Here is a 144179-nt window from a genome sequence, read left to right on the forward strand (position 1 = left end):
CCAACCTCCCGAACGCTCAGGCATACATTTTAATTTTGGTTCCCTTAAACCAGGTAGGTGCTTATCTCTTGAAATAAGAAATAAACAATGAAGGCAAAAAGGCTTAACACATATATACAAGCAGCATTTTCATCTTTGAAGTTCATAGCAATTTCACTGAATGTTGGAATTCAGAGTGCTTGAAATGGTTTTATATTTTTTTTATCAAAGGAGGGGACACCAATTTGGCTGCCACGCCATGTAACATTTTGATACCAAACTAATGAACTACCTTCACAAGTCCATGGCTCTCTATACCCTATAAGTTTTCGGCATGCAATTCAAACATGCCCCTGGTAACAGTGATATCTATTTAATAGAAAACTGCTGAAAAACATCACTTGTCAATTTACTGCCAATGAAATCATAATTTTGTTGCAACAATAACTATTTGGTCTGTTTAAAACTTTTAAAACTTTTATCAAAGCCACAAGCCTACAGTATTGAGACTTGTATAATTATAAATTCTGGGCTGGTATTCTGTCTAGTGTTAATTGGATATAAGAACGATGTAGCTAATCGGAAGGGCTTCCATTAAGAATTTGAAATTGGAATTATGAACTTCCTGTCAATCAATATTGGAAGTTTTTCACTGAAATGTGGAAATTTAAGACTCTTGAATACAATATTTTTGCCACCATTTTTTTAATAGTATGTTAAAAATCAAATAGTTTGCAAGTATAACTCGCCAAATTCACAAATTTAGACAATAATAATTCATTTTACTTCAAGACCTGTTGAAATTGTGACCATATAAGTTATATGGACACTAGGTTTTGATATTTTGAACTTCCAAGTTTTCAACTTAGGAAGTTTTCTTCAAAATTCTAGAAGCTTTTGTGCTTCCAAGGAATCAATTTTGGAAGTTTTAACCCATTTGGAGTAACTTACTTCAAAATTTCTTTTAACAGAAGCCCTGTCTCCGGATTATTTGTTATTTATAAATGACCGATACAGTAAATGAAGTCAATGATGTATGACAATATTGAATACTAACCCGGCTAGGTGTATATAAGGCTTGTCCCCTATTGTTTACATTGTTTGATTAAAATACAGGTTCTCTCCTGTTGCTTTCCATAAAAAATGTACATGTACTTTATTCTACAACCAAGAAAATATCAAAGCATCTTTAACATCTTGAAAAGTTACAAATTGAAAGCACAAATCTATAACAAGATTGCAAAAAATACTGTCGGTGTAATAGTCCTTCTTTTTTTACAATAAATAACATTTACAGGTATATACACTAGAGGAAAAAAGAAACAGTGCATGGTACAAGTTCTTATATAACTCAAGAAAAGGGATATACCAAATATAGTAACAGGAAATATGGAAGTAACCCTCTGTGTCAGAGTGGCGTAAATGTTTAATTATTCAGCTAAAGAACATGTATTTACCTAACATCTGGAAATAATTTCTCAAAGTATTTTTAAAGCCACACAGTTTTTTTTCCTCCAGTAAAAAATGAATACAATAGTGGTATATGAACAGCTTTAATTGTATAATGTCACAATTCACATTTGAACACATAAGGTATCAGACTTGACATGAACTACATTGTATATTGTCCGACATTTCTGCAGATCATGTGTGAACTTATACAAACGATCACCAAAGTAAAGATAAACAATAATCCTTTTAATGTGAATTTTGTTTTGAACTGTCAACACATTGGTTTTAAGATGATGTACGAACTGTACAGTACTGGACTGTATGACAGATTACAAAATCCAATGTTGTCTTATTGCAACACAAGTAATACAATCTCTTTACATATCATACACATATTGTCGGAGCAATCTGGTTGTACAGAGGACAGAGGTTGTTGTAATAATGGAGGTGTTTGGTCACAAACTAGTCCACAAACTTGTGCATAACGGGTGAAGATTTCCTGAGTCAGAATGACTCCATACACATGAATCAAATGTATCAAACATTAAGATGTTGCCTGAACTATCTGGTTATATCGAGGACAAAGAGTGTTGTATTTTCGGAGGAGTTTGGTCACAAAGTAGTCTTCAAACTTTTGTCGAAGAGGGGCCAGATCGGGTATGTGATCACAGCTTGGTACGTTGAGTAGCGTGTAGAACAGCTCCTTCCATAGGGTAGAGTTCCACGCCCTGAAAACAATAAATAATGTCATCTATGTTACCAATGACAAAAACCTATTTGTCAATACACCCATTGATTTTTTTTTATATTTAAATTACTGCCGTAGCTGAATGACTCGGCAACTTTAACTTCAGGTAAGTTTTGTCAAATGTGATATTGCAATCGGGTTAAATGTTTACATGATCAGAGGATCTTTTCTGTCAATATACTGCCTAAATGTAAAGTGGTATGAATATAAGGAGGAATTTCACCAAAAGAATGTTATTGCCTTTTTTAGTTATACAAATTAAACATCTAGGTGTACAGCAGAATAACTTTAAAAGCAACCACTGCTATTCATCATATATTTCATGAAAATATAGCACTGCCGCGCAAAGGCCAACGCTAAAACGGTTCACAATCAATAGTTATGGACCTTTCTGTATAAGTGCATGGTGTCTCCAGCAACATGTGAACTAACCTAAAATAAATGCCACCATACGTCTTCTAAAAATAGAAAAACTAATACTGTACAGCATACACATGTACCTGTTGTAACTAGCTGTAGTCTTCCAGTGGCCGGCCTCCTGGTAAACCTTCATATACTGGCCATGTAACAGCACATGGATTGTCCCAGCCAGCCCAAACAGGTCAGTCTGAAACATGGCAGCCAAATATACAAGATCTACTGATACAGGTGTATATCAGGACTGAATTTTAACTAAAGGGGTTTATATATAATACAAAACACTCAGTTTAAGGGGAACCAGTTAACAAGAGCCGTCGTAAGACAGCGCGCTCAACTACGCCACTTTGACTTAGAAGTGCATACAATAATGATGTAATATTACCAAGTTTGGTCTCTTTATGTCAAACCCAACTAAAATTATTCGATACATAAGGTGACTTTGATGCTGCCTTCCCACCAGCCCGCCCGAACAATGACGCAAGTCATTCAAATAACTTGATTTCCCATTATGAAAATGTGCTTAAGAATATACAAATATGCCTTTCAAAAGAAAAAAAAAGAAAAAAATCAAGGGCCATAGTTTGTATTAAGGGTAAAATGGAGTTATGTTTCTTGTTGTAAGATGGTCGTAAATAATTTTGAATAATATTCAGTGCATTGAATGAATGGTATAGAAGTTTTTTTATTAAAATCCCAACTTGCCCTTAACTTTTACTTGCCTAAAACTTTAACCTAAGTCAATCAGGGGCCATAACTTGCATTAAGGATATGGAGTTATATAACCTCATTGGGTAACGGTCCTGAACAATTGTGTGAAGTATTAAGTCAATTGAATGAAGGGTATAGAAGTAATTAATAAATATCCCAACCTGCCCTAAAACTTTAACCTAAGTTCCATAGTCAATCAGGGGCCATAATTTGTATAAAAGATAATATGGAGTTATCTAACCTCATTATGTGATGGCTCTGAACAACTGTGTGAAGTATGAAGTCAATTGAATGAATGGTATTGGAGTTTTAAGTGAAAATCCCAACCTGCCCTAAAACTTTAACCTGCCCTAAAACTTTAACCTAAGTCAATCAGGGGCCATAACTTGTATTAAAATTAATATGGGGTTATGTAACCTCATTGTGTGATGGTTCTGAACAACTGTGTGAAGTATCAAGTCAATTGAACAAAGGGTATAGAAGTTATTAATAAATATCCCAACCTGCCCTAAAACTTGAACCCAAGTTCCATAGTCAAATTATGGGCCATAATCTGTGTAAAGAATAATATGGAGTTTTTTAACCTCATCATGTGATGGCCCTGAACAACTGTGTGAAGTATTAAGTCAATTAAATGAAGGGTATTGGACTTATTAGTGAAAATCCCAACTTGCCCTTAAACTTTAACCGGACGCCGACGCCGGGGCGAGTAGTATAGCCCACCTCTTCTTCGAATAGTCAAGCTAAAAATGGCGTAGTGTGCTTTATACCTTCTCTTGATCTTTAACAATTAACAAAAACAGCTTTTGGTAATATCACTTTCAAACTGTAGACCTTTAATTCACACTTACAGAGGTACTCGTCAATTTTTCAGAAGTTAATCAAAGTAAATATCCACTAAAATTCATATTTTGATAAAACAAGGTTTTAATAGGGTGGTAATTTCTGCCAGTGGATTTCACATAATCAGTGATCATTAACAAGTACCTGGTAAGTCCATGGTCTGTTGGTCTTCATTTCTATACACTGGAAGCACTCTGTGGTGACCTTGGTAAGAAAGGTGGTGCCGGCCGGGTACTTGCTCATGTCGATTGCCTGACCAAAGTCAATCAGCTGGACAAACCGGGTACTTCCACCAAACACTACTTGAGGATCGTCACTCTCAGGCAGGTATGGACTGCAGAAAAGAAAAGAGAAGAAGACATCATTGCTTGTGGCCATTTACTTGATTAACAACCCTTATGTTTGCCATAGGTCTAGCAATACCGAGAGCTGCCACAGAAACATGCCAAAAGCTCCTGCATCAGCATTGTCAGAGTGAAAGCCAATTGACCACTGAATGTAATAACTACAAACTTTGAGCGGAGAGTATGAAACTTATGCGCGACCGCATTTCAATGCAACTATGAATTGCATAAAGTTTGATTAGAATTTGAATAAAATTGGTCGAGTTACAGCTGAGACACAGAAGTTATGGAGGAATGGACAGACAGACGGTGCAACAACCTTTGAGGGCAGAAAACAGCAACAAAATTTCATGTATTGATGAATTTTTATATCATAAAAAATAGGGTAAATATCATAAGCTGAATACAAAGTTTTATCAATCATTTACTATAAACTTGAATAAACCAAGAATATAAGAGTCACCATATGAACTGTGACAACCAGAAATAAGTATTGTGGTAAAACTAAAATAATCCTGAAATGATGTTAGCAAGTGCCAATAAAATGGTGGCACCCATGGTGTGAAGTTTAGGAGGTCATTGATACTATCGAGGTTATTCATATGTATTTTTAAGCAAAACATTATTGACATGATGCCAAAAACTGACAATTTAAAATTTAACTACCAGTCAGGACATATTTATGTTTGTTGCAGTTCATGTCTGTCTATCAATGAAAATAGGAACAAAAAAAAATCAGGGAAATGAAGCATGTCTTACAAAGTGAGAATGAGGAAGTTGTCAGGTTTGATGTCTCCATGTATGACATTACAGGCGTGAATATTCTCCACGAGGTGAAGCAGCTCTATCGCCATGTACACCATCACCGGCTCCAGGTGGGGTAACATCGTCTCTAGATTGCTACGACTACTGCGGTTCACCAGATCCTGCATATGATCCATGACAAATATATATAACACTCAGTTGTTCAAGTTCTTCAATGAAAGTATCATTCATTTATCATAATTTAATCATTTACTAGGAAAATTCTTATCTTATTTTGATGCATGGATAATACGGTATGAAAGTTATTATAAGGAGATTCAATACAGATAGTTATTCTAACTAGGAATCATACTTCAATGTGAGACCCAAATTCAATAACTTTACAAAGCATTGTTTTACCAGAAGAGTTCCATTCGGCTGGTAATGCGATAGTAGGATACTGCCGTTCTTGAAGAAATACCCGCTGTCAAACTTCATAACAGATGGCCTCTAAAATGTTTAGTGTTTTGAATTTGAACACTCATTTGTGTGGACAAATGTAAAAGCTCACAGTTCTTCACTACATATATAGTAACGGTATGAGTATGAACAAGAACATATCCAAAATTTCATTTTAATATCTTACTTCTATAACAGCACTACTGTCTTACTCTAAAATATATATTGATATATATTTATTGAGACATTTTTCTGTTTTTGTCCTGATTTGAATTAACCAGTTAATGTCCATGCCCTGCAGCCAAAAACAGGGGTCTACACTAACTTCAAATTCCAAGGTTGAAATCAAGTGTCCCTTCCTAATGTCAGGAGTCCCCCGAAAATTTGTCTTTGTAAACTTCTATATTCTACATGTTAGTTTGGGCTTTATAGCAGCCTTAGCCCGTTTTACAAAGTATTTGAGGTATGGTGGGATGTGCTCTGAAATTCCTCAGATTAGAATTGCTTGTGTCGAATATGAAGCACTAAAAAAATCATGAAACATTTTGAGTCATAATTATTTGATGTATGATGTCAGAGTAGGAATCATGTGTATGATTAACAGTGAGTACGCAACATGGTTTCATTGTTTGCATGTTTTAGTAATTTCATTATTATTCTGGATGCTTGGTGCAAGAATCTTGTATATGGACCTGCTTTTAAAAAAAGTACAAAATTAAACAGTAATAAGAATGCCATCCAATTTAAACTACATATTTGAAATTGTAAGTTGACAGGCAAAAGCAACAGTGTGCACTATATTACTCAGTGCCTATGCAAAATAATCCCCATAATGATTTTGTTTATATTGTGATTTAATTTCTGCTTTAACACAATAGGTTCTTTTGTTTCCTATCTAAATTTCTGCTAGAAAAAATATGAATGCGATCAGGACATCTCACTTGGTGTTTCCTATGTCCCCCCTCTGTCTCTGGTGACCGTATGATTAATATACTCACCACATCCACATGATCGTTGCGCTTGGCAAGACGTTTGTGAAGCTCGGACACTATGTAAAACTCCCACTTCTGTGCTGGCTCCTCCACCTGACAAAATAAGCACAATAACAGAATTATAAGACCAACAAAGATCATTTATTAAATGGCAATCATTAATAAGTTGATAAATAGATAATTGTTTTAAGTATTAATAAAAAAAATATTATCTCTGAATGAAACGCTATCATTTGGTAAAATGCAGAAAAACATATTTGTCATCATCTGTCAGGAAATCATGTCTCCACATGTATGTGTAAAACTGCCACCCTTCTGAAGCTCATTTCAAAATAAGAAAATTGTAAATGGAAATTATCTTAGTGTTATATTTTTGTTATTTGCTACATACTTTTGTGTGAATATAATTGGAGCCAATAATTAAAAAAACAAAGACAAAGTAGAGGAAACAAAACCTTGTGCGAAGATTATTTAAGTGACAACTATGATCCCTGAATAAGACAGTCCATAGATGATATATACAACCAACTTTAATTGCCATGGTGCAGCTTAAACAACTGTTCTGCCATTACATTAGCCCATACCTTGATAGCAAACTTGTTTGAGGCCCCCAGATCAGTGAGAGCGCACGTGCTGAAGCCGTCATCTTGTTCCTGTACACAGTAGATCCTGGCAAACCCGCCCTCACCTATCTTCTTCTCTACCTCATACAGGCTAAATCCTGCAGGCACAACAAACCAATGATTTTAATGTTCACACAGAAAATCTTCACGTGTATTCACACGACCCTCTGTCAGCGCTTTTTCAACAGCACACAATGTAAGAGGTTTCTTGATTATGTTTTAACCAACCAGAAATAATATTTGCTTTAAGTGATATACAGTCCAAACTCACTACGTCGACGTCGGATATCTCGACTTTCCAGTTGTGTCGACTTTTTCTTTGGTCCCGAATTTATTCCTTTTTATTCTATATAAAATAAATCTGCTTGTGTCGACCTCCTATTTCAGTCCCTGTGGTCGATTTTCACACATTTTCATTGTCTCTTATGTCGAACTGTAGATCGAGATGTAGGTGCGAAAATATTTACGACGGTTGGCGGCATGTCGCTAAATTACCGTGTGTGTCAAAATAACAAACTGTCATAATTGATGGTATATTGGAAAGTGTGAATAATTAAAGTTGCATGTTTATGTTTTTGATTAAAGGGACATTTATTGCTTAAGCTATTCTTTGAAATGCACATGGACGCCGATGGCATCATCGGAAATTTCGACAACATTGAAAGTTAGGTGACAAATAAGTTGCTCTATACTGCATGTAGAAAACAAACAGTCATAACGAATATGCTATTTTAAGAGGGTGTCATATGTGCTATTCTGTTTTCTTACAATGTACAAGTGTATGTAATTGTGGTTTTATATCTGTTTTGTGTAATCCATAAAGATGAATTAAATAAATTTGACGCAATTAATTCATTTGTTTCACATTACTTTTCAAATTAATACGTTTGCTGTTTTCACGACAGTAACAAGACCGTTCAATCGCAGAAGTCGGATGTCGGACATAAATCAAACTCAAGCTGTTGGAATTTGTGATATTTTTTGTACTTCGTTTGTGTCGAATGTTTGTAATTTTCCCTAGGTCCCGACGAAGTCGACATAACCAGTTTCGACTGTACATGTACATATAATTTTAATTAATCATTGTGAAGCTTGATATTCATGTTATAAACATATTAGTTCACAAAAATGTTACTGCATACTGCAACTTCACTGCATACCAATTTCCACTCAAAGTCTTAACTCTAAGCCCTGATTTAAATACTTGCCGGCGATTTCAAATACGTACCAAGACTGATCATATTTCCTTTGTTTATAGTTGGCAGGACATCATCCATAGAATTGTAATTCTCATAGTGGTGGAGAGGAGTGGTCAAGCGATTTAGCATCATCTCCAGGGCCTTCCTGTCAAATGGGTCCTTACTGTCCACTATACACACCGACATAGACAACAGATGCTCTGTGCGCTCATCCATATCTGGAGGAACGTACGTTGAAACATCAATTTGGTGAACAGACTCATTGTTTCCGTCAGAAGCGGCAAGCAGCATGCTGGTGTTTTCAGTCTGGTCAGGGACGGGAGTGAGTGTGACCTTGTGATGTAAACTGTGACTGGAGTAGTGTAGTGTGCCCTGTCTACTGCTGGCTCCAGAATCCTCTGAGGAACCTTCCATTATGGGGCTGTGGAAAGATGGTCATTTGAAGTTGTCAGTACTTTTCTATTATTTCCTTACTAAGAGCCATAAGTCAAATTGCACCAAAGTCAAATTTAAAACAAAGAATTTTAACTTACCCAGGGTTTGACAAGTTTCATGATTTTTAAAACTGGTTCAAGTTGCCTAATTTAATGTGATTAAAAGGAAAATTATTCTTTCGAAAGCAAGTGATAAATTAATGTCAGTCTTATGAAGTATCAGAATTACCTGAGGTTGTTTTGCTTGAATGAGTTGGATGTGGTGTTTTCAGCAGTTGTGTTTTGTACATCTGAACCAGGGGCAGGAGGGGGTACCTGGCCCAGGGGTGGGGCAGTCTGGGGATCAGGGTGGAACTCTATACCACTCATATTTGACAGGGCATCATCCTCGTGCACCTGAAGGTACAATATTTTTACTAAGATTGACAAATGTATGTATTAAAGTGCAAATGCATTGACTTAAAGTGCAAACATATGTGAAGCTTTTTTCATCTATATTCCCTTAAGAATATTGGTAACACAATGAGTTAACTGACAATACAGAGATTCCCCGATGTAACCTAGACATTCAGAAATATATTTCTACCGAGAGATATTTTAAGCCATATTGCTGAACATTCTGCAGATGGTATACTCAAAGAGATTTAAATTTCTTAAAAAGATCATCAGCATAGCCAATCAATATGTTTTGCTTTACTTTAACCAAACCAAAGAATTAACCATGTTTATACAACTGGCTGCACATCATGTAACACATATTTGTTTAAAAACAACAATGACAACAGCCAGCATACAGACCTCCATTTCACTCTCATCCAGGTTTGGTGTTTTCCGGGCCCCACTAGCAGAGGAGTTGGGGTTGAAGGGTGTGGACACAAACCTTGCAGCCTCGGCAAAGCTCTGGTGAGAGCCGAGTGGGGCCAGGGTAATATCATCTCGCTGATGGAACTCAATGTCATCATCAAACAGACCTCCTGTCTGAAATAAAGTGTTCAGTATTCTTACAAGTCTCCAATAACTTTATATTCATATCACATCTATCCAACTTCAGTTAAAACTTGCTTAATTACATCTATTTGATAGTAGCAAACTTTGCGATACAAAAGGTAAAATAGATTTCCTGTTTATTTTAGTGGTAAAACAGTTCCTATACATTGCAATTCATTACACTTAATCAGTGTTGCCGACCATATTGGCATCGAAATTTTGATTGTTGATCATTATTCAGTATAATATATGTCTATCAAAATTCATACATGTCATTACTCAAATACTGGTAATTTCTGTACATGAACATATCTGACTGCAAAATCAGGGTCAGGAAAGGAAACAGAAATGTCTTCACAGGATGTAGGGATCTATTTGAACTGTGGGATTTTTTCTCTATAAAGACTATAAAAGAGGAAACCTTATAGGAAATCTCTTCTAAATTTCCTCCTGCTTTTCAGTCTAGCTTGATCTATGATGCACATGTTTACAAATGCATGTAATCCAGTGTTAGGGAGTATTCGGTAGGCAATGTGAAGGTTAGTACATACCACACTCAGTCCCCTGTGTGAGGACTCCTGACCAGATGAAGATGACTCTGATGTCCGTAGTTTCCGCAGTGATACACTGCCATGGCTGCTTAAAGACCTAAAAAGTAGCATATTCCTTTTTTACAACAATTTCATTTATTTAAGGTTTTAAGGATCTTAGAAAATCTGTAAGTACATCACAGATGGCAGCAAGTTGATTGACTATGTTTTTAACTTTAATAAAAATGGTAAAAGTTTAATACACAAGTTCATAGCAAAATGACAAAAACCAGGACAATAAGATAAACTTACTTTACAATAGGCATGTTTAATATGATACCTAAATAGTTGTAAATAATCATGTTGCTGTGAAACATAGCAGAAGTACACAACTTGATTTTAAACAATTCAAAGGAATGTGACTACCATAAAAACAAAATGGTACAAGGAAATAAGGCAAAGTGCAGCTCTCATCTATAACTGCATTGCTAAAACACCTAAGGCAAGGGTGTTGGATTAAATGATGATGTAAGAAAGTTGATTTTTTTTCACACCAAAAATGTTCAACAAGGCTTGGTGCTTTATATGAATCAAACAAGGCTTCAAACTTGCTATCATTACCTTGTTTCCTTATCCTGGTATATGGCATAAGGCAGTGGAATTTGGGGTGGGGGTTGTGGGTGTGTCTGACTGGGAGGGGGAGGGGCCTGTGGCTGGTTCTCCTCATATATCTGGAATGGCAGGCCACTGCTTACAGGGGGTACTGCTGAAGGACAAATAAAACATACAACTGGGAAAATACAAATTTTAACATGACCATTAACATGGCAAATAAATGCACATAACAACCCTATTCATCATGTATTTAAATTCATCATGAAAGTATGCATCCAGCTTAAAGCACATGCACATAATCACAAGAATAGCACTGAAATTGGTCTGAACTGAACAAGAATGCAAGAGCAAATAATCCAGAGTTTAGTTTTTATGTATTTGCTCACAGAAAATTTACATAACTGATCAACCCTGTATGATTAAGGAACACTTTCACCATTTATCATTCCTGCAAAATCAATAAAACTAAAAACTTGTGAATAATGGCAGGGCTCTCACTAGGCTGAAAATTTTGGGAGAAGTGACTTCTCCCTTCAGTCAATTTAGAGAGAAGTGGGGAGACTTTAGGGAGAAGTGATACTTTTCATAACACCTGATACAAAAACTATGCCATACCACACACGTCAATTTATATTCACATTCAAATTGATTGCTATAACTATATAAAATGTTCATAAAATAATGTATCATTTTTGGCTCAGCAAAAGTGTATTTGTCAATGTCACATAGTTTATCTCCAAATAGCATCTAAAATGAACCAAAAAAATACATCTAAGGATTTGAAATAATCATAATGACCTCATAAATGAACTGTCAATAAAGTAGGGGGACGAATCTTGTTTTGGTACGTTCGGGATAGGGTACGAATGTCACATTCAGCTGTGCTGTTATTTACTTGTCTCTGGCTAAATAATTTTAAATATGCTGACATTTAAGAACCAAATGACATTTAAATCAGTGTCCTTGATGAAAAATTTACCAATACATAATGGGAAGTTGAAAAATTAACTCGGAAAATTGTTTTGACAAAATGGCGATCTCGCCGATTTTTTTTGACATCGTAACTGTGACAGGAGAAAATTACTGTAAGTAAACTCTACATAAAGCAAAAAAATAAATATTATTTTGTGTTTACAAATAATTTTTTACATGAACATTTCACTAAAACCAATCAAATATTTGGTGATACGTCATGTTATTGATTTTCTTAGCGCCTACTTGCCAATGGCCCGAGATGGCTATGACCGTCTGCTTCAAAAGCAACAACGTTTATTTGTCTTGCATTGTTTGTTCAATACATATATTAATTACTTTTAACTTAAATTAACAGGATCTTCTGAATATACATTCTGATTGGTTAACTTTCAATAGCTCCGCCTACTGGCGATGCTTTGGTAATTGGATGACACGGCCCAATTATCGGATTAGGAGATTAACAATTTGTATGAATGGCTTATTGTGATGTTTTGACTAATGGGACATTGGCCAAATACTCGCTGATTGACAGATTTACAATGTGCTAAAATTTTCGGCGAAGTCAATGTCGCTTTGATGATACACATGGGCGAAGTCTGGGAATTTTAGGCGACCACTTCGCCCAAGTCGCCCCCTCACGACAGCCCTGAATGTAAGCTTAGATTAGCTCTGCATGCATTCAGATAAGCTTAAAAGAGGATTGCATTACGATCATTTCGCTTATGAATTATTCAATTATTTTAGAAAAATGAGTACCAATACTGGAATTAAGCTTGTGACCAGAACTCAGCAAATATCACTTTTTTTAAATAAAAATTAGTTTTACTCATACTTTTTTCATAAAAATATTCTTTTTAAATCGGTTTAACTCAATTTCTTTTGAAAGTAAGTTTTAATTAATTATAATCTGTATATGATGGTCATAACTTTGGTTACCTTGCTGTGCAGGTGGAGGCTGGAGACTGGCCGCCATGTTGGTGTCATTCAGTTCTAGGGAGCCATTGAACATTCCCATCACAACCTGCATGGCCTCCTTCATGTTAACAGTGGGCGAGGGAGGACCACTCAGGGTCTGAAGAGAGTATAGAAATATTGTGTAATCATGACTATACACAGGAAATAAATATCAACATGCAAGACAAGTTTAATTACTTATTAATTACATTATTTACATAAATTAATCAGCATGTTACTTGTATATATTTCAAGATAATGAACTTAAATCAGCATTGATATATTTTAAGATAACAAACATGATGATCTTTGTTATTGCCCCTTGAAGAGTTGACCACTGTAACTCAGAAAATCATGTATAATTTAAATCAGAATTAAATATTAATAATTGTCACCCAACAATTGCTTCTCAATCTCACAATTAGCTACCTTGTTAAAGCTTTCTCCAGACAGTGGATGGCTGGTGTTACTGAAGGAGTTTGATGTTCGACTTGTCCCCATAAACTCTGTCTCTCCAGGGGGTTGGAGAGTGTCCCTCACACCAAGCTGGCTGCCAGACCCCTGAAAGGGCCTCTTACTGGCAGACAACTGTTGGGGGAGAATGGACGGTTGGATATTTTCTGTGTTACCGTGGGAACCGTCCTCAAACACTAGGTGTCTAGAACTGAAATATAAATATCATTAGAATAAAAGTAAATTCTATGATCAATATTAATGACAATTTATTCATCAAGAACAGCTAAAAAAATAAAGTAATTTAAGTATATTTGCTAACAAAACAACACTTTAAATAACCAGAAATTTGCTGAGAGACAACCATTCATGCTGCCTCCTAACATCATCATACAATGGACACTTAAGAGACAAACCACGCTATGTATAATGGGAATCATGAGCTTATTCCAGCAGTGTCACTGTGAGCTTGTCTCAGAAGTGTAATGAGAACTAGAGCTATCACTGAAGGTGATTAATACCCCCGAACGCCGCCTCTCATTATGATTTATCATTGTATGAAGTTTTATGAAATTCCATCAAGTAGTTTTCAAGTTATTGTCAAAGTTTGACAGAAAAAGGCAATAACTCTGTAATTTGCTAAAATAGTGAAATGGTTCATGTACACTGAACTCCTTCTTATTGTGCTGTACCATTGTATAAAGTTTTATTACATTCACTGGTAGTTTTCAAGTTATGCTCCGGACAAGAAAAAAGTAACAAAGGAAATATAATTGCAATTCCTGTACACTGCACTTCCTCTCATTATGATCTATCACTGTATGAAGTTTTATTAAATTCCATCCAATAGTTTTCAAGTTATGCTCCGGACAAGAAAAAGTAACAAAGGGCAGTAACTCTGTAATTAGCTGAAATAGAATTGCTGTTCCTGTTCACTGCACTTCCTCTCATTATGATCTATCACTGTATGAAGCTTTATTAAATTCCATCCAATAGTTTTCAAGTTATGCTCCGGACAAGAAAAAAATATTAAAGGCCATAACTCTGTAATTAGCTAAAGAAAAGTTATGGTTCTTGTGCACTGCACTTGCTCTCATTGTGCTTTACCATTGTATGAAGTTTCAATAAATTCCATCTAGTAATTTGCAAGTTAATGTCTGGAAAAAAAATTAACAGCAAAAAAACCAACAAATAAAGGGCAATAACTCAGTAATTAGCTAAAGTAGAGTTATGGTTCTTGAACACAGCACTTCCTCTCATTGTGCTTTACCATTGTATGAAGTTCCAATGAAATCCATCCAGTACTTTTCAAGTTATACTCAGGACAAAAAAAAGTAACAAAGGGCAATAACTCAGTAATAAGCAAGAATAGAGTTATGGTTATTGTACACTGCACTTCCTCTCATTATGCTCTACCATTGTATGCAGTTTAATCCAATTCCATCCAGTAGTTTTTAAGTTATGCTCTGGACAAGGTAAATTGCAACGGACCGACCGACAAACCGACCACAGGGTGACTCCAATATACCCCCTTCAAACTTTGTTTGTCGGGGGTATAACTATGAGCTGTTTAAGAAGTGTAATGGGAATTATGAGCTTGTTCCAGCAGTGTAACTGGAACTATGAGCTGTTCCAAAAGTGTAATGAGAACTATGAGCTTGTTTCAGAACTGTTATGGGAACTATGAGCTTGTTTCAGAAGTGTTATGGGAACTATGAGTTTGTTCCAGCAGTGTAACTGGAACTATGAGCTGTTCCAAAAGTGTAATGAGAACTATGAGCTTGTTTCAGAAGTGTTATGGGAACTATGAGCTTGTTTCAGAAGTGTTATGGGAACTATGAGCTTGTTTCAGCAGTGTAACTGGAACTATGAGCTTGTTTCAGAAGTGTTATGGGAACTATGAGCTTGTTTCAGAAGTGTTATGGGAACTATGAGCTTGTTTCAGAAGTGTTATGGGAACTATGAGCTTGTTTCAGAAGTGTTATGGGAACTATGAGCTTGTTTCAGAAGTGTTATGGGAACTATGAGCTTGTTTCAGAAGTGTTATGGGAACTATGAGCTTGTTTCAGAAGTGTTATGGGAACTATGAGCTTGTTTCAGAAGTGTTATGGGAACTATGAGCTTGTTTCAGAAGTGTTATGGGAACTATGAGTTTGTTCCAGCAGTGTAACTGGAACTATTAGCTTGTTTCAGAAGTGTAATGGGAACTATGAGCTTGTTTCAGAAGTGTAATGGGAACTATGAGTTTGTTTAAGCAGTGTTACTGGAACTATTAGCTTGTTTCAGAAGTGTAATGGGAACTATGAGCTTGTTAAAAGATCAAAACCCAAGACTGGCCAGCTTTGTACATTACCCAGGTGTATCCTACCTTGAGGTCCTGCCTGTAGTATGTGGCACCTGTTGCTGGCGTATCTGCTGTTCCTGCATTCTCTGTTCAATACTGTCTGATAGGGCCTGCTGGTGCCGCTGCAGCTCTAGCTCCCTGAGTGGGAAATGGGTGATATAACAAACCACCTACTTGTCTGCATTTCTCAGCTGTTCAATGGGCATTATTGAACAAATATACAGACAGAGTTGTGGTATACATGTTGTGCCTACTGTCAACATGAATCTGGGTGTCCAGTTTTATATAAGGTATCTTTATAAGTATTTTTTAATTATGGCCAACATTGAATTTTTTGGCATGCACAGCCACTTCAGAAAAACTAGGCTATGCCAAAATCTTTAGCTTATATAAACTTATTTCAACACTAACCATTCAATAAATTAAAGTACAATAAGAAGAAAGAGGTTCCTATTTCATAAGCAACAATAAATAAGAATATTTATCAGTTTCCAACAACTATTATGACCAACCTGTCTTTCTGTAGCTGTTGCTGCATCTCGAGACGTTTCCGCTTTGTCTCGTTATACAGGGCCTGCTCTTCCTGTTGGAGGGCGAGCCGCTGCTGCCTCACACGCTCAGCCTCATCCTGTAACTGACGACGCTCCGCCTCCAAATTCTCACGCAGCTCTGAAAAGAGAAAGATGAAACACGAGATTAAAACTAGTTTTGAAAAGCATACTTACATAATATTAGAACAGTATAAATTAGAACAGTAAAATAATTAAAACAACATATTTTTAATAAACAGTATTTCCTCTAAGCATCCCTTTGTTCTAAAGAATCGTGGAAGATTAAAAAAAGGTGTTTAAAAATAATGCATTGAATATTAATGGTTGCACAAATTTTCAAACAAATTTTAATGATGACAAAGTTTTCCTCCAACTGTTGACCGGGAGTTTTTACCTACTGACTTCAAAAACGATAGGAATCATACATTACCTCTAACTCGATCATCCTCCTGCTTCTGTAGGAGCCTATCCTGGCGCCGTTTCCAAGCCATGCCCCGCAGTTCCTCAAGAGAGAACTCCTCTACCCCACAGAACAGCTTGTCCTTGCAGTACATAGGTCGCTCCTTGGGGCCCTCCCCGGTACCCAGCCCTGATGACATAGACTGCAGGTACTGGCTGGTGCTTCGACTGTCTTCCTTCCGACAACTGGCATGCAGAAAAATTATGTTCACAAAGACTCATAAAGACTATAAATTTCCCTTTTCTGAATTAAGTATTAATCAACAGTGCTTATGCTTCAACTATTAAAACTCATTGAATAGCGAGCGGTACATGTTAATATTGATATTACCTTAGAACTTGCTTTCCACAGTCTGGCACTTTGGCAGGTGTCCTTTAAATGAAAGCATATTATTTGTTATATTCATTTTGAGTATGTACAAATATATTTTAGTGAAAATAATTATGTAAAATAGTTTGTATCTGAGGCCAAATCTGACATAGTCTTGTTTATAGAAACATCATGTAAATGGCTGAGAATCTGATGTTTTACACTGACAAAAGGCATTCCAGAGTACATGACAAACAACAGAGAGTACCTGACACACAGCAATGAGTACCTGACACACAACAGAGAGTACCTGAGACACGACAAGAGCTGTCAGAGACAGCGCGCTCTACTATTCCGCTGCTTTTCAGTGTAAGGATTGAAAAGTTTTGGCGAAACATGCATGGATCACTGTTAGATAAGCCTTCAATGCAATACATGATGTGCTGAGATATTAACATAAATGTGGTAACAAGGAAAATTTTAACCAGATTTTTTATGTTTAATAATAAAGGGCCATTATTTGCAAAATACAATTATCTAACTTGGTTATTCAATTAGGTTGGATGGTTGAATACCTTTGTATAAAGTCTCAATGCAATACATCAAGTAGTTGCTGAGATATTATCCTATGTGTGCTCAAATGCAAGACCTTAACCAGAATTTCTAAGTCTCATTATAAAGGGGCAAAAATTATATAATATGAAAGATAGAGTTATATTACTTGATCAAAGAAGAAGGTTTAATGGTTGGGAGCCTTTGTGTAAAGATTCAATGCAATACATGATGTATTCGCTGAGGTATTGACTTAAAAGTGGTTACATGCAAAACCTTAAGCAGAATTTCTTTGTCAAATAATAAAGGCCAATTATTTGCATTAAATGCATCTATGAGTTATCTAACTTGGTAAATTAGGTAGGTTGGATGGTTGAGTACCATTGTATCAATGCAATAACTCAAGTAGTTGCTGAGATATCAACCTATGTGTGTGTGCACACAAAACCTTAACCAGAATTTCTATGTCGAATTATAAAGGCCTATTCTTTGCATTAAATGCAAACAAGAGTTATCTAACTTGGTAAACGAAGTAGGTTGGATGGTTGAGTACCATTGTATAAAGTCTCAATGCAATACCTCAAGAAGTTGCTGAGATATTAACCTTTGAGTGCTTGCACGCAAAACCTTAACCAGAATTTCTAAGTCGAATAATAAAGGGCAATTATTTGTATTAAATGCAAACAAGAGTTATCTAACTTGGTTAATTAAGTAGGTTGGATGGTTGAGTACCATTGTATCAAGTCTCAATGCAATACCTCTAGTGGTTGCTGAGATATAAACCTATGTGTGTGTGCACACAAAACCTTAACCAGAATTTCTATGTCGAATTATAAAGGCCTATTCTTTGCATTAAATGCAAACAAGAGTTATCTAACTTGGTAAACTAAGTAGGTTGGATGGTTGAGTACCATTGTATCAAGTCTCAATGCAATACCTCTAGTAGTTGCTGAGATATTAACCTATGTGTGTTTGCACGCAAAACCTTAACCAGAATTTCTAAGTCAAATAATTAAGGCCTATTATTTGCATTAAATGCAACTCAGAGTTATCTAACTTGGTAAATTAAGTAGGTTGGATGGTTGAGTACCATTGTATAAAGTCTCAATGCAATACCTCACGTAGTTGCTAAGATATTTACCTATGTGTGCTTCCATGCAAAACCTTAACCAAGGCCGACGCTTGGGTGAGTAGTATAGCTCTCCATATTTTTTAAATAGTCGAGCTAAAAATGAGTACCTGACACACTAAAGTGAGTACCCAACAGACAGCAATGATTACCTGACACATGACAGTGAGTACCTAAGACACACAACAGTGAGTACCTGACACACAACAGGGAGTTCTTGACACATTACAGTGAGAACCTGACACACAACAGTGAGTACCTGACACACAAATGGGAGTTCTTGACACATTTCAGTGAGTACCTAACACATTACAGTAAGTACCTGACACACGAGGGTTAGTACCTGACACACAACAGTGAGGACCTGACACACAACAGTGAGTACCTGACACAGTACAGAGAGTACCTGACACATCACAGTGAGTACCTGACACACAGCAATGAGTACCTGACACACTACAGTGAGGACCTGACACACAACAGTGAGTACCTAACACACAACAGCGAGTACCTGATATTTTGGTTATCCTCATCTACATGGACAGCAAAAGGCAGCTGCTTGTATGAGGACACCTCAGAGATGGGAACACTCACTGTCTGCTTCCCCATCTGAAGATTGTAACAACAAAACATGTAACATAGGCTCAGAACAACAAACTAGAACCATCACAGGATTTGACAAGTACCAGAATGACAGCATCTTTTATTGGGGGAGCAATTTGAAGTGTTGTAAAAAGTTAACTATATTGACTTTGCAAATATGGGCCATGCAATAAGACTTACCATGTTTGAATGTTAAACAAGGGCAGTTACAATTAACATTAACTTTGTTTAAAAATATGCATAAATTTAGAATAAATATTCTGGCCCCATGTTATCTATTTAAAACAAAGGTAATGCCGTACTGTTTTTAAATTAACGCAAACAAGTAATGTATGCTTAAAATATAATAAAAATGACAGGGAGGTAATCTTGGGATCTTCAGTTTAAAAGTTATGTTTAGTTTGTTTTTCGAATGGACCAAATACATATTGCCATCATTCATTTCATTTAGGCCAAAAAAAAATACCTGTGTTTCCGGTAACATGGCGAAAAAAAATAGGGTCGGTCGTGATTTTTTTTTTATAGTTTCGATTTCATGCAAAATTCTGTTGCATCAAATCAATTAAGTTATATCCAAGCTTTCCATAATTAACAAAAAGCCAGAAAAAAACAGCATTGTTTAATGTCTGAAATCATTTCCTTACCTTTGACAATCATATTTTCCCGCCAATTTTGCCCATGAAATTTGTTTTTTTGTATACAATACTCCCTTATAAGACGCGATCGGTTTTAAGAACAAATCCAGCACTTCAATTCCTACAAATCTATGATGATGTTCTAGGGAAACAGTCATTTATCAACTAAATTTGTTAATTTGCTTAAAGAATTTTTTTTTGTCGATATTCTTGTCAACTGTTTAAGCTCTCTTATGTGGATGTAGGTTAATAATAGAACAAGTTAACACAGATATTTATTTTACTCTTGTTTAATTAATTATCATTATCCTCGTAACAATCCAAGTTTTATTCATATTCATAGTGAATTCAAACATTTCGGTCATTGTTTTAAGATTCCCAGACGACGATTATTGATTATTATATTTTTTCGATCGTATGGTATTTTCTTACCAGCCTAGAAGAAATGGTAATCAAATGATATCATACGGTATCCAACTGACCGATTTAAATACAAACCATAGCTACGCGCCTTTGATCTTATTACCGCTCGTGCTCTGACGTCACAAATTGTACCATTCGATCTGCAGCCGACACATTCCTATACATGTGTTGTTATAACTTTCGCAGGTTTTTGTTTGGATTTCAGTTGATGGGACTTAAATTATGCGAAATAAATAAACATTGATAACTGCGGATAAATTAATGTAACGATTATTGAAATGTGAAGCTCGCAGTTAAGCCTGCATGAATTCGCCAAGCCTAATCGTAAGAAGCCTGCATGATATACGCAAAGCCTAATGTAAAAAAGTAAGTTCTATTTTGGACATGGATAAATATAAATAACAACGCAAACTATATCCTAAATAGTTTCATTATAAAGACAGCAAAATGCGTTTCCTGTGATCAACTACGTGTTTGAACCATAAACATGCGTTTGCCAATTTGAAGATATCGGACAGGGATCACCAAACTCCGCCATTTTGTTTCCCTGTTGACAAAGCGTCTCGGTAATACATAATCAGGAATTAAAGTTTATATTCCGAGAAGAGAGACAGACAAACAACGAAAATAACAAAACGTAATATATGATTTTTTTTTTTACTTTTATGCCTAAAAAAAGATTAGGGTCGGCGAGGAAAAAATAGGGTCGCTCGGGTCACCGGAAACACAGGTATTTATTTTTTGGGCCTTATTATTCATGCCTGGCATAATTTTCCAACAGCTTATTTGCAAAGTCATGGAGTTATCTTAAATTGTTTAAAATCAACATTGCCATTAATTAGTGCTTACAATTTCATTCACTCTGATCATAAAGTTCTGTTTAAAAGAATATTCATTGTTAAAACATGTCATGCCAAAGAAGGCAATTTGGAAATAATTGGCATCAGTACTACGGTTCTTAAAATATGCACCAGTTCAACATTTAATTGCTATCAAGCAATCTTTCAGTGTTCATAAACTTTTTAAATATAGTGCTGATTTTTTTATATCTCATGATTCTTGTTCAAAATATTCCAAGTTGTAATAAAATCAACTCATTTCCTTAATTGAGTGTAATATCAACAAAATATTGTCTGGCAACTGTGATCACATGTATGAAATCTTCCAAGTGAGCAGTGTAATACGTTAGCCCATGAAAATTATTGCCCTAGTAACACAATTACGGTAATAATAATAATAATAATAATAGATAATTCTTTTTTCATGTATTTGGTAAAACATACAATATCTAAATGCAATAAAAGCTGATGAAGTTCAAAGGATTATCCTTAATAACAGGTATATTAACTGTATTTAAGGAATTGATGTAAAGTATGTACAGTCACATCGAAAAGAATGTTTTCTAGAAATGAAGACAGGGTACAGTTTACTCTCTCTTTCATGGTGTAAGAATATACCTTCTGTTTTCCCCAGGTGCCAGCTTTCTTCTCATTTTCCTTGTTGGCCACTTCCCTCGTAGGGGCGGTGCCATACTGAGCAGTCTGAGGGGGCAAGGCTGGGGGCTGGTTCTCATCACAGAAGATCTGGATCCCTGTATTGCTGGTCTTGGATGATCCTTTAGAACGGGCACCACTCAACACACCCGCACTTCCTGTTAAGAGGATTAACATTTTCAAATTTCTGATGACAAGCAAGGGAATTAGAATGACAATAAGAACCCAGCTAAATGTACTCACTCAAACAAACTTATTCATAGATGTGCCTGCCTTGCATTGCAGGCGACACAAAAAATGGTAACAACAGAAACGCATACACAGGTTAACTCAAGTTCACAAGCTCAAGAATAAGATACACAACTTGAATTCTTAGAATCAGATGAGTCGCCTGTTGGGAGCACCCACACATCTACTAATGTCACCATGACCTTTGACCTATTGATTCACTAGTGGTCATCTACTGATCCTATCCAATGTGCATACCAAGTCTGAAGACACTTCACCATGTCATTCAAAATTTATTTATCAGAAAAATAATTGTGACGCAGACAAAATAACTCCTGTGTCTGCCATGCTTAGTAAGAAACAAAAAAAAACAACAATTAATGGCCTAGTCCAATTAAATTTTGTCTTATAACTGTATTTGTACACTCATTAACAATATTTACATCTCGCATGCTCATTCAAAAGGACAGCACATAAGATGTTTATCTATTAAACTATTACCCTGTATGGCAGAGCCCACCCTAGAGACTGGAGCCTGTTTCTTCTTGCCAAGGGTGCGCAGCTGAGATAGCACCTGTCTGTGTGGGGCAGCAGCCTCGGCCTGGGCTTCCTCTGCCCCTATCTCAGCACCACTGGCCACCCGTCGGGCAACACGTGACTGAAACTGCCTGTACAGACAATGTTGGCCATTAACTTACAAGCACAACAGAGTAGTATTAATAGGTAACATTGAATACATGGAAAAAGGTTGAAAAGAGTTTCATAAACATTAAAACATAATTTTAAATTTTGATGACGATAATAAATTTCTTTTCTTAACTTTTAATTTTTGAAAGTAATTGATTCTATAAAACATTTGTGGTAAGTCCTTGCAACTCTGACACATTAAATAAGCTAACTGGTAAATGAAGCTCTTAAATTATTATATAATTAATGGTGTGTTTCATTTCTCTGTGATTAATGATAATAAATACAAACTCATGTTTGGCTTTCAGCTGCTCGTATGGTTGCGCATTTTTCTGCAAGCCGTTTTGGAAGACAGCATCAGCCTTCTTGTAGTTGCCCAGCTGTTCCAGGAGACACGCCCATCCCTCATAAAAACAGCCTAATTCACAACCAAAGCTCTGGTCATACATGAACTTGTAGATTTCCAGTGGGTCGTTGCAAATATCAGCCTAAAATTAAATTGTTCAAAATTGCCTTTTTAAACTTTTCATTAAGTTTTATCTTTGTAAACTTGTATTTTATAAAACAAACAATTACAACATTCATAAACTTGTTAAAGGCTAACATTAAACAAACTAGACAAAAAAACATAGAGCATTTCAACATGCACTTTTAAACATTAAAATGGCTAAATAATGCTTAATTTGACATTTAAGAGTAAAAGTGTATGAATATAAATTGCTACCATTTTCATCCAGACATAGATGTATCTTTCATCATTCTTGTATCTTTCATCAGTATTGAATTGACGAGCACATCTTTCCAACAATTTTGTGAGAACTGACTCGGAGCCACCTTTAGGAAATGTCTGCTCTGCCCAAAGTATATACCTAATAATACAAGAAGTAAACTTCATTTCAAAGTTATTAAAAAATAAGAACACAATTGTTTAAAAAGTTTCAATTACATTATTTTCAATAGTATAATGGCTACAGAAACAATTTTTTATTGTTTTTTCGAAATTTTATTTCACTTATTCATGAACTTGTAGATTTCAAGCGGATCATTGCAAATATCAGCCTAAAATGAAATGGCTTAAAATTGCCTTTGCCTATGCACAAAATTGACAAAAACCATAACTCTTAGTGTTCTTTATGTTTGAGAATTAAATTCCATATCATACACTTCTGTTTAATTCTCTTAAAGGGCTACATTGTTAAATACAACAGTACATCATATACTTACTTATACCAAACTTCAATGGGGTCATCTCCAGCATATGTTCGCAGTTCAGTTTCAAAAACACTGTAATAAAATAGTAAACATTTGTTACACAGTTAATGACTTATTTATTTATAAACATGTAATTACAGGAAAATTGACTCAGTATTTATTCACATTATAAGGTCCAGTAGAGTGAGCACTCAGGGATGATAACAGAGCCCCCCGAAGCTTTCTGTATTTTAGGGATTCTAATACCCTTTTTTGCCTTAGAATAGTGTTTAAGGAGTACACCTTTCGGTTTGGTAGATATAATTATGTTCAACACGAGACATCCACAATCAGAACAATTATCAGGAATCTTAGCAGTGAAGTTTAACACCTTTGTCTTTAAACATAGTTAAATTAACTTTTTTTACCTGAAGTCACAGGCATTAGACATGTACCTGACATTTTGGTTCAGTTGTCCACTTCCCATAAAACTCGACTGGCTATGATCAAATGCCTGTGTATGAACAGTCTACACTGTGGGATGTTTGATTTATAATAATGAACAACATATATATCAATTATCATGCTTGCAAATGTTTATTGTAAAAGTGTTATTTATTCCATTTTTATGTATTGTAAATAATCATTATGTACCATAAGATTATTTATTCCATTTTTTTGCACATTTGATGAGAATATAATGTTATTAATTATTATATATATTATTCCAAGTAATATCCAAACGGGACTTAAATGCTTTGGCAGCATAGCCGTTGTGGACATGGTGGACTTTGATGTATTCTGGTTCCCAAGCCAGATTTTTTACCCTCATGTTGTTACATGAGTCCAGAAGCACACAAACTAGATTGACCCACGGCAGTTCAAGTCTCTCAAACAGGCTTTCAAATTCTATGAAAATTGATTTAGAATCAGCACTTGTGATTTTAAGGAGGCCAAATGTCTCAACACTATTTCTTTCTCTATAGAAGAAAAATAGCTGCAACAGTTTTTTCATTGTTTGTGTTTGTTGACTTGTCAAAGTTGAAACAAAACCGAAATCCATTAACTCCTCCACATGTTCATCATTGAAATGGCTAGCCACTCCTTAAGTCATCTTGTATGATGTACACCTTTGAAGTTTTAATTTGCTGAGAGCTTTTGTATCTTTGGCAAGTGTCTTAAGTAAAACACACTACTGTGGTGCCAGGGAGCATGTTCAGCCAATCCGAATCGGGATGTCCGAAATAATGCTACATGCGCAAAACTCATTCTCAGTTTGATCACTTTCTATGAACTTAAAAAGAAACGTTTCGGGACTTTATCTTAAAAATAAATGGCAAATATACTCTTAAAATCGATGAATCGATGTTTTTAGAAGTTGGTGGTGGACGTTTTTTTCCAATTTTCCAATACCCGTTTATTTGTCGTCGTCTGTCATATCCGACCATCCGGATACTGCCTTCTAGTCCCATCGGTAATTTCCGTAATCACCGGATGCTATCTTAACCAATCATATAGCTCGATTGCCAGACGTAATTAGGTTCGTTAATTTCTGGCTTTCACTTCTGGAAAACTCACCTTTGGTACCCATATTGTACGAACTGAGCTCGAATCGCTCCCTGTACCCCTCCCCCCTAGAAAAAATCTCAACGGATTTACGTTAATCTCAAAATCGATCCGTGAGGCCTTAAATCCGGAATAATCCGGAATTTTATCATCCCTGGCACTCAAATGATATCCATATAAGTAAAATTGATAACCTCAGTCACAATGTAAGCTAATATGCTAATATGTTAATGTCATTTTTCTTATTACTGATGACAAATTGTATTATTTGAATTCACAGGAACTAGTCATTTCATGCCCTGACCACTTCGTACCCTCCAATTTTTTATCATTTCTAATCCTTTTGTACTTGACAAAATGGACAGGGATCAAAACGACTACAAACCAAATTCACAACCCACAATCTGACATTGGCTGTAAAGTTTTACGAGATTTATAGTCAGTAAATTAAATATATATTCCGGTTGTAGATAAAGTACACACTCGCTGGTACCTGGCCCAAGCTGAATAATATGAAAAATGGCTGACCCTATTGGGTGAGGCATGTCAACAATCAAAAAGTGGTGTGAAAGTCATTTCTTTAATATTTTCATGAGAATGGTGAAAACATTTATTCGGACATTGACTAATTAGTTGAAAGAAAGTAAATGACTGATTGTGCCATTATCAAGATAAATCACTTTTGGCATGGATTTCAGCATGTTCCTTGCCTTTGAAATTTTATGTAGAATTAAATGTTCAAACTATTTGCTTTAAGGGTCTTAAAAAGAATTGTTTCCACACTTTGGACATGTATTGGTCATGTGAAGCTCCTAGTATCAGGTATAATTTCTACATTGAATAATTAATAAATTACTTAAGTGTAACAACAACTCATTTTTTGTCAATTAAACATTTTACTTCCAAAATTTAAGCCACTGTGATTTCTTAAAGGAAGCCAGAAAATGCGGCATCTGTATTCTGTATTCTGTATCTTTCCTCCAACGTTGGAGAACCGTGTTTTACCACGTATGGTTTATCACCATCACCAATGTTTAAACCAATTATTTACGTATCACTGGTATATGTACACCCGCACTGTACACGTCACAACACTACCTATGTAATAGTGTACAGTCGGTTAGCAGAGCCATTAACACCGCCTAAGGCCGCGTATTGTCTGTATCTCTCAGTATGAAGACAGTATGGAAGTCTTCTGATTTGGTACTCTAGGTCTGCTAATCTCTGTATGTCATCTTCAGTAGGTCTAGTTAGTAGGTGGGAGCAGTCAATTAAGTATCTTACTCTCTCGATTTGGTTCAAGGTCTGCCACTGACCATCTTTCTTTGCACACTTATTAAATTCTATTATAATGTCATTGATTATGGGCTTTCTAACTGTTTGTAGGTTGATACATTCTAATATAAAGTGTTCCAGCGTCTCACTAGATTCATTACATAGTTGGCATGTGGGATTCACAGAATTTTGGTTGAAGTTTGCTTTCGTACTTTGAAGGATATATGTTCCCACAAGTAGTTTTAGTTTCACTGGTATGCGGGTAATGTCTCTTGTTGATTTGGTTTTTATTCTTAGTATAGGATGTGTATGTCCAGGTTGATAGAATTGAAAGTTCATGTGTTGTAGACTTTTGTAATGTACTGCAGTTGTTAAGATTTGTTCTTTCCACTTGTAGTTAACTACATTTTTTACTTTGTTTTTCCATACGACACGTTTAAATGGGTTGGATATTACTGAAGTAATGTCATCAAGATCATAAAACCACAGTAGTCTCCTGATTTCAATGAACCAACTATTGCTTTTTCCGTCTTTCACAATTGTCTGTCTTTGAGCGAGAGTTTTTTCTATAGAGTTGTCATCTTGTAGGCAGATGTTGTTTAGTAATGTTAATGCTTTTTTATGTATTTGAGCTTCTACAGGTAGGACTCCAGATATAATATATATCGCTGCATCCGCTGTGTTGTTTGGCAAGGATAGTAGTTGTTTTATACTTTTTTTCTGAAACACTTCTAATTTTTCCATAGCACATTTCCCTGGTAGAATAACTTCTAATCCATAAGTCAGTATTGGTAGTACATAAAGGTTGAATAGATGTAAACGGGTTTGAGGGTCAGTTCTTTGATAACCATGCAACTCATCTGAGAATAGTTTATACAGTGTTTTTCTGGCCTTTGTTATGTTATTGTCAGTATTACATTCCGTAGACTGGGCTTTTGTAGATGTACGTTTAATTCCAAGATGGGTTGTAGAGTCAACAGTTTTTATCACATTTTCATTAATTGTATAGGTTCCATTTTCAACATTACTAGCACTCTTTGTAGTTGGTGTAATATGTAAATGTTCTGTTTTTTTGGGTTGAAGATGGTATCTTTCTTGCTTCGCAAAGTTTTCAGCTATGTCAATCAGGATTTGAGTTTCTTTCTTCACTGTAGAGTTCAATGTAATATCGTCCGCACAGGCTGTGGCATTGCATCTTGTTGTTCCAATTTTACAACCAATCTCCTTGTCTTGTAGTCTGTTCAGTAAAGGGTTCACATAAATTTTATATAAATCAGCACTGAGTACTCCACCTTGTCTCACCCCTTGTAGTACAGGAAATTGTTCAGATCTATTGCCTTGCCACTGCACTATACTTGCTGTATTTTCATGAATATTCTTAAGTAAAGTCCAATGCATATCTTGAATTCCCATATGATAGATTCTTCTGAGTAAGTGTTTATGGTCAACTACATCAAATGCTGATTTGGCATCCAACAATATCATGTCTACGTTTTCTTTGTTGTCCTTACATTCTCTAATTATTTCTTCTAATACTAATGAAGCATGAAGTGGAGATGTGTTCTTTGTAAATCCTCTTTGGTATGGGTTTTGCTTGTCTATTATGGTATCATTGATTCTATGTTTTATCACAGATTCAATAATTTTCTCAATGACTGGCAAGACTGTTATTCCACGGTAGTTTGTAACGTCTTGACACTTTCCTTTGTTTTTGAATACAGGAGTGAGAATTCCAACTTTAAGAAGGTCCGGGATTTGGCCAGTTTGAAATATTCTATTCATAATTTCTAATATTTTCTCTCTTAACAGTGGACCGCCATATTTTATATTTTCAATTGTCATTCCAAAAATATCATCAGCTTTCCCTGTGTTAATTGAGTTAATAGCTTCATCTAATTCTGGTTCAGTTACAGGCTCTACCTCTGTATCAAGAACTATGTCATCCATCAGTGAAACTTCATTAATAACTTGTTGATGATAATCACTGTCATATTCATCAGAATTTGTTAAATCTGCTAGTGCACTAAAGTGTTCGTGGAAACCAGAGATGATATTCTCTTGACTTTCAAGCTCTTTTCCATTCACATTTAATTTTTCTAGTACATTATGTTTTCTCTTCTGAGAGTTGACCAGTTTATAGAAGAGTTTCTTATCATTAATCTTTGTATCCATTATTTTTTCACGTTCATAATCTTTGCGTCTGGCATGCTCTATTCTACATTTACTACGAAATTCTTTCTTTTTTACTTTCATTGTTGTGTGTGATAGATTTCCATTTTCAGTTGATTTCCAGCATCTTTCCATTCTTTGTATGAACATCTAAGTGCATTCAGAGAATTTGCTATGTCATGGTTCCATACTCTTAATTTTGGTTTCGCCTTCATACTGCGTGGTTTCCTAGAAAAAGTTTGCATAGAGTCATTAATAATTTGAATTATCTGTTTGGTGTTCTCAGTTATCGAAGAGATGTCGGCTGTTTCTGTGACTCTTAGGTGTTGTATTTTTTCATTGATCAGATTCTGATATGTTTCCTTGTCAATCTTTTCCCAGTTTATTCTCCTTTTATATAGAGTAGTCACTTGTTTGGTACACTGTTTCTTGAATGAACATTTCAGTGACATGCTAATAGGGTAATGATCCGATAGGTTTTCTGGTATATCACTCAGGACTATTTTGATACTATAGTTATTGTTTGCGATAGGTTTTAGAAAGTAATCAATCTCCGAACATTCTACACCGGTTGACAATACATAGGTTTTACCACTAACATCAAAGCACAAAGAATATTGTTCAATAAATGATTTGATCAGTAGAGTTCTTTTGTCCGATTTACATTCATTTTTCGATAGATCAACGTTCATGTCACCACCTATTAATATTTCATGTGTGGATTTATATTTTTCACAGATATCATAGAGATACTCAATTGTTTCTGCATATTCTAAGTCTGATTTCTTTGAACCTCGAGAAGGCATATAAACAGATACTATCAAGATATTATGAGATAACGATTTGAATTCAATACACTGTATTCGTTCGTTTCCGTCTTTAATGGTGTTTAATAGATGGTCAATGGATTTGTCCCATATAACAGCTACGCCTCCATAACCTCTTGGTAATTGATAGGGTAAAATAGGGTCATCATTATCAGCTCCTTTTCCGATGTAATTAAAGTTTTTATCAATTTCTCCTAGCAGGTTAATATTATTTTCGAATAACCAGGTTTCTTGTAGCAGTAGGATTTGATTACTTTTCATTATCTGACATATCGCTTCGGTGTTTGTTTTTACATTTTTGCAATTGAATGAGCAAATATTTAAAGTCTCTATCGATGTAGACGTGTTCCCGGTGACAGGGTCCATTCTTCGTCTAAAAAAGAGGAGTCATCAGGGGTCCTTTGTGTACTGTTTGGGGATCCACTTTGCTCGTCTATAGGCTCTTTACCTTTGTCTTTTGGTGATTGGACAGTTGTTCTTGGACTGCATTGCTCGTCATTGGTAGCGTTTTGGGTTAGGGTGGTTCTCTCAGTCTGGTTTTCTGGTAAATTAGTAATTATCTCTTTTTCCGGCCGGGTTTGGTTACTGGCTCTACTATGCCAGGGTTTGTCTGTTCTTCTGGTAGGTAATTGCTGCCTTTTACTGTGGTTTTTGTAGAAAATACTTGGACCAGCTAGGGCTAGATGAAGCTTGTTTTTTTGTACTGTAACATCTCCTAAAGTAGGGTGTTGAATAACTTGAGTATCGTCACATCCTCGGGCTCCTTGTGTAAGTTCATTTTCAGGGACGTTGTCAATATTTTGTACATTCTTGTATTTTTCCGTGGAGCTGTTACTACCTTGTTTTTCCGTCGCTATGGTCACTTTCGTAATTTCACAGTCAGGACTAGGGATACAGGTTTCCGGTGTTTTTTGGTCTAAGATCTCTAGCTGCTTATCAACTTGCTTCAGTATGAATGATGTAACTCTGTCATGTATGGATTGAAGTAACTTGCTATCATCTGAATGGTGATCAATATTGTCTTTTTTGTTTGTAGGCAAGCTTTGTGTTGAGTTGCTATTTACTTTTGTTTCTAGCATGTCTATTCTTTTCTCATATGTTTTAAGGGTTCTGTTCAGTTCTTCGTTTTGTGATTCTAATTTTTGTATGTATTTTTCTAATTTTGCTGTATGTCCATTCTTTTCGTTAATTTCTTTTTCTCTAATTTTTAACTGGTTTTCAAGTTTCTTAAGATTTACTTCTTTCTGTCTCAGTTGTTGTCCATTTTCTTCAGGATTCTTCATAGTCACCTCAGTTTGTGTATCTTTGGATTTCATCAATGTATGACACTGTGTGTCTAAGACGAGGTCTATAGTTGGGTTTTGACTAGTAATGGCTGCTTGCTCTCCAAGTCCTAGGCATGCAGGGCATATAGCTGAGTGTTCAATGTCGGCAAGGCATCTCTCATGGTAAATCTCGTTGCACACATCACACACATCTTCTTCATCTATTACTTCCTTATCACAAACTAAGCAAATGACTGTATCTTTTGTTGTTTCTTCACTTAGTAGATTTTGTACTATTGATTTTGATTCAACCTTTTTTTGTGGAATATTGATTTTTTTGGACTTAGGGTTCTTGTTTTTGGTTGGACGGATAATTGAAGCTACCTGGGTACAGAGCCCACACTGGAAGTTGCAGTTAGAGTCCGATTCAATTTTTCTAATGTCCGGTTCTGTTAGTCCTGCGCATCTGTAATGGATCCAATGCTCAGATGTCGAACATAACACACTTCTTGTTAGACAGTTTTTTTGACATTTGATACATGAGATGTCTTCATTGTTTTTTGCATTTGGTTTTACACCTTTCGGTCGGCTATTGTCGCTATTTTCTTGAATTTTCACATTCTGCATTTTTTGAATCTCTTCTATGAATATCTGGTTTAGTTTGTCTGTATTAATTCTTTGCCCATCTATTTTTGCACTACAACATACTTCATAGATTTGATCGAGATCTTCATTGATAAATATATTTTGCTGTTTTCCGTTTACTAAAATTCTACTGGTTGTGTTGTAAATGTTCAGGGTATATTTGTTATTTACACGTATGGTGAATTGAACTATATTATTTCCTCCTCTGTCAGTAGATTGTTCGATTGTCACTTCGCTTGAATCTTTCTTTCTGTAATACACAAGCGTAGCAGCTTTCAAAAGTTCGAATGTTGCAGTGTCAGCCGTCATGACAATCCCCCCATTTGTGTGTTCGATTTTTACATTATCGGTTCTCTTTGCAGCGTGAAGTTTTTTCAGTAATGCTTTATCTACATTGAGATCGTAGTTGGTACCTCCAATTGTTGTGTATACTTCAGTATCTACATTCTTATGAGACTGATTTAGCTTGCTTAAAAGTTGCGAACTGCTCTGTCTAGTTAGAGCCATTATAATATTTGGGTTTGTGGAATACACAGGAAAATGTTCATAAAATGTTCATTAAAATGTTATGTAAAAGATATCACTTTAAAACACTCATGTAAGATCTAGTAAGTATCCATATTAAAACATGAATAAATAAAGGTAATTAAAAGCAGGTATAAGAAATACAGAGTAGTAGAAGCTGTATTTGATAAGAGTTCCAATCTGCTATAGATAAATCAAGTGGCTTAGTTGGTGAAATTTATTTTCCAAGATGGCGTCTCCGCCACGATATTTCGTGGGATACTCTCGGTACTGTCTTCACTCTATCTGCACCTCATTAACATGGGAATGTGAAAATAACATACAGCGGTTGCTAGGTAAATTGTCTAAAAAGTTAAGCACAATATAATAGTTCAGTTCTAGGAACAGTCTGAAAATTTCGTTGTTTCTACAGTTTTTGTCTTGACAATATTCATAAATTGTGGGTTTCTATACTCAGATACTCAATACCCGGCGCATACACAATTGCTCTTAAAATCGATGAATCGATGTTTTTAGAAGTTGGTGGTGGACGTTTTTTTCCAATTTTCCAATACCCGTTTATTTGTCGTCGTCTGTCATATCCGACCATCCGGATACTGCCTTCTAGTCCCATCGGTAATTTCCGTAATCACCGGATGCTATCTTAACCAATCATATAGCTCGATTGCCAGACGTAATTAGGTTCGTTAATTTCTGGCTTTCACTTCTGGAAAACTCACCTTTGGTACCCATATTGTACGAACTGAGCTCGAATCGCTCCCTGTACCCCTCCCCCCTAGAAAAAATCTCAACGGATTTACGTTAATCTCAAAATCGATCCGTGAGGCCTTAAATCCGGAATAATCCGGAATTTTATCATCCCTGGCACTCAAATGATATCCATATAAGTAAAATTGATAACCTCAGTCACAATGTAAGCTAATATGCTAATATGTTAATGTCATTTTTCTTATTACTGATGACAAATTGTATTATTTGAATTCACAGGAACTAGTCATTTCATGCCCTGACCACTTCGTACCCTCCAATTTTTTATCATTTCTAATCCTTTTGTACTTGACAAAATGGACAGGGATCAAAACGACTACAAACCAAATTCACAACCCACAATCTGACATTGGCTGTAAAGTTTTACGAGATTTATAGTCAGTAAATTAAATATATATTCCGGTTGTAGATAAAGTACACACTCGCTGGTACCTGGCCCAAGCTGAATAATATGAAAAATGGCTGACCCTATTGGGTGAGGCATGTCAACAATCAAAAAGTGGTGTGAAAGTCATTTCTTTAATATTTTCATGAGAATGGTGAAAACATTTATTCGGACATTGACTAATTAGTTGAAAGAAAGTAAATGACTGATTGTGCCATTATCAAGATAAATCACTTTTGGCATGGATTTCAGCATGTTCCTTGCCTTTGAAATTTTATGTAGAATTAAATGTTCAAACTATTTGCTTTAAGGGTCTTAAAAAGAATTGTTTCCACACTTTGGACATGTATTGGTCATGTGAAGCTCCTAGTATCAGGTATAATTTCTACATTGAATAATTAATAAATTACTTAAGTGTAACAACAACTCATTTTTTGTCAATTAAACATCTAGCCACAATAATGCGCATATAGGGATCATTTTTTATCGTTTGGATATTCATTTTGTTACCTAAACGTCACAAGTCGACTGATTCATACCAATGTAAAATATATTCTGCAATTGTAACTCCACAATAACTAACACAACATTGTTTTATAAAAACACAAAAGTTTCACATAATTTTTTTTAGCCAATACCTTTCTCTAATTACACTTTAGTGTTTTATGAAACACAAATTCAGATCGATCTGACAACAAGGCATCACCATTTTTCAACTATATAGCAGGTGCCCGATATCTTTCCGCTCAATATTCCTAGTGCTGGGATATGTCATTCATTGGCTTGAAAAACAACAAGTGGTACAGTATATGGACATGTAGAGAAGCCAAAACAAAATTCATCAAAGACTATCTCTCTGATTAATATGTATTATGTTGACATACTAGATTGACAAACCATACTTCTCACTGCTGCGGCCTATCAAAAACTTAGCAAGAGCACATGATAATAAATTTGTTCCAATAATCACTAAATTAAATCATCAAATTATAGAAACCCACTGTTTTTCTTCCCGGATTCTGTGTTCGTCGTTTCCGCGGAGTCCTGCGTTAAGACTGGACATACGACGACCCTGTTTTATTGGTTGAACATTTTCCTTACTTAACTCCCATTCATTATCTGCCATATTTGAACGAAAAACTTCACGAACAAACAGAAAACAAAACAAACTCAAAACATTGTTTTTAAAGATGAGCGCGGTTAACTACCGGAAGTTGTATGGATGTCAATAAAGCCCCAAAGAAAATTAAAAATAAAGTCATCCTGATCGAAAAAATAAACACATTTTAATATACCGCTAGAATGCATGTTTATTAGTGTATCTTATAGATATAAATAATACTATATCTTTTCTAACTTTGTTAATTATGGGGTCGCACTAAAATGCGGTCTTTACAGCGGACGATATAGAAGCGTTGAAAACTGCCGACGACATATTTTTCGGGTTGGTATGAAATGCATACAACAAAGAAATAGTGTAACGCATACAACATAGGCAAAGAAGGGTTTTTACATTTGCATACAACATACACAAAGAAGGATGTTGAGAAACGCATACAACATAGAATAAGAACAAAAATATTGACAGTGAAATTTTATTGTTTAAATCAATAAATTATTATGTTTATGAGTTTAGTCAAGTGAAAAATAGTTAAGTCACTTTATTTTTGAATTTTGCTTTTAGAATTAAAACCTAATTGATTGTTTTTTAAACTTCTTGTTTTGTATGAATAGGGAAAAGAACCTTATTTCAAATCATTAAAATTGGTTTAATGGTTTTATATCTAGATTTATAAAGAAACAATTTATTATTTTTTTTATGAAGACTTTGAAATCGGCCAAAGTAAAGACAGAGTCCTTGGATAAATCGTGTTATAGTGTTTTCTTTCCAAAAATAAAAACAAATATACGATTTTCTGGAGCGATTTAACATGAATGATTCAAAATTGTAAAGTTGTGTGTTTCCCATATGTGTAGAATCTGTAGAAACTTTTATTTCGTTTATTGACTTTATCTTCTTCTGACCTGTGTATCTTACTCAGCTTCTGTGTATTGATCTTAATCTTTATTGACCTATATGCTGTCTTGTGACAATCCTTTGATTTCATTTATTGCCTTCCTTATTATAAACTCCCCAAAATTCTGAGACAATACTCCTATTATCCATGATAGCAGGTGCTATGCAATCGTTTGTTTGTTCTTTATTCACACATCGTTAATTGAAGGGATGCCATAAAGATAGGTGTTAGGTGACAAATGAAAAATATATAATGAATCATGATTATGTCATTTGGGCACCTTATGGCAGACAATACACATAAGTAATCTCCAATAACTGGTATTTTACTGGACAAGTGACCCTTAATTTTATTGGATAAGTGACCCCCACCAACCTGTATATAGTACACAGCTTCTGTGTATTGATCTCAATCTTTATTGAATTTGATGATTTTGTAAATCTAGACAACTCATTAAGTTTAACGCCAAACTAAAACACAAAATTCCGGGAAAGCAAAAAAAGCCTTTTTTTACTCTGCATTAACGCCAAAATTACTCATTAAACATCAAGGACTCCAAAGCAGGAAAAAAAAAAGATTTTTTTTAATTAAAGTTTGAGGCAAATTGAATTCATAAAATCCCTAACATAGAACCATTACCAGAAAAAGAAAAATGTGACAGCTTTGTATATCTTGAAAACATAAGAAATTATAATTAATGAACCAGTTTCAGAAATGTTTCTTACTGGCCAACCTTTATTTGACTGTTAATGACAAAAACTTTACAAAAAGCTTTCTTTGAAACATATGGAAGCAGCACATATTTTGTATAGAAAACATTTACTTAGTACGTAATACTATATAATGTCTCCCACTTTTCGGTGAGGATGAAGAACGGTGGAAATATAATTTTAAAATGGACCCAACAATTTCGCCTGCATGTCAAATTCACCACACCCGTCAAGACCAACACATATTGTGTTAACACACCTTCAGATAATTCAACAACCACTGAGGAATTTCTATGTTTTGCATGCAATATTTAAGTAAAAAATTACTCAGTATAGTAAACAAATAAATGTACATTTATCATGTGTAAACTCTTTACATCCCACATGCTTCTCTGTTGCATTCATCATTTTTTATATAATATATTTATGCAACTGTGTTGTTCATTTTGGATACAATTTATAATTGTTACATATAATTTACAATAATTCATGTATGTCTTTTATCAAGTACCAGGTGCTTTACTATACTTATGAGAAATTATTTATATAGATTTATTTTATATCTGATGTATTGTAATCATGCAGTGTGACATGATATGTTTCTGTTTCATAAATGTGCTTATATAGTATACACAATGAATACAATCTTTATTTCATCCAATTGCAAAGTTTTCATAAACTTTTTGTTTCCTTCAAGCTATTAAACCAGTTTTAATGATTTCATATAAGGTTCTTTTCCCTATTCAAACAAAACAAAAAGTTTGAAAAACAAATCAATTATGTTTTAGTTTTAAAAGCAAAATTCAAAAATGAATTGAATAAACTATTTTTCACTTGACTAATCTCATAAACATACTAATTTATTGATTTAAACAATTACATTTCAATGTCAATATTTTTGTTCTTATTCTTTATTGTATGCGTTTCTCAACATCCTTCTTTGTGTATGTTGTATGCAAATGTGAAAACCCTTCTTTGCCTATGTTGTATGCATTAGTCTATTTCTTTGTTGTATGCATTTCATACTGCGCCATATTTTTCCACGGGTCACGGACACTACGGACCATGGACATTACGGACCAGACATTACGGACCAGATTTAGGGACACTACGGACCAGATTTAGGGACATTACGGATCATCTTCAGAAACTTACGGACCATCATTTATAATGTTTTTAAACATTTGTTTTTTTTTTAATTTATTCACTCATTGGTCATAAATTTGTTAATAAATACTTGAATATTAGTGCTCAGTATGAAAATTATCTTTAATGTAACTGAAAAATCCAAGGAAATTCCAATGTTAAACATCAATGTATTTTTAATAAAATATTATAATAATTTGAATAATAATGAACGAAATATGTGTTTATCCTATAATTGTAAATGTGAATATTAATGTTTTCATATGTGATCGATTGCTTTCTGAAATAAACTTAAAATCGTCATATTTGTTTGTTTTCCGTTTCATCTGTTTTAATTGAAAGGTTCAGTCAGTGACCAAATGGTCGGTTTCAGTGCAAGATGGCACCAAAATACTCGACTCGAGCCGAAAATCAACGTAATACCTATAATTAACATAGCCTATCATAAGCCTACCTACCTAGTGTGTATTTACATATCCATATTTTCCTTGAAACTGATACCGTTTTCGAGAACACTTCTGCAATGTTTCCAACATGTACACAATCCGACTGGTAGGTTACAGTTCCATTTATCATTTTGGCTCAGATTTAGTAGAAAATGAGATAAAAGTTCAGGAAAACCGCATAAAACACTCAAGTTTTGTTTAAATATAACAGGTACGGATATTTGTGAAGAAATATATTAATGATTTTAAAAGATATGAGAACGAAAAGAAAATGATAGGTTGCAGCTCCGATTTTTACAAAGATAGGTTGCAGTTGCATATACTGGGCAGTTGCCTAATTCCGGATCAATTTTGAAGTTTTCTTAAAATACTGTCGGAATTACTGAAGTATAGACTTCCGTCTTGACTGTGAATTCTTTGACCTTTTTTTAGTGTCCAAACCAAAAGTATAACCTTTAACTTTTTTACTTACGTTTGAACAAGATCAACGAATTACACTCGACTGGTTTTTAATGTCAACATGCCATAACCTCATTTTCCGCTAAATCTGAGCCAAAATGATAAATGGCACTGTAACCTACCAGTCGGATTGTGTATTGAGCAGTGGGTTCAGTGAAAGTGTGCCGTTACAATGGGTTTTCACACTTTTATGATTGCCAATTAAAGGTTGTCAGTATAATGTTTGTTTCTTTCGTAATATACCGCCGATAATTACGGGTACAATTATAACTAATAAACACTAATTAAGGCAACAGAAATTGCCAGTTTTAAACATCAGTTTGCAAGAATTGCAACAAACACACATCGTTTATTTAATACAATGTATATGCTTGATTTATTTTGGTAAATAAACTGTGTTGGAAAATATTTCTGCTCGATTTATTTTGGGAAATAAACTGTTTTGGAAAATATTTCTTCTGTTGCTTTTAACTGCCGATCTTTCAAATTTCGTTCATTATTGTTCACATAATTGTTATAAATGCATAGGTCTTTAACACCTTTTGGAATTTCACAAGATTTTATATTGAACCATTGATCTATTCGAACTTCACGGGATTTTTCACAGTTTTATGGAAGATATAACGTCATACTGAGCACTCATATTCAAGTAATTATTAACAAATTAAAAACTAATGAGTGATTAATTTAAAAAAAAGAGTTTAAATGATGGTCCGTAAGATTCCGAAGATGGTCCGTAATGTCCCTAAATCTGGTCCGTAGTGTCCCAAAATTTGGTCCGTAATGTCCATGGTCCGTAGTGTCCATAATTCTTTTTCACCCAGATATGTATTTCGGGAAATGTTATTATACACATGCTATTGACACTTATGTTTTATTTTACGATATTTCGTAAAAAACACTTTTATGGCATTAATAAATGCCCTATTTTCATTCAAAGCTTGTGTTACGTTTTCCCTTCATCCATACGAGTTCGACCCGGCCTGTCACTTAGTACCTTGACGTTGAGCAGTACATAAAAACAAAGAAGTCTCATAAAACTTTAATGTTGTTCATTTATTTACAATACATCTGTTTCAATAGTGCGGACGATATAGAATTAAAACAAATCTCAATATATGCATCCGTTTGAATAGTACGGACGACATAGAACTAGAACAAATCTCATAACCTCTGTTTCATAATGCGGACAATATAGAATTAGACCAATTCTCAATATATGAATCTGTTTGAATAGTACGGACGACATAGAACTAGAACAAATCTCAATATATATATGCATCTGTTTAAATAGTGAGGACGACATAGAAATAGAACACATATCATAACCTCTGTTTCAATAGTGCGGACGATATAGAATTAGAACACATCTTATATTACATGTGTTTGAATAGTGCGGACGACATAGAAATAGAACAACTCTCAACATATCATTTATTGCAATACTACGGACGATATAGAAGTAGAATAAATCTTAAATTTTGGTCATTTATCGTAATACATCTGTTTCAATAGTGCGGACGATATATAACTAAGCCATACATTTTATAGGAATGCGATAATTCTTAAACAGCTTCTCTTAACGAATAATACTGCACGGTAGATATGGTGCACCGGATTTTTGTCATACTGTACTGTAAGTGTAGTCTTTAAAATCTGCTGTGTAATGTACATTCGACAATAACTAGTACTAATCATAGCCGAGCCGAATAGGGTTAGGGATGGTGTAATGTAGCCCTTCAAGTTAAGTTATTCGTTGCCACCTATACATAAGTTTCGGAGAGCTCTTAACATTTAGCTTATCACCCATACAAACTCCCAAAATGCCAGATGATATTATATATGCTACTTTACTTCTTGTTTCCGTGGGGTCAGGAGTGCTTGTGCGCAACACAAGAAGCATTTTGGCAAGGAAGTTGATTGCAAGCTCAGTTGGCATCGGACTAGTCTTATTTTCATGTGGGTTGGAAGGTGTACACCCCTTGATTGTAACGGGTGTAAATTGCCTGCTAATCTTGCTTGTTGGAGCAAGGTAAATCAATTATAAAGCTATTACGAATATAAATCATGTGAAATGATCCATAAAAATATGTCTTTTAAGTTTTGTGGCAGAGGGATAGGTTTCATTTGATGTAATTTTATTTCCTCTATCCTGGATACATGCAGTATGACTAAAATATGAAAATGGACTATTTTCGCGTAGAGTACCTATTTTCTCGAAAATAGTATTTTTGACTTAAATGCGAAAATAAGGTTATTTTTTATTGAAATTAAGTTATTTTCACGAAAATAAGATTTTGAAAAAACCTGAAAAAGGGTTAGTTTGGGCGAAAATAACAATTTTGACAAAATTATCCTAATTAGTTTTTGGCGAAAATAAGATTTTGATAAAAATAGGAAAATAAAATTACTTTCGTCTCGTAAATGACAATTTTTAATTCAAAATATTAACCCTATTTTCAGATTTTTATTGAAATCTTATTTTCTCGAAAATAACTTTTATTTTTGTATTTTAGTCATACCCATTACCGGTGTATTAAGAAAGTATTCAATGGAAGTTTGGCCAGGTTATATGCAAGCTTTTTTAAATTTCACTCATATTTAAGAAAAATCATTTTGCCATCAGTAACAGGAAGTTTTGTAAACCAGGCAACACCATTATCAATTTCAATGTGACTTTTGTTGACCAACACTGGCCACCATTTTGTATTTTTCAGTTACCAATTACCGGTGGAATCATTGGAAATGTAGCTACTGCATTAAACTTCTGTTCAGAAAGCTAAAATTATTATTTCAGCAATGTTGGCAAGTCTGGGTATAGAATTGTAGTATACCTTGCAAAAATAAAGTGTATAGTAAATAAAATATTCCCCTAAAAAAAATCTTTTTTTTTAAATTACTGTCTACAGGGTATGTTATGAAGTGACAGAAAACCAGAAGTTACAATTTGCTAGGCTATAAAATGACTTAAAATAACCCATAGTAACCTTAAATACAAATTATGGCCCTTGATCGACTTTTGTATTTGACTCTTTTTATTTTACCCTTTTTTTATTGTTTTTGACAGGCACATCATTACTGCATTCATTCCTAGACAAAGAGGCTTATAGTTGAGCGCGCTGTCCTAAGGCAGCCCTTTTTTAAATATGTCTTCATTGGTAACACGAAAGCACTGATTAGCATCTGCCCATCTTCCCATGCCTAATATTAGATTTTAATTTTACATCCAATATTTTTCCAACCATACCCTTAGTGAATACAGGGCAGAAATTACAAGCACCCGATATTAACATAACAGCTAGTTTTACAAAGCTTAAGATATGGCACACTTTATTGACCTTAAATTAAATGTAGAATTGTATCTTCAGCAAAACCACCGAAAATAAAAAAATAAATATTACTTTCCTGACATTACAACGTTGACAGGGTCTTGTAAATTATCTCCTGTTAACAATGAATAACTGTTTAAAAAGATTGATGTTTTCAAAAACAACTGTATCATGGTCTGCTTTAGTTTACTTAGATGTATTGTCTTATTGAAGATATTGTCGTTTAATACAGTTTTTCAATTTATTTTACAATAAAAGTTAAAATTATACACTACAGGAATTTACAGTTTAGAGTTGTGGCATTACAGAGAAACATGAAAAATGACCAGGTTAAAAAGGTTTCCCTGATATCACATTATTGTGGCTACCTCCTGATAATATGTCAATTTGTTCAAAATGTTAAACAGTGAAAACTTGAAAATGAAGGTAGTCTGGAAAATAACGCTAGTCTGGAATGCCTTCAAGGTATTGAGAACATCAAGTTTGTAAAACTATTTAAATTTTTCTCAAACTTTAAAGGTTGTTTCTGCTTTACAGATGGTGCCACATTGCAAGTTTCATCTGGTGCTTTGGTTACCTGGCATTTTTCCGAGCAGCTCACTGGTTTGGACTTCCACGCCCACAACCCGTCACAAATGCTTTACAACTCTTCAATGCCTTGAGGGTACTTAATAAACTTTCTTATCATGAATCATTTAAAAATGCAGTTTTTCATTAGTTTAAAATTTTGTTGATTTGCTTGTTTAAACATTTAATGATTTACTAAATCAATGCAATATAGATTCTGTATGCTTACATTTTCTCCTTTGCTGTAGAAACAAAGAGATTAATGATTACTTAAAGGTTTTATGAAAGGTAATCCACTAACTTATCTCCATGAGTATTGTAACTTGTAGATGATAGGAGTTGCATTTGAAGTACACGATGCTCAATACATCAAGAAGCGAGACAATGTTTCGGAGGAAGCAGCAAAGTTACAAAAAGAATTCCAGATGACTCCGTCCAGCCTGGACATTCTTCAATACTCTCTCTGCTATATTGGACTCTTTACAGGTAAAACACACCTTTTTTTCTGGGCATTTTGGAAGTAAACATGGTTTTTCTCCAAAAGTTGGCCTCCTTTTATTGTGAAATTTTATCCTTAATGTCTTCAAAATAGGAATGAAAATTTCATGAATAACTTGTCAACTTAAGAAGTCTGCATGATTTTAAAGGATCTCATCGTTCTGAAAGTTTTAGTTATTCTAACCAATCGAATGCCAAGACAAGCATTAAAATCACAATAGAATATAACTATGCAAGATGCTGATGTTTTCAAATATTCTCCTTTGTATGCTAATTGGTTACCAAGAACATTTGAGATGTTGAGGGACTGCTTTTTTTTTAAACGGAAAATCGGGTAAAAATTTGGCCCCATTATACAATAAAAAAAAACCTGATTTTTTTAACAATAGTTAACGCAGACAAAATTCACAATCCTTAACAAACAGAATTTAGTACAGATATGTTTGACTGCTGTCTTATTCCCTTCAGATTTTCAAATCTATGATCGTAATGGGGGCTTTTCTTTGTTTCCTTGTTTGAAATATACTGTGGTAAATTCAAAAAATATGATGCAATTTGTCACTATTCTAAGGGCCCTGACCCCATTCTCAAATAGGTGGAAAAAACATACATGGGACTGCATGCAAACTAGTTTGTACCTGAATCTAAAGTCTAACAGGTACCCCTTGTTTAATGATGGTGACAGTAGTAACATCATATCCATGAAGTTCAAGTTTACGTCCAAACTCGGGGCATAATGTAAATTAAAAAAATGTGTAATTAATTTTTACTTTGCTATTTGCAGGTCCATACTACAAGTACAGAACATACCATGACATGCTCCATTTAAAAGTGGACGCTCATATCCCAATAAGAAAGTATGCGCTGGCTCGTATAAAACAGTTACCAGTTATAGCAGTTGTCTACCTTGGGTGTTCATATTTCTTCAATATACAGGTAAACACTTCACTTGCTGGGTCTTTGAAGATGCAGTGCACTGTATAAATGTATGTTAAGTGTTCTTTTAATAATAAAACTTTTTTTTGTACCTCATACTTCATTAGTATAATTGTTTTAGGCCAGAAGAATGCCATAGAATATTTCTTCAGTGAATTTCTACGGCTACATTTTTATCTCAACTATTGAGTACTATTTTGCAATGATTGATGTTTCCGAGTAAGCAGTTTCGGAAAAGTCAGTTTTATTTAATCATCCCTCTGATTTATTTCATTAAATTTTTTTATCATAAAGTAGTCCCGGTCGATATTTTATAATTTGGCTCGGAAAGGGAAAAACCAATGTGCTTATCTTATTCTTTCTCAGATTTTTTTTTAACCTTCAAGCACAAACAAGCCATCAAGCACAAACAAGCCATCGTTGGCGGGGGATATCTTTTCACTGAAAATGCTTGTTGAATATAACATGAGCAAGGTATTGTAATAACTTGTCTAATCTGTTGTTTGTGACTCATACTCCTTAAGCCAGCTATCATTACAACACAACCATTTTGTTCTTGGTATTGTGTAAAACAATCATTCTGATTTCTTTGCTTTTTCAGTGTGTTAACCATGTTTGCCATTTCAGTATGTAAAGACAGAGGAGTTCTCCCAGGATCCATTATGGTTCCGCCTGGTGTACATGGTGCCCATGTTCCAGATATTCCGTACAAGGCTCTACCTGGCCTGGATAATGTCTGAACTCATGTGCTTCACTGCTGGGCTCGGAGCCTACCCTGTAGAGGCTAAGGCTAAATGTGGGGAGGGGCCCTCTGACTTTGTGGCCCTCAAGGAATGGTCAGTACAGTATGCCTTTTATCATATGAGAATGATATAAAAAATATAATTCAAAAATGTTCTCAACTTTTAATTGTCTGTTGGATAATATTGTAATCTGGAATGCAGTCATTCTTCTAAATCATGTTAAATAAAGAAATTACAATCACAGTTTTGTTTTATTAAGTTATATGACAATAAAGCCAATCCCCTGAAGGACCAACCATGGTTTATTTACATGTTAACCATGAAAAAATGAAATAATATTACTGTTCTTGATATACTTATATATTCTTGTTACATATGCGATTAATTTTGATGCAAAAAAAATACTGAACTCTTCTTCAGCTCTGAGAAGGATGTATGTCACATGGAGTATGAGTTTGAGACGGTGCACAACCTGGACATCTGGGGATGTGAGTTGGCGCCTACCACACGTGAGGGCCTTCGAAGCTGGAACATGAGCGTCCAGTACTGGCTGGCTGCCTACGTACATCGCAGACTGCCTCGACATCTCGGGGCTGGCAGGTTGTTACATTTTTGTTTGTGTTTTAATGATAAAACTATTCTAAAAACATTATGAATGCATAGCCTTTGCTGCCAATTTATATTTGTTGTTTGTTTTGTTATTTTGTAACAGCTGTCAGGAATTACTTTTGTAATATTCAACTTGATTGCGGAAAATGTTTGTCTTTGAAGAATTATACAGACCTTTAATTTAAAGTGGAAGAATATCTATATTATTTATTTGTATCACTTTTTATTAATCAGTTAAAAAATAATAAAAAATATCTATTATAAACCAACAAATTAGATATACATGTGTATACAAGTGTTTATTTTTTTACAGAGTTGCTATAACCATGGGTGTGAGTGCGTTCTGGCACGGGATTCACCCCGGCTACTACCTCAGTTTCCTCACTGTTCCCCCGATACTGGTTGCCGAGGACCTGATGATTGCTGCCTTCCGTCGAGGCTCGGCCACACAAATGCTTCTGTTCGACTGGGCGTGCTGGTTCTTCAAGATGCGAGGCTTTGACTACAACTGCATGGGATTCCTGCTATTGACTTATGGAGATACTGTGGCTTACTGGAAGAATATATATTTCATGGCCCATATTGTGATAGTTATATTTTGCGTAATAGGATATTTGTTGAGGCCAAAGAAATCAAAAAAGAAGAAAGAGTAGGAAGGTTTGGCAACTTTTTACTCAATTCATTCCAGTTTCATTGACAGATTTTTGTTAAATTTTGAACAAGTTTATATGACATTTATATCATGATGTAGTAATTCCAGCCATGTATATTGTTAGTATTATCATAAACATAATACATTAAAAGAACATCATTCTGCTCTATCATCAATCTTATCATGAGTAGATGTTTATGAAGTCAAATGATCGTTTTTTTATCACGATCTTACAGTGTGAAAGGTTTATATGATTCTAGGCTTTACCTACCATAGTTATAGGATGTACAAGTAGGAGATTCATTGTATGCTGATGGCTTGTTATACACTGAGACAGGGTCATCTGAATATATTGCATTTGACTCGTGTTCTTTAACAGTGCTGGGCCGGTATTCATAAAACACCTTAAGTTATCCCTTACATTTCACTTACCATATGATATAACAACTCAATACTGTCTGAACTACTTTATTTTCATTTATTTGATTGAAAAGACATATTTTCATGTTAAAAGAACACTCATACTTTTCCTTAAATTAATAAATGTCTTGAGATGTTTTATGAATGACGGTACTGGTCTATTTTTTTACTTGTTGTGATCATTGTATAGATTTTCAAAAGCAATAGTATGGTGTTCTTGTAGTTTGATACATTTTTATATATAAATGTTTACGTGATATTATGCATTGTAATCGTTGAGAACACACTTTTCTGATATGTTTTATACAGCATGTGGAGTAAAGCCAGTTGATGTTTTAGATGGATTTATGAGCACTGATACCCGTTATATTTCCCCTATATTTTTCAGATATAATAATTACTTATCTGTATTGTTTATAGCAAGCATCTGTTTTGTTTAAAGCAAGCATCTGTATTGTTTATAGCAAGCAATTATGTTTTGAAAGTCCTTTGAATTTTTCTTTAATAATGGCTAGACTGAGTGAGCGATTGAACACTATGGTGTAATGTATTCAGTCTAATTTGAATAAAATTGAAATGCGCAGACCTAGATTGTGTTAGTGTCATAATTTTCATGAGTCGGCATTAATATTTTGAGACAGTAAAATGCTTGGATATGATCCTGCAGGCATGTATGACAAAGTCCTTATGCAGACATGTATGGCAAGGTCCTCGTGCAGGCATGCAGGCATTTATGGCGAGGTCCTCGTGCAGGTATGTATGGCGAGGTCCTCGTGCAGGCATGTATGGCGAGGTCCTCGTGCAGGTATGTATGGCGAGGTCCTCGTGCAGGCATGTTTGGCGAGGTCCTCTTGCAGGCATGTATGGCGAGGTCTTCGTGCAGGCATGTATGGCAAGGTCCTCGTGCAGGCATGTTTGGCGAGGTCCTCGTGCAGGCATGTATGGCAAGGTCCTCGTGCAGGCATGTATGGCACGGTCCTCGTGCAGGCATGTATGGCGAGGTCCTGGTGCAGGCATGTATGGCAAGGGACTCGTTGAGGCATGTGTGGCAAGGTCCTTGTGCAGGCATGTAAGGCGGGGTCATAGTGCAGGCATGTATGGGAAGGTCCTTGTGCAGGCATGTATGGGAAGCTGCTTGTGCAGGCATGTATGGGAAGGTCTTCGTGCAGGCATGTAAGGTAAGGTCCTTGTGCAGGCATGTATGGCAAGGTCCTCGTGCAGGCATGTATGGCAAGGTCCTCATGCAGGCATGTATGGGAAAGTCCTTGTGCAGGCATGTATGGCAAGGTCCTCGTGCAGGCATGTATGGCACGGTCCTCGTGCAGGCATGTATGGCGAGGTCCTGGTGCAGGCATGTATGGCAAGGGACTCGTTGAGGCATGTGTGGCAAGGTCCTTGTGCAGGCATGTAAGGCGGGGTCATAGTGCAGGCATGTATGGGAAGGTCCTTGTGCAGGCATGTATGGGAAGCTGCTTGTGCAGGCATGTATGGGAAGGTCTTCGTGCAGGCATGTAAGGTAAGGTCCTTGTGCAGGCATGTATGGCAAGGTCCTCGTGCAGGCATGTATGGCAAGGTCCTCATGCAGGCATGTATGGGAAAGTCCTTGTGCAGGCATGTATGGCAAGGTCCTCGTGCAGGCATGTATGGGACGGTCCGCGTGCAGGCATGTATGGGAAGGTCCTCGTGCAGGCATGTATGGCAAGGTCCTCATGCAGGCATGTATGGGAAGGTCCTTGTGCAGGCATGTAGTGGAAGGTCCTCGTTGCAAGTTGATCATGCAGGCATGTATGGCAATGTCATTGTGCAGGCATGTAAGGCAATGTTATCGTTCAGGCATGTATGGCAAGGTCCTCGTGCAGGCATGTATGACAAGGTTCTCGTGCAATAATGTATGGCAAGGTCCTCATGCAGGCATGTATGGCAAGGTCCTTGTGGCAAGTTGATCATGCAGCTATGTATGGCAAGTTTCTCATGCAGGCATGTATGGCAAGGTCCTTGTGGCAAGTTGATCATTCAGGCAGATATGGCAAGGTCCTCGTGCAGGCATGTATGACAAGGTCCTCGTGCAGGCATGTATGACAAGGTCCTCGTGCAGGCATGTATGGCAATGTCATCGTGCAGGCATGTATGGCACGGTCATCGTGCAGGCATGTATGGCAATGTCATCGTGCAGGCATGTATGACAAGGTCCTCGTGCAGGCATGTATGGCAAGGTCTTCGTGCAGGCATGTATGACAAGGTTCTCGTGCAATAATGTATGGCAAGGTCCTCATGCAGGCATGTATGGCAAGGTCCTTGTGGCAAGTTGATCATGCAGCTATGTATGGCAAGTTTCTCATGCAGGCATGTATGGCAAGGTCCTTGTGGCAAGTTGATCATTCAGGCAGATATGGCAAGGTCCTCGTGCAGGCATGTATGACAAGGTCCTCGTGCAGGCATGTATGACAAGGTCTTCGTGCAGGCATGTATGGCAAGGTCCTTGTGGCAAGTTGATCATTCAGGCAGATATGGCAAGGTTCCCGTGCAGGCATGTATGACAAGGTCCTCGTGCAGGCATGTATGGCAAGGTCCTCGTGCAGGCATAGTTGGCAAGGTCCTCGTGCAGGCATGTATTGCAAGTTGATCATGCAGGCATGTATGGTAAGTTCATCATGCAGGCATGTATGGCAAGGTCCTCGTGCAGGCATAGTTGGCAAGGTCCTCGTGCAGGCATGTATTGCAAATTGATCATGCAGGCATGTATGGTAAGGTCATCATGCAGGCATGTATGGTAAGGTCATCGTGCAGGCATGTTTGGTAAGGTCATCGTGCAGGCATGTATGGTAAGGTCATCGTGCATGCATGTATGGTAAGGTCATCGTGCAGGCATGTTTGGTAAGGTCATCGTGCAGGCATGTTTGGTAAGGTCCTCATGCAGGCATGTATGGTAAGGTCATCGTGCAGGCATGTATGGTAAGGTCCTCATGCAGGCATGTATGGTAAGGTCCTCATGCAGGCATGTATGGTAAGGTCCTCATGCAGGCATGTTTGGTAAGGTCCTCATGCAGGCATGTATGGTAAGGTCCTCATGCAGGCATGTTTGGTAAGGTCATCGTGCAGGCATGTATGGTAAGGTCCTCATGCAGGCATGTTTGGTAAGGTCATCGTGCATGCATGTTTGGTAAGGTCATCGTGCAGGCATGTATGGTAAGGTCCTCATGCAGGCATGTTTGGTAAGGTCATCGTGCAGGCATGTATGGTAAGGTCCTCATGCAGGCATGTATGGTAAGGTCATCGTGCATGCATGTTTGGTAAGGTCCTCATGCAGGCATGTATGGTAAGGTCCTCATGCAGGCATGTTTGGTAAGGTCCTCATGCAGGCATGTATGGTAAGGTCCTCATGCAGGCATGTTTGGTAAGGTCATCGTGCAGGCATGTATGGTAAGGTCATCGTGCAGGCATGTATGGTAAGGTCCTCATGCAGGCATGTATGGTAAGGTCCTCATGCAGGCATGTTTGGTAAGGTCATCGTGCAGGCATGTATGGTAAGGTCCTCATGCAGGCATGTTTGGTAAGGTCATCGTGCAGGCATGTTTGGTAAGGTCATCGTGCAGGCATGTTTGGTAAGGTCCTCGTGCAGGCATGTATGGTAAGGTCCTCATGCAGGCATGTTTGGTAAGGTCATCGTGCAGGCATGTATGGTAAGGTCATCGTGCAGGCATCTATGGTAAGGTCCTCATGCAGGCATGTTTGGTAAGGTCATCGTGCAGGCATGTATGGTAAGGTCATCGTGCAGGCATCTATGGTAAGGTCCTCATGCATGCATGTTTGGTAAGGTCATCTTGCAGGCATGTATGGTAAGGTCCTCATGCAGGCATGTATGGTAAGGTCATCGTGCAGGCATGCTTGGTAAGGTCATCGTGCAGGCATGTATGGCAAGGTCATCGTGCAGGCATGTATGGTAAGGTCCTCATTCAGGCATGTATGGTAAGGTCATCGTGCAGGCATGCTTGGTAAGGTCCTCGTGCAGGCATGTATGGCAAGGTCATCGTGCAGGCATGTATGGTAAGGTCATCGTGCAGGCATGTATGGCAAGGTCCTCATGCAGGCATGTTTGGTAAGGTCATCGTGCAGGCATGTATAGCAAGGTCATTGTGCAGGCATGTATGTTAAGGTCCTCATTCAGGCATGTATGGTAAGGTCATCGTGCAGGCATGCTTGGTAAGGTCCTCGTGCAGGCATGTATGGCAAGGTCATCGTGCAGGCATGTATGGTAAGGTCATCGTGCATGCATGTATGGCAAGGTCCTCGTGCAGGCATGTATGGTAAGGTCATCGTGCAGGCATGTATGGCAACGTCATCGTGCAGGCATGTATGGTAAGGTCATCGTGCAGGCATGTTTGGTAAGGTCCTCGTGCAGGCATGTATGGCAAGGTCATCGTGCAGGCATGTATGGCACGGTCATCGTGCAGGCATGTAGGGCAAGGTCCTTGTGCAGGCATGTATGGCACGGTCATCGTGCAGGCATGTAGGGCAAGGTCCTTGTGCAGGCATGTATGGCACGGTCATCGTGCAGGCATGTATGGCACGGTCATCGTGCAGGCATGTATGGTAAGGTTATCATGCAGGCATGTATGGCACGGCCCTCGTGCAGGCATGTATGGCAAGGTCCTCATGCAGGCATGTATGTCAAGGTCATCGTGCAGGCATATATTGCACGGTCATCGTGCAAGCATGTATGGCACGGTCATCGTGCAGGCATGTATGTCACGGTCATCGTGCAGGCATGTATGGCACGGTCATCGTGCAGGCATGTATGACAAGGTCATCTTGCAGGCATGTATGGTAAGGTCCTCGTGCAGGCATGTATGGCACGCTCATCGTGCAGGCATGTATGGCACGGTCATCGTGCAGGCATGTATGGCACGCTCATCGTGCAGGCATATATGGCACGGTCATCGTGCAGGCATGTATGGCACGGTCATCGTGCAGGCATGTATGGCACGCTCATCGTGCAGGCATGTATGGTAAGGTCCTCGTGCAGGCATGTATGTCAAGGTCATCGTGCAGGCATGTATGGCACGTGCAGGCATGTAAGGCAATGTCCTCGTGCAGGTATGTATGGCAAGGTCCTCATGCAGGCATGTAAGGCAGGGTCCTCGTGCAGGCATGTATTGCAAGGTCCTCGTGCAGGCATGTAGGGCAAGGTCCTCGTGCAGGCATATATGGCACGGTCCTCGTGCAGGCATGTATGGCAGGGTCATCGTGCAGGCATATATGACAAAGTCTTTGTGCAGGCATATAGGGCAATGTGATCATACAGGATAATGAGCTGCTTAAATTCATAAAGATATATAAGTATTTACCAAGACAGCCATACCATTATAATGATTCATCATCCATTGTATGCATAAACATACAACTTTATTGCACATTCTTTATAATTGATGCCTTCTCATTTATTATAACAATGGGCGTGTTCCCATTTTCTTAATTATAACTTAGCATGAAACATTAGATACAGTTGTCCTTGTGAATATCTTTTGCTCGATCTACGCTTGTAAACATTTGGTTTTGCTCTCATATGCATTTTTTTCTAAAACCACGCACTGTTTCTTACTTATTACAATATACATGTATATGTTTTGTTATATCTTGTATTTACATAATGTACACTTCATGTGGTTAGATTATGTATGATTTATTAATTCCATGAACACATACACTGCATTTGCGTAGGACAGAAAGAAAAAGGTGCAGCTAGCACGAACGAGAGTTTCCGATAATAACTCTTCTTGCTGTAAATGTTTTATCTGTTTTTATATAAAACAAAATATCTCGTACTCCTTTTGTTGATTTTCTGCTCCTCGATGATTTTATTTGTGAGCACTGGGTGTACAATCAGATGGTTCTCGGTGCATGATTGGTTTGTGTGTTTTGCTTGTCTTCCTTTGTTTATTACTCCGGTGCATGTTTGGTTTGTGTGTTTTGCTTGTCTTCCTTTGTTTATTACTCCGGTGCATGTTTGGTTTGTGTGTTTTGCTTGTCTTCCTTTGTTTATTACTCCGGTGCATGTTTGGTTTGTGTGTTTTGCTTGTCTTCCTTTGTTTATTACTCCGAACAAACGACGTACTATTCCATTTTTCTGCTGCAACGAAGTGTGATACTTGTGTCTTCTGTCTGCTTGTCTTATAAATAAGTGAACGTTAGACAGTAAGTATTGTATTAGCTTAAAAGGCAATCAGAGACCGTTGTTTAACATTTATAACCAGGATCGCGATCAATAGCTTCGTTTGATTTTTATCAATACGGTATTAATATAGATTGCATGAACAGACCCGCCCGCCTGTAACGGGGCTTTACATTCGACTGTCGTGATCTATCGATCTCTTCTTGGGTACCGTCAATCTATCGGCTATATAGTCATTCAATACAGTAAAACATGGCGGAGTTTATTTACATGGAGTTGAAATATTTTGAAATATCGAAGAATTCCGAAGTTCCTTATTGTAAAAGAAATTAAAATTGTTTTGAGTATAACGGAGAACGGCTATGTAAAACGTCTTTATGGTAGGTAATGTATTTCCATTACATCATCTTTGCTTATTTACAATAGTTTAAAAGTTTTCGTTACGAAATTTGGCATACTATGTACTATATGGTGGTGTTATAAGATTCAAAAAGTCCCTTATCAAGTACAGTACTGTATAATAAACCTTTCAAATTGGCTTTTGTTGATACTCTAAAACTCGTACTGTATCTTTTTTTATTTAGCCACCGTGCATGTCCATGTTTTAGACATCGGAATGAAAAATCAGTGGGACTGTTAGATGCCAGTACCCCTATCATTAGCCCCCTACCACCATGCCGGATACGAAGCCCGGGGGTCGTGATGGCCGCCCGCCAAGCGAGAAGGTCAAGGTCGTTGAGAAGAAGAATACCCGGGTGTATGCACAGACCCATAGTCCACAGCACTTTGTTGAGCGGAAATGGAATATATGCTGTTTACCGCTTCTCGCTTTGATCTTGATAGCGCTAGGAATTATCTTGATTATACTCGCAAGTGTTAACGACGTGCCGGACTTATACCTGCTAGGGGCCATTTTTCTCTTTGGAAGTGTTGTGTTTTTCGGAATGATGTACATGTCCATTTGTAGACCAAGATGCGAACGTAATGTTGTAAATAATTACGCAATGACTAGTTCCACAAAACCGTTCAAAGACATGAAGTCGCCATTGGAGCCCGCGTTTAAGGGCTACTATAACACAAACTTTGAGAAGGATGATATTGACGATATGCAGTCCGCTCCAACGGAGAATACCCTCTACGATCACAGAATGCGTTCCTTCCTAGCGACCCCGGCCACCGTTAAGGACGTCCGGTTCGAGAATGGAACCCCACCGCCGCCCCGCCTCGCGCTTCCTGCAGAACCCGGTAGCACCGGAAACCCCGTGTTCACGAAGGAGATTCAGAGACAAACGTCTGCGGATGATAGAGAAATGAGTGACCTTGAACTTCTATAACATCTACATCGATGACTCTACTGCTGTTTTTCATTACTGTTATGAAAAGATATTTGAAGTAGATTATCAATGATGCTTAAGTCACGCATGTTTCAAATCGTTTAAAGTCAGTAAGTTGTAGAATGTCATATGTTTCAAACAGCGAAACTATCGATTTGAGTTATGCCTCTCATGAAATACTAGTAAAGCCTTTGATTCTCACTCATTGAAGTTTATTACGGCCTTACGCTTATGAGAAAAACAATTATCCTCTATATAATTAAAGAAGAGTAATGACTTGTAAAATGTACAAATGAGGTAATGTAAACGTTGACGTTTGATAAAGTTATAGCCCCTAGTGCACTGATCCCATCGATGTAATGGGTCGAATGCGTACAAGACAAAATGAATTTCGGTTCTGAGGGAGGGGCGCAAGTCAAATGATTACGCACCTAAGTCACGCCCTCGCTAACATCAAATCCTGGATCCAACCCTGTTAAGTGTAAATAACTTTATGTCATACTAAGTATGCAATCCAAACAGGTTTGGTTGAATGTTTTTTTACCTCTTCCATCCAGGACACTGTTTAAATAATTCTTTTTACGCAGTGAGTTATTCGTCGGATGCTGCTGTGAAGTAATGTTGAAACCTTCGTCCCATACTGATCATTTACAGACAGGTATTGAAAGTAAATATCGATTTTGCAGGTTTATTTGAGAAACGTTGTGAATTGCGAATATGCATCATACTTCAATTAATTATCATTTCATTCTTTATTTTGCTCAAATCTCACTTCTATGTTGTACGTTGTCGTTCATTCCTGTTGAACCTCTTACACAGTTGTATCTGTGAAATGTAGCAATAACTGTATGTAGTGTATAGTTCTGAGTAACTTGATTTTATAGAATGTGCCAAATTTTTGTCTTAGATTGATATTGTATTGTACCTCTTTTAGTTAATACTCCATGCATGTTTGTCATTTTTGTTACTTTCTTAAAAGATGTCAAAGAAAATAATATTTCAGATACCATGTTGTTGTTGTTGTTGTTGTTGTGATTGTTGTTGTTGTTGTTGTTTTCTTACATTGTCCTCAATGTGACTTATAATACGGGATCATTTTGTCTTACAACACCTTTGTACAGAACGACTGATGTTGACATTCTTTAAAACGTTGTAAAACCCTACCTTACCTGTCAGCATGGATCTCGTAATTTGAGGCGTCCTATGCTACACAAAGTGAGAGCATATGCTAGCAGGGGCTGCGTTGACCGTGGAGTTCATGTCCCAGCGATGTACTTTCAAGGTCAATGTCAAACTTAGGGGTCAATGTATGTTTTAAGTAAAATTTGGGCATGTCAACATTTTCGCCTTGCATTGCGCCCCATCCAACGCCAACAACTGGGACCATCCCTCACAAATAAAGGAAGTCAGAAATGTTAGAAAGACCAGTGGTGACTTCATATTTCATAAATAACACGTCACCATTTCTTGAACTTGTCTTTCTTAGAAATAAACTGAGGTTTTAATTTTATATTAGACTACAAGGCTTATATAAAGATTTTTAGATTTATAAAACAAATACCGAAGCTTAAATCGAGTTTGTTTGAGAATACATGCATACCTGATCGCATATAGGTTTCAAAACCTTTCAATGTATTTTTAATCAGTTTTATGCAGCGAAACCGGGCATTCTTTAATCCCGATTGTCGAATTAAAAGTATATTCACAACTAGTCTAGCGCTAAGAATAATTCATGTGTATAACGACATTGGAGTAAGAAAGAGTTTTATTATTCGGGCATACAAAATAATAATTGAAGACATGTTCCCAATGTAAATGTTGGTTCGGATATAGCTTAAAATGTTTAAATACGTCTAAAAGTCCTCACCGGAAGTAAACTCGAGACGCTGGCTTCACGTCAAATAAAGAACAAAAATATGGGACGCAAGGCGACGGAAGCTCAGATTACAAAGCGAAATCAGGAGTTGCTGAAAATGCACTCAGCGGAAAGGCAGAGGAGCGCCTGGTCTGCCACGTGCGTGGGCATCCTGGTGATCGTGTTCGCTTATGCATTGGCAGCCGCCTGCCTTGTGGCGGCCTTAGTGTTCAGCCTCAGGGACCTGTTAATTGTCGGCGGTATCTTCGCTGGCGGAGCGCTCGCGATTACGTTCTTAATCTGCCTGAGCGTTTGTAAGGGGAAGCTGACGACCGTGCAGTAGTTTGACCATTGAAGAGGGGCTACACTTGAACTCAACACGTCATACAGCAAGAACTGTGTAGTGTTCTTTTGACATTGATACGATTGTCTAGCCTAATTTTATATTTAATTATAAGCTCTTCAGTCGAACAATAGCTCATTAAAAGTCGCATGATTCAAGGAGACAATCCGTATTGAATTTTTAGAAATATGCGGTTATTTATACCATTTCAGATGTTTAACTAGAGACAAGAACTCGTTGCCTAGCAGGCAATACCCAATGTAGAGAAATGTTAAATTTGCGATTTCTGGTTTTGACAGACCGTCATAGAGAGAAATTCGTATAGAGTAGTTTGCTGAAAAAAACATGATATCATAGAACGCGACATATAATTACTTCTCATTTGTGTGTTTTCTCCAGTTTGTTGTTATAAAAAAGAAATACAAATTATACAACTAAATAATTACATCGAACAGTTATGAATTTTGTAACGAGTGCATACTAACTAACTTAGTGCATACATCTTATTGATGCCGTTTTGAAGGATGTATCTGGTCAGGTGACGTTGAAAAGAGAGTGGTTATACTCGTTAAAATTGCACTTGCAACATAAACCGGAAACCTGTGTCTGATACCATGGCACGGCGGCACCAGGAAGACTGGCACACAAGACTCGCACACCTGCTGCCATACAGACGTCCCATGGCGACGACCCTCTCCAACCTGTGTACGGGAATCCTCTTGCTCGTAACAACTTCCGCCACATCCGTTGCTTGCTGTCTGCTGGCCTTCTTTCTGGGTATCCGCGACTTGTACGTCGTCTGTGCTATATTTGGGGGCGGGACTTTTGTCATGACTGTGTGGTTTTGTTTGTCTAATGGCCGACAGTGCTGCGCGTGTCGGGATAAAGGTCACGCGGGGACAGCTTGACGTTTGGAGTGTTTCTGTGCAGCAGGCCGACAGTATATAAATATAGCATTTCTATGTTTTGCACATCAAGGGGTGAAAGCGAAAAGGTTCTATTTTCTTCTTTATCTAATGTCACTTAGAACCTATTCGCATTCACCCCTCGATGTTCTCCTTGCCGACTTTATCATGTAGATTTCCAGAGTATATTTGGTTACAAGGACTGTTGTGGTCGTGTCATGTTTCTACATCGCCATTCCGGTAAATGGTCAACTTGAGTCATTGTCACAAGAAATAAAGCTATGTAAGTTATTCTCTCTAGTGTCTAGTGTCTCCTTCTCCCGACCTTGAAACCTATTGGTAAATAGTAACAGAAACTACATAACGCAAGTTTTATTTAATCAAGTGTTCCTGACCAATGACAGACTTGTTCCAAGACTTGTTGTTGTATTTATGAACAGTTCTCACAGTATTACTGCGGTGGCCTTGATAAATCCAATAGATGGTTATAAACAGTTAATTTGTAAATATCATAAGACATTCCAATGTAATCGTATTGCAGAACTGTATTCTATGATGCTCGTGTCATTCGATAATGCTAGGAAAACACAATGAGGACAGAAACGAGTATTTTCCTTTATTTGCATTACTGTTTACACGAATACAATCCTATACCATGAAAATTGAAAATATTTACTAATTCACCCATAAAAGGCAAAATACATTTCTTATTAATTATGAGATATATTTGAATTAAATTGCAATCTAATTATGCATATATAAGTACTAGTATGTCAAAGATGCAGTCTGGAATAAAAATTCACATTGATTTTGGCAGATAAATCATTTTGGCATACATGATTAAAAATACAATGTACATGTAACTGTAGTTACAGTAGGTAGCTAGAGAGACAATTGTAGTATATAGGGTATTCATTTGGTTTAAACATATTTTATTGAGCAAAATTAATCAACATTTCAATACAAGTACATAATCAAATTTCAGGATTGGAACGGTAGAAATAAACTAATAGAGTTCCTGTCCCTGTTATGATAAATTACAATTGTTATTTGAGGCTGAAATATGTGTTAAAAATCAGATCATATTCTGTACAGTTCAAACACAATTGAGATCAGGTTCCAAACACAGTTTACAACTAACTGTAGAAACACCGTGCTATGGTGGCCCTACATCGGCCAACAGTGTGTGAGGTCACCCTGATTGTATATTGATGTAGGCAATTGACTCGGGGAGAGTTTGAAATAAGATAAAAAAAAAACCCAATAGGCAGTGATGTACATGAACTATCTTAGATCTGGCCTGGTTTCACATATACAACTTTCGCATAACAAACTTAGACATGTTTTGACTACAAAAAGTGGGATACTATTTTCTTGTCTTAATTTTTCCTAAAACTGGCCCCTAGTCCTCTTGACGCCATGACTGTGTAGGCCGGATTATAGCCAGTCAGGACTATGAGGAAGTATAACTTGTTGCGCTTTAGAAGAGGATCTAGCAAGAAACATTTCTGTGATTTCGGGTTGAAAGTTGCCCAGCGGGTTATGGCAATCTATGGTTGGTCATCAATACTCGCATCAATACTCGCTTTAATTGATCACTTTAGCATCGGCAAGTCGAAATAGCAAGTGTTACAGTCAGCACCAGTTATGTTTCTATGTGAGTCGGAAACACATCTATACAACTTAACAAGTTGTTATAAACCACACTCATGTTGATTTGTATTAAAAAGTAAAGGCATCTGTCATCACACTTTGTCTACATAAAGGGACGAATAGTCCACGTCGTCGTACTTGATACAACAGCGAACGAAGACAAACCCCAGGGCAAACACCACCCCACCGACACTGAACACCACACCCACGATATACAGGTCATTCATTCCTAACAAGTAGGCAAGAAAAAGCATTCCGACTCCGATTGCTAAGATAAAAATAATGCAATAAATTCCACATATTATTTTGCCCTTCTGCGAGTTGTGCTTCTGGAGGAGTTTTTGTGCGCGTTGGCGCCTCTCCAGCGCAACTGCCGACATTGGACGTTTGGCAGTCGTCTGTGGAACATGTAAAGTCGACGCATCGCTTGATACTTCTAAATGTAATTTCACTTTCTTGATATCAGCAAAACTGGCACTAGAAACATTCTTGGTCTCACTTCCTGTCGCTCCTGTCCGCAAGCCTTGCTTTTCAATAGTATCACTAGGTGACTCCTGAGAAATATCCGTCCCTATGTCCTTATTCCTGATCAAATCTTTTCGGTTTTCATCGTCAACTAAAGCTCTCAACATTTGCTGAACACTTTCTTCGTCAGAACATTCCACGTGTATTTCATCTCCCGATGAACGCTTCTCCTTTTCAGACTGTTCTAAAAGTCTTTCACGAGCGCCAGGGATGTCGTCTGCATCTCCATGAACGTCCGTCTCGAGGTCCTTTTCATACAGCAGACGATCAGAGCTGTCAAAGTCATTTTCAATATCGCCTGACATTTTGTTTTAAAACCTCTCCAAGGATCTACATGCAAATAGATGTATGTACGTACATCTGAGTACCTAAAATGAGAAAAATATCCTAAAAATCCCTACACCCACAACGCGTTTCGACTTAGTTTAGTACAACTAAGTACATGTATAATGAAATAATCATCATCTGAAAAAATCTGAATTAATGAATTGATAAATCAAAAACATATATACAAAAAGGATCTAATGTAGGGTTGGTGTTTAATACAATTGTTATATCTCAGTAGCAAGCTAATGCAAAATATTTACAATCATGATGCAAAACATGAAAATTGCTAATACATATTTACATGTACATGTGCTATACGCATTTCGATGTGCTATTTTTTAAACGTACTCGAAATAAATAAGTGGTTTAAAGCGTTGTATACATGTAGTACACTTACCTGGTTTTGTATGATCCGATACATTTATGTTTCTGTGTTATAACACACTACTGCTGTCATGTTATTGTAAGTATATTAAGACAGGTAATATCCGAAATATAACATGAATCACATTTGTAAATAATCACCTACACGGCAGTATATTATGCAATATAAACCACGTAAGTCTCTTTCTAGATCGTAAACCAATGTTTGTTCGCCAAAAATCGATGATTTTGCAATATTTTGACAAATATTGAATGTAGTATATACATGTTCTACAGCTTGTAGTTTGACCTGGCCTTGGATGATCACATACGGATAAGCGGCGTTTAAACGTCGCGTCTTAAGCCGACTTGTTGTTTTATAGTAAAGATGGCCATTCAAACGTATTTGTATAATAGCAAGTTATTCAAAAGAAAAAAAAAATGGTTTCAAATATTGCTGTGCAGTTGTTACATATGAGGAGGAGGTATTAATCATATCCAAATAGGATTTATTGCGAAATTGCTTATGACGGCTATTATATCATTCCGAATGTTTACATTTCACGAATCGATGAGAGCATCCACCTGCTATATGCGACATATTCTTTTTCAATTTCTACACTAACACGACCATAGTAACTCACTGTTTTTCTTGAACAAAATCCTACATGCTTTCGTAAAATCTACCTTATTTTGAACGTATTATGTATATGTGTAACAAACATGTGGGAAATGCGTTACTACGGATACATGAAATACATCTTTTGTTTGTACATGTTCTTGAGGTTTCTACGGATACATGTTCTAGCTGTAACTACAAAAACATGATCTTTATCCTTTGTTTGTACATGTTCAAGCTGTTACAACGGATACATGACCGATGTCCTTTGTTTCTACCTGTTCTAGCGGTTTCTACGGATACATGTTCTAGCTGTAACTACAAAAACATGATCTTTATCCTTTGTTTGTACATGTTCAAGCTGTTACAACGGATACATGACCGATGTCCTTTGTTTCTACATGTTCTAGCGGTTACTACGGATACATGATCTATATCCTTTGTTTCTACATGTTCTAGCGGTTACTACGGATACATGATCTATATCCTTTGTTTCTACATGTTCTAGCAGTTACTACGGACACGTGAACTATATCCTTTGTTTCTACATGTTCTAGCGGTTACTACGGATACATGATCTATATCCTTTGTTTCTACATGTTCTAGCGGTTACTACGGATACATGATCTATATCCTTTGTTTCTACATGTTCTAGCGGTTACTACGGATACATGATCTATATCCTTTGTTTCTACATGTTCTAGCTGTTACTAAGGACACGTGAACTATATCCTTTGTATCTATATGTTCTAGCCGTAAATACGGACACATGAAATTTATCCTTTGTATCTACATATTCTAGCTGTAACTACGGATACATGATCTATATCCTTTGTTTCTATCTGTTCTAGCGGTAACAACGGATACAGGACCTATATCCTTTGTATCTACATGTTCTAGCGGTTACTATGGATACAGGATCTATATCATTTGTTTCTACATGTTCTAGCGGTAACAACGGATACATGATCTATAGCCTTTGTTTCTACCTGTTCTAGCGGTAACAACGGATACATGATCTATATCCTTTGTATCTACATGTTCTAGCAGTTACTATGGATACATGATCTATATCCTTTGTATCTACATGTTCTAGCGGTTACTATGGATACATGATCTATATCATTTGTATCTACATGTTCTAGCGGTTACTATGGATACATGATCTATATCCTTTGTATCTACCTGTTCTAGCGGTAACAACGGATCCATGATCTATATCCTTTGTATCTTCATGTTCTAGCGGTTACTATGGATACAGGATCTATATCATTTGTTTCTACCTATTCTAGCGGCAACAACGGATACATGATCTATATCCTTTGTTTCTACCTATTCTAGCGGTAACAACGGATACATGATCTATATCCTTTGTATCTACATGTTCATGTTGTTAGTACGGATACATCAACAATATCCTTTGTATCTACATGTTCTAGCTGCTTCTACGGATACATGAACTATATCCTTTGTATCTACATCTTCTAGCTTTATCTACATATATGAACTCTATCCTTTGAATCTACATCTTCTAGCGGTAACTACGGATACATGAACTATATCCTTTGTATCTACATGTTCTTGCTATAACTACAGATACATGAAATATATCCTTTGTATGAACATGTTCTTGCCGTAACTACGGATACATGAACTATATCCCTTGTATCTACATTTTCTAGCGGTTGCTACGGATACATGAAACATATCCCTTGTATTTACATGTTCTTGCTATAACTACGGATATATGAAATATATCCTTTGTATCTACATGCTCTAGCTGTTAAAAAGCGGTTACTTTGGATACATGCACTATATCCCATGTATCTGCATGTTCTGGCTGTTACTGCGAATACATGAACTATATCCTTCATTTTACATGTTCTAGAGGCAACTATGGATACATGAACTATATCCTTTGTATCTACATGTTCTTGCTCTAAATTCAGATACATAAAATATATCCTTTGTATCTACATGTTCTAGCTGTTACTACGGATACATGAACTATATCCTTTGTATCTACATGTTCTAGCTGTAACTACGGATACATGAAACATATCCTTTCATCTACATGTATCGCTGTTACTACGGATACATGAACTATATCCTTTGTATCTACATCTTCTAGCTGTTACTACGGATACATGAACTATATCCTTTGCATCTACATCCTCTAGCTGTTACTACAGATGATATGTATCCTTTGTATCTACATGTTTTAGCGGTTACTACGGATACATGAACTATATCCTTTGTATCTACATCCTCTAGCTGTTACTACGGATGATATGTATCCTTTGTATCTACATGTTTTAGCTGTAACTACGGATACATGAACTATATCCTTTGTATCTACTTGTTCTAGCTGTAACTACGGATGCATGAAATATATACTTTGTATCTACATGTTCTAGCTGTTATTACGGTTACATGAAATATATCTTTTCCATTTATATGTTCTAGCTGTTACTAGGGATACATTTAATATATCCTTTGTATCTACATTCTTTAGCTGTTACTACGGATACATGAAATAAATCCTTTGTATTTACATGTTCTAACTGTAACTACGGATACATGAACTATATCCTTTGTATCAACATGTTCTAACTGTAACTACGGATACATGAACTATATCCTTTATTTTACATGTTTTAGCGGCAACTACGGATTCATGAAACATATCCTTTGATATACATGTATCGCTGTTAATACGGATACATGAACTATACCCTTTGTATCTACATGTTTTAGCTGTAACTACGGATACATGAACTATATGCTTTGTATCTACATCCTCTAGCTGTTACTACGGATGTTATGTATCCTTTGTATTTACATCCTCTAGCGGTTACTACGGATACATGAACTATATCCTTTGTATCTACATCCTCTAGCTGTTACTACGGATGTTATGTATCCTTTGTATTTACATCCTCTAGCTGTTACTACGGATACATGAACTATATCCTTTGTATCTACATCCTCTAACTGTTACTACAGATGATATGTATCCTTTGTTTCTACATGTTCTAGCTGTAACTACGGATACATGAACTGTATCCTTTGTATCAACATGTTCTAGCTGTTACTACGGATACTTGATATATGTCCTATATTTTATATGCTCTAGCGGCAACTACAGATACATGAACTACATCCTTTTTATATACATCTCCTAGCTGTTACTTCGGATACATAAACTATATCCTTTTTATCTACATGTTCAGGCTGTTACTACGGATACATGAACTATATCATTTGTATCTACATTTTTTAGCTGTTACTACGAATAAATGAACTATATATTTTGTATCTACATGATCTAGCTGTTACTACGGATACTTTAAATATATCCTTTCTATCTACATGTTCTAGCTGTTACTACGGATACATGAAATATATCCGTTGTATTTACATGTTCTAGCTGTTACTACGGATCCATGAACTATATCTTTTATTTTACATGTTCTAGCTGTTACTACGGATACATGAAATATATCCTTTGTATATACATGTGTTAGCTGTTACCACAGATACATGAACTATATATTTTGTATCTACATGTTCTAGCTGTTGCTACGGATACATGAAATATATCCTTTGTATATACATGTGTTAGCTGTTACCACAGATACATGAACTATATATTTTGTATCTACATGTTCTAGCTGTTGCTACGGATACATGACATATATCGTTGGGATCTACAGGGGCGTAGCTTCCTTTAGGCCGTGTAGGCCGCGGCCTACACATTTTTCAGAAAATCGAATTAATAAAATTGCTAAATCTGCAATAAAGGCATAGGGGGTTAGGGGCTTAAATTTGAAATCCCGACAAATGCGCCTTAATATAAATTTAATTCAAGGTAAAAAAGATTGATATTGTTGTTCTCATTAATGTTTTTAAACAAAACGCACCAACCACAACATAGCTAAAATAAAAATCGAGGGGGGGGGGGAGACACCCCAAGAAAGTGGCCTACACATTTATTTTCGTCAAGCTACGCCCCTGATCTACATGCTTTCGCTGTTACTACGGATGCTTGAAATATATCCGTTGTATCTACATGTTTTAGCTTTAACTACGGGTACATGCAATTTATCCTTTGTATCTACATCTTCTAGCTGTTACTACGGATACATGAAAAATACAAACATTTGATATTTCTATATACTGTATGCCTTATTTGTAGGTATGTATATATCCTGAGGATAGAATATGCATTCCGAGACTTCCGTTTTAAGGCAAACATGGTGAATATATATATATATAAACAACTTTTTGGACCAGAAACGTAATTTGCTTCTCGTCATAACAAACAATATTTTGTCTATTTTCAGCATTTGCCCACGATTTTTGAAAAAAACTAATAATTACTCAACATGTCGCTTAGTTACCGAGTGTAGTGTACATTTTTCCTCTTAGCCTCCGCTAGGTTTTATAAAAGTTGATATAAAAATAACACACTTACAGCGATAATCCTTTTTGAGTCGAGCGGTATTTTACTTCACGTTATGACTAAATGTGACGTCACAAACCACGTGGTATGTCCACACTGTAAGCCAGATGCTTTTATAATAGACTAAAGAAGTTTCGAGAAATTTGGGCCGGGTACACAACTGATAACCATTCCTGTTAACATAAATGGGCCGCGTCGCGCGATTTTAGGCCTTCGGACATAATTTATACAAATGAAATAATCATAAATAAAAAATGCCAAAAATAATTTAATATAAAAAAATAAATTTTTTCTATGTAAATAAATTTCTTCCAGACTTCTTTCTTTTAAAGGGGTTTCATTTGTGCATCATTTTCTCGATGATTTATGACCATTGGTTTACCCAAGTTTCCATAGCAACCATGGATTTCGTCCCGACATATTTTGATTGCATTAATAGTATGTGTTTACAACGGCCAAATGTATTATTAATACAAAACTGATTCATTATTTTTATCTTAATTTATGTTCCTTATAGAAACTGTGATAAGAAAATAATTTACTTTTAAGCTTTATTTTATATTAATACGTTTATTTTTCATTCGAATAATGGGCTTTTGTAACGACGTCATGTGAATGACGTCAACTTTAGTATTCAAAATGCGCAATACATGGTCTCACTTGAAAACACGTATCTTACGCAATTTAAGTGATATCATCATGAATTTTTCAGAATTTCTTCCTGAAATATCATTTTATTCAAATACATTAAATCATTGTAAGACCAAATATATGTCCGAAGGCCCAAAATCGCGCGAAGCGGCTCAAATACTGTCAAATATACGAAGGAAAAAAAGATTGTGACAGACAGAATATCATAATTTAACTAAGTGGAAGCCGATCTGCTGTGTCTTGACTTCAACAATAAGCACAACCCCACGTACACAACTTCACGTGCTGATATACATAATTTCAAACGTTTTTTGGCAATAGGTCAAACACCCGAAACAAAATTCACACCTCTTTATAATCATTTAATTTAAGTAAAGGCCCATAACTTTGCGTTCACTTAGGGTCAACACAACCGTAACCTCAGCTGCATAACTGCACATGCTGATACGCATTCTTGTACATGTCCATGGCTATAACTCAATAACTTTTGAAGCACAGACGACTGTATGTAGGGCAGACGGACGGACGGGCAGACAGACGTCCCAACATTTACGATCAATGAGGTTTCTCCTTAAAAAAACAACAGTTGTTTGAATGAACTTTCTGTTTAAAAACTGTACAAAAAGCCCCTAAACAAAATGTCGGTAAAGTCATAAACATGGACGAACGGACGGTCAACCATGCCAAAACAGTATGTATTCCCTCAGTGGATGGGGAGACAATAAAGTCAATAAACTAGGACTTATTTGCTAATACAGGGTATCTATGATATGGTTGATCAAACAACAACACTTTCGAAACATTTGAACTATATTTTCATGTCCGTATTGTTCTTATTTTTTAGTTGTATTCATCCTTAATATAACTAAAATGTAAATTTGGCAACTCTTGCTTCTGATCTGCATGATTATTTCCAGTACGAACAGAGAAATGGAGATGTCAGTGTTTGCTGTGGTGCACCAAAGATTTGCTTATATAGTGTGTTTTTTAACATTCTGTATTGGAAATAGAGAGAATTTACAAATGTCGGCAAAATCAAAATATTGAAGAAACAGTACAAGATAACGTACGGGGATAATCGTCTAAGGGAACACAAATTCAAGGTTATCGTTGACATCAAACCTATTGTCATCATTATTCTTCAAAAAAGTAAATGATTTCCCCAAAGCGTTGTTTACCGAGGGGTCCATCACGGGGAAGGTGGTGCCACCGTCAATCACCATATCCGTCACTGCGGCCGATGTGCGAGATATGTACGTGGAAAAGAATGACAGTGGTCCGGAATCCATGTTGGTGTCTAACACAGTTAATGTTGTCTCATTTTGTGTATATATGAGAAGAAACTTGACGTATTTTCCTTTCTCTAGTGTTACGTGAACTTCGTTCTTGCTCGTGTCAATATTTATGAGAGTGATGTGATGATCCATTCTTCCGAGCGTGAAGCCGGAAACATCCGATGTCCGATCTTTTTTCCTGTCGACCATACTTTGTTGGCGTCCTCTACTGGTTTCGTGGTTTACGTATATTTCCCCGTTATCAATAACAGTTAACAGTAAAATGTTTGGGATTTTGTAAATTACAATTTTTTTGAAACGTCCTGATTTCGAGGAATCATCAAAAATTACTTCCATTCCGTGATGTTCAGGCCAGGGCTTTCCCTGCTGGGGTCCGTATCGTCGTCCACGCACAAACAAGCTTGACGTGTTGGAAAGAAGTGCGTCCGTTGTTGGCCAGTCTCGCTTTTGATAGCGCAGTTGCAGGAAGTCGATCTTGAAAGGAGTCGTTGACGATTGATCAGTCACCAGTTCGAGTTCATTCTGAAGCGACGGAGAAACCACTCTAGCAGGAAATAACCACTCATGTTGAAGTGTAGTAGGGGTGAATGTCATAAATTCATAGTCTGAAGGCATTTTTTCTGCTCTGCCATAGTAATGTAGCCCGATTGAAACATTATCAGAGATATTAGTTAATCCAAGAACAAAATCGACCTTTCCTCTTTTGATGTTAAATGTCCTAGGTATTTTGTACTTGATTAATATCTGCTTTGTGACTCGAGGATCGATTGTACCGGGGAACGTACTATGGTTATTTTTTCCGTCCACAAGATAGTCAATATAGGAATGTCTACTGAGAGGACCAAGTTCCTTATTCTCCTCATCCGGAACACCTATTATCCAAATCGAATTATCACACAATAAACCCGTGGTCGACCTTTTTGATCGGCGATTTCCACGATCATTATTTTCGTTTTTATCTCCTCGAACCAGACCTCCAACTCTTGTTCCTTGACGTTTTGGTATTTCCTCCAGTACTTCTCGTGCGATTATCTTTGTATTGCGGAACACCGACGGATTGAACATTATGTTGACATTTGTCTTGTCTATACATAAAGTTTCGTAACTAAGCTGTTGACAAGAAACCTGTTTCGGTGTTGTGGTCTGTTCAGTCGGTACTTCCGTCGTAGAAGAGTTTATAGGTGCAGAAGATGTTGAAGATTGTGTGATCAAGGACTTGGTTGAAGTACTTATAGAAATAGTTTGTGTCAAAGGAGTTGCAGTTGTAGTTTTTGCAGAAGTTGTTTGTTCTGCAGAAGTTTGTGGTAAAGTAGTTTGTGGTACAGTAGTTTGTGGTACAGTAGTTTGCCCTGCAGATTTTTGCGGTGAAGTAGTTTGTGGTACAGTAGTTTGTGGTACAGTAGTTTGCCCTGCGTTTTTTTGTGGTGAAGTAGATTGTGTTGAAGTAGTTTGTTGGGCAGTTGTTTGTGGTACAGTAGTTTGTGGTGAAGAAGTTTGTGGTACAGTAGTTTGTGGTGCAGTTGTTTGTGGTACAGTAGTTTGTGGTGCAGTTGTTTGTGGTGAAGTAGTTTGTGGTACAGTAGTTTGTGGTACAGTTGTTTGTGATACAGTAGTTTGAGGTGCAGTTGTTTGAGGTGCAGTAGTTTGTGGTACAGTTGTTTGTGGTACAGTTGTTTGTGGTACAGTAGTTTGTGGTACAGTAGTTTGTGGTACAGTAGTTTGAGGTGCAGTTGATTGTATTACAGTAGTTTGTGGTACAGTAGTTTGTGGTACAGTAGTTTGAGGTGCAGTTGTTTGTATTACAGTTGTTTGTGGTACAGTAGTTTGTGGTACAGTAGTTTGAGGTGCAGTTGATTGTATTACAGTAGTTTGTGGTACAGTAGTTTGTGGTACAGTAGTTTGAGGTACAGTTGTTTGTATTACAGTAGTTTGTGGTACAGTAGTTTGAGGTACAGCTGTTTGTATTACAGTAGTTTGTGGTACAGTAGTTTGTGGTACAGTAGTTTGAGGTTCAGTTGTTTGTATTACAGTTGTTTGTGGTACAGTAGTTTGTGGTACAGTAGTTTGAGGTACAATTGTTTGTATTACAGTAGTTAGTGGTACAGTAGTTTGAGGTGCAGTTGTTTGTGGTACAGTAGTTTGTGGTACAGTTGTTTGCCCTGCAGTTTTTTGTGGTGAAGTAGTTTGTGGTGCAGTTGTTTGTGGTACAGTTGTTTGTTCTGAAGTTGTTTGTGCTGAAATTGTTCGTTCCGAAGTAGTTGGCTGTAAAGAAGTTTGTTCTGAAGTTGTTTGTGCTGATGTTGTTCGTTTCGAAGTTGGTCGTTCCGAAGAAGATGGCGCTGAACTAGTTTGTTCTGTCGTTGTTTGTGCTGAAGTGGTTTGTCCTGAAGTTGTTTGTGCTGAAGTAGAATCTGAAGTAAGCACCGTACGGGGAGTTGGTGTAGTTGTAGTTAGAGGGCTGTCAATTTTCACAGCACACGGTGTCGGGTTTTCAGCATATATCAGCTCAAAACCACACCAAAGTTGCTCCTCATTGACATTTACATTTAGAGATATGTCCAGAGCGTCAAATTCACTGCCGTAACAATCTGCTTCTTGTACAAATATCGCGAGGGTATGATTACCAGCAAACAATTCCTGACTCACAGCTACTTGCCCTGACGACTTGAAAATATCCCAGAAATATCCGAATCCACCATTGTTTGCCTCCGTGTTTACAATTCCAATATTTGCATTGTCCAGAAACACTTCTAATCTGTCGCTTTCACCGTCATTGGAGTATATAAGGTCATTAATAGTGACGGACGTTGCTTCCGGTAGACACAAATTCACAACAATTACATCGCCCTTGAACATGTGTAGCGAGGCTAACTTTGATGCCTCAGATCGCCATGGAATTCGTCGGGTGCCCTTTCCGACTAAAATATTCTCAAATTCAAAACGTTTCTTAAATTGTGCTGTAAGTAATCCTATGCACATCAACAATATTACCACACGAAACATCGCTCCTTTGACTCTTATCTTCTTTAATATTTGTCTCTTGATATGATGTTCTCATCAATGTGTTCTGAAATAGTGTAACGTAAATGAATGAAAATAAAGGGCGTATTTGCACTTCAATACCGCAAAAGAAAATCTAGACGCAAACTGCAAACAATGCAATTAGCTCACCTGACAGAACGTCTCTTCCATCATTTAAATCCGTACTAAACATACATCCACATTCGTTTGTAAACATTTCGCTCACTTTTCGAAATAGTTTTCATTTCTGGTCAATTTACAGTTTACAGGAAAAGGCTACTAGCTGACTAAGCGCGTTTTAAACGATACATGGTAATTTTACAGATGATAACACAGCGCCGACAGCATAGGTATGTTTTTATTTACTATTTAAAAACACGCACATAATGTTTTGTGATGGTGGCCACCCAAATGCAATTACCAATGTTCAAGTCCCTGGTAAGTGGCTTTACGCGGATTTTGTATGCGATGGAGTGGTGACTTTGACAGGAATTAACACAAAATAAATATAGATCAACTACATGGAAAACCCCGACTATGCTTACCGTTAAAATAACAAAAAGGTGACTGTTGGCAATGAAATGCAAAAGCCATTACGGCTCCTAAGAATTGCTATTTATAGGCAGTAGCGATTTCCCTATATTCAGAGGCCTCGACTCAGCAAGAAGAAATCACAACTAACATGTTTCGGTAGCATCTTGAATATTACAGGCTGCATAAATAAAAAAATGGATTTGCCTTAAAGTGCGAACACATATTCTAACAGAAGGAATAGTTGCCATTTCGCTGGATTGAAATGCAATTCAGCAGCATACATACCAAGATTTATTGTGATCGTATGCGAGCTCTTGGAGAATCATAGAGGCGATCGTACGCCTGTCCACTCAATCGACCTTATTGTGTGAATTAAAGCGCGAATCCATGTTCTACCAGAAAGGGAAGTCGGCCTTGACCCTGGGCTCAGATGCAATTCAGGAGCGTGTAAACCAAGTGTCCTTGTGATCGTATGCGAATTCTTGGAGAAAGAAAGAGGCGATCGTAAACCTGTTAACTCAGCCAACCTCTTTGGATGATAACCGCAAGAAAGAGGCATATTCAGCAACAGAATCTTCTTCTTATGCTGTTGTATAAATCAGATTTTCATTTCTCCCAACCCAGATAAGTAGATCCAAACATTTGCCGATGCTTGAAATCCTTAAAATAAGAACCCGTATGGAACTATTTTTTATATTATGACGCAGTTACCACCCTTATTAAAGACCGTCGTCTGTAGCCCCATGAAAACCTTGTCTTTTGGAAATATTTAAAATCACAAGAATCATTTCTCGCTATAAATGGCACCAAAAAGTTTTCACGCTGCATTCAAGAAATAATGCTGCACTCTCATCAGAACTATTCTAAGTATGATTTTACTATTTACATAATGTAGATCACTGCGCGCATATCTATGACAACCATAAATCATTACACATATATACTCGAATTATTTTCAATAAGCACATTGAGTACCAGCGAGAATATTTTTTTTTTCAACTTTATTTTGTTTAACTATGGTGGGAGAAGAATCATCTACCATGGTCGCGCGTATAAAATAGATTCATCCAAACCCTCGTTTAGGGTGTTCTGTGGAAACTCGGTATATCTTGTTTCGCAAAACACCATACGCTCGGGTTGGGATGAACCTATCTTACACGAGCGACCGTGGAAGCTACTTATATCTCAAGTTTGTGTACAGGTGAGCGTTCTATGACATTAACACATATCTTACTTGCAAGCTTGTCTATATCAATCACATCCATGCTGACTATGCTTTTTGAAAATAACAAATTATTCTTAAAGCAATGTATATACTATAGGAATAAAGCGATAACTGTGCATGGTGAGAGATCTTAAGAAATACGGTGATCTTTATCATTGACGTAGGAATGCAACATTGAGCCTCCTCGTAACATAATAATCTATAAACATTTCTACTTCTGCGGTTATTGTAAAAACGTATGGTTTTGCAAGTTCTAAGAGAACATCATTCACAAATTAAATTTTACTTTTTTTTTTGTTAAAATTGTGATCGAATGCGATTTCTACTTCTGTGGTTAGTCAATCAATGCGATGAAAGCTCTGCCATATTTACTACATTACAAAAAAACGCTCACTCCTTTGGATGTAAGACCATGTTCGATGTAAATAAAGCCTAGTCATCACTGACCCGGTTCTGGTCCCGGTATCTCCCGGTGAAGTCTAGCCGATATACCGGGTTGATCCGTGATGCCACAAAGAAAATTGCATTCTCATATTCCAGTTGCTGTCCCTGAGAGCTCACGGTTTAGAAGCCTGATGTCCCCGTTTGATCCCGGATTACCCGGACTGGCACGGTTGATTTACGGTGTCGCGCCGGTTAGGTTACCGGTCCACCCGATGTAACCCAGGTCGTGCCAAGGTACCGGCCGGTGACAACCCGATCGTGTCCCAGCCGGTAGATTACCCCGGTGAAGCCATGGTGTCATCCGGTGTCCCCCGGTTGTAACAGAATATTGTACATTGTATATAAACCGAGACATCAGTTTAATACCGTCTGTCGAAAACACTGGCACCGGATTTTCAAACTCAATCATTTTTTTTAAAAATAAAAAAAATCTTATAATTCCTTACTAAAAATTATTATACCGAATATGTAAAAAAAATATTGAAAAATATTAATTTTTTAAATATGCACTTTGTACTGTATATAAGACAGTAAAAAAATATTGAATTGTGTTTTTTTTTTAAATATGCACTTTGTACTGTATAAAATCCGGTGCCAGTGGTCGAAAAATATGCATATATCGTTTTAGTTGTTTCATCTTAATGCCTAGAACAAAGAACAATCCGCCTGTTAGAAAAAGTGTGATGAAAAATACACTAGATGGCACCACGCGTTCAACGTCTAATGACGAATCGATTCGTGAGCCAACATCAGAGGCAGTTTTCACCTAAAAGTAAATCAGCATCACCATCACGCTCGCAACATCGACAGATAAAACGCCAGAATGTGACAATGCCTAGATGAAGAATCCACCTGCGACTGTTAAGAAACATATGGTGAAGGTGATGTAGAAGAACCATCATCAGGGAACTATCACCTGAGCGCCACTCGTCACCATCATCGACGCAAGAACGGTCGAAAATGCGACAGAAGATTGCGCCACTCATTTTGACGGATTAACAGGAGGAAGAAATTGCCGATTGGTAAAAGTCAAACGAGTACTTGTACGTGAAGGGGAAGAGGGAGTACAGACATATTGCGAAGAAGGAGTCATTGTTGGATATGAAGGCAGCAGATATAAGCGTCGTGGTGAAGTCCCTCATGACGTGGTACGACTCTGTGAGGACCAGGGTTGGCAAGTTAACAGCACAGACCCGCGGTTCATGCGTCATGGTGAATACAGACATAGACGAGTTCTGAAGGCGTACATCAGTGGGTGGTAATTGGCTCCGTTGGCTAGGTATCGCAAAGTGATGGCTAATTTAAGACCAGCCTGCATAGACGTCCTGAACCATGTACTAGCATCTTGTTTGGATATTTGATGCTCTAATATATGCAGCAGTTCACATTCTAGAATCAACCCGAATGAAGTTTCATATCGAACGCTCATCTTCAATCCACAGTTCCTCTAGAAGACTGGAGCAATGTCCGAATTGAAGTCTTCTCTGTAACCAAGGTCGGTTCTTTGTGTCTTCGTGGATGTCGTGTTGTGTCATAACTAAGCCCTTACAATGAATATGGTGCAAGCTGCCTGCTGATTGGTCAATTGTAGCTGACAGTTAACTTACTCGAGTCTATTGCTGGTCTGGATCATATAATTCATCCTACTGATGCTCGATGCTCTCAACTTATACACATCGAGGAGTTAACCAGGACTACTACCTGTCTAATCGTAACTCCGACGTCTGTAATACCGTCGTGGTAACGGGATAATCCAGCATTAACCCTGACAACTCAGTCCGTAATGAAATGGGGGTCTACCGGCCTCAACTGGCGGAGTGCCGGCACATATCGTTGCAAACCGTCTACTAAACCGGCTTTGACCGTGTCAGTCCTTTACTCAATTGGTGCAAAAGGGGGCATTACAGGCAAACGCCAGAGCTTTTCCGGCTTAACATCGGGGTCCACCGTATGTCTACCGTAATTGAAGTATTCCAAACCGTCCCAGATTACCACAGACTATCGCGGTAGAGCAACGATAGAGCAACGGTAGGGACCAGGTACTACGCCGGCATTTACCGGCGTTGTGCCGGACTTGCCCGGATAACGCCGGTTCTTGATATTCCTCCTGGTGACCCCCGGTTGTATTGAACATTTAAAAATATCCGGGACGGTTTGCCGGATCGAACCGGATCAACACGGTTCATCACGGATCATCCTTTGCTACGTTTACACTATGGCCGGTGGCCGCGGCAGCCCCGTTTGCCAGAAACGTATTGCGCCGTGTGATTTTGGCCATTTTTGTCTCCATAAACAAGTTTTGTTAGGTTGTAAGTTTCCTCACGTTTTAGCAAGGTAACCGTGACAAGCCGTAGGGGCGAAAAAGTGGTTCGTCCAAGGCGCACTAAGGTCCGGGCGCGGTCTACCAGGGATGCATGTACGTTGCGTCCTGGTCCGATACGTTCTGATGGGATCCCTCACGTTGTTCACGTCTTCATCCAGGTCTGATGCGTTGTTCACGTTCTGTCAAGGCTTCCTATGCATCGAACGCGAACACCGCAGAACTTTGGATTACGATTGTGTCCACGGTATAAATAAAATCCCCCAAACAACATCACTCACTGTATCACTGTATCAGAATACTTCGACAAGTAAACATGAATTCCCAAGATGAAGAAGATTTTGTGTATTCACCGCAAATGAAACTTAACGAAACGGCTATCGTTCACCCTAGCTTGCCGTGAAAACCGTGACAAAACGAAGCAGACAAAACTGGAAAGGAACTTCAGATGCCGGGGATTACATATGATTCCCCCCCCCCCCCCCCTACGGACCATTTATAAGTTGTGTAACGGCCTATTACGTACTGTCACGTGTCATTACGTTTACCCCGTTTTACTACGACCTACTACGTGTATTATCCTCACCGTGGCTGCCGTGGCAAATTTTTTGACATTTTAAAATTCTGGCCCGGCATGCACGGCAATAACGGTCCGTCACGTTTGCATATCTCGTTCCCCCGCGCTTTCTCACGTTTATCCCGTTTTCTCCACGGTGGTCTGAAACGGGGCTGCCGTGGCCACCGGGAACATAGTGTAAACGTATTAAGGTTTTGAATTTAAGCGCACATAAGTTAATATTTCAGCAACTAATTGGTGTAGTACATTGAGACCTAATGCAACAGTATTCATAAAAAAACTCCTCTTCTTTGTGTACAATGCAATCTGATGGCCTTTTTATTATTTGACTTTCTAGTTAAGGTTTTGCATGCAACCACATTTGAGTCAATATCTTAGCCAATGTAGCGTGTATTGCATTTAAACTTCAAACTTCAGTGCCCACCTATCCAAACCACGTTATATATCAAGTTAGATCACTACTTTGTGCTTATAGTGCAAATTATGGCATTTTATGTTTCAAACTAAGACATTATGTTTAACGTTTTGCACGCATACGTGCATATGTCAATATCTCAGCAACTACTTGATTTATTGCAATTAAACTTTATACGAGGGCTCAGAACCATCCAACTCACTTAAACAATCAATTCAAATAAGTATATTGTATGTAATGAAAGTAATGCAATTGCTGTCCCTTTACTGTTCGACTTCGACATTCTGGTTAAAGGTTTTGCAGGTGAGCACATTTCAGTCAATATCTCAGATGTATATATTCCCACCTATCCAACATACTTTGCTGAGCTCAAATAGACAGGTTCAGTCAGATATACAGATGTGTGGACAACATTGTTGAGCCCAAATAGACAGGTTCAGTCAGATATACAGATGTGCGGACAACATTGTTGAGCCCAAATAGACAGGTTCAGTCAGATATACAGATGTGCGGACAACATTGTTGAGCCCAAATAGACAGGTTCAGTCAGATATACAGATGTGCGGACAACATTGTTGAGCCCAAATAGACAGGTTCAGTCAGATATACAGATGTGCGGACAACATTGTTGAGCCCAAATAGACAGGTTCAGTCAGATATACAGATGTGCGGACAACATTGTTGAGCCCAAATAGACAGGTTCAGTCAGATATACAGACGTGCGGACAACATTGTTGAGCCCAAATAGACAGGTTCAGTCAGATATACAGATGTGCGGACAACATTGTTGAGCCCAAATAGACAGGTTCAGTCAGATATACAGATGTGCGGACAACATTGTTGAGCCCAAATAGACAGGTTCAGTCAGATATACAGATGTGCGGACAACATTGTTGAGCCCAAATAGACAGGTTCAGTCAGATATACAGATGTGCGGACAACATTGTTGAGCCCAAATAGACAGGTTCAGTCAGATATACAGATGTGCGGACAACATTGTTGAGCCCAAATAGACAGGTTCAGTCAGATATACAGATGTGCGGACAACATTGTTGAGCCCAAATAGACAGGTTCAGTCAGATATACAGATGTGCGGACAACATTGTTGAGCCCAAATAGACAGGTTCAGTCAGATATACAGATGTGCGGACAACATTGCTGAGCTCAAATAGACAGGTTCAGTCAGATATACAGACGTGCGGACAACATTGTTGAGCCCAAATAGACAGGTTCAGTCAGATATACAGATGTGCGGACAACATTGCTGAGCCCAAATAGACAGGTTCAGTCAGATATACAGATGTGCGGACAACATTGTTGAGCCCAAATAGACAGGTTCAGTCAGATATACAGATGTGCGGACAACATTGTTGAGCCCAAATAGACAGGTTCAGTCAGATATACAGACGTGCGGACAACATTGTTGAGCCCAAATAGACAGGTTCAGTCAGATATACAGATGTGCGGACAACATTGTTGAGCCCAAATAGACAGGTTCAGTCAGATATACAGATGTGCGGACAACATTGTTGAGCCCAAATAGACAGGTTCAGTCAGATATACAGATGTGCGGACAACATTGTTGAGCCCAAATAGACAGGTTCAGTCAGATATACAGATGTGCGGACAACATTGTTGAGCCCAAATAGACAGGTTCAGTCAGATATACAGATGTGCGGACAACATTGTTGAGCTCAAATAGACAGGTTCAGTCAGATATACAGACGTGCGGACAACATTGTTGAGCTCAAATAGACAGGTTCAGTCAGATATACAGATGTGCGGACAACATTGTTGAGCTCAAATAGACAGGTTCAGTCAGATATACAGACGTGCGGACAACATTGTTGAGCTCAAATAGACAGGTTCAGTCAGATATACAGATGTGCGGACAACATTGTTGAGCCCAAATAGACAGGTTCAGTCAGATATACAGATGTGCGGACAACATTGTTGAGCTCAAATAGACAGGTTCAGTCAGATATACAGACGTGCGGACAACATTGTTGAGCCCAAATAGACAGGTTCAGTCAGATATACAGACGTGCGGACAACATTGTTGAGCTCAAATAGACAGGTTCAGTCAGATATACAGATGTGCGGACAACATTGTTGAGCTCAAATAGACAGGTTCAGTCAGATATACAGACGTGCGGACAACATTGTTGAGCTCAAATAGACAGGTTCAGTCAGATATACAGACGTGCGGACAACATTGTTGAGCTCAAATAGACAGGTTCAGTCAGATATACAGATGTGCGGACAACATTGTTGAGCTCAAATAGACAGGTTCAGTCAGATATACAGACGTGCGGACAACATGACGGAGCGCAGATAAACAGAAGTGCGGACAATATGACTGAGCGCAGATAGAAAGGTTCAGTGAGATAAACATCCGGACGGACAACATGACTTAGCGTAGATAAACAGACAGGCGGGCAACATGACTGACGGATAATATGACTGAGTGCAGATTTACTGATGGGCGAGCAACATGACTGAGCGCAGATATACAGAGGACTGACAATATGAATGAGTGCAGATGTACAGACGTGTGGACTATATGACTGAGCGCAGATATACAAAAGGGCGGACAATATGACTGAGCACAGATAAACAGATGTGTGGACAAAATGACTGAGCGCACATATACAGAAAGGCGGACAACATGACTGAGCGCAGATTTACAGACGTGCGGACAATATGACTGAGTGCAGATATACAGAAGTGTGGGCAATATGACTGAGCGCAGATATACAGACGTGTGGGCAATATGACTGAGTGCAGACATACAGACGTGTGGGCAATATGACTGAGTGCAGATATACAGACTTGTGGACAATATGACTGAGCGCAGATATACAGAAAGGCGGACATTATGACTGAGCACAGATATACAGACGTGTGGAAAATATGACTGCGCCGATATATACAGACGTGTGGACAATATTACTGAGCACAGATATAAAGACGTGCGGACAATTTGACTGAGCACAGATAGACAAGTTCAGTCATATATACATTCGGGCGGGTAACATGACCGAGCACTGATAAGTTCAGTCAGATATTCATTCTGGCGAGAAACATAAGTGATCGCAAATATACAGACGGACGGACAACATGACTGAGCGCAGATAGACAGTATCAGTCAGATATACAGACGGGCGGACAACATGACTGAGCACAGATAGACAGTATCAGTCAGATATACAGACGGACGGACAACATGACTGAGCGCAGATAGACAGTATCAGTCAGATGTACAGTCGGGCGGACAACATGACTGAGCACAGATATAAAGTCGGGCGGATAACATGACTGAGCACAGATGTAAAGTCGGGCGGACAAGATGATTGAGCGCAGATATACAAACGGACGAACAATATGACTCAGCGCAGATTTAGTCTGATATACAGTTATATATATATATATATATATATATATATATTGACATATGCATAAAATATAGCAAAATACGGGCCAAGATGTGAATGCCCATGCTACTCCCTTGTCTGACCGTACACTATTTAATAACTCGATGTGTGTACTTTGTAATGACATATAACACAAGTTTATTAAAAAGAGATGTGAACATTGTGCAGTCAAACAGTGCACAGTTATTTTATTCCGCCAGTATATGTGAAGAAAAGAACACACAACGTTGATGGTTGTGGACAGCCCTTTACCCATGGGCAATGTTATTATATTGAGTGCAAAAGCAAAATAGTTATTTTGTCTTTCTATTTGTTTATTTTGTGGTAATTTGTTTATAAATGTAACGTCTCCCCTCCATCATCCCTCCTTCTCCCCTCCATCACCCCTCCATCGCCCCACCCCATATCCCCTACATCTCCCCTCCATCCCTCCTCCATCACCCCTCCATCTCCCCTCCATCTCCCCTCCATTACCCTTCCATCTCCCCTCCATCACCCCTCCATCTCCCCTCCATCACCCCTACATCTCCCCTCCATCACCCCTCTATCACCCCTCCATCGCCCCTCCATCACCCCTCCATCTCCCCTCCATTACCCCTCCATCTCCCCTCCATCACCCCTTCATCTCCCCTCCATCTCCCCTACATTTCCCCTCCATCACCTCTCCATCAACCCTACATCTCCCCTCCATCGCTCCTCCATCACCCCTCCATCTCCCCTCCATTACCCCTCCATCTCCCCTCCATCACCCCTCCATCTCCCCTACATCACCCCTCCATCTCCCCTCCATCATCCATACATATCCCCCATCACCCCTCTATCTCCCCTCCATCACCCCTCAATCTCCCCTCCATCGCCCCTCCATCTCCCCTCCATAAACATTATTGCACGTACCGAGGCAAGGCTTTTTCCAAATTCTTTCAAGCCTGTTTGCATAATTTAAACAAAATATGAATAAAGGCGTTTTCCACGTAACACGTTGTGGGGGAAAACATAAGATTTCCTAGACACATACCAAGTTTCGTTTCAAATCTATAAATGACAATGTTGTCGAATATTTTACCTTGTGTTTGGAATTTATTGAAAATGTTTCCCTTTTATTATTTCCCGCCGAACCGAAGGTTGCAGGAGGGTTTTATTGTTTTTGCGTTGTTTGTCGTTCCGTCCGTCCGTCATTACATCCACCACATTTCTAAATGGCCAGATGATGTTCAAACCTTGGTTAAAAAAATCCCTTTCTGAAATTTCGAACGCTTGTGAAAAAGGGGCCACATTGGTTCAAAAACTAGATCACTAAGTCAAATCTTTGGAACACATTAGGGACATTTTATTTTCTACAGTATTCATGAAATGTTTCGCTTGTTGAACTATTTGACAAAAATTAAACTGGGTCACATGTGATTTAAAATAGATCACGAGGTCAAATATTATACTTTTTGTCAAGAACCATACGGAACCGTATATTGGTAGTTATTGGTATTGGTATGTTCAATTTTTGTCACAATATAACGCATGATCAATCATAATTGTACAAGTAGGACGCATGGTGGAATAGTTGGAATATACCAGATATATTTTTTGTTCCACTATTCATCGATATTTATGCAAAAAACTACAGAAACAAGCTCAGTAGCAAAAAGTTTAAACATAAACCCGGTTTAATGGCACTGGGTTAACTTAATCGGAAAACTTTAAATTGATGAACTCTTGGATAAATTAAAAACTTTGTATTATGTGATAAAAATATGTCACTAGGTCAAATCACATATATAAAACTTGGGAACATACCAGAGGAAATATATCTGCTCTCTCTCTCCCTCTCTATCTCTCTCTCTCTCTCAATGTATAATGGATCACTGACTAGTTTAAAACTGGGTTACATTTAGTAAGAAACAAGATCACTACGTCATGTATTTTAAAAATCATGTCCGGAACCAAATATTGTTATTGATTGGTGAGACTTTGTTAAAACTGTGGTCAGAATGTTCCTCTTGATGAAGTAGTAATGGACTTTAGATGCGGGTCATATGGATTCAAAAAGTATGTTATTAGGTTAAATCTTCGCGAAATCTTGAGAAGGCAATATAGCCGCTCTTTATCTTTATGAAACTATATCACATGGTCACAGTTTTTCTGTATGAATTAACAATGAGAAATACCCCCCCCCCCCCCTCAAAAAAAAATAAAAAAAATAAAAATAACAACACAAGCAAACAACAACAAAAACACCGCAAAGTCAAGGTTATTTATTCCTTTGTTTAGCTTGTACTTCCACTATAACATATATAATATGTATATCAGTATTTATGTGTACATATGTATGTATGACCTTGATCACTATGTTTTCTGTATGTCATTGCAATAACGCTATATACTCATTGGCATTTCTGCCTCAATGTATTTGTGAATACACTCTATCAAACGTTAGTCAAACAAATTGCTGAGTGATGTCATATTTAAGATATGGCGGTTCATTTTAATCTGTACATAATCTATACACTTACATCTGGTAACCATCTTCGCTTTTCTGAAAGTCATGTTAGTTTCGGAACAAACAAAGCCAGACGCCTCTCCGTTTTAATATGTTTTTGACGCTGCAAATGCCAAATTATTATTATTATTATTTAATTAATAATAATAATACCATTAATAAGATTAAACATTAAAGTACGTAATAGTTTATATATTGCATTTTTGCCGATTGACAGAAATCTTTTGTGTCTTGGAAAATCGTTAAACATATGCATTTTGTGCGCAACATGATGTCGTCTGTTCACACAAAATTCAAATTATAGCACCGGGGTCATTGTTGATTACGAATTGCAGTTCACTTTTACTATATATTCAATAAAACGTTATTCTTAAGAAGTAATATTCTTGAAAGGAATTGGAATAATCTGTAAACAGTACACCACTCTTACATGTATTAAGTTGGTTCAAATTAGAAAGGTACAAAGCATACATTTAGTATAGCGAACTAACTAAATATTTATAATATTATAATCGACCATTCGTTTTATATGATCGACAGCTATGGGAAAACAATTTCTATTTCATCACTAACATCAAAACTATTGTCAGCATTATTCTTTACAAATTTAAACGTTTTTCCTTTACTGTTGCCGATAGACAGGTCCATAATTTTATACGTTGTTTGACCGTCAACGGTCATATCCGTAACTGCGGCAGATGCGCCCGATATATACGTAGAAAAGAATGACAATGGTCCGGAATCCATGTTAGTGTCCAACACAGTTAATGTAGTCTCGGTTTTTGTATATGCAAGAAGAAACTTCACATAATTTCCTCCCTCTAAGTTAACATTTACCTCGTCCTTGTTTGTATCAATATCTACGGAAGCAACGGCATGCTCCCTGCCCCCGAGCGTAAAACCGGAAACGTCAGTTTGTTGGCCAGCCTGTCGGTCGCCTCGACTCATCCTACGCCCCTTTCTGGTCTCGTGGTTCACAAAAAGCTCGCCATTTTCATAAATTGTAAGCACCCTGATGCCTGGTAAGCTTTTAGGAGAAAACATAACTTTCTTGTACAGACCTGTTTGAGCAACATCATCGACGTTGATCCTCATTCCTTCTGTGACGGGCAACTGTTTTCCCCGTCGATTCTTACGTTCTCTATACTGACGTCCACGCACTCGCCACGTTTTGCCGTCAGAAAATAACTGTGGTGTAGTCGGCCAGTCTTGTTTCCGGTAACTCAATCGAACATAATCGATGCTGATGGGAATCGACGAAGCATTGTCGAATACCAATGTAAGTTCATTTTGCAGGGACGGCGAAACCGCGTTTGCTGGAAAATCCCACTCAGAGACAATTTTACTTGGAGAAAAGGTTTCATATTCAACGTCAGATGGCAATTTTTTGGCTCTGTTATGATACTGTAGTCCAATATTTACATTTTCACTTGTGTTTTTTACCAGACCAAGGGTCAAATCAAGTCTTCCTCTCCGAATATTAAACCTCTTCGGTATGTAATATTTTATAGAAGCATGTCTGGTAACACGAGGGTCAATTGTCCCAGGAAACAAGAAGAAACTGTTTGTTTGGTCTACTTTGTAGCTGATATTCGTTTTCTGACTAACATCGCCAAGTTCGTTATTGCTCTTATCTTCCACGCCGATTTGCCATATGGAGCTTTCGCACATTACGACATCAATGGCCCCTCGTTTGATTCTATCTTGTCTTTGACTCCGCCGTCTCGTTCTCCGAGCTCTGTTTGGTTTGGTTCCAGCGTTTTTCCTACCTTGACTTTTTCCTTTGCCTTGACCATCAGCCACATTGATACTATCAATTACTCTTGCAATGACTTTCGTATTTCGGAAAACGGATGGGTTGAACTTAATGTTAACGTTTGTATCATCTTTGCAGGTTGTCTCAAAACTAAGCTGCTGTACAGTATCAGGCACCGGTGTTGCTTCCGTTTGAGTATCTGTTGTTTCTACAATAGCTAAAGGTGTTGTAGTTGGACTAGGCGTTGGTGTTGTCGAACTAGGCGCTTGCGTTGTTGGACTAGGCGTTGGTATTGTTGAGCTACGCGCTTGTGTTGTTGGACTAGCTGTTGATGTTGTCGAACTAGGTACTTGTGTTGTTGAACTAGGCGCTTGTGTTGTTGGACTAAACGTTGATGTTGTTGAGCTACGCGCTTGAGTTGTTGAACTAGGCGCTTGTGTTGTCGAACTAGGCGCTTGTGATGTCGAGCTAGGCGCTTGTGTTGTCGAACTAGGCTCTTGTGTTGTCGAACTAGATGCTTGTGTTGTCGAACTAGGCGCTTGTGTTGTTGAACTAAGCGCTTGTGTTGTTGGACTAGCCGTTGATGTTGCTGAACTAGGCGCTTTTGGTTTTAGGCTAGGCGTTTGTGTTGCTACACGAGAAACTTGTGGGGTTGGACTAAAAGCTCGTGTGACTGGACTAGGAGTTGTTGGCTGTTGGGCTGCTGTAATTAAAGTTTGTGCCACTGTAGTATCACTATGTGCTTTTGTAGTCGGACTTGGAGCTTGTGAAGTTGTTAACACTTCAGGTTTGTCAATGTTCTCCGCACAAGCTGTCGGCTTGTCGGCATATTGAAGTTCAGAGTAACACCATAGTTGCTGCTCACTGACGTTGACACTTAGAGATATTTCTAGAGCGTCAAATTCACTGCCATAACAGTCTCCTTCTGTTACAGATATCGCGAGGGTATGGTTCCCAGGAGACAATTTCTGACTCAAAGCTACTTGCCCTGACGACTTGAAATTATCCCAGAATCGCCCAAATCCACCACTGTTTGCCTCCGTGTTCACAATTCCAGTATTTACATTGTCCAGAAACACTTCTAATCTGTCGCTTTCGCCATCATTGGAGTATATCAGGTCATGAATAGTGACGGACGTTGCTTCCGGTAGACACAAATTTACAGCAATGATATCGCCCTTGAACATGTGCAGCGAGGCTAAATTTGATGCCCCAGAGCGCCATGGAATTCGCCTGGTGCCTTTTCCCTCCAAAACACTCTCAAACTCAAAACGTTTAACAAACTGCCCTTTTACTATGCACATACATGCAAAAATTATGATAACGCGCAACATGGATGTAAAGAAAGATTATTTCTAACTGTACATTTCCAAAGTCAAACAGTCGCTACATTTATGACTGAATGTTTTGAGTTCAGTCTTATATAGACTGGGTTATTTACGAGGCGTCCGTTACAATAATGTTTTTACGGCTTTTGTCTTACTTTTTATTGGACCAATAGCAGCCACGCATGGTATGATAATAATATGCAATAACAATTTCATAACTAAATATGGAAATATATTTATACTATAAATGTATAATTTAACTCTTAAACCAAAATATCCATTTCAGCGTCATTTATCAGTCTGGTTATGCATGAATAAACACTGTTTATAATATTTATTTGCATAACTTGTTTGCAACTATTCATATACGTTGTAGACCCTAGTGCGTATGCAAACGCTGTAACATTTGGTTAATTAATATTGTCAAACCAAAAGAACTTTAATAAACAATACGCAAGTACGAACTATATACAAAATATATGTATTTCTATTTAAATTGTGATCAGCGTAATAAGCAAAGCCTTGGAAGGCTATTTAATTATACACTTAACATTAATGGAATATAATAAATTCAGTATATAATATATAGGGGTCATGAAAATGTGTCTATTTTAGAGCAAAATATTTCTGATGGTGTTACAATAATTGACTGATAGAAATGCGTTGCTGTACACCGCATACTATTTGAGGGATTAATCAACGTTCCACCACCAATTTTCAAACAGTTTCAATTAAAAATAAGATGATACATCAAAACAATTGTTACAATGATGATCAATGGTTTACTTTGAACGAAGTCACACTCAATGAATGAATATGTAATATATTGGACATTTGTGAACTTGAAATACACAATTTTTTTATGCATTGTCAATCCAACTACTTTCTTTCCTTAGTGCTCGGTAAAAAAAACCCCCATTTAATCCTCATGCCAAAACAGTATTGATTGCCTCCCTGCCAGGCGCCCGGCGTATAAGATAGGACTCGGCAGTAAAAAATGTTTATCAAGGTTTCTCAAAGTCCAGCGGACTGTCCCTTAATTGAAAGGGATGACACTATAATAAACAAACACTTTATTTAATCAATTGAACAAGTGCAGATGCATAGGTCTGAAAAATTTAAACCAAGTCAATTTGTTTCGATCTCGTTACACTGTTCACATACTCCGTGAGTATCACCAGAGTACTATAAATAACATATTCAGTGTTTTATGATACTCGTAAAACATTGTGACTATAAATAATACAATAAAATTTATAGGGAACATCCTTGAAGCCCCGTATATTAACCAAGATCCTTTAAAAGTCAAACAAAACACTAAAAAAGACATAACGCTTAAAAGACAACCAGCATTGCACCACTATCAACATATAACTTTTGAAAAAAACAAATACACATCGTATTGTTGTACTTTTGATGATTGAAACAGTCACACACAACACTTCAATGGGTTTGTAGTTGCATTTGAGCTCACCACATTGCGTACGCATTCGGAGTTGTTGTCAATCGTATGAGTGGCACACCTATTTAAGGACGTCATTCGTTATAGCCCAGCCTAGTCTGGTTAGTAGTTTTGTTACGTGATACTTAATCATCATTCACTGGCGTTTTTATTGCCGAAACTTAAATCGTTCAGAATGCAATTGGGAGGTATTGTAACGGATAAACGTCGCCTCTATTCAATGCTTTAAAACATTGAAACGCTTATTCCCTTCGCAAAGTTTTAACTATTTGGCTCAAAGCTGAACCCTTCCATGTATGGGCTTAGTTTGATGCGAGTCCATGCTCTTATCAACACTATACAGTTGTGAGCTTAATATCAATACAAAATGCATACCTACGCCTAATAGTGCAGTTTCAATCTACTTAATCAGTAGTTTTAGAAAAGTGATTCAGACAAAGTTGCAAAAAATCGCAAAACGATGCAGTCCGTTCTTTGCTTCAAAAGGCATGTTCAAAGTATCAAATCTATTATTTCATTTTCAAAACAAGATGTATATTGATGCAATAACTTGATATAACTTTATATATGGCCTTGATTTGTAAAAATCAATAGTTTGTCAATTTATTGTACCATGTATGAGTTTCGTCTCCACGTTAACTTCCATATCACTTTCAGCTGTGTTACTACCGAGTTTAATCTACAAGAGACTATTTTTCAACACATATAATGAAACAGCAACGTGTACGTAGGCATGCTTGATCAGAAGGCTGCGTTTGATGCTGTGTGGCATGATGAACTATTCTTAAACCTTGGCCACTTTGGAATTGTCGGAAAAGCCCTCCGTACACTAAAAGCATCTTATAGCAATCTTAAATGCGTGTTAAGCTTAATGGCGATACATCAGATAGCATCAACATACAAAAATCAGTTCGCCAAGGAGGTGTTTTATCTACATTTTACTATTTAATCTACGTCGACAACCTTCTGAGAGATCTTGAGATCAGTAACAACGGCTGCTGTGTTCTTTCAACCAAGTCCGGCAATCCTGCATACGCCGATGATATTGCCCTGTTGGCGTTATCTCCCTTAAATCTTCAGAAAATGATGGACATTGTATATCGCCACTGTAAGTCATGGCGAAAAGACATGAATGTAAACAAGTCAGAAATAATCGTATTTACAAGGAAACGTGATCCACCCAAAGTTGCAATAATGTATGGTGACCAGATAATCCCTCAAACTAATAGTGCGTACCACCTGGATGTGAAACAAGTTTCTAACATGAAGTGCAAAGCACAAATTGAAGAGAGATGCCAAAAAGCTAAAAATGCATTTTTTTTGCAATGACTGCTCAAGGTGTACATCCACATGGTCTTAATCCATTAGTTTCGGTTAATCTCTATGCTAAAACGCTTAACGCCTACTCTGCACTCTGGTTATGATAGTTGTTCTTGACACCATGGTTCAAAACAGTGTTACATCATCTATTACCCTAGTGATTGAAATTGAACAATAGCGCCGTAGCGCTCGTATATGACTTAAATATTCGAATTGTGGGTGCGTTATCTGTTACTTGTGTTGAATGTACTTTGCTGTAAGCTTTTAAATATTTCCAGGTGCGTAGGAAATAATCACCAGCGGTATTTTTTAACAGTATTTATTGGCCATATTCAACGAAGTGACAATGACATGAACAAAAATACTTACTTCATTCACTTTCCCGGTATTTTTGTGTATACTTTGAATTATGGAAGTAATGGGTGCAGTAACTGAATTATAAGATATTGTATATGTAAGCATCCAGTAAGTAGTTGCTACATTGTGCATTGTCAGAGCTCTGCACATTGTCACACTAATGTACTACACCGATCCATCATAATATGTAATGGCAATTTCGTCAATGACTGTGTCACCCGTTGCTTGCTGTCTGCTGGCCTTATTGCTGGGAGTCCACGACTTCGTCGGCGGTATATTTTGAGGCGGGAGTTTTGTCATCACCGTCTTCTATGATGCTTGTGGTATTCGACCATGATGGTGGAACATCATAAGGAAATATACAAGTTTGCATTACTGTTTACAAGAAAACAATCGCATACCCTGAAAACTGAAAACAATACATAATACAATATAAAAGGCAAACACAGTTCTTATAAATACTAAGATTAACGGTTTGAGAAAGAATTTAAATCTTATTGTGCACCCTCTACGTGCTTCCATATGCCTGTATACGCTTGTTTGTTGCACATATAACGTGTAAAGGTATGTTACACATCTAACATGTACAGGTATGTTACACATCTAACATGTAAAGGTATGTTACACATCTAACATGTAAAGGTATGTTTCACCTCTAACATACTGATTGTACGTTGATGCAAACTATTTACACGAGGATAGTTTGAAATAAGATGGAATACTTATAGGCTGTGATGTACATGAACTATAAGATATGGCCTGGTTTCAAACTTAAGTCGCATAACAACTAAGACATTTTTAGTACAAAAGGCGGACACTATTTTCTCGTTATGTTTCTCTTTCGAGTCGGACACACCTTTATATAACCTAACAAGTTGTTATAAACCGCACTCATGTTGATTTCAATTGAAAAGTAAAGGCATCTGCCATCACACTTTGTCTACATAAAGGGACGTATAGTACACGTCGTTGTACTTGATACAACAGCGAACGAAGACAAACCCCAATGCAAACAAACCCACCTACAGTGCACCCCACACGCACGATATACAGGTCGTTCATTAATCGTGGTTTTGTGCTATACCACACTTTAATTAATGCTATAGTAAGTATTGTCTGACGGATATCATTCGAAATATAACATGAATCATATTTGTAAATAAACTGTACAAACATCCCCTCAACAAAATGTCGGTAAAGTCATAAACACGGACGGACGGACGGAAAACCATGCCAAAACAATATGTATCCCTTCAGTGGAAGGGGAGACAATAAACTAGGACTTGATTGTCAATGCTAGGTAGCTATGATAAGGTTAATCAAACAACAATACTTTTGTAACTTTTATCCTTTATTTGTATGTTCTAATTGTCATCACAAACTTATTATTGTTATTATTACATTAAGATACACACAAGCATAATGTTTTAATGAATCATTGTAATATATGTCCACTATAATCTCATCATAATATACTAATTTGACTTCAACAACTCAACATAATGTATCGTACTATAGGTTTGAAACATAGACTCTATCAAATTTATACAACCTATCACATATAAACTAACCAAATTTTATAATCAACTACTTTCAACGTGGATTCATTTTAAATAACTGGCTGCCAATCAAACTAAAATACCCAATACTTTTTATAATATTAGAAAAATTATCTGGGGCAATAAATTTATAAAACATAATAATAAAAGCATACTGTTTAAGAATTGGATTGAATCGGATTTAATATTCGTAAACGACATTCTTTTAAATACTGGCAGTATAGACGCCAATCTAATCCTAAATAAACTTAAAAACAAAACTAATTGGATAGCGGAAATAAATATAGTTAAAAAAAGCCAATCCGATTCAATGAAAAAACAACTGTGAAATCAAACGAATCAATAAATACTAATGTTAAGTCAAAACTTTTAATAAAGTTTGGGAACAAACTGATTAACGAACTGACAAATAAGGAAATATATCAGCTCTTTGTCCAGCAAATTTTCAAAAAAACGTATATCCACAGTACCTAAATTCAACGTGTACAAGAAAGTATTGAGTTGAAATCATGGTATTATATAGTTCATGAATCTATTCTTGACAGTCAACAAAGTTAAACAATTCAAAATTAAATTATTATATAATCTTGTGGCGACTAACTTAAATTCATTTACACGGAAATTGAGAGACGGTCCCCTGTGTATGTGTTGCAAGAAAGTTGAAGATTATCAACATTTTTTTATCGATTGCTCTTCATACCCCAATTTTTGGTCGAAGATAAATGCCTTATTTAAAAAATATGGTATGAATAAAATGTTTAACGACATCAAATATATTGTAATAGGATATAAGATACACCAAAAAGAATACAACTGTGTTAATATTGTTTTAAGTCAAATATGTTACTGTATTTATAAAAGACCGGAGAATGAAGCCCACACATATATTGAATAATTTATATTACTATCTGATTGCTTTAAAAACATGCTTACGAACAAAACATGTCAATTATCGATTTTTGAATGACTTTATAAAACCTAATGTGCATTCAATAGATACTATAAATATCTATTTCTTCATTACATGTGACATTGTTGCTTTTATGATCCAATAAACGGACTGTTATATTTTAGCAGTTCCAAAAAGATAAATTTGGTAAAACAATTGGTTTTGGTCTGCATGATTATTTCCAAAACGACTAGTAAAAGAAAGATATCAGTGTTTGCTGTGGTTCACCAAAAATCTGCTTATATCGCTTTTGTATGCTTACGTATTTAAAAAAGTCAGAGTTTACAAATGTCGGCTAAATCAACCTCTTGAATAAACAGTAAAAAATAAAGTACTGAGATAATCGTCTAGGGGAACACAAATTCAAGGTTATCGTTGACATCAAACTTATTGTCATCATTATTCTTCAAAAAAGTAAACGATTTCCCAAACGTGTTGTTTACCAAGGGGTCCATCACCGGCAAGGTGGTGCCACCGTCAATCATCATATGCGTCACTGCGGACGATGCGTGCGATATATACGTGGAAAAGAATGACAGTGGTCCGGAATCCATGTTGGTGTCTAACACAGTTAAAGTTGTCTCAGTCTTTGTATATGAGAGATGAAATTTTGCGTATTTTCCTTCCTCTAGTGTTACATGTACTTCATTCTTGCTTGTGTCAATGTTTAAGAGAGTTATGTGATGTTCTTTTCTTCCGAGTGTAAAGCCGGAAACATCCGATATCCGATCCTTATTCCTGTTGACCATATTTTGTCGGCGTCCTCTTCTTGTTTCGTGATTGACGAATATTTCCCCGTTATCAAAAACAGTAAAGAGCAAACTGTATGGGAGTTTGTAAATCATGATTTTTTTGAAACGATCTGATTTCGAGGAACCGTCAACTGTTACTCCCATTCCATGATGTTCAGGCCAGGGCTTTCCCGGTCGGTGTCTGTATCGTCGTCCACGCACACGCACGTTTGGCGTGCTGGAAAGAAGTGTGTTCGTTGTTGGCCAGTCTCGCTTCTGGTAGCGCAGTTGTAGGAAGTCGATCTTGAAAGGAGTCGTTGACGATTGGTCAGTCACCAGTTTGAGTTCATTCTGAAGCGACGGAGAAACCGCTCTAGCTGGAAATAACCACTCCTGTGTAAGTGTAGTAGGGTGGAATGTCATAAATTCAACGTCTGAAGGCATTTTCTTTGCCCTGTTATAGTAATGCAGCCCGATAGAAACACTATCAGAAATATTCACCAATCCAAGTGTAAAGTCGATCTTTCCTCTTTTGATGTTATATGTCCTGGGTATTTTGTACTTGATTAATATCTCATTTGTGACTCGAGGATCGATTGTACCAGGGAACGTACTGTGGTCCTTTTTCCCGTCAACAAGATAGTTAATATTGGAAAGTTTACTGAGAGGACCAAGTTCCTTATTGCCCTCATCCGGAACACCTATTATCCAAATCGAATTATCACACACTAAACCTGTGGTCGACCTTTTTGATCGGCGATTTCCACGATCTTTATTTTCGTTTTTATCTCCTGGAACCCGACCTCCACCTCTTGTTCTTTGACGTTTTGGTATTTCCTCCAGTACTTCTCGTGCGATTATCTTTGTATTGCGGAACACCGACGGATTGAACATTATGTTGACATTTGTCTTGTCTATACATAAGGTTTCGTAACTAAGCTGTTGACAAGGAACCGGATTCGGAGTTGTGGTCTGTTCAGTCGCTACTTCCGTCGTAGAAGAGGTTATAGGTGCAGAAGTTGTTAAAGATTGTGTGACCAACGACTTGGTTGAAATTCTTATGGAAGTAGTTGGTGTTAAAGAATTTGTTTGCGGGGAAGAAATTGCTGATGTGGTTTGTGCAGGCGTTGTTTGTTCTGCAGTAGTTTGTGATGATGTTTTTTTCGGTAATGTAGTCTGTGGTGAAAAAGTTCGTTCTGAGGTACTTTGTGGTGAAGCAGTTTGTAATGAAGTTGTTTGTGCTGAAGTTGTTCGTTTCGAAGTTGTTCGTTCCGAAGAAGTTGGCGGAAACCTAGTTCGTTCTAAAGTTGTTTGTGCTAAAGTTGTTCGATTTGAAGTAGTTGGTAGTAAAATAGTTCGTTCTGATGTTGTTTGGAATGAAGTTGTTCGTTCCGATGTTGCTTGTGCTGAAGAAGTCCGTTCTGAAGTTGGCAGTATAGTAGTTAGTTCTGAAGTTGTTTGTGCTAAAGTTGTGCGTTCTGAAGATGTTCGTTCAGAAGAAGTTGTCGGTAACTTAGTTCGTTCTGAAGTTGTTTGCGCTGAAGAAGTTCGTTCCGTAATTGTTCGTTCCGAAGTAGTTGGTGATAGAGTAATTCGTTTTGAAGTTGCTTGTGCTGAAGTTGTTTGTGCTGAAGTTGTTCGTTTCGAAGTTGTTCGTTCCGAAGAAGTTGGCGGAAACCTAGTTCGTTCTAAAGTTGTTTGTGCTAAAGTTGTTCGATTTGAAGTAGTTGGTAGTAAAATAGTTCGTTCTGATGTTGTTTGGAATGAAGTTGTTCGTTCCGAAGTTGCTTGTGCTGAAGAAGTCCGTTCTGAAGTTGGCAGTATAGTAGTTAGTTCTGAAGTTGTTTGTGCTGAAGTTGTGCGTTCTGAAGATGTTCGTTCAGAAGAAGTTGTCGGTAACTTAGTTCGTTCTGAAGTTGTTTGCGCTGAAGAAGTTCGTTCCGAAATTGTTCGTTCCGAAGTAGTTGGTGATAGAGTAATTCGTTTTGAAGTTGTTTGTGCTGAAGTTATTTGTTCCGAAGTTTTTCGATCCGAAGTAGTTAGCTGTAAATTAGTTTGTTGTGAAGTTGTTTGTGCTGAAGTAGTTCGTTCTGAAGTTGTTTGTGCTGAAGAAGTTGTTCGTTCTGAGTTTGTTTGTGCTGATAAAGTTCGTTCTGAAGTTGTTTTTTCCGAACTAGTTGGAGGTATAGTAGTTCGGTCTGAAGTTGTTTGTGCTGAAGTTGTTTGTGCTGAAGTTGTTCGTTCTGAACTTGTTTGTTCTAGAGTAGATTGTGAATTTAACACCGTAGGGGGAGTATATGTAGTTGTGGTTAGAGGGCTGTCAATTTCCACAGCACAAGGTGTCGGGTTTTTAGCGTATATCAGCTCAAAGTCACACCATACTTGCTCTTCACTGACGTTAACATTAAGAGATATTTCGAGAGCGTCAAATTCACTGCCGTAACAGTCCGCTGATGGTATAGATATCGAAAGGTTATGCTTCCCGGGAACCAATTCCTGACTCACAGCTACTTGCCCTGACGACTTGAAAATATCCCAGAATCGCCCGAACCCACCACTGTTTGCCTCCGTGTTCACAATTCCAATACTTGCATTGTCCAGAAACACCTCCAGTCTGTCGCTTTCACCGTCATTGGAGTATATAAGGTCATTAACAGTGACGGACGTTGCTTCCGGTAGACACAAATTCACAACAATGATATCGCCCTTGAACATGTGTAGCGAGGCTAAATTTGATGCCCCAGAGCGCCATGGAATTCGTCTGGTGCCCTTTCCGGATAAAACATTTTCAAACTCAAAACGTTTCTTAAATTGTGCTGTAAGTGCTCCTATGCACAGCAACAATATTGCCGCACGTAACATCGCTCATTCGACTCTAATATACTTCAATATTTTTCCGTTAGTATTAAATACATGTTCTCATCCATGTGGTTTGAAATAGTGTAACGTCAATAAATGAAAATAAATGCAGGGCGTATGCGCACTAAACTCCCGCAAAAAGAAAATCTAGACGCAAACTGCAAACAATGAAATTAGCTCACCTGACAAAACTTGTCTTCCATCATATGAATTCGTATTAAACACCACTTCACCACCCCCGTTTTATAATTTTCGCCCACTAGCTGTCTAAGCGCGTTTTAAACGAAAAGTGGTAATTTGATAGAAGATAACATAACGCCGACAACATAGAGCCTGTTTTTATTTAATATTTTAAAAAACGCCCACAATGCAAGATGAAACCACACTAACATTTCCCCGTAACATTACAAACTGCATTTAACTACATGGATTTGACTTAAAGTGCGGACACATATTCTAACAGAAGGAATATTTCCCATGGCGCTGGATTGACATGCAATTCAGCAGCATACATACCAAGATTTATTGTGATCGTATGCGAGCTCTTGGAGAATCATAGAGGCGATCGTACGCCTGTCCACTCAATCGACCGTAGTGTGTGAATTAAAGTGCGGACCCACGTTATTCCGTTGGCATTGACCATTGCAACTGCAATTTAGAAGCGTATTAATGTATACAAAGTTTGCTTGTGCCCGTATGCAAGAGAGAGAGAGAGAGAGAGAGAGAGAGAGAGAGAGAGAGAGAATAAAAGAGGCGATCGTAAACCTGTCAACTCAACCAACCTTATTGGATGATAACCGCATTAAAGGGGCGTATCCAGCAACATAAGCTTCTTCGAACAAGTACGAAAGTCCACAAAGTATCAACATTTAATATGTTAATGTAGCTACAGTTTAAGCGCTTCTAACTAACATGTTGGTATGTCTCCTTAACTAACGTGCGCCTCATGCTGTGTATAAATCAGATATCAAGTTTGTGTATAGGTGAGCGTTCTATGACATTTACACATATCTTACCTGCAACCTTTTCTCTATCAATCATATTTATATTGTTTACTGTGCATGTTGAAAATTACAAATGAGTCTTAGATAAAGCTTCGTTTATGCCCGATACAATTGTATGTTAATGTGCCACTACAAAAGCAATGTATATACTTGGAGAATACAGAGATTACTGTGCCCGCTGAATAATATTATTCGCGCTTTAAAATTATTTCTATTTCTACATTGTAAAGAAAACGGTTTGGTTACGGCGTAAAATGTTTAGGCGGGAATGTTCTCGTGCTCGGTGTTTTAAGCTCCGTATATAAGAAGCTTAAGGGGGCGTGGACAGCCACTCAAGGTTTTATTGGCAGCGTGGTAGTTAGTTGCCCTACCCACCCTCCCATTGTGATTGTTTTTTGTTTCTTCAAGGGTTTGAAAGATGCTCAGATGCCTTATGTTAACATATATTCCAGAAATAATTTTAGTTTATCTTTTCAGAATCACGTACGTGTCTTACAATGTAGTTTTACTGACTTACGATTGGCTACAATGCAAACCATATCTGATAGTTTTATTCAGATTTCAATATAGTATCGTATCAGTATCGGAATTACACCGTACCGGTGTCGGAAGTGGTCAGATTTAACTCCATATCGGTTTCCGAAGGGACCGGATGTGACAGGCGCCGACTTAACATACGAAAGGTCTTGAGACGTTATCAAGACGACAAACCAAGAAGATACAGATTTAATCTATTTATCTTTCAGATGTGCAAATTGCTGCCAATATTACACCTTATTCCTAGTTTTGTGTTGGTTATTCGTTTGGGCGTTGGAAAGAAGTTTGATAAGTGAATAATTGTTTTACTCACGAAAACTGAGTGAGTAAGAGATCTTATGAATTTCGGTGATCTTATTTATTGACGTAGCAATGCAACACTGAGCATCCTCGTAACATAGTTATCTGTAAACGTTTCTACTTCTGCGGTTAGTGTAAAACACGTTTTTGCAAGCATTGCTGGAGAAAAAGATTCAGAAATGATATTGTACACTCCCTCTTTTTTGGTGACATTTGTGACAAATGCATTTTCTACTTCTGCGGTAAGTGAATCAAGACGTTAAAAGCTCTACCGTATTTATTACGTAACAAAACAACCGCTCTCTCATCTGGATGTAATCCAGTATTATATGGAAAAAGCTTACCGCATCCCGGTAAAACTTAGAAAAATCTAGTCAGTAAGGTTTTGCATGTATGAGCTTTTAAGTTAATATCTCAGCAACAACCTGTTGTTGTTTTACACTAATACCTCATTCAACGGTACTCAATCACCCAATCTATTTATATAACTAAGTAAAATAACTATACTTTGCATATAATGCAATTATATGACCCGTTATTATTTGACTTAGACATTCTAGTTAAGGTTTTGCATGTAACCATATTTGAGTCAATAACTCAGCCAGTACCTCATGTATTGCATTTAAACTTCAAACATGTGTTCCCACCTATCCAACCTACTTATCAAATGAAATTAGATCACTCAATTTGGCATATAGTGCAAATTATGGCCTTTTATGTTTCAAACTGAGACATTCTGCTTAACGTTTTGTACGCATTTAAACTTTAAATAATGGTCCAAAACCATCTAACCCACTTAAATTATCAAGTCAGTTATCTAGCATGTTATGCATGTAATGCAACTGATGTACATTTACAATTCGACTCAGACATTCTGGTGAGGGTTTTGCAGGTGAGCACATTGCAGAAATCAGATTTGACGTAAAAAAAGAAAGAGAAACACTTTTTAACGCTTCTTGTTTCACTGGTATATTGGCTACAATGTCCTGATTTCAACTTCTCGCATTCAAAGTAAAAGGTTTTTGGAACCCCTTAAGACATAGCTATAACATGCTAGTGTTCCGTGGTATATTTCTTTTGCACATGACATACCTCCTTTCATCAGTAGAATGAACATTAACTGGATTGTTGTCCATCGCCAATTTGTTTTCAGCAGAGAATGACCGGTGTATGTGCAAAAAGGGTACCGTTTCAGTAGATTTCACACAAAGGGTACCGATATGGATACGCACCGTGTAATATGCTTTTCCCTTTCCTGACCTATCATATATTTAATAACTCGATTTGTGTACTTTGTACTTACATATTTCACAAGTTTATTAAAATCTGATTTTAAAATTGTGCAGTCAAACAGTGCACAGTTACTTTATTCTGCCAGTATATGTGAAGAAAAGAAAACACAACGTTGACGTGGACATTTACCATAGTTTAAAATGCTGTATCATGCGTGCTCTTCATAAATGGAATGTATACAGGATACAACTGTATTTGCTCTAACTAGTTTAGATATGTTTAAATGCTCTTGACAGCTCAAAACTAGTTAAGATATGTTCAAATGCTCTTGACAGCTCAAAACTAGTATAGATATGTTTAAATGCTCTTGACAGCTCAAAACTAGTTAAGATATGTTCAAATGCTCTTGACAGCTCAAAACTAGTTTAGATATGTTCAAATGCTCTTGAGAGCTCAAAACTAGTTTAGATATGTTCAAATGCTCTTGACAGCTCAAAACTAGTTAAGATATGTTCAAATGCTCTTGACAGCTCAAAACTAGTTTAGATATGTTCAAATGCTCTTGACAGCTCAAAACTAGTTTAGATATGTTCAAATGCTCTTGACAGCTCAAAACTAGTTTAGATATGTTCAAATGCTCTTGACAGCTCAAAACTAGTTTAGATATGTTCAAATGCTCTTGACAGCTCAAAACTAGTTTAGATATGTTCAAATGCTCTTGACAGCTCAAAACTAGTTTAGATATGTTCAAATGCTCTTGACAGCTCAAAACTAGTTTAGATATGTTCAAATGCTCTTGACAGCTCAAAACTAGTTAAGATATGTTCAAATGCTCTTGACAGCTCAAAACTAGTTTAGATATGTTCAAATGCTCTTGACAGCTCAAAACTAGTTTAGATATGTTTAAATGCTCTTGACAGCTCAAAACTAGTAAAGATATGTTCAAATGCTCTTGACAGCTCAAAACTAGTTGAGATATGTTCAAATGCTCTTGACAGCTCAAAACTAGTTGAGATATGTTCAAATGCTCTTGACAGCTCAAAACTAGTTCAAATGCTCTTGACAGCTCAAAACTAGTTTAGATATGTTCAAATGCTCTTGACAGCTCAAAACTAGTTTAGATATGTTCAAATGCTCTTGACAGCTCAAAACTAGTTTAGATATGTTCAAATGCTCTTGACAGCTCAAAACTAGTTTAGATATGTTCAAATGCTCTTGACAGCTCAAAACTAGTTTAGATATGTTCAAATGCTCTTGACAGCTCAAAACTAGTTTAGATATGTTCAAATGCTCTTGACAGCTCAAAACTAGTTAAGATATGTTCAAATGCTCTTGACAGCTCAAAACTAGTTAAGATATGTTCAAATGCTCTTGACAGCTCAAAACTAGTTAAGATATGTTCAAATGCTCTTGACAGCTCAAAACTAGTTAAGATATGTTCAAATGCTCTTGACAGCTCAAAACTAGTTTAGATATGTTCAAATGCTCTTGACAGCTCAAAACTAGTTTAGATATGTTCAAATGCTCTTGACAGCTCAAAACTAGTTTTGATATGTTCAAATGCTCTTGACAGCTCAAAACTAGTTTAGATATGTTTAAATACTCTTGACAGCTCTTTACTCATATGCTTCGTTTTTACATTTGGTGCAAAGCAGAAGAGTTGTAATGTGTTTTTTCTATTTGTTTATTTTGTGGTTATTTGTTTATAAATGTAACATGTTTGAGGTTACGCGCCCGCAAATCAGTTTAATATGCCCCTCCCTCTATCGCCCCTCCCTAAACATTATTGCACGTACTGAGGCAAGACGGTATCCAAATTCGTTCAAGCCTGTTTGAATAATTTTAATAATATATGAAAAAGGCATTATTTTCACTTAAAACAATGTGGGGCGAACATTAGTTTTCATAGACACATACCACGATTCGTATCAAATCTAGAAAGGTGCCCTCTATCAATGACAATGTTCTCGAATACTTTACTTAGTGTTCTGAATTCATGGAAACAGTTTCCTTTTTATTATATCTCGCCGAACCGAAGGTTTCAGGAGGGTTGTATTGTTTTGGCGTTTTTTGTACTTCCGTCCATCCGTCCGTCCGTACAGCCACCTCATTTGTATAACGTATGGTCAGATGATGTTCAAACTTGGCCAGGATTTCCCCTAAATGAAATTTCGACCGCTTGCAAGAATGGGCAACCTTTGTTAAAAAACTGGGTCACCAAACCAAATCTTTGGAACACATCAGATACATTTTATTTGGTCCGATACTCATAACATTTTATACAAAAGTCTGGGTCACTTGTTATCTAGATGAGACCACAAGGTCAAGTGTTATATTTTTTGTCTGGAACGATATCATCGGAATCATATATTGATAGACAGTGGTATTTTCAAACTTTGTCAGAATATTTTCCTTGATCAATCCTAAATTGTAAAAGTAGGTCACGTTGTCAAACTTTGAATTTTTTTGAGGCATTATATTTGGTCCATTAGTCATCAAACTTAATCAAAATGTTCCCAGTAATTGGTCACATGTGATAGAAAATAGGTCATTAGGTGAAATCGTTTTTGTCGGGAACCATATATGTGGCAATGATTCTCGATTATTCATTATATCAAAACTTGGACTGAATATTACTCTTGATGAAATCTCACCGCATTTTAAAAGATAGTCGCAGAGGGTCAAACACTAGCTCACTAGGTCAACCCATGAAGAAAAAAACTTGGGAACATACAATACGAAATATATCTGGTCCTATATATACTAAACCTAATCAGAATGTTTTCTTTGATAAGATCATTGACTAGTTAAAAAAGGGTCCTATTAGGTCAAAAACTAGGTCACATCTTTAAATAATCATTTCCGGAACCAAATACTAGTATTGATTGGTGACTTTGTTAAAATTGTGGTCAAAGTGGTCTTGGTAGGCTTTAAGAGTGGGACACATGGGATCAAAAAAGTAGGTCATTTGGTTAAATCATAGCGAAACCATGAAAAGGGAATATATCCGCCCCGATCTTCATGAAACTTAATTATAATATTTGCCTCGATTTATTCTTGGATTAATTTGAAACTAGGTCACATTGTCACAATTATAGATAAGCGGACTAACCTTTGAGTTTCAAGTTTGATCCATTTCTATGTCTAGCGGTTTCAGGGAAGGGGGCATACCCGGCGCCCCACCACCTTTCATTTCAATACAGGAGAAAGAAGAAATTACATACGTACAGAATGCACAATTTCGGACAAGAAATTGACACTTTTAGGGTGTAGCTCCCCCTGCAAAAACTTTAAACGAAAACGATTTCGGTTATGAGGGAGGGGCGCAAGTCAAAAGGTAACGCCAACAAAGTTACACCCACTCTAATCTAAAATCCTGGTTCCGTCGCTGCTTATAACCCTTGCTTAGGTCACAATGTTTACTGAGTGAATTCCAGTTATCATTATATTTCAGATTCATTTCTCCTACACCAATAGTGGTGGGGGTATGGGTTTAGCTGGAGTTTGGTGTTGAATCCCCAAAAAGTGAATAAGCGTGGTAGATAAACTTCATTAGAATGCGGCTTCACACGTTGACGGTGTGACTAGGAACCTTTTAATGTACGTAAAGTTAGCGGCGTGAAGTTTTCTGTTACTTAATCACCGCGAAGTCAAGGTCCCATTTTTTGCGTTGTGAAAGCTCGTAGGCAATGCGTGTGAAAAATATTAATTAACATGAACAGTTTGAAAATTAAAAACAACACCGGGTCAGCGTCCTGTGTCATGTTCTTAGCAACACAAACTTGCATTAGTTGGTCTTCGTGTGCGGAAGTGGCTAAATAACCAGAATAAGCCAATCCTTCTTGTTCTAAAAATCAAAAGAGGATGGTTGGAGAATGACACTATTCTTCGCCATTTGGCAGTGATATATTGAAACATATCCACTGTAAAGAGAAATTTTTTTCAACGTTTTTGAAAAGTGCCATTTAATATACTTTTCAAAATAAATAATACAATGGCTAGGCAACGCATTAAGTAAATTTCCCAATGTATGTGATATCATAATGATTTTTTTACTCACGAATATATTCTACTTGTAAACCTTTCTCATGCTCAAAGTCGAACTCAGTGCATCATATTGTCCATTTTCATTACATGTACATTTACCGTCACAATGCAGGAATTACAAAATGCAAATGTTTCAATGTCAATAACCTTTTATCTTTTACATTCACTTCAAGACTGTCACAAATACCCATAAAGCTAAGGTATGCTTAATACAGTATCATACTGAATACTTGAACGTCCCATTTATCCCGTTCTTTGTAATTTTCTTCCATCATTACATATATCAAACGTTGGTCCCCCAAATGGCTGATTGATGTTAGTTTTGGAACTAACAACGCCAGACCTCTCTCCGTTTTAGATATATTTTTGGCGCTGCAAATGTCAAATAAATAATAATAATAGATTACATAATGGTACGTAATGGTTTATATATTGCAAAAATGTTTTTCCCGATTGACAGAAATCTATTTAGTTTTGAAAAATCGTGAAACGTATGTGTTTCGTACTCAACATCATGGGGTCTGTTCACACAGTATTCAAATTATAGCATCTGAGACATTGTTATTAACGAGATGGAGATCATGTTTACTATAAATACATTAAAACTAAATTCTAAAGATGTCAGATTCTTGTAAGGAAATGGCATAAACACAAAACACTATTAGGTGGGTTCAAATACTGATGACAGAAATGGGCCGATAAGGACGGCCAACATCTTCGCTGGCATTCGGAATACCTCAGCCTTTTTCCATCAAAAACAACCTTGGATTTTGCCGGAATTTTAATAGAAGTGAAATTTTAAATAATAGTTATTTGATTAGTGTTTTAATGTGTATTTTATACTTTTGAGTTATAATTGAATTGATTGTAAGTAAAGTGAAGTATTGCTTAACAAATTAAGATTCGCAAGAGTAAAGTCATTAACGTTAACTGCTTTATTGAAATTTATACGCGATCTACTGTAAATGTTTTTGACATTGTTGAACGTCCATATACATTCGAGGTTGTTTTTGATGGAAAATGGCCAAGGTGTTCTTAATGCTTCGCTGTGCGACTCAACATTCTCCGGACAATACTGTTATTGATACATCAGGTTGTATGTTTCAAGTATTGACGTTTCGATTCTCGATATTTTGTATTTTATTGAAAGGAAAACAGAATACATTGTGTACTATATATATAACATGTATACCTGTGACGGAAGCGCGAATGAACATTAAGGACAGCATGTATACATGAGTAGATGTTGGTATTATTATTATATGTAACATTCGTTTTATATGAACGACAGCTATGGGAAGACAAATTCTATTTCATCACTTACATCAAAACTACGGTCAGCATTATTCTTTACAAATTTATACGATTTTCCTTTACTGTTGCCGATAGACAGGTCCATAATTTTATACGTTGTTTGACCGTCAACGGTCATATCCGTAACTGCGGCCGATGCGCCCGATATATACGTAGAAAAGAATGACAATGGTCCGGAATCCATGTTAGTGTCCAACACAATTAATATAGTCTCGGTTTTTGTATATGCAAGAAGAAACTTCACATATTTTCCTCCCTCTAAGTTAACATTGACCTCGTCCTTGTTTGTATCAATATCTACGGAAGCAACGGCATGCTCTCTGCCCCCGAGCGTAAAACCGGAAACGTCAGTTTGTTGGCCAGCCTGTCGGTCGCCTCGACTCATCCTACGCCCCTTTCTGGTCTCGTGGTTCACAAAAAGCTCGCCATTTTCATAAATTGTAAGCACCCTGATGCCTGGTAAGCTTTTAGGAGAAAACATAACTTTCTTGTACAGACCTGTTTGAGCAACATCATCGACGTTGATCCTCATTCCTTCTGTGACGGGCAACTGTTTTCCCCGTCGATTCTTACGTTCTCTATACTGACGTCCACGCACTCGCCACGTTTTGCCGTCAGAAAATAACTGTGGTGTAGTCGGCCAGTCTTGTTTCCGGTAACTCAATCGAACATAATCGATGCTGATGGGAATCGACGAAGCATTGTCGAATACCAATGTAAGTTCATTTTGCAGGGATGGCGAAACCGCGTTTGCTGGAAAATCCCACTCAGAAACAATTTTACTTGGAGAAAAGGTTTCATATTCAACGTCAGATGGCAATTTTTTGGCTCTGTTATAATACTGTAGTCCAATATTTACATTTTCACTTGTGTTTTTTACCAGACCAAGGGTCAAATCAAGTCTTCCTCTCCGAATATTAAACCTCTTCGGTATGTAATATTTTATAGAAGCATGTCTGGTAACACGAGGGTCAATTGTCCCAGGAAACAAGAAGAAACTGTTTGTTTGGTCTACTTTGTAGCTGATATTCGTTTTCTGACTAACATCGCCAAGTTCGTAATTGCTCTTATCTTCCACGCCGATTTGCCATATGGAGCTTTCGCACATTACGACATCAATGGCCCCTCGTTTGATTCTATCTTGTCTTTGACTCCGCCGTCTCGTTCTCCGAGCTCTGTTTGGTTTGGTTCCAGCGTTTTTTCTACCTTGACTTTTTCCTTTGCCTTGACCATCAGCCCCATTGATACTATCAATTACTCTTGCAATGACTTTCGTATTTCGGAAAACGGATGGGTTGAACTTAATGTTAACGTTTGTATCATCTTTGCAGGTTGTCTCAAAACTAAGCTGCTGTACAGTATCAGGCACCGGGGTTGCTTCCGTTTGAGTATCTGTTGTTTCTAACGTCAGATGGCATTTTTTTGCCTCTGTTATAATACTGTAGTCCGATATTTACATTTTCACTAGTGTTGTTTACCAGACCAAAAGTCAAATCAAGTCTTCCTCTCCGAAAATTAAACCTCTTTGGTATGTAATATTTTATAGAAACATATTTGGTAGCACGAGGGTCAATAGTCCCAGGAAACAAAAAGTAACTGTTTGTTTGGTCTACATTGTAGTTGATATTCATTTTTTGACCAACTCCGCCAAGTTCGAAATTGCTCTTATCTTCCACGCCGATTTGCCATATGGAGCTTTCGCACATTACGACATCAATGGCCCCTCGTTTGATTCTATCTTGTTTTTGACTCCGCCGTCTCGTTCTCCGCGATCTATTTGGTTGGGTTCTAGCGTTTTGCCCTTGACTTTGACCTTTGCCTAGACCTTCAGCCCCACTGGTAATATCAGTTACTTCTCTTGCAATGACTTTCGTATTTCGGAAAACGGATGGGTTGAATTTAATGTTAACGTTTGTATCGTCTTTGCATGTTGTCTCAAAACTAAGCTGTTTATAGTATCAGGAACCGGGATTGCTTCCGTTTGAGTATCTGTTGTTTCTGCAATAGCTAAAGGTGTTGTTGTAGTTGGACGAGGAGCTTGCTTAGTTGGCTTACGTTCTAATGAAGTTTGCTGAGGTGCTCTAGTTGAACTAGGCTCTTGTGTTGTCGGACTAGGCGTTGTTGAGCTACGCGCTTGTGTTGTCGGACTAGGCACTTGTGTTGTTGAACTACGCGCTTGTGTTCTTGGACTAGGCGCTGATGTTGTTGGAATAAGCGTTGATGTTGTTGAACTACGCGCTTGTGTTGTCAAACTAGGCTTTGATGTTGTTGGACTACGCGCTGTTGTTGTCGTACTCGGCGCTTGTGTTATTGAACTAGGTGTTGGTGTTGTTGAACTTCGCGCTTGTATTGTCAAACTAGGCGCTGACGTTGTTGGACGAGAAGCGTGTGTGGTTGGAGTAGAAGTTCCTCTGGTTGAACTACGAGTTTGAGTGGTTGGCTGTGGGGCTGCTGTAGTTGAAGTTCGTGCCCCTGTAGTTACAGTGGGTTCTTTCGTAGCCGGACTTGGAGGATGTGAAGTTTTTAATACTTCAGGTTTGTCAATGTTCTCCGCACAAGGTGTCGGCTTCTCGGCGTATTTAAGTTCAGAGCCACACCATAGATGTCCCTCACTGACATTGACACTTAGAGATATTTCCAGAGCGTCAAATTCACTGCCGTAACAGTCTCCTTCTGTTACAGATATCGCGACTGTATGCTTCCCAGGAAATAAATCCTGACTCACAGCTACTTGCCCTGACGACTTGAAAATATCCCAGAATGTCCCTAACCCACCACTGTTTGCCTCCGTGTTCACAATTCCAACATTTGCATCGTCCAGAAACACTTCTAGTCTGTCGCTTTCACCATCATTGGAGTATATAAGGTCATTAATAGTGACGGACGTTGCTTCCGGTAGACACAAATTCACAACAATGATATCGCCCTTGAACATGTGCAGCGAGGCTAAATTTGATGACCCAGATCGCCATGGAATTCGCCTGGTGCCCTTTCCCTCCAAAACACTCTCAAACTCAAAACGTTTAACAAACTGTCCTTTAACTATGCACATACATGCCAAAATTGTGATAAGCGTAACATGGATGTAAAGAAAGATTATTTCTAACTGTACATTTCCAACGTCAAATATTTACACCTCAACTTCCGTTCCTTAAATGAACTGCCTTTCGGCAATTGCGTTCATCAATCGATTAACGCAACTTCTTCGGATATGTTCGGATCGTAATTCATTGCATAACAATATACATGAAAGCTATTGATCTTGTTATTGGTTGTATTGTGTCTGCAGGTCCCGTAAAATATAGATCAACATTTTTAAAAGTGTAAGTTTATTATATTTTAAATATATTGGTACCAGAATTGTTTTAATTTTACGTTTTAAAGTGATTTCAAGTGGTTGATCTTTTCCCGCGTTATTGTGACGTCATTTGAAAAAAATGTTTCCGGTTATAGGCCCGTTCTATTTACAGAATGGGTAAGAACGGATTACTGAAAGGTTTTCTTAAATGAAATGAAGTATTTTTTTAACAATTCTTGAATGAAATAATGAACTATTGGTGTAAATATAAGGAATGAATTGCGGGGTTGATGCCATTATCGGGGTATCAACGCAATTGGGTTGGTCAATGTGTGTGGAGTCCAAATTGCGTTCATATCCCCGATAATGACATCAACCCCGCAATTCATTCCTTAAACAGTCGCTACATTTATGACTGAATGCTTTGAGTTCAGACTTATACAGACTGGGTTATTTACTAGACGTCCGTTTCTATAAAGTTTTTAACGTTTCTGTCTTACGTTCTTTTGGGCAAACAGCAGCCACGCATTAAATGATATAAGTTTTTCATATAAATATTAAAATGCAATTTTTTCATTATTAATATTTAATTTAACTCATCAATCAAAACATTCTAGCGTCATTCATCATTCTGGCATTATGCACGAATATTTTTTTATAATATTTATTTGTATAATATGCATTCAAACGCTGTTATATTGGGTTAATAAATATTGTCTAACCAAAATCATTTACACAAGCAACATACAAGTATGAATTATATATAAAGTATATGCTTCAATATTTCTACATTCGTATCTAAATTGCAATCAGCGGAATAAGCAAAGGCTTGGAAGATTATTAAACTATATATTAAACAATAATAATATTATAAATGCATTACATAATGTATAAGGGTTTTGAAAACTTGCCTATTTTAGACCAAAACATTTCTGAGGATGTTACACTAATTGGCTGATAGAAATGCGTTGTTGTACACCAGATATTATCTGTGTTGTAAATCAACGTTTCCACAACTAATCTTTAAAGGGCTTCACCTGACATTAAGATGACCTTGTAGTTAGGGCGTCCATCTACTACTTAGCGGGGGGTCGAAGGGTTGAGCTCCACATGGGACGTGTTCTGAAATGACTGGTTGCTGACCCGGCATCTAGTTAAATGAATGAGCACTGATTGTCTGTCAGGCGACCGCATATGAAATAGGAATCTGGAGTAAACAATGTTTATAAAGATGTATCATAGTCGAGCGGACTGTACCTTGATTAAAAGGAATGACACTTAAATAAATAAACACTTTATTTAAACAATTGAACAAGTTCAGATGCATAGTTCTGGCAAGTTTTAACTAAGTCGTTTGTTGCGATACTTATTCATCCTGTTACAGTGTTCACATACTCCGTGTCAGCATTTTATGATACGCATAAAACTAATGTGATTATCAATAAATCGAAGACATTTATAAGGAACACCCCTGAAGCTTCGTATTTTGAACCAAGATCCTGTTTAAAAGTCAAACAAAGAACAACCAAAAAAGAGATGGAACGCGTAAAAGATAACTATATAGACATATAACTTATGACAAAAACAAATACACATTGTAATGTTGTTCTGGTGTCGGTTGAACAGTCACACTCAACACTGTGTTTGTGGTTGTGTTTGAGCTCAGCACGCCGCGTAATCATTCGCAGTTGTTGTCAATGGTATGAGTGACACACCTATCGTAGGACGTCATTTGTTATAGCCCAGCCTAGTCTAGCGTTTCAATCTAGCAGTTTTGTAATGTGACACTTAATCATCCTTCAATGGCGTTTTTATGGCCGAAACTTAAAACGTTAAGAATGAAATTAGGAGGTATTGGAACAATTATAGCATCGCCTCTATTCAATGCTTTAACACCTCGAAACTCCATTCCAAAAGTGTTAACTGTTTGGCTCAAAGCTGAACCCTTCCATGTATGGACTTACTTTGATGCGAGTCCATGCTCGTATCAACACTTTAAAGTTTTGAGCTTAATATCAATTCAAAATACATAACGCCTAATATTGCAGTTTCAATCTATTTGACCAGTAGTTTTAAAAAAGTGATCCAGACAAAGTTAAAGAAATATCGTAAAACCATGCAGTCCTTTGCATGTTCAAAGAATCATAACTATAATTTCATTTTAATTACCTGACGCATATTCATGCAATAACGTTTATAGCTTTAAACATGTCCTTTATTTGCATAAATCTCAAGCATGTCATTTTTTATTGTTCCATGTATGAGTTTCGTCTGAACGTTAACTCCCATATCACATTGAACGGTACCAGATTGACACGCTGGTTATCATCGTCTTGGCACCATGGTATAACACAGTGTTACATCATCCATAACCCTAGTGATTGGAATTGACCACTCGCGTTGTATACTTTCAATTATGGGAGTAATGAGTACAGTAACTGAATTATAAGATATTGTATATGTAAGCATCCAGTAAGTAGTTGCTACATTGTGCATTTTAAGAGCTCTGCATATTGTTCCTAAATTGATATGAGAATGAACTATCAATGGAAACAAAGAAAACACTCTAAAATAGCTTACAAATTTAATATCAATATCAACTGTGACGCTAGCTAACTACACACGTTAAACAAAAACATACATAAATAATGTTCTTATAACTCTGATGTTAACACCTTATTATTGTTACAGTTTTTGATCCCCAGTGTTTCCATATTGGCATCATGAACACGTTTGTCCCCATTCGACTTGAGAAATGAAACGTTTAAAAGTTGTTAGTGTGGAAAATGCACGTTTATTGCATTATTTGCGTAGTACAAGTTATCAGTCCTACGTCGAAATGTAAAGTCAAACTGTCCATTAAGCTCATCTAAATTCTCAAGTATGTCTTTCGTCATTGCAGGCGTTGAAATTGTATTGACTGCAGCGTACTGACTGCTAGCCTTTGTAGAAGTAAACAACAGATGGTGTTGCCTTTGTTCTTTGCCCGTGTCGAACCTAATAATCTGTAATTTTGTTGCAAATGCATTGACTGTAACGCTAATGTACAACACCGATCCATCATAATATGTAATGGCAATTTCGTCAATGACTGTATCAACGTGAACTGATTTGACAGGCTGTGGGGGCAGGGCCACTGTTGGATCTGAACCGTGAGAAACTCGGAACCCAGATACATCAATAAGAAGGCGGTGCGCATCGCTAATGTTCACAAGATATGTCTTGTAGGGGTAGATAATTCCGCTTTCATGAATACGAACCACTGTCTCGTAACGGCTAAATACACCCGTCTGGTACAACAGAAGCGCCTCTTCCATATTGTCAGCGCCCTTTATTCCGTTGACATATATTTCCATTCCTTTAGAGTCAGCATACCGTAGACCTCGGACCTTCAAGTGTCCTTCTCTAGCAATAACTGTGTTCAATTTGCGTTCATCGCGTTTGTTATATTGCAGTTTCAGAAAGTCAAACATAATCATGTTTGCCTCAGTCTCAAAGTGGAGATGGAATGTGTTTTCCCGGATATAAGATTCACCCAGATGATGTATGTTCCAGCCCATTACTTGGTACCTTGGGGTGAATGTCATCACGTGGAAATCTGTGAAAGCGCTTTTCGAATGGTCAAAATATCGTAGACCAATATTCACATTTTTGGTCAAATTAAATAGACCCAAGGCAAAATATGCTGATCCCTTTTCCATTTTTATTTCTGTCGGCATTGTAAAGTGAAGCATAATGTCTGTGGTGACGAATGGCAGTAATTTTGCAGGAAACAATGTTTCGGGCTTAAAAGCATTTGTAATATTAATCTTTAATAGTTTGCCTTGGTAAATAGATGCAAACTCTGCATTGTTTTCATCAATTGTCCCGATCTGCCATAAATCGCTATCGCAATAACGAGGTGCAAAAGCTGTTTCGACTGTTGATGGTGCCGAAAATGAACCAGAGGCCTCTTGTTGTGCGGTGATGCTCGTCCCATCCAACAGGTGCGTTGTAAATAAAACGTGAACGTTCTTCTTGTCAAGGCAGTCTGAGGTAAAACTTTGCTGCGTTACGGTAACGTAGTTGGGCGGTTCCGTTGTGATAGTTGACGTTGTGATTTGCGTGTTGGGCGTGACTGATGGGAGGGTCGCAGCTGCTGCTGACTGTCGCTCCTCCTCGCTCATACAATCCCACTTCTTAGGCCTCAGTTCATGTCCTGTTCCGCACCAGAAAGTAGATGGGTCAACAGGTATGTACACACTGATCGCCATACTCCACAACTCAATGCCGTGACAGTCCACCGAGTTTACAACTTTGATTGTGATGTTATGCTTGCCCGGGTCGAGCATACCTGTGCGTCCGATCGTGCCTGTCGTTTGCGAGACATCCCAGAGTTTTCCCCAGTCTGACATGCCGTGACTTGTAAACTTTCCAAACAGGTCTCCATCCAAGTGAACCTCGACTGAGTCCTCTCTGCCGTCATTAGAGTATGTGATGTTGGAGATCTCAAAAGTCGTCTTATGCTCCAAGCAAAAACTCGCCTTGATCACGTCATTCTCGTAAAGGTGGGGAACGAGGAGCTGTTTATTGCGGACGGTCCTCCGTCCCATATGTTCGGGAATCTCCATGGCTATGTGCGAAAACTGATACTCCGAGCTCTTCTGTCCTAGCGAAAACTTCTCCAACACAATGACTACAAAACACAACAGCGTCAAGATTGCCATGTTTGTCCTGCTCATACTTGAACTTGAAATTTACAATTGCTGTCATTTAAATGTTAATATTATTTCATGTACATCCATGTTTTTTAAAACTTAACGTAGGTAATAAAATGAAACGGAACGCCACCAATTGCGCACACATTTATGACAAATTAAACAGCGAACGCAAAATGAATAGCTAATCGTATTACGAACGCGATCATCATCTGTCATATATCTATCTTCAAATTTATTTCCTATTAACTAAAACCAACGAGCAGGGAACATTTTTTATGACAGATAATGTGTTTTGTCAGGTAACTGTTGTAGCTATCGTCGCTTTGCATCATATATAATGTATTTTGTTTTCCCCGCAACTTGCCATCATTTCTAATTTGCATAAATTTCGTTTGATCTACCCGATCTGTCCTTTCCCAGGCAATCACAATGTTGCATACAAAAGACTGATCGATTAATTTCATTATTTCGTAAAAAATGATTCATCAATTTAACGACTATAAGAGCTTGAGCATTTACGTGTGTATTTACGTGTGGCAATTTTATATAAGGCATATAGTCGTATCGACGAGTTGTGTTTTTTCTTACTTTATTTTCAATGTTTTCATATAATTCATCATCAATAATTGGAGAACATTCATTCTAAGAAAGAAGTACTTGAACCCAATCGGTCAAATAAAAAAAGCACATGAACACGTCATATCGTTTACTTGTCATCTTATTCTGTTTTCTCTTTCTTCAAATGTCATTCTTTAAACACCATATAATTTATCGAATACACTTATTCTTGAAAAAAACCCATATCAAGCAACCGCTCATTCAGAAGTAAAACGTACCTTTTATCCTTTCGACGCCGGCTCATTCTTTACAGTGAACGCCTTCAACGTAATAAAACGTATATTTGCATTTTTTCTCTCAATAAAACGGGGAAATCTTTGCAGTGATTGCCTACAAAGCCGTTAAATGTTTGCACTTAACCGGGGAATCTTAGCGGCAAATTACAACAATGTGATGAGATGTCGGTAGAAAATGTATTTTGTTACGTTGTTCATAAACCTTTTCCGAAACCGAATTTCACCATCTGGGGCGTAGCTAGGCCTTAAAAACTTGTGAGCCCGATGGTTGTTGGTGAGTTTGGTGATACTCCCTAAGATTTCTTTCTGAATTTGAAGCAAAATAGTGCAGTACGGGAGCATTCCAAGAGCAAAACAAAAGTCTCAATTATATCCATTGTATATGCACATTACACAAACTTAAATATATATGCAATTATTACAATAAAATCAAGCCATACCCCCCTGCACGTAGTTTAAATAAACACCGGACTTGCTTTGGTTATAATAACTTTATATTCAACTTTTTAATTGTTCAAAGTTTTTGAGACGCTATAAGTTCCAATTGCGTGTTTGGGCTATTGCAATTTTGTCATTTTTCAAAAATAGGTTGTAGGCCCAGGCCTACAATGTCTATATGTAGCTACGCCACTGACAATACGTAATTATGTAAAATATCCCGCCCGGTTTTCAACGATGAAACTTTATCCGTATTTGAGGAGAGACATTGTATGCAGGTTTGACGACGCTGTATACACTATGGGAAATACGATTCTTAGTCGTTGAACTTAAAGGGGCTATACACCGCATGATGAAATAGCGAAAAAAAGGAGAAAATTGTCGAAAACTGACATAAACTTGGTATCGATGTGTACAATGCATTAAAACTAACTAACGACATAGTTTACAATTAATTTATTTTTCGCTAGTTTTTCGTATTTTTTCATTAAAAAAGATGACTAGGTATTTATAACTAGTAGAATTCATTCTTATGCGTGATTGGTTAGTCGATGTTATCACGTGATATTACCAAGTTACGTATATGGCTTAAATATTCCTAAATAAAGGTAAGCCTTTGTAGCACAGTGGATACACCACCGGAGTGCAATTTTGGCGACACCGGTTCGAACCCGGTGTACGACTCGATTTTTTTATTTGTTGGTGTTTTTTTTACAATTATGATATCAAAGAGTAAAACATTTTATTAAATAATTGCCCTGAGGTTCGTAACAGAAAAAAACTTTTTGGTGCCAATCTGGTGTATAGTCCCTTTAAGCTTCTTGAAAAGTGCTCGTGAACACCAGTAAAGCTTCGGGCAGAAACTTATCCCTAAAATATATTTGTTCGCCTAAAACATACTTAATTTGAGCTTTTAACATATTTTAAATTAAAACAAAATGACCAGCAAATAGGTAAACACGACTTCACAGTAACATATACTCATGTTTGGATATATGCTTAAATTCCTTTTCTTGACACAACTCGTATCTTATTTGTTTTATTATGTATGTCACGTATTTTGGGCCGGTGGCCTTTGATTACTTAATAAATTTCTTGACTTGACTTGATTATCTCGTTGGTGGTTTACCTTCGCTATGTTATGTTTTGACGTTATGACGTTTTATTCTATGTTATCATTATCTTTATTCTTCAGACAGGTTTCAGAGATTCCTTTGAGTGTATTGATATTTATAAAGTCAAATAATATAGCTAAGTAGGCACAAACTCCATAATTTAAAGAGCGCCAAAATATCGCTTATATTTTTATCTGTACTCAAATTAGTATCTTTTATTTTATTTTGATGCTTAAAGTCAAATACGTTAAACATGACAATCATTAGAATTAGAAAATAAATAAATTCGCATCAACCTGTACTGTACCTTTAATGTACAGCTGCTCGATAAATAAAACTTAATAGTATGTTGTTAATAGGAGGCTTTAATAAAAACAGTCGTCCCGACATGTGTGAGTCAATGGTGGCACTATATCGTCTTATAAGCTTAGTCGAGATCAGCAAATTTTCTTTTCTGGAAAAGATAATGACATTGCCGTCCGATAGCCCGACGGGACAGTTATCTATAAGAAAATAGTTTAAATCGTCAAACAAGAAATCTAATACTTGGCTGTATACAAGATACATGTAGTCTTAACGATCTCATATTACATAATGAAGCACGTTCGAAGTCGAACTGGAAAAGCACTGTCCACCAAACCGTTAAACAGACAGAATTTATTTTATGGTGCGAAATACTTAGGGCCGAATTCAGAACATCCACTCTCACTCACACTCCAACCACATTCCCGTAAGGGACACTCAAGTGATCACTTGAGTGAAATAAGGGGAGTGACACTCAAGTGATCTGTTCGTATTCACACGCCTTGCTAACACTCCACTTCATCAAGTTACCAATACAGTACATTTGAGTACATTATTGGTAGATATGGTGACAAACAAATGACAATAATTGTTACTCTGAAACTTAACATTTTAAAACTTTTGGTTAATAAAAATTAACGTTTTGGATTGTAAATAACTGTTGCAAACTGCGTTTAAATGCATGTTTTTTTTTATATTGTTGTTTTAAATATGCAGCCGTTTTCCATTGTATCACATGATTTAAATATGTATTGGTATATAATCTTGCTTTTGTAGTCTGCATTAAGCGGTCTAGGACGTTTGAAAATAAAATATGAAAGTTGAAAACACTAAATTTTAAATAACACATGAATATAACTAACAAATGAATCTACCTCTTATAGGGAAATAACACCTCGGAGTAAAAAACAACTTAAGAAATGTAAGGGAAATTGGATGACGATAATAATAATAATGATAATAATAATAATAATAATAATAATAATAATAATAATAATAATAATAATAATAATGTTGGTGATGATGGAGGTGGTGGTGGTGGTGGTGTTGGTGGTGGTGGAGGTGTTGGTGGTGGTGATGGTGTTGGTGGTGGTGTTGGTGTCGATGATGATGATGATGATGATGATGATGATGATGATGATGATGATGATGATGATGATGATAGGCTAGAAAATACATATCAATTCTCTGACCACGCTCTGAAATGAACAGGGACATTGCGTTCAACCGTGTACATAAAGTCTAGCGGCATTAAGCTAGCGGCCTGGCGGCCTAGCTGCTTAAGTGCCTAGCGGCCTTAAATTGTGTCCTATTCCAAAGCATTTTATATGAGTTCTTTTCCAAAACAATGATAAATTAAAGGTTAAACTAGTATTCATAAATCCACATCCTTTAGCGAATAACAGCATCTCCCCCCTTTTTGGTGGCTGCTTGATTGAGTTTTGGGTTATTTTAGGACGCTAGGCCGCTAACTAAACGCACCTAGGACGCTGGACTGCTTGATCGAATTTTTAAAGAAACAAAAATCGCTCCAGCATGATGAATTTAGCGTAGAAAAACATTGTTTTAGCATTGTTTTAGAAAAATGCTTTTATTTAGAAAACAATTAAGACCGCTATGTTTATGTACGAATAAAAACACATTGATTTATCATATTTCCCAATTAAACGCATGAACAATAACTTTGAAATAAAGAACAAATATAGGCCGCTGGTCCGCCAAGTCCATGACGCTAGGCTGCTAACTTTGCGTACATTTAGCTGCATGTTCTTGCAGCCATCGATGAAACGCAACCATCAATTTTGCTGGGCGTTCAAGAGCATTACGAAACAAAACAAATGTATGATTGAGGCATCCTTTCGAAAATCTGATTTTTTATATAAGGCAACGTTATTGAAGCACACGTACTTCAATGGAATATCCCTGTCTGTTAAATATGTTCTGATAACGAGGGTGTCCCTTATTTGTTCCACAATCTGATATATTTCACCTTTTCTACTTGTCATGTACATTTATCCCTCACACTCATTCATTTCGTATTCACAACCAATCCTCGGGGCTGTTCAAGTGGCCTAACCGAGCACTCACAAATGTCCCACTCACGCAAAACACTTGAGCCTCACTCACACCTGCAGGATTAACTCATTGAGTGTGAGTGAGAGGGGTTGTTCTGAATTCGACCCATAGTGACAGGGATTTTCAGCTGTTCATAGCACCCCATAAACAAACTGAATCATGTGCTGTGTGGCAGTCCGAAAACAATTACTCGGCCTTGAAACTTGCGCACTTTATTGCTAACCTGTGGCTAGACAAGCCCTCTCTACTGCACTCCGAGTGTTTAATTTGCGTTTTCTTTGACAAAACCGAACGTATTATTTTTGCTTGTCCGCACACAGCCGCAGTATGTGAACGTTTTTACAGTGATATAACATGGTATTTGGTCAACATGTCAGATCCGACTTGGCTTAAAAAGTATTGAGATTTTGTTTCATGGTGAAATTAAATACAAAATGAAGACTGAAATCAATTGCTTTTATGCAAGCTCAGTTTTAGTTTTGTGCAAAACGCATTATATATATATAGAATACTTTCCCTTGTGTTTAAACAATTTTTTTGTGTGCAAGCATTACGTTAGCTGATTAGGATTATAGTATATTTTCATGCAATCGTCGTTACTATGTACTTGAACCCATTGTAAACGGATTATGGATTATTCTCATGTCACTTCTTCTAACTCACTTAATCATGCTCATCTATATTATATGGCGTTCAGATCTCCATTGAGGAGGATATATTGAAATAAATGAATGAATAACAGAGCGAACGAACGAACGAACGAACGAACGAACGAACGAACGAACGAACCGAACGAACGAACGAACGAACGAACGAACGAATGAATGAATGAACACATTGCTTTCAACTTTCCTTAAACTCTTTTGTAAAGGCATCGTTTTGATGTCCGTGAATAGTTAAGCAGTCGATATAGAGCATGTTTTATAAAGAAATGCTGGCCAAACGGCTAGAACGATAATCTACAAAACTATTCACTTTTTCTCATTTATACTGGCCCTGGTCAGACAGAGTGGTTCTTATCCCTTGTCAGGAAAAAGCATTGCGATTGAATACTCGCTATACATTCATACGCGATGGAAATTTAAACAATAAGAAACATAGGGTACAAATAAGTAGTTCACCGCATCGCTAGGATAGTTCTTTCGAGCGATAACGCACATCAACCATAATGCAGCCATTATAAGGCGCTCTTGAACCAAAATGTATTATATTAAATGTGCTCATATTTGTTTATTTATATTGTATATAACATTTATAACCTTACATGTATGGAATATTTTCAACACACATGTATCTCCTAAGGGTGTCCCGCAGACATTTACTGCGAAATGAATTATAAGAATACGCAAACACACAGCTCTCCTTGGATAGCATTTTTATACTTCATCAGCATTAACATCAAACACATACGACGACGTTCAAAGTAATTCTGTGATTATTACATGTAATGTATCTTATAAAGATAATTAAAAACTAATTCATTAAAGTGATATTATTTGTAATGAAACTGCTCAAACCTACAAAAACAGCAGTAAAAATCCCATTATTTAGCGGCAACTATATGTGAATACTTTAATTGATGTGAACCATGATATCGCAAGACAGGAAATTGTATCTGATTTATTTAAGGTAACAGTTTATCATTCAACAATGGCACATCATCAGATTTCTCCAGTGGAAAAGATCGTAATCGGATACAATCAAAATGTTTTAAGCATATTGTCTAAAATAATATTTATATGAAACACTACAGAGACAAGCCCAGTAGCAAAACGTTTAAACATATACCCCGTTTACTGGCACAGAGTAAACGCCAAAGACATAAAACACAAAAACAAAAAAGCATAAACAACAATCATGGAACAACAGCACAAAACTACACAAACAACACAGTGCATATATACTATATAGAAAACTAGTTGTGTTTATCATGTATTGTTATGTTCAGTCTCGGACCGGTCAGTAAAATGTACATTTACTTGGGGTTTAAACTACTTTGTGTGCACAACCTCACTCTTATCCCAACAAGCCCGATTAAAGTAAAAACGTAAATGGTTAACGTTATCATTAACTTGAGGAAATTATATAATAACACAAATAATAAATAGCTAATAGGAAACCCCGAGTACTTCAATGATAAGGTATCCCGACTCTTTCTGCAAACGAAGGAATACAATTATGAGTACCTAATGCAATTTCTTTTCAAAGATACGATGCAGTTATTGTTTGAAACTATGAAAATCTCACAGTCTGTCTTAGCAAATAAATGGTTAAAACGGTGTGATCATAGAGTTTCATAATGAAAGCATCATTGTTCTAAAACAAAGAAAAAACAGTATACAGTATAAAAAATAAAAGCACAACATATATTTGCTAAATATCTTCTTCAAATAATTACCTAAGTAAAATTTTGAAAGAAAGGGGCGTCACACGCTGAAACATTCCTAGCGAGACAGCAAAAACGTTATTTCTACTGTAACAGTAAATATCAAGAAACAAGTTCAATGTTCTAAACGACCTACCACCTTTCACTCCTGGAAACTAATTTTCTTAGAACAAGTTAATGTCTCATAATCTCTATATAAATGAAAGAAGTGTGTGATAAATGCATTTCATGTAATAGGGTGTAGCTTAAACAATTTAATTTCATTCAATGCATCGTTGTAAAAAAAACGTTTTCAACAGAACAACAAGGACCCGAGTGCATAACTTTTATACCTTGAGATAGATAAAACAAAACTACAACAACGACATGTGAAAGTGAATGTATGTTTTGTTATCTAATTGTTTGTAGAAGAAGAGTTAAGAAGATTCAAATCAGATTTAAGTCCAAAAAAAACAGTGTAACATATAGTCGGCCATTAGCCATTAGCCATCGAACTTGGTGCCACAGATGAGGTCCTGTGCTGGGTCCTGATAATCCGTCTCAAACACAATCCTGTCCAACTCCACGCCCCACTGGTCAGTCTTGGCGCTGACGGTGATATCGTAGGTCCCGTTCATTACCGGAAACCGCCAGCCCACCTTTTTCGATTGCTGCATCACGTTCCATTCATATCCACTGTTCCACCTTTCACGCGTCTTGAAGGAGCCGAGTTTGAAACCGTTGAATCGCACGCTGACGTCATCCGACGGCCCATCGTTCGAGTAATCAATGTTTTTGATCTGCAATACGACGTTGTGATGGTTGTCTGGCGGCCTTATACATAACGTAAACGTTACGTTTTTGTCGCCCAATTCGTCATTGATACGTAACGTCTTGCCTCCGGAGGCGTTGGATCGATACTGCCAGTTGTCTTGACCATTATTTAATGTGTCCTCGAACTCAAACACATAGTCCCGTTTCTGGCCACGAACAGCAATAAGTGCTGTGAGGAAAAACAGCGCTTTTATCAGAGACATGTTCTCGGTTGTAGTAACAAGGTAGTTATGCGATAAATGAACCGAGGACCCTTATATATTGGTAGGCATATGCCGTTATTGCGACTGCACTACGGACATCCATCAAATGTCAATATCATTGTTTACTAGTTTATAATCAGAATTCAAAGGATTTGAAACATTTTGAAATACTTAAAACATTACCAAAAACATTTTAATGGTTTTACACCTTTTTCCCGAAACCATTCAAACCACCTTGATTGAGGGCCTTTCCTTGTCATTGGTAGACGATCGGTGAAAAGGAATATGGCTAATAACGTAACATTTATTTTCATCAAAACATGACAATTCATCTTTGCTACTTATTTCAAACAAAACATTGTTAATTTCATCTTATGTTGTTTTTATATTTGCTGATTATAACTAGATGGCAAAACATGTTTTACTTGGTAATGATATTTAATATTGCCATAAATAGGATACTATTAGTAAATTAAATTGTTGACATGACATTGATATATCAGTTAAGGGAAACAAAACAAAAATGTAAAATACCAGAAGATTCTAGGCGGTTGTTTTTTTAAACAAAAACAGATGTCACCCCCATCATGCTTATCTCACATTTTGTTTCACGACATATTACGTTGGAAGTGAATTATAGTGCGGATTGTGGATGTTGTTTACGCATTGAACCTGGCTGTTGGAGACACAGCGCGTGGACACAAACGGGACTCCCTAGATGCAATTCATGAGATCTCCGAACTCGTTAAATGCTTACGCAAGAGAGACGTAATGTTCGAGTCCTTAAAGAAGCAATCAAGCGGGAGGGGAAAACTCTACCGCACCCATCCTTCCGCAAACCCAATGTTCAGTGCTTTCCGATGCGCCTTTGATGTAGATGTATCCATGATGTAGAGATATTTATTCTTTGAAAGTGTAGCCGTATGATCTATCTTCATACCTAACCCGTTTGCGCATATCTAATGGAAATGCACCAAGTGGCTTGGCTCCTTGTTTCGTTCGTCACTTGTCGCATTTTCGTCCCGCCCAGTAGTTGGTTTTCGCATTTTTACCGCAAAGACCCAACGACATGACAGAAATAAACACCATGCAAAAACCACCAAACATGAACACTCACTCTGAGAGCGTTTTAAGCATTCATTTACAGGAAAAAGTACTTTACTTTGCACTCTTACAGCTGCTGTATTTATAAAAGGTAAATGGCCTTATTTTACATTATGCCATCGTTTGCTTTTCTATATTGGTAAAAGACAAAACTTTAAACTTTTAGCATTTGCATGTATGTATTGGGCAAAAAAACTTATTTTGTGCTCTATCCGTGTTTGCTTTAACGTTTCGACAAAATCCCGCATGTTGTACCCTGAATGCATGTTTAGCATTTATTCGTTGGGCCTAATTTCGCTGCATGGCAACGATTCATTCGAAACAAGAAATATCTTTTTAATCGTAAGCGGAGTGTATGTGAAAACAGCATGAATTTAAGGAGTTTTGGGTTCAGCAGAAGTAATATTTCGAACAGGAAATCGGATTTATCGCCAATATGCAATAAATTGGTTTAGAGACCAGACACCAGATGGTTCCAAAATCGGCAAATACAGTGTTTCATATAAACAAAACTAGAGATTTTAATACGAGCTAGTATGAGGCCGATAATTAAAGTGTTTCCATGATACAAAAAGGTTTTACATGATGACAAAATATTACTTCATTCGGCTGAGTTTACCCGTTTAAAAATAGCGTATTATGGTTTCCCAGTTTATAGTGTGTATATTTAGCATGTGAAAGCCACATAATTAGAACAGATACATATACCAAAGTTATTTTTAAAATCACCCGGGATTTACGTGGTAGAAAATAACTTCAAAAGATGCATGTGTCATAAGCGATGTGATACACCGGTAATTAAGATGCAAACGTTGTACACAACGATATAAATTTAATGTGAGTTTTTGACCATTTCTTTTTTCTTGCAGTTGAATCATCTGGTGTCCAATCTCTTTAATAATATCACGGACCTATAAACAGGTCCATCATATAAACAATCCGTAATTTTGTCGAAAACAAACAGTTATGCTGTTTACGAATCGCAACTTCCAAATGCAATCCCATTATGCAATGGAAATTGATAATATGTGCTTTTATTGTAGTTACAAATAAAGAAAATAAATATTTGTTTCAGTAAGCAATGCTTATCATTTCTAATTAACATTATTATTGATAGCAAAACAAGTCAACAAAAAATAGAAAAATCGTTAGCTTTTGCCAACATATTTTAAGTAGATTTCGACTCAAGCTGAAAGCCCATAGGGCTATCTCGTGTCTGTTTCCTGGGTAGAAACCAGTACTGATCCCCTTTTTCTGAGGCCATGAGAAGGTACCCTGGTGTGGTTTGAACCCGTAATCTTGAATTGGAGGCGGACACCTTATTCACTAGACCACTCTCACATATTCACATTTCAAAGGGCACAATCTACAATATGGCACTGCAAAGGATGTAAATCATTTTATGTAGGCTTTAAAATAAAACTGAAAACTTTTTTTTCTTTATTTGTTTCGCGTTTTCACTTATTGTTTCAGTCCAGGTTGGCATTGCAGTTGTGCTATATTTAGTCCATGAATTTCAGGTGTCTCTTTAGGTCAATGACATTTTTGGGTAATACCTGTGGCTGAAATAGAAAACATAAAATACAACAGAAAAAATAGGAATATTTTCGCATCAATTATTTCAAAAGCTTGTAGAATAGCAATAAAAATAATTCTCAAAATCTTTAATGCTAAACGCTCTGACAGCTTTACTGTTTTCACACCTTAATTTATTTATTTTAGTCTTTGAATGAACTTATTATTGTGAAATGTATGAAAACCAGTGATATCAATCTGTGTACAAAAGATCAGATCGCTTTTCTTCATATTCAAGTTCAAACACGGACGTTTCTGAAAAGGTTCGCGCTCAGCTTTTTGTTAAATACACTTGTGTATGACGTCATAATGTGTGGCAATTCATTAAGAGTGTTAAAACTAAGATAGCAACCGCTGGAGCCCTTAGCGAATATAGATGTTTGATCATATATCGTCTTTGAAGATCACAATATTCATTAAAGTCACCAACGCTAATAATCATTTGACTACGGCTTTGTTGTTGCGTGATTGGCTAATTGGCACTATCACGTGATGTTATCAATGTATTGTAAAGAATTCAAATATCCACCACATCACTGAATATCCCAGTGGCCTTGTGGTTAAAACGTCTATTTTCTATTTTTTTCTTGACTTTACCGGCGTGGGTTCGCACCTCACTAAAAGCAATATACTTTTTTACAATAACTGTATTTTCGTCAGCAATTTCGATATTATAGAGTACAACAATGATAAAATAAATGTGCTTTCAGATGCATTACCGGGAAAACTATTTTTCGTCTACAAACATGAGCGAGTACCTTCAAAGAGTTAGGGAAAAAGGAATTTTTCGGCATTTTCCCAAACAATTAAGATCTGTTTTATTGAGTTTTCCTATGTGACTGTGACTGTGAGTGTGCAGCTTTAAGTTAATCAGTTACCTCCCTTTCCTCTTTGAAAACATTTGTAAGGGGTTTGAGAAATGACAAAGACAAACTTTCAATCTGTGAGAGTGCAGCTTAATACTTTGTTGAAATATTCTGAATGACGATTTTTTTTTGAACCTCCACCTGTGCCAAACTTAAGGACTGATGAACAATTAAAAATATCATATTGCAATTTTACTACGATGTTGTTTTTTATGCAGTCATTCTTAGTAAATTAATTATACAAACATGCAGAATATTATGGCAAAAACCACTTAATGTTGCATTTTTATCCGAATTTTGAAAAAACACAACTATATACCTCATCTGCCAATTTTTATTTAGAGCTAGAAGCCTTTAGGTACCATACTGCCCACTGAAAATAAGAATAAGATCAAAATTTAAATGTCTGCCTTTAATTTGGGAAAGAGGAATGTGTAAGCACGTAAATATAAACCATTTATCCGTGGTTTAAGACATTTTATTAAAAGTAATGATATAAATAAATATACCGAGTTAAGAAAGTCTAACATTTTATCAATCTATGCTCAGTCATAATGATTATTATTATCTTATCATCTGTCAAATGGAAGGCAGACTACTTACTGAAAATAAATGACCTTTCGATTTGGTTCCTCATTATGGATCATTTGGATGTCGGAGACTTCGAACCACTTCAATATCGTACCACTTCAATATCGTACCACTTCGATATCGTAACGCTTCAATATCGTACCACTATAATATCGTTCCACTTCAATATCGTACCACTTCAATATCGTTCCACTTCAATATCGTACAACTTCAATATCGTACCACTTCAATATCGTACAATTTCAATATCGTACCACTACAAAATCGTTCCACTACAATATCGTACCACTTCAATATCGTACCACTTCAATATCGTACCACTTCAATATCGTACCACTTCAATATCGTACCACTTCAATATCGTACCACTTCAATATCGTACCACTACAATATCGTACCACTTCAATATCGTACCACTTCAATATCGTACCACTTCAATATCGTACCGCTTCAATATCGTACCGCTTCAATATCGTACCACTTCAATATCGAACCGCTTCAATATCGTACAACTTCAATATCGTACCACTTCAATATCGTACCATTTCAATATCGAACCGCTTCAATATCGTACCACTTCAATATCGTACCATTTCAATATCGTACCGCTTCAATATCGTACCATTTCAATATCGTACCACTTTAATATCGTACCACTTCAATATCGTACCATTTCAATATCGTACCACTTCAATATCGTAACGCTTCAATATCGTACCACTTCAATATCGTACCATTTCAATATCGTACCACTTCAATATCGAACCGCTTCAATATCGTACCACTTCAATATCGAACCACTACAAAATCGTTCCACTACAATATCGTACCACTTCAATATCGTACCACTTCAATATCGTACCACTTCAATATCGTACCACTTCAATATCGTACAACTTCAATATCGTACCACTTCAATATCGTACCATTTCAATATCGAACCGCTTCAATATCGTACCACTTCAATATCGTACCATTTCAATATCGTACCGCTTCAATATCGTATCATTTCAATATCGAACCACTTCAATATCGTACCACTTCAATATCGTACCATTTCAATATCGTACCACTTCAATATCGAACCGCTTCAATATCGTACCACTTCAATATCGTACCATTTCAATATCGTACCACTTCAATATCGTAACGCTTCAATATCGTACCACTTCAATATCGTACCATTTCAATATCGTACCACTTCAATATCGAACCGCTTCAATATCGTACCACTTCAATATCGAACCACTACAAAATCGTTCCACTACAATATCGTACCACTTCAATATCGTACCACTTCAATATCGTACCACTTCAATATCGTTCCACTTCAATATCGTACCACTACAATATCGTACCACTTCAATATCGTACCACTTCAATATCGTACAACTTCAATATCGTACCATTTCAATATCGTACCACTTCAATATCGTACCACTTCAATATCGAACCTGTTTTAGAGACTTCGTACCACACTAATAAGGATTTTTTTACACGTGCTAATGTTGTCGTAAAAGGAGACAACGGGGTTCTTAAAATGGTGTAAAAAACGGTTCTCTCAATACAACACGGTGTTGTAAAAAAGTGACTGCTCGTGTAATTATCTATTATGTATATTTAAATCATTGTCGATTCAATCATTCACATTAACATTAACATTAACTCAAAAATGTATTAAGACGTTCAAAGAAAATTGATGATTATGACATTTAATGTATTTTAAATAGATAATCAAAAACTAATTCAGTGATATTATTTTAAATGAAACTGTTAAAACCTAGAAAAAAAAACAACAGCAAAACTCCCACTATGCAGCTACATCTTAATATATAATTATATTGAATTATGATATCGCACGACAGGAAAATGAAATCAGATTTATTTAGTGTTACACCAAATTAATGTTTAGTTCCTCGGATTTTTGCCCCAAAAAAATTGGAGCGAGCGAGCGAAAAAAAATTATTTTTTTTTGTCAGTTTTCATAAAAACCGAAGCGAGCGAAGAGCGAATTTTTTTTTTCCTTATATTCAATATAAATAAGAATGATTGTTCAAAATAATTGCCCTTAAACCCATTTTAATGCCATCTTGAACCTCTAATGGACATTGGGAAAATGTCGGAATACATACTATTTATTCATCTGTGTTTAGTACAAACATTATATGGATAAATCTAATTTCTTCAGTTTAACATCATATGCAACTGTATTTAGACATAACTTAGGATTGATTTTGGATTTGTAAAAAATGATCACTTACACAGGCATCATCAAATATCAGACATCATATAACATAGACTAAATTTTGTTCTTATTATCACAGGAAATGCAATGACATGTGCTTATTAAAACAAAAAGAACAAGGGTATTTTTGAGAGTACTTTTTTGGTTATTTAGATGTTTTTATGCACCGGCCAATTGTATATGCCCCCCCACCCTAAGTCCGGAATAGCGGGGACTTTGACTTCCGGTCCCTCACACTGCTGGTAAAATCCCTCCCAAATGGCCCCGCAACCCCTAATACCTATGTGAGGCCCATTCCCGACTATTTTCAATATGAAGACAAAACCACATTCACTAGTCACTGCGGGGCCACCTGAAAGGTAAAAACACAGCCCATTGCCTCTGCTGTCCCCGGTATACCCCTGGAACAAGGGCGAGGGGTGGGCGCGGCAGTGGTTACAATTGACAAGTGCATTACAATCCCGGATTATGCTGCAAATAAAAACAAAATATAAGGTGATAAACTTTAAGCTTACTTATGTTGAGGTATATCCAGACCAGTGTTTATATCGCTATTTGTGAAAGATATTTGTTCAAAACTGTTGTTTCGCCAGAATTTGATCAAAAATGAGCTTGATACATCAATTTGGACCAAACAATGACTCATGTTCCAGTTAAGTTGACCTGTCATCTTCAGCATCGTCGTAACGAGGTTAAATTTTGGTCCCTTGTATTATGACTTGAATAAAATATTAAGTTGATCATTCCAATTTCCATTTAAAACGAGTCACTAATTACGCAATATAATCGCTACCAGTCTCAAAAACACATGCTTTATTGCATAATGATTGCTTTAAATAATGATCCTTTAGTGCATGAGACGATCAACAATGACTTCAAGCATGCTCAAAACATACTATTTGTCAAAAATAAGATTTAATATCCAAACTTCGAGCCACATTGTTTATACCAGAAGCCGCCATTTTGATTGAATTTATTGAAACCCATGCTAAACCGATCGATATACAGTATAAAAACACTACGCATCGGTAACTTCCCTTTACAAAAACACGTAAAGTAGCGTAGAAAAATTATACTTGATTATTTTAACCCTTTTAATAAATTATTAACTGAAATAAATCTGCTTGACGATCAAAATGGAGGTGCGGGCGCACAATTTTTATTATTTTTTTTTTTCATTTTCAAAAAAATAGGAGCGGTAAATCCGCGGAACGAAATATCAATTTGGTGTAGCCTAAAGGGGACAGAGTTTCCTTCAGAAATAACAAATGATTAATATAGAACGAAAGTCCGATAGAATCAAAGTGTTTTAGGCAATTTGTCAAAAGTCCTATTTGTACAGTAGATATCATGAAACATGTTTTAAAGGCCATCAAATCTATAAGAGTATATATATTTTTTTTATTTAAGCCTTCAACAATTACAAATAATACAAAAGCTCTAGTGGAATATACTGAATATCCGACAGAATCAAAGTGTCTTATGCATAGAAAATAGAAAGAAAATTATTTGTACATTAAATATAAAAACAACAACATTTTTTTTAATATAAATTCAATATAATGTTAATGATACAATAACGGAAGAAGATGATTTCATCGTTGTAAAATTGTGGTCAACACAACATCGAAGACCCGAGTGCAACTTTTGTATTTTAAGCTAACACAATAAAAAACAAAGCAAATTATAAATGTTTATGTATATTTTGTTTTCCTAAGCTTTTGTAGAAGAAGAAATCAGAACTAATAAGTCCAGAAACAGTAACATTTGTAACATCCAGTTGGTCATTAACCATCGAACTTGGTGCCACAGATGAGGTCCTGTGCCGGGTCCTGATAATCCGTCTCAAACACAATCTTGTCCAACTCCACGCCCCACTGGTCAGTCTTGGCGCTGACTGTGATATCGTACGTCCCGTTCATCACCGGAAACCGCCAGCCTACCTTATTCGATTGCTGCATCACGTTCCATTCATGTCCGCTATTCCACTTTGCACGCGTCTTGAAGGAGCCGAGCTTGAAACTGTTGAATCGCACGTTGACGTCATCCGACGGCCCATCGTTCGAGTAAACAATGTTTTTGATCAGCAATAAGACATTATGACCGTTGTCCACCGGTCTTACACACAACGTAAACGCCACCCTTTTTCTGCCAAATTCGTCATTGATACGCAATGTCCTGCCTCCGGAGGCGTTGGATCGATACTGCCAGTTGTCTTGACCATTATTTAATGTGTCCTCGAACTCAAACACATAGTCCCGTTTCTGGCCACGAACAGCAATAAGTGCTGTGAGGAAAAACAGCGCTTTTACCAGAGACATGTTCTCGGTTGAAGTAATGCGGTAGTTGTGCGATAAATGAACCGGGAACATTCGGTTTTGCCTTTTATACTGGTCGACATATGTACTTTGTCGTTATTTCGACTGCACTATGGACATCCATCAAATGTCATTATCGTTGTTTACTAGATTTATAAGATTTATAATAAGAATTCAAAGGGTACGAAACATTTCAAGATACCATTAACATTACCAATTGTTTTAATGGTTATATGGCTATTTTCCTTACGTTCTTTACTACCATTCAGAACACCTTGATCGAGGGCCTTTCCCCGTCGTTTATAGATACTTTGTGAGAAGAAATATAAATTATAATGTAACGTTTATTCTCATCAGAACATGACAATTCATCTTTAAAGCAACTATTTTCAAACAAATCATTGTTTAATTTATTATTTTGTATTTTCTGATAATTACTAGATTGCAAATAAACTTTTTTCATGTTAATGATAATTAATTGAATTGCAGCTATAAAGTGGACATTATTAGTAAATCACTTGTTGACATGACATTTGTAAATCAGTTTAGTGAAATCAAAACAAAGAAGTTAAATACCAGTACAAACTAGACGGATATTTTTGGAAACAAAAACAAATGTCTCCTCCATCATTATGAGGTGTGCATTGAACACAAACGTTGTGAAAATAATTGAAGATGAAACTTTCTCGGAGCAACAAGGGTGTAGACCCTCGGAGCAACAAGGGTGTAGACTTCTCAATTTAAATGGTTTATTCAAGAATAAAAATGTAGAAATTGCCTTCCTCTATAATTTAAGAATGAAGAAGTGCCAATAATATGTTATACATATAAAAGGTATATTTTAAATTTCAAAATAGTGGCATAAGATAACATTTCTGCAAATACATGTACATCTTTTTCGAGAGATTATATTAACTCCGTGAACCGTTACAATGCTGTTCAACATATTGTTACTGGAGATTTCAAATTTATTAAAAAAATCACCTAACACAAATGGTAAATAAAAGTCCTCAATACCGGATAGCATCTGAAACTTATGTCCATACATGTAAATAAGAATTGATAGAAACTTTATCTAAACAGTTTACAAGATGGTGTAAAAGAGAAGGTGTTGAACTTATTGCCTAAATGCAGTGTATGAATAAAGTATCTTCCCTTATAGATAAGAAAATTGAGTTTTTTAACAATAATCAATAAGTCTATTTCGATAACTCCAAAACGTACGATGTAAATCAAATCCTTACATAAAAAAATATGTCGTCGTTCCAACTGAAAAAACTCAGCTTATTATGTAATTATAAATTGACGTTGACGTTTAAATTATGTAAATATTATCATTGATGAGTTACAACATTCTAGACCTTACGTTCCTACTCGAATAAAACAGTATTCTTATAAATCATTTTGATTCGAAAGATCAATTTCAAGTTGTGTTGAATGATGATCATAAAAAACACATTCCAATAACTTCACTGGTTACCTAAATAAAATAAAGCGTATAAATCACGATTTAAAGTTAATTCGTTTTATTTTCTACTAAACTGGTTTCGATCTTAAGTTCTCTGGAAGTAATCTCTTTCGGTTTCGATAATTCTTTAGAAGTAGTTGATAATATTGAAAGTAGACGATAAAGGGCCTCTGTGCTTAATGCTTATGACTTTCAACGCTTTATACATATATTCCACAGTAATTAGTTGCAAACAAATTGATTCCTCTTATCGAAAAAAAGAACATTTGATAGGGAGAAGGCTTTTTATATGACCGTTAATGATAAAAAGGCTTTTTTTACCAATGATCGCTCATATAAATATATATCTATGGGCATGCCCAGATGTTATTGAAGTATTACCTTTGTTATGATAATTGTTTTCTAAAATTGTGTACACGTTTATATAAGCAAACACTAGGTATTTCAATGGGTGCTATTTACGCACCTTTACTTGCTGATCTTTCTTATACTGCTAAGAAAGTGAAAATATGTTAAAAATATCTACGTCTGGAGATCTTGCCGTTGTTGATAAATTCAATAAATACTTTTAGATATATAGACGATATTCTGAGTTTGGAAAATCCGGTATTTACAGATAATATTAAAACGATATACAATACTTTGAAGAGTACTTGCCTTCTTGGTTTTGAGAATGAATTTCTAATAAAAACTATAAAGTTGAATACAGCGTCTTTATATTACTGGGCTTTCAGTCCTTTGATTAATTTAAAATTTGCAGATTCGGGTTATCTTTAAAACCTTTTTTTCATTTGTTCGGTTCACTCGAAATGTTCAGCGTATGACGTCACTTTGTTTACAAAAATAGTTATCATTTGGAAGAAGATTTTAGCAAATATATATTGTATTTTGATTATTTATATTGTTTTCTTTGTTTATTTCCCGATTTAGTACAATGATGGTTTTCATTATGAAACTCTATGAAAACACAGTTTTAAACCTTTCAAACAATAACTGCATCACATCTTCGTAAAGTTTATGCATTATGTACTATAAATTGTATTCCTTCGTCTGCAAATAGAGTATGGATCCCTTATCATAGAAACACATGACGTATACCTATTAGTTTATTATGATTTTGTTTTATTTCTTAATTTTCCTCAAGTTACGGCATACTTTAATAACATTTACCATTTACCGTTTTTACTTTTTACGGGATTGTTGGAGATAAGAGTGAGGTTTTGCCACACACTAGTTTAAACGCCCAGTAAATTTACATTTTACTGACCGTTTCAAGGCGGTACCTAACAATAATTGATAAACACCCCTAGTTTTATATATTACAAATGTAGTGTCTTGTTTGTGGAGTTTTGTTTTAGTGTTCGATGTTTCTACTTTGTGGTTGTTGATTTTTGTGTTCTATGTCATTGGCGTTGACCCTGTGCCATTAAACATGGTTTATGTTTAAACTTCCGACATATGGACTTGTTTCTGTATTTTATCGTATAGATTTTGTAACAGAAACAAAGTGAATATACCAGAAACATGCAGGTTATTGACACCACGCCGATTGCGATAAGGCTACGCCTACAGTATCACCTGACCCTTCAGTAAGGGCCCTCCGACATGAACACGGAAGCAGGCGATAATTATACAGAATTTATACTTGACAATCAGATAAAAAATGCATGGAACATGGTAAAACATAGCAATAAAAGCTGTATAACATTAAATTAGTTAATTATTATAATTAATTAAATTTAATGCTTGATTCAGGTAGAAACAATTTAATGTCTTAACTTTAAAATAATTAATTTCTTAAAAACATCGGAATTTTGTTTCATTAAAAAATAAGTCTCCATTGTTAACCTCAAATTTAGGGAAACAAATCATGTATTAATTTCCTTTACGAAAGTCAACAAAAATAACTTTTGTTTAGATCAAATGGATTTTGCTGTTTTTCTTCCTTTTTCCATTAAACATCACCTTTTATACAAGTTTAGTGAATTAGTATTATTGATAGAACTACCGTAATAGTTTGTGTTTAATATATAGAAAACAGAGTAATTACAGTATTGTTGGTAAGTGCAGATTGTCGGAGGTTATAACGGATAGCAACGAGCAACTGATAAGCTCCGCCTAATCTGGACACTGATTGGTCAGACGGGTATCGTCCGGCTAGTTTAACTGACAGGCCGCGTCATGTTAATTACGCAGTTATTTTAGTTCATGGTTTTCTGAAATACCCTATTTTCCTGGTAGTTATATTCTCACTTTAGTCAGAACAGTTTGTATTGGAATATAGCAACAAAACGTAATCGAGACTCTTTGTATTGCTTGTAGTAAAGCAAGCATTTTGAATCATGTTTTATACAGTTATTAAAAACCGAAGTAATTTCAAAGTCTACCAATAGTACCATGTCAGTTGCTACCCCTCCACCACATTACATGAATCAATCGAAGCGGAAACTTCCTTTGACAACTGCTCTCTTCCTGTTCCCTTATGTTTAACTGTGGCGTTGACTTAGAACTCGCTTGATGGGAACACATATTGTACTCGTTGTCTTAAGAAGGGGATTCGGAAATACGCAACGGACACAAATCTCTGACCGTAAAATGTTACCTAGAGCTTGCGTTGGACCACTTTGATGTAAGTGCAGCAGTTCGTCTGGACATGCTGAATATTTGACACGAGATTTTAAGAAATCTTTCAAAGGTTGTTAAAGATACAGGGTGATTATGAAAGTATACACACAATCTTTTGCTAGAACCTTTGTCACTGAGCTGTGACGTTGACAGTGAGTCCGCATGCCTGGAATGTGGTGTCTGCATGTGTTCCCGATGATGATAACTTTACCAAACCTTCCTGAAAATAATTCAACGGGTTTGGTAGATATGGAGCCGACATGAAATATATGTCACTAAACATTGACCTTGACATTGAACCAGTACGAGTGTATGTTCTGTATGTCTGTTGACATTTAACATGAGTTTCATGAAAATCCTTAAAAAAATAAGCGATTAAAAGCGGACATGAAATATATGGCTCCAAACTTGACACCGAGCCTGAAGTGTGAGTTTAGCTAGTGGTCTTGATGTAGACGTGCTGACGGACGTACGCGTTGAAATAATATGCTCCCCTTTTCATAACATTACCTCTGTACATGGGGTAGGTATTAGTGTTAATAATACAATCTGAACAAAAAATAGTATAAATAAAGAATGAAATATACATGATGTGCAGTCAGCCGTTTGTCAAAAAAGTGTAATAAATGCTAAGACCATGTTTTTATAGATCAATTTAATTGCAAACGTAGGCAGGGTGTAAAGACTGCTATTTGTCAAGGAACAATTCCATTGCAATGGTAGGCAGTGACCAAAGGCTGTTATCACTACGGTCGAAAATACATAGATCTATTTCATTGGTTGGCAGTATGCAGAAGATACGAATTGCTTGGCAGAGTATTCCTATATCATTTCTTATCCAATGGAAGACAGTTTGCTAAATTTCAAATTGCCATGGTGGGGGATTCATGGATTAATTTCAATTGGTAGATAGTGTGCAAAATCCGTGATTGCAAATTTATTTGTATTTATTAACAAATTACAATTAACACAAACACAGATGTAGGAAAGTTTTTAGGACAGATTTATGGGTTAAGGTATGTTGAACTGTTTAAATATAAATAGTTTATATGATGTATTGCAATCGTGCTGCCTGATGTATAAACCTATGATCAGAAATGGCTAATTAATCTTCACTATATATCGAAGTCATTCGATACAATTGATTATTGTAAATCGATCTTCATTTTCAAACATTCTGTCATGTGGACTTGTGGCTAAATTCAGAGACAATGAGGATATACCAAAGCTGCCTTTCGTCCCCCTTAGGTGCATGTATGTGGAAAATGTGTGGTTGGAAGCTCAGGTATACAATAATAATGAAATTGTGTCAGTTGCTTAGCTTAAAGACGACGTATCTGGGCAATTGGTAGAGGGAGACCGCCCACAACCAATCATGTGCCTGTGGTTGAATGATACCACATGACTAACAACCAGCTGCAACTCTGCAATCCGAACATTTACACTCCGGTGATATGAACCAGTAAGAACAGGCAGCCAATGAGGTCCTGCTGCTCCATAACGCCGACAGGGGGAAGCAGATAACTACATAACTTTAATAAAGATTCCAAATATGTTTTTACAGGAAATCAATGTAACCTATAATTAAATTTTATAGTATAATAAAGAAGAGTTTGCTCTAGAATTAGTTTACTTTGTAATATATACTATAAGAAATACGTATTGAAAAAGAAGAGTGAACGCAAACATGATTTTGAATAATTTGTCATATAAGTTGAGATTGAAATTGACTCGAGTTTTGTGATACTGGGGCCAGTTTTAAATAATTACAATTATTTAGAATTGATATGCTATATAAGATTATAGTTTTAAACATATAGTTTCTAAGCAACTATATTGTATAAGTTAGTATTGTACATGCTTTTCAATTAAATTCTATGTGAATATATTATGTGCAGATAATGTTTGCGTGTGTATGTAATAATTAAATACATATTTCTATTTTTACATAGACAAAAATTTAAGGCCAGTGAAGGCATTATAGCATTGATCAGCAAGTATTATTATTTGAACTGTAACAATGTACTTAATTTCCATTAGATAATTAGCGCTTGGGAAAGCAGAATCATGATTCACATATTTATGTTGTGGATTTTGTGATTGTTGGCCATTATTTAAACACGAAGTATTCATGGTGTGGTTTTTATGATGGTGGGACCTTATTTAAATATGGCACATGTATTAAATGTATAATGTTCTGATGTTGAGCCGTTTTTAACACTGTACATGTATTTATGCTATAGTTATTATTGCATCCTGAACGAACACATTCAGGCAACTTGTTCATCGTTTATGCCAATGTATCTAGAATATATGACAAGTGAACGTTTGTGCTGGTATATGGTCTTTCTATTTTTCTCCTGTCCGTATGTAAATACGCCAAGAAGCGGGCAAACATGCACCAAGTAGAGGGTCAAAAATGCATCAAGAAGCGAGACAAAAATGCGCCAAGAAGTGGGCATAAATGCACCGAGTAGCGGGACGAAAATACGATACATAATGCGGCGCGTTTCTCCTCAACACGTCCACCGCTTGTTGCATTGTGGCCGACATGTAGGCATGAAGGTTTTTTTTTAGTAAGTCTTCATACCGTTTTGCGCATACCTACTGGAAATAAACCAAGCGCTTTGGTCTATGTTTCACCCGTAACTTGGTACTTTTTCGTCACGCCAATTTCGTCAGATTTGGATCTTCGCATTTTCGCCGCAAAATGACATTGCAGAAATTAGTCACCATGTAAAAGCCATCTGACATAAACATTCACCCTGAAGCATTAATTTTTACGACAAATAGTATATTTTGCACTCTTAAGCTTTTACATTAAATAAAAAGGCGCGGTCTTATTTTCTATGCTGTTAGCGTTTGTATTTGTACTTGGGGCTAACGGCATTTTTTTTTAGCGTCTGTATTTATGTGTTATGCGAAAAACATTATTTTGTGTTCTATCGTTGTTAGCATCTACATTTCGACAAAATCCTTTGTGTTGTACTCGACATTGTTTTGAGCATTTATTCGTTGTACCTTACTTTGTTACTTTGGCTTTATTGAATTTTGATCTTTTGTGTCTAGTGATAGCTCAAGCAGCAAGTACATTCTGACCTCGGTCTGATGACATGTTATGACGGACCTCCATCGGCGGTGGAATCTAAGAAAAGGCGTTCACGATCCTTGAGTCAATGGCCAAGACTTGACAAAAGTGGAAGCCTTAACACCGTGAAGAGCCCAAACCTAACAAAAATGTTATGAGGCCACGAGCGATTATAACCATTTTCAATCCTTATAAAGAAGGCCCTATGTACTGTAATAATCAACAAGCAATTGTTTTGTGTTGATGTTATGTGCTTGTTTCAGGAAAGCTATTAATTGTTAAATCAAAGTATGTCGAAATGAATTTGTCGATGGCAGGCATATAATAATACATCGGTAACCGATGTATTATTTTATGCCTGCCATCGACTTTCAATGCATATATGGACTAAATTGTCTCATTCCTAGTAGGCTTACCCTACGAAATGTAAGGTTTCATTCATAGTTTGCTCATTTTTCAGCTTTCCGTGTCATTAAAACATCATAACTTTGCGATCTGTAAAAAACACTGCTTGTATTGTGCAGATCTTTGTGGATATTGGTGAAAGGGTGGGTGTGAGCTAGCCACCCAGTAAGCCTTATCAGTTTTTGTCATTCATGCATTTGTTTCAGTATTATAGTGTTCGGGCTACACAATGAGCATTTTCGGTGTACCCAGTTCCTAGGGTGGTGGCGGGGTAGTGACTAGCCACCCAGTTAGTTCAATCGGTAGAGTTTCATACAAAGTGTGTGTGATTTAAATCCAAAAAGCCGAGTTAGTTATGTTAGCATTACTTTACTTGTCTTCCCATAGTACTTGCTCATGGCAGATCATACTTTACATAGAGCTCAATTTCCTCCTAGGCTGTGGATAAACCCACACAGGTTTTTGTACGCAATATATTTGTCTTGATCAATTAGTCTCAATTAGTTTTTAATGCCTTCGAGTAATTTGTCTTTCTTTATAACTTACAAAAAACCATCAACTGATAAATACTCAATTGAACATTTTCATCAGTAAATAAAATACTAATATATAAAATATGTTGTCAGATTACTAAAGCTTTTAGATAGTGTATGCCATAACTTTTCACATTTTCAGTTATTCTTAACAAGTTTCCTAAATACATCAGCCATCTGTATGCAAACCTGTGTAATATTGGGTATAATTTAGGATCAGAACAGAAAAGAACATATAATATTAAAGATATATTCGCCTATGAGCAATACTTAAATGTTCTTCAACATTAATTACAATTCTATGTTAGTAGATTAAGAGTTTCGGTGAATTCTTTAAGGATCGCAAGTGATATCCATAGATATGCAACTACCAATATTCCAAGGAATAAACGTTACTATACTTTTTCGTAACTCTCGTGAATTAAGAGATGAATATCACTTCGTATTAACTTGTCCTTGTTATATTGACATTAGAAGAAAGTATATTAAGATATGTATGTTATCATATATTATTTTATTTCTATTTGTATTCAACCTACATCGGTTCTGAATTATCTGCCTTGTTAAATTCCCATTTGCAAATGCGCTGGTATTATTTAAAATATTTTTTGTTCTGTTTTAAACAGTAAATTTGCCATAAGAGAACTTAAGCATTTATTAGGCTATTACAGTCAGCGTTATAGGCATTTCTACGGAATTGTCCATGTTGTGTACATGTTTTATCGAAATATATTTGACATAATTTTACACTTTTTTGTTTAGAAACTAATAATGTATTTGGAGGATGCACTCTAGTTAACTAGTTTAAATACCCAGTGATATGTAAGAGTAACCATTCCAGGGCGGGAATCCCAACACACACTTATACGCCTTTATTTTGCTACCAGTATTTGTATTGTTTTTGCTCGTTAGTCTCAAGTTCAATGTCTAATTGAAAATTACCTCATGCCTCTTTCAATGATTTCCTTGAACTTGTGTTTGTTTCATTTTTTTCATTTCGTCTTTTTTTTTCTGAGGCCATGATAAGATAATGGTTGGAATTATTCCTGCAGCCTTATAGTCTATTATCCACTAAACCACTCTCACCTATTCACATTTCAAATGGCCCAATTGACAATATGGCATTTTTATGGGTGTGCCCTACTTACGCATTTTCTGTAGACTTTAAAATAGAACTGAACAAAATTATTTCTTCATTTTCGGTTCGCCAATGCCATCATAAACCAATTATTATGTCAGTGTCTAGAAATCAGTTATATAAGACTGCGGACAAAGTATCAGATTACAGCGTTCATATTTAATTTCGAAAATTGATGTTTTATGGCTTAAAGCGATAACAATATTTTCAATTGAGATATGTTTTATAATGATTTATCTTATGTGACTTAACCGAATGCATCTATGCCAAAACCAGCCGATTCTGAACACTTCTGAAAAACTAAACTGTCAATCTGTGAATGTGTATCTTTCAAGATGCACTCTTACTCCCAAATAAGATGTACCACAATTAATACAAATGCTATAATTTTCCGAAAAGGATGAATAAATATCACAAACAATGATTCTAATGAAGGATACCGTGTTGAATTTGAAAGAAGGTTGCGGATAGCACGGTATTTCTATCTTATGAGACGAAAGATGATCACTGCTTCTTAAGCACTCACCAGTCATTTAATATTTTGCGTTTTCAACTTATGTATACACGTTAACAATCTTATTATCAGTAATTAATAGTTTCCATAAATGCATGATCAAGTAAGTAGTTAAAAGTTTATGGCTTGAAATTTATGTTTGTTATATATGTGTATGCATTGATTTTAAATAAGAGTCTTAAAAGTTTTGTCATGTTGAAATTATACTACAATATTGTTATTAAAATATTTTGGCTCAAACCAGTAATTGTTGTATAACAATCTGGATTTTGAAGAAAAGGCACTACCAAATCCTCATCTGCAATATCTAATTTAGAGCTGGAAGCCTATTGGTATCAAACTGCCCTCTGAAAATGACACTACGATCAAAATTTAAATGTCTGCCAATCATGGACACAGCAAAAAATTCAGGATTTTTCTGCACCACCAATAGTTGATATGATATAGTTTTACGTTTAAACAATTGTGATGAATAAATAGATTTAAATAAATATGCCACTGAGAGTGACAGATAAAATTTGGGGAAGAAGTATATTTAAACACGGACATATGAACCATATTTCCGTGGTTTAAGACAACTTACTATAAATAATGAAGTATATAAATATCCCGGGTTAAGCAAGTATAACACATCATTTATCATATTATCAATCAGTTAGATCTAGACTTATTTTGTATTTAAAAGAAATTAAATAAGACATCTTTGTTCATGATATTTGCCCCTGAAAACTGAAGAAATGATTTTATCTATTTCTTTTTTACTAGCATTTGTCATAGGGAAGGCAGACTTACCCGACCCACGCAAAATAAATGTAATGTGTTAAACAGCAGGCTACGCAAATAGTCTGAAGAAAATAATATAGTTTCTGACGAGCAGAATGGCTTCAGGAAACGTAGAAGCACGACGGATCACATTTTGTCTTTATTTGATATTCTACAAGGAAGAAGTCTCGTAAATCTACTTTTTTTGCCTTTATTGATTTTAGAAAAGAATATGATACTATTGATAGAAATATACCATGGAATAAGCTATTCGATCTAGGTATTGGTGTTATAATGTTTATTATCTATTTCTTTTTTACTAGCATATGTCAAAGGGAAGGCAGACTTACCCGACCCACGCAAAATAAATGTAATGTGTTAAACAGCAGGCTATGCAAATAGTCTGAAGAAAATAATATAGTTTCTGACGAGCAGAATGGCTTCAGGAAACGTAGAAGCACGACGGATCATATTTTGTCTTTATTTGATATTCTACAAGGAAGAAGTCTCGCAAATCTACTTTTTTTGCCTTTATTGATTTTAGAAAAGAATATGATACTATTGATAGAAATATACCATGGAATAAGCTATTCGATCTAGGTATTGGTGTTATAATGTTTACAGCTTTAAAGTCCATTCGTAATACGGTTTCCTCTTGTGTCAGTGTTAATTCCTATAAAACTGAATGGCTTGATCTATCCATTATTGCTTTGTCAAATTATCTCAAATCGTTTGGTATTGGTCTGTCTGTTAATGACGACAAAATCTGTGTTATTACGTATGCCGATGACATTGCTCTGTTAGCCGGGTCCGCAGATGATATGCAGTTACTTATGTCTGCATTGGGTGACTGGTGTTCTATAAACAATATGCATGTTAATTCTACTAAAAGCAACATAGTCCATGTTATGCCTATTTCAGTATCACTTATAGTATACAACTTATAATTTTGTGTCTGGTTCTAGTCAGTTAACAACGGTAGATAGATATACTTGGTATACCTTGGTGTGGTTTTCCACGAACACTTAGATCTAAATGTTACTGTCAAGTCTGTTGTTCAGAGTGCAAGTCGAGCCCGAGGTTTACTGATTGCTAAATGTAAGATTGTTGGAGGACTCCCATGGGATGTATTTACAAAACTGTATGACGCAGTTTTTTGGCCTGTTGTGAATTATAGTGCTCCTTTTTGGACGGTACTGCAAGTATATCTCGATGTAAAATATTAATTCTTAGTTCAAAATGAGGTGTATGAAAACACACAGTGGACGCACTTTTTTTCTCACCTCGATCGTTATCATTAATTACCTCGGAAGAGATGGCCGTATTTAAGATCGATCAAATTGTTTTGGACGAAAAAGGTTTGTAAATTATTATTTTATTACGACGATGAAAAACACATTTTGTATAAAAATGTTTGATTGATACTACTTCTACAATATGTTTTTCAATTTTAGTTTATGGAAAGTTTATTTTGTAGAAGTTTAATTTTAGATTGTCGTTAGATTTTCGTTCATTAATAGTCGTATTGAGCGTACATTGAAAACACAGCCATGTTAGTTTGGTTTGAGAAAGCAGACTGATGAGTGATGGTATCATGGTTTAGTCTTAAGTAAGTACCATTTTATGAGGTAGCTCTTAATGAAATAATTAGTTTTGGTAAAATATATTTAGCGAACAGGTGTTTATTTTCACTGCACTCAAACGGTATAACATTATTTAGATATGTTCGCAGTTTGTTAACTTGCTGCAATAACAAAGTACGTGTGTAGGTTGTTATTCCGAACGGGATTCCGGGTTTAATCATATTTCGTCTATAAAATATAATAAAAACAAGAAATATAACCAGATAATGTTATTTTATATTAGTTACGTAGACAAAATATAAATACCCAACGAATAATTACAAGTTTGACGGGGTTTTCTTCATTTCATTCAGTCAAAACATAACGATATATACATGAAGGGCACATGCAAGGCTGCACTTCACAGTTTTACAACAACCAGAACACTTTGACCATGGCTGAGTTGTAACAATTGCATTTACGAGGTCTCTCTCGAAGCTTTTCGGAGATGGCCGAGTTATTACGATTTAGTCGAGTTGTTCTGCGCGACATAATTGTTGTCTGTGTCTGTCAAGTTTTGTTTTATTGGAAAGGTTAATCATGTGTTTTAATGCATGTAATGTTTGTTTTGTGCAAAAAAGCTTTGTACTTACATGGTAAAATATGAATATAAACCCTTTTATCCATTTCATACCTAACATACTTCACTAAATACAATTTTAATATTTTTTATAAACCCCCGGTTTTTGCACAAACCCGTTTAGACGTTAGGGATTGGAAGAATCCCGTTTAACATGTCTATTATTCTATTATTTTAGGCTATGTGTATAGGTTGCTGTGCGAAGGAAGCAGAGCAACAATGGAATTTTTGAGTAAATGCATCTTTGTTTACTGACTGAATTAGATCTTGATTGAAATTGTGTTTTAGGTGTGTTATCAAATGTCTACAGTGTTTTTGATATTCGTGTATTGATCGCCTAAAGTAGCAACAACTACAAACTATTCAGTTTTGTTAGGAGATTTTAATTATGATCATAATGAAAGCGCTTCAATTTCAAACTTGGTCAGCAGTAATTTTCTCTTACACCTGTCAATAAATTATAAGTTACAACTAAATATGGCTTATACTTAGACATATCTATACAACATAACAGTTGAAATGGTGTGTCAGCCATATAACTAGGTGCTTAGCTGCTACCATAATGACTGGCTGATCGCCAAAAGGCGTGTCGGGAAATATTGCTTGATGTATCATCCGATGCGTTTATGGCTCTCTCCAACTCCTCCCATAATAAATTGGCATAAGTTGTGAAATACAATGGGCATTCATCTTTCTAATCAATAACACAATTGGCCTTTCGATTTCATACAAAGATTTGTTAATTGATGGGTTACTCTATTAGCAATTAAACGCGAAAATTTCACGCCATACACAGTGTTGCATCGTTCTACTGAATTGAAATTTTAGCCAAAAATGCATCTATAAAATGCATGTAAACTATTTCACACTTGTAGAAGCGGATAATAGCATCGTCATTTATATACTCAAAAAACTTTTTCATACCTGGAATTCAGAAATTACCATCATGTTCTTGTTGTTTCATCGGTTTTGACCAGTGGTGACCCATATAAGAACCCCATTGCAGTAATTTGATTGTCATCCTGACATTGCAATTGAGTATCAGAAATAAAGAATGACAATTGAACTTGAAGTTTACATGGAAATCAAGTAATTCCGTCTAAGACGTTCAACATTTCTAACCGCTAACTCCTCATGCCTCCTCTATGTTCTTTAAGCAAATTCCTGCACACATGTGCAGGCGACGTCAGCAGGCTTGAAGGTGAAGCTCAAGATATTGTAGCTGTAATATAATTGAATATAGTGATTACCTAATGAATGATTGTTAGATATATTAGTGTATGGTACTTTATTATTTTTATTATCACATGATTCAAAATTTAACATACTCCCTGCTTTTTATATATAAGCTGCATTTTACACATTTCACTGGGTATGTCACCGGTGTCATTTTAAACATTATTACTCGCTTACATGTTTATTGTTTATTAAAAAACCCTGAGGGATACAAAAAATATGGAAGCAACAATTGAGCAGATTCGTTTAGCTAAGAATGCAGGAAATCACACCATTCGCACTACAAAAGTCTCGATCTTAGGAGGGGGACACCCCTACCCTACCCATCCCATTAGTGAGCCTCTTGGCTCAGTATTGTTGCACTACTAATGAACATTAGATCCTTTATTTTTCATATAAAGAATTCATTGTGCTGTTAAATTGCAGTAATATACTAAACCATATTATTAAATTATAAGATACTTTTTTGCAGATGACCTTTATCAAAGAAGCATTTGAAAAAATCATGTGGGCTATACCCGAGTTAAAATATTTTGCCTGTGAGAATGCGGTATACCACAGGAGCCCAGATGGCATTTTTTGATAGCAATAATATCATCTGGCCAAAAGTCTATGGTGAGATTAAGTTCAGCAAGTCTAAAGTTGGATATTCTGTACAATCAACGGACATTGGTTACAGTTTTTTGAGTGGGCTTGAATTGCAAAGGCTCCTTGAGCAAGCACCTATACACCTCGAGGGTCTGCAACTGTCTCCTATAGATGGCTCTCCAGTCATCACAGAAAACAAAGGTGTCAGTCTCAGGCATAATCGTCCAGGTATGGAATCTTTCATCAGTTGTCAAAAGGTTTGGATTAAGGTAAACCAATAAAAATATGTTTTTGTATCTATTTACCAACTTACCCATATCAGAGTACTGAATGCCTTTAACTTCAACTTTATTTATTTTATAACAAAAAGAAAATTATATGAACTTTAACATAATCACACTTGTAGCCACACTTTTGTTCGAGAGGGTGGTCTTGTATTGTATGGGAAACCAGAGAACCCGAAGAAAGCACTCTTGTCCGGCTAGGTGACCGTGGCCACCAACAACACTCAGATGGGCCAAGGCTGGGAGTTGAACCTATGTTGCCTTGGTTTGAAGCTAGTACACATACTGGAAAACGAGTACCTTTATTCCTTTCAAACAGCATACAGTACATGGTTTTATGTACATAACGTCTTTAAGTTCTGCATATATACACTTTATTGTGTTTCTGAAAAGCAGATGTAATTTCCACAGGTTATTTTGCATTTCCTTCATGTCTGCGCAGGATTAAGCTCAGCTCATATTGAAAAGGTATGCAAATGTGAATGTGACCATTAGGCTTCATGCGGTAGATAGAGAAATGTGAGGCCGTAAAATGGGGTTGGCAATCTCGAAGATATCTCAGCATCCCTACACGTGATCAGGCTGGGACCAATTTTTCCATGTAGGGGACGCTAAACCCTTCAAGATGCACCCCTTGGGGTGTGCGGGATGATAGTTTTTGTATGGTTTCAACAGCGTCAAATTATGCGCAAATTCGCAACATTTCGTACACAAAACGCGCTCCCATATAGCTACTAATGGGGAGCTAATTCTCGAATGGTATATTCGGAACCAAGAGTGATAGGAGCTTGGTTCTGGTATTGAAATTTACGTCTCACCATACCCTACGTCACGCGCACGTCGGTGCATCGCTGACGTTATTACGTGACAGTTTCCATTCGCCTATAACGTTATTTTATACACTAAAATGCAGCACAAAATGCCCTAAAATGGGGTTGGCAATCTCGAAGATATCTCAGCATCCGTAAACGTGATCAGGCTGGGACCAATTGTTCCATGTAGGGGACGCTAAACTCTTCAAGATGCACCCCTTTGGGGTGTGCGGGATGATAGTTTTTGACTGGTTTCAACAGCGTCAAAGTACGCGCAAATTCGCGACATTTCGTACACAAAACGCGCTCCCATATAGCTACTAAGGGGGAGCTAATCTCTAAGGTATCTTCGGAACCAAGAGTGATAGGAGCTTGGTTCTGGTATTGAAACATTCCATTTAAACATATAACCAACACGGGGAAGGCACTTTTTAATTATATACACACCACTACAGAAGCAGATTTACCCTTTTGGGGTCCAAATCAGTGTAAAAGCCACCCACCCCTATACTATTGAAGTAATTGCCTTCCCCCGTGGGTTATATGTTTAACTAGAATAGCCCTAATAACTATGTACAAAGACTGTTCTGAGTTAACATGTAATAATAATATGTGTGAACATTTGCAGAAAATATGATCTCTCCTAGCAAAAGAGACTGAGAGAGCATGGAGGTTATTGACGTCACCCTATTGGAGGATGTCATGCTGGAGTTTCAGTTGGCTGATTACACAAGACTGATTGCTTTCATGGAAATGATTTTGCTTCCTTATCCTACCTTTGTTGATCAACTGACAACAGAAATAAGTGTACATTTTCATCTTAAACATAGCAGTTCTGATATCAGCAGCTTTGTCAAAATAGAACTGAACAACTTAGAATGAGACCAACTTTCTTTATAAACACATACTTAATGTGTGCTTGAACATTAAGTAGTGAACCATTATAGTTCCGAACATTATTGAAGTTAGCCTGTTGACATTTTGAAATTTCAAATGTGTGCATATACTTCAGGGATTTTTTTAAGGAACGTGTCCCCTCCATGTATGCCTTGAAATATTTTTCAATAAATAATCAATTTGAATCACAGCTACTCCCAACAGTTTACAGTCCAAAACTAAAAGATATAAATGGGATTTTCCCCAACAAAGAGTATTTCTTTACCTTAAGAAATAAATGAAGCTTAACTTCAATAACATTATTTCTATGAGCTGGAAATATTCTCTATTATTATGTTGGTTATAAAATTTGTTTGTTTAACAAACGCTGTAAATATACTCACTTGTTCAGCTACAGTTGCACTGCTTGTATGCATTGTTGGGATATAAATAGATTATTGTAATTGTGTAACATTTTCACTAATTGCATGTGTATCCTGCTACAATAATGTTGTACGTTCATGTGTATCATGTATATTTAATTGTTTGCACATAATTGATACACCTATGATTTAGTGCTGATCTCATTCTATGTTTAATTTGTCCAATACAAATGTTAACTCAAAAGATGATGGGCATACTCTCCAGTTTTTCATGTTATGTGATAATTGTCAGCTGCATCTTTTCATTCAGGACTATATATATATATATATATATATATATATATATATATATATATATATATATAAATATATATATATATATATATATATATATATATATATATATATATATATATATATATATATATATATATATATATATATATATATATATATATTTCATTACAAGCCACAGACTCATACTTTGCCTCATTTGTAATAATATTTATCATGGTTTTATTTGGTTGCTGTCAGAATATGCAGTAATATTGATGAATCGAATGGTCAGTGCATTGGGCTTTTGTGAAAATAGTTTTTGTTTTAAATACATTTTGCATTAGAGACTGCTCAATTGCAA

General features: G+C 36.7%; 9 protein-coding genes across 12 annotated transcripts; 2 read left to right on the forward strand and 7 right to left on the reverse strand.

Annotated features, from left to right (window-relative positions):
* Positions 1 to 1118: 1118 nt before the first annotated feature.
* On the reverse strand, positions 1119 to 34690 carry LOC128224160 (mitotic checkpoint serine/threonine-protein kinase BUB1-like). Of its 2 annotated transcripts, none has more exons than XM_052933896.1 (25): positions 34491 to 34690; positions 24098 to 24157; positions 23598 to 23742; positions 23165 to 23361; positions 22688 to 22854; positions 21923 to 22116; positions 19316 to 19413; positions 17145 to 17186; positions 16785 to 16999; positions 16316 to 16472; positions 15828 to 15941; positions 13436 to 13670; positions 12989 to 13124; positions 11084 to 11225; positions 10484 to 10580; positions 9744 to 9923; positions 9175 to 9341; positions 8541 to 8932; positions 7274 to 7410; positions 6696 to 6782; positions 5659 to 5748; positions 5254 to 5420; positions 4295 to 4484; positions 2680 to 2786; positions 1119 to 2159 (listed from the first exon to the last, which is right to left on the reverse strand). In XM_052933896.1, the coding sequence occupies exons 1-25, from the start codon at positions 34613 to 34615 to the stop codon at positions 1976 to 1978; spliced, it is 3825 nt and encodes a 1274-aa protein (XP_052789856.1). In that variant the 5' UTR covers positions 34616 to 34690; the 3' UTR covers positions 1119 to 1975. The 2 variants fall into 2 exon arrangements, with proteins under 2 accessions (XP_052789856.1, XP_052789845.1); XM_052933885.1 differs by having other exon boundaries at positions 11084 to 11228.
* A 5365-nt stretch (positions 34691 to 40055) lies between these two features.
* LOC128217115 (lysophospholipid acyltransferase 7-like) lies at positions 40056 to 46705 on the forward strand. The gene is made up of 7 exons (XM_052923999.1): positions 40056 to 40300; positions 42135 to 42261; positions 42494 to 42650; positions 43447 to 43598; positions 44226 to 44434; positions 44762 to 44941; positions 45264 to 46705. Exons 1-7 carry the CDS (start codon positions 40092 to 40094, stop codon positions 45601 to 45603), a joined length of 1374 nt encoding a protein of 457 aa, XP_052779959.1. The 5' UTR covers positions 40056 to 40091; the 3' UTR covers positions 45604 to 46705.
* A 5695-nt stretch (positions 46706 to 52400) lies between these two features.
* On the forward strand, positions 52401 to 54536 carry LOC128220020 (uncharacterized). Of its 3 annotated transcripts, none has more exons than XM_052928275.1 (2): positions 52401 to 52571; positions 52800 to 54536. In XM_052928275.1, exon 2 carries the CDS (start codon positions 52866 to 52868, stop codon positions 53523 to 53525), a length of 660 nt encoding a protein of 219 aa, XP_052784235.1. In that variant the 5' UTR covers positions 52401 to 52571; positions 52800 to 52865; the 3' UTR covers positions 53526 to 54536. The 3 variants fall into 3 exon arrangements, with proteins under 3 accessions (XP_052784235.1, XP_052784226.1, XP_052784216.1); XM_052928266.1 differs by having other exon boundaries at positions 52402 to 52575; positions 52776 to 54536; XM_052928256.1 differs by having other exon boundaries at positions 52402 to 52571; positions 52776 to 54536.
* A 2693-nt stretch (positions 54537 to 57229) lies between these two features.
* On the reverse strand, positions 57230 to 59765 carry LOC128219106 (uncharacterized). Its single transcript, XM_052926931.1, has 2 exons — positions 59531 to 59765; positions 57230 to 59174 (listed from the first exon to the last, which is right to left on the reverse strand). The coding sequence occupies exon 2, from the start codon at positions 59109 to 59111 to the stop codon at positions 58374 to 58376; it is 738 nt and encodes a 245-aa protein (XP_052782891.1). The 5' UTR covers positions 59112 to 59174; positions 59531 to 59765; the 3' UTR covers positions 57230 to 58373.
* A 5872-nt stretch (positions 59766 to 65637) lies between these two features.
* On the reverse strand, positions 65638 to 69614 carry LOC128217782 (uncharacterized). Its single transcript, XM_052925162.1, has one exon. The coding sequence runs from the start codon at positions 69527 to 69529 to the stop codon at positions 66314 to 66316; it is 3216 nt and encodes a 1071-aa protein (XP_052781122.1). The 5' UTR covers positions 69530 to 69614; the 3' UTR covers positions 65638 to 66313.
* Positions 69615 to 80679: 11065 nt separating this feature from the next.
* LOC128221226 (serine-rich adhesin for platelets-like) lies at positions 80680 to 84123 on the reverse strand. Its single transcript, XM_052929746.1, has one exon. It carries the CDS (start codon positions 84075 to 84077, stop codon positions 81528 to 81530), a length of 2550 nt encoding a protein of 849 aa, XP_052785706.1. The 5' UTR covers positions 84078 to 84123; the 3' UTR covers positions 80680 to 81527.
* A 4434-nt stretch (positions 84124 to 88557) lies between these two features.
* On the reverse strand, positions 88558 to 93508 carry LOC128221220 (uncharacterized). The gene has a single exon (XM_052929735.1). It carries the CDS (start codon positions 93309 to 93311, stop codon positions 90066 to 90068), a length of 3246 nt encoding a protein of 1081 aa, XP_052785695.1. The 5' UTR covers positions 93312 to 93508; the 3' UTR covers positions 88558 to 90065.
* A 10084-nt stretch (positions 93509 to 103592) lies between these two features.
* On the reverse strand, positions 103593 to 104795 carry LOC128216944 (mucin-2-like). Its single transcript, XM_052923680.1, has one exon. The coding sequence runs from the start codon at positions 104793 to 104795 to the stop codon at positions 103593 to 103595; it is 1203 nt and encodes a 400-aa protein (XP_052779640.1).
* A 2817-nt stretch (positions 104796 to 107612) lies between these two features.
* On the reverse strand, positions 107613 to 109948 carry LOC128244676 (uncharacterized). The gene has a single exon (XM_052962713.1). The coding sequence runs from the start codon at positions 109760 to 109762 to the stop codon at positions 107816 to 107818; it is 1947 nt and encodes a 648-aa protein (XP_052818673.1). The 5' UTR covers positions 109763 to 109948; the 3' UTR covers positions 107613 to 107815.
* Positions 109949 to 144179: the final 34231 nt, after the last annotated feature.

The sequence above is a fragment of the Mya arenaria genome, chromosome 2 (assembly GCF_026914265.1).
Source record: "Mya arenaria isolate MELC-2E11 chromosome 2, ASM2691426v1".
Classification (NCBI taxonomy): domain Eukaryota; kingdom Metazoa; phylum Mollusca; class Bivalvia; order Myida; family Myidae; genus Mya; species Mya arenaria.

Coding starts and splice junctions, on each gene's coding strand:
- LOC128217115 (XM_052923999.1), top strand. CDS start 40,092: ATGCCAGATGATATTATATATGCTACTTTACTTCTTGTTTCCGTGGGG. Junction 42,262..42,493: donor AACTCTTCAATGCCTTGAGG/GTACTTAATAAA, acceptor TGTAACTTGTAG/ATGATAGGAGTTGCATTTGA. Junction 44,942..45,263: donor CGACATCTCGGGGCTGGCAG/GTTGTTACATTT, acceptor ATTTTTTTACAG/AGTTGCTATAACCATGGGTG.
- LOC128220020 (XM_052928275.1), top strand. CDS start 52,866: ATGCCGGATACGAAGCCCGGGGGTCGTGATGGCCGCCCGCCAAGCGAG.
- LOC128224160 (XM_052933885.1), bottom strand. CDS start 34,615: ATGGCAGATAATGAATGGGAGTTAAGTAAGGAAAATGTTCAACCAATA. Junction 17,187..19,315: donor GAGGATAACCAAAATATCAG/GTACTCGCTGTT, acceptor TTTCATTTAAAG/GACACCTGCCAAAGTGCCAG. Junction 2,787..4,294: donor ACAGACCATGGACTTACCAG/GTACTTGTTAAT, acceptor GCCATGTTTCAG/ACTGACCTGTTTGGGCTGGC.
- LOC128244676 (XM_052962713.1), bottom strand. CDS start 109,762: ATGAGCAGGACAAACATGGCAATCTTGACGCTGTTGTGTTTTGTAGTC.
- LOC128221226 (XM_052929746.1), bottom strand. CDS start 84,077: ATGTTGCGCGTTATCATAATTTTTGCATGTATGTGCATAGTAAAAGGG.
- LOC128216944 (XM_052923680.1), bottom strand. CDS start 104,795: ATGTGCATAGTTAAAGGACAGTTTGTTAAACGTTTTGAGTTTGAGAGT.
- LOC128217782 (XM_052925162.1), bottom strand. CDS start 69,529: ATGTTTCGTGTGGTAATATTGTTGATGTGCATAGGATTACTTACAGCA.
- LOC128219106 (XM_052926931.1), bottom strand. CDS start 59,111: ATGTCAGGCGATATTGAAAATGACTTTGACAGCTCTGATCGTCTGCTG.
- LOC128221220 (XM_052929735.1), bottom strand. CDS start 93,311: ATGTTACGTGCGGCAATATTGTTGCTGTGCATAGGAGCACTTACAGCA.